The sequence below is a fragment of the Canis aureus genome, chromosome 30 (genome assembly GCF_053574225.1).
Source record: "Canis aureus isolate CA01 chromosome 30, VMU_Caureus_v.1.0, whole genome shotgun sequence".
Classification (NCBI taxonomy): domain Eukaryota; kingdom Metazoa; phylum Chordata; class Mammalia; order Carnivora; family Canidae; genus Canis; species Canis aureus.
In genome coordinates this window covers 41,274,815-41,414,211 of record NC_135640.1, presented here as the reverse complement: position 1 = coordinate 41,414,211, position 139,397 = coordinate 41,274,815, and the positions used below count along the sequence as shown (strand labels likewise).

General features: G+C 53.3%; 3 protein-coding genes and 4 long non-coding RNA genes across 19 annotated transcripts; 3 read left to right on the top strand and 4 right to left on the bottom strand.

Annotated features, from left to right (window-relative positions):
• The first annotated feature begins 9,446 nt into the window (after positions 1-9,446).
• Positions 9,447-22,880, top strand: U2AF1 (U2 small nuclear RNA auxiliary factor 1). Of its 4 annotated transcripts, none has more exons than XM_077879340.1 (8): positions 9,447-9,584; positions 13,172-13,259; positions 17,123-17,189; positions 20,530-20,579; positions 20,755-20,853; positions 21,419-21,552; positions 21,643-21,735; positions 22,594-22,880. In XM_077879340.1, the coding sequence occupies exons 1-8, from the start codon at positions 9,541-9,543 to the stop codon at positions 22,739-22,741; spliced, it is 723 nt and encodes a 240-aa protein (XP_077735466.1). In that variant the 5' UTR covers positions 9,447-9,540; the 3' UTR covers positions 22,742-22,880. The 4 variants fall into 4 exon arrangements, with proteins under 4 accessions (XP_077735466.1, XP_077735467.1, XP_077735470.1 ...); XM_077879341.1 differs by lacking the exon at positions 17,123-17,189 and adding an exon at positions 16,216-16,282; XM_077879343.1 differs by lacking the exons at positions 9,447-9,584; positions 13,172-13,259 and adding an exon at positions 16,243-16,282.
• Positions 22,881-35,689: 12,809 nt separating this feature from the next.
• On the top strand, positions 35,690-55,526 carry CBS (cystathionine beta-synthase). Of its 2 annotated transcripts, XM_077879339.1 has the most exons (17): positions 35,690-35,824; positions 38,413-38,614; positions 41,200-41,306; positions 42,845-42,979; positions 43,175-43,254; positions 43,345-43,479; positions 43,735-43,804; positions 45,070-45,161; positions 45,895-46,020; positions 46,563-46,647; positions 47,545-47,650; positions 48,686-48,763; positions 48,856-48,990; positions 49,379-49,487; positions 51,946-52,030; positions 53,569-53,743; positions 54,391-55,526. In XM_077879339.1, the coding sequence occupies exons 1-16, from the start codon at positions 35,785-35,787 to the stop codon at positions 53,724-53,726; spliced, it is 1,743 nt and encodes a 580-aa protein (XP_077735465.1). In that variant the 5' UTR covers positions 35,690-35,784; the 3' UTR covers positions 53,727-53,743; positions 54,391-55,526. The 2 variants fall into 2 exon arrangements, with proteins under 2 accessions (XP_077735465.1, XP_077735464.1); XM_077879338.1 differs by lacking the exon at positions 54,391-55,526 and having other exon boundaries at positions 53,569-54,362.
• Positions 39,101-45,811, bottom strand: LOC144302028 (uncharacterized). Its single transcript, XR_013368939.1, has 2 exons — positions 41,144-45,811; positions 39,101-40,754 (listed from the first exon to the last, which is right to left on the bottom strand). It is a non-coding gene; the product is annotated as an uncharacterized LOC144302028 (long non-coding RNA).
• LOC144302029 (uncharacterized) lies at positions 53,883-59,241 on the bottom strand. Its single transcript, XR_013368940.1, has 2 exons — positions 58,546-59,241; positions 53,883-57,194 (listed from the first exon to the last, which is right to left on the bottom strand). It is a non-coding gene; the product is annotated as an uncharacterized LOC144302029 (long non-coding RNA).
• A 2,525-nt stretch (positions 59,242-61,766) lies between these two features.
• On the bottom strand, positions 61,767-124,883 carry PKNOX1 (PBX/knotted 1 homeobox 1). Of its 8 annotated transcripts, none has more exons than XR_013368938.1 (13): positions 124,742-124,883; positions 94,803-94,871; positions 93,179-93,286; positions 90,260-90,387; positions 87,637-87,808; positions 85,538-85,708; positions 80,632-80,731; positions 79,960-80,057; positions 73,985-74,113; positions 70,473-70,549; positions 66,883-67,055; positions 64,278-65,014; positions 61,767-62,603 (listed from the first exon to the last, which is right to left on the bottom strand). XR_013368938.1 is itself a non-coding variant. In XM_077879332.1 (13 exons), the coding sequence occupies exons 3-12, from the start codon at positions 93,227-93,229 to the stop codon at positions 64,803-64,805; spliced, it is 1,311 nt and encodes a 436-aa protein (XP_077735458.1). In that variant the 5' UTR covers positions 93,230-93,286; positions 94,803-94,871; positions 124,742-124,883; the 3' UTR covers positions 61,767-64,438; positions 64,777-64,802. The 8 variants fall into 8 exon arrangements, 7 of the variants coding, with proteins under 7 accessions (XP_077735458.1, XP_077735456.1, XP_077735461.1 ...); XM_077879332.1 differs by having other exon boundaries at positions 61,767-64,438; positions 64,777-65,014; XM_077879330.1 differs by having other exon boundaries at positions 61,767-65,014.
• Positions 124,884-125,162: 279 nt separating this feature from the next.
• LOC144302024 (uncharacterized) lies at positions 125,163-128,249 on the top strand. Of its 2 annotated transcripts, XR_013368936.1 has the most exons (3): positions 125,163-125,239; positions 125,813-126,030; positions 127,866-128,249. It is a non-coding gene; the product is annotated as an uncharacterized LOC144302024 (long non-coding RNA). The 2 variants fall into 2 exon arrangements; XR_013368935.1 differs by lacking the exon at positions 125,163-125,239 and having other exon boundaries at positions 125,550-126,030.
• On the bottom strand, positions 128,221-131,417 carry LOC144302025 (uncharacterized). The gene is made up of 3 exons (XR_013368937.1): positions 131,090-131,417; positions 129,876-130,214; positions 128,221-128,750 (listed from the first exon to the last, which is right to left on the bottom strand). It is a non-coding gene; the product is annotated as an uncharacterized LOC144302025 (long non-coding RNA).
• Between the last annotated feature and the right edge of the window lie 7,980 nt (positions 131,418-139,397).

Genomic DNA, 139,397 nt, shown 5'->3' with positions numbered 1-139,397 from the left:
GGGTCAGCCAGGGCCCATGGCTATTCTGAGGTGGGGCACCTGATAGGCCTGTTCGTGTGCAGCCCGGTGGTCACTGCGATGTCGTTTTGGAATCTAGGTGAGGTTTGGTGGGGGCGAGAGAGAGGATCCTTTAGATTCCTTGGTGCTAAAAGGTTGTTTTGTTAAAAGCACAGGGACAGGACTGGTAGGCAGAAAGAGCTGCCCCGGCTTCTGAGGGGTGACTCTGATTACATATACTTGGGAGTTGGGGGAGGTGAGGGAAAGGGAGATTTCCAAAGGATTTTCATGTGTTTTTTTTTTTTTTTTTTTTGGATTTTCATGTGTTAAAGAAGATTCACAGACACAGAGGCCTTGCTATTGTCAAACCAAGGTAGGTTTTTTCCCTCTAGCCAGGCAGTAGGATCAAGACAGTTGGGAGCTTCTGGGAGGAAGGTCGGGAAGAAGGTCACAGGCATCACACCCAGGGCTGGGGGGCGGGGGAGGTTGAGGGTGTCCGCTGGTGCCTTGTCCTCAGCTGCCTTCTGCTCCCTCACCAGCTGCGGGCCCTTCTGCCTTCCTCACATTTCCACTGCTTTAGCCTGTTGCCTAAAAGCAGCCTCTAGGGTTCCTGGTATCGGTTCCTGATATGACAAGGACCGAATCTTACATGTCCCTCCCCCAGCAAGCAAGGGGGTATCTTTCCCTCTTCTTAAATTCATTCATCGTGCTCTTAAACCCAAAGTCACAAAAGGAAAAACACATTCTAGAATTTAAGACATACACAGTAGAGCACTGGCGGGGGGGTGGGGTGCTCAGTGGTTGAGCATCTGCCCTCAGCTCAGGGCATGACCCTGGGGTCCTGGGATCGAGTCCCGCATCGGATTCCCTGCAGGGAGCCTGCTTCTCCCCCTGCCTGGGTCTCTGCCCCTCTCTCTGTGTGTCTCTCATGAATAAATAAAATCTTTAAAAAAATAAAACATACAGTGTCAGTGACCAGAAGAGGTCCCTGCACGCCAGGGGGTCGCTGGGGCATTAGCCCCCTCGGGTCAGGTCAGGTTTTGCAGCAACTTGAATTTTGGCACCAAAATTACAAAAAACCGAAACAAAACCCACAACTTTCTGGTTTTGGAGCTTTTGTATTTCAGAATTGCAAGTAAGACTGATCCTGAACACAACACTGGTGGAAATGTGGGTGGTGAAGGCCGCTCTGGTGGTGCGGCAGACGGAAACGAGACCCATGGTCCTGGAAACTCCGATGCCGCCGACAGGTGACAGCTGGGCTCGGTTGTGTCCTGGTGTTCGGTGGACAGTGAGCGCGAGGGAGGAAATTGGACCTTTGGCTGAAAGTCTGTGTAAGCAGAGTGTGGAAGTTGTGGCTTGGCTGCTCCCGAGGCCTTACTGTAAAGCAGACATGTCTTAAAGATGGATTTGCTAATCAGAAAGGAAGCAGAACTTTCAGATTTGGGAAACTCCCAGCCTATCTGTATTGCAAAAACTGAGAACATGAAGAATGTGTTCAAGTGACCGTCATCATCGATGAAGAGATCAGACATTATTCTCTAAGACAAGGGAGAAGGACGCTGAGGCCTTCAGGGACCATCAGAGCGACTCTGCCGCTGGCTGCCCAAGTGCACTGGGGTCAGGGGCAGGGTGGCTTCAGGGAGGGGCAGCAGCCCCTGCACGGCCAGGCTAGTGCATAGTGCAGCTCCACCCCCACACTCTATGGCTGCAGGTGCTTCCCCCCGCCCCTGCCCCTGCAGAGTCCTGGGACAATGGCTGCCTCCACCTAGATTTCAAAGGACAGGGCTCCAGGTAGAGCTGTAACTCTGTGACCCCAACCCCAGGGAGCCACCACGGGGGCAGGGCCCTGGCACGGAGTTCCACCTGGGGGGAGTGGCACCCAAAGCTAGGGGGCAGGGCCGCCTGAGCCTTGGGGAACCAGCCTGGCCTAGCAAAGCCCCAGGAGTCCTGGAGGGCAGAGGATCCAGCCAGAGGGTTCTTCTCAAGCCTCAAACTCACAGATTTTCTTGTAGTTTAGACTTGCTCAGCCCTGTCACCCCGTCCTTCCTTCCAGCTGCTCCCCCTTCGGGATGGGAATGTCTGTCCTGTGCCCCAGCACTGTGTTTGGGCAGGTTCAGAGCTGGGAGGGGTCTGCCTCGGGATGAACGTGCCTGGGGTCTCCCCACCCCTGAACTACATGAGACTTTGGACTCCGACCCTAGAGTAGATGCTCGAATGAGTTCAAACTCAGGCTGTTGGGATGGAGTGAGCCCATCTCTCATGGGGGAAGGACATGATGTGGGGGCCAGGAGTGGACTGCTATGGTCTGAACCTGCTCTCCCGAAGCTCACACGCTGAAGCCGACCCCCAAGGTGATGGCAGTAGGGGCGGGGCCTTTGGGGTGATTGGGCCAGGAGGGGGAGCCCTGGTGATGGGGTGAGCGCCCCTAAGAAGGAGACCCCAGGGAGCTCCCTCGCCCCTTCCCCACTGTGAGGACACAAGGAGAAGATGCCATCTATGAACAAGGAAATGTAGAGAGCAAGATGAGTCACTCATGTCAAGCAAGCATGACACAGCAGCCAACGGTACTGAGCTAAGACCAGATATCACTCAGACCAGCGCAGGCTGCCAACACCCGGACCCGACAGCCTGCAGAAGCACAGGAGGCCTGCAGGGGCCCCAGACGGATGACATCCCTCGACAAGGGAGGATTTTTGCAGCAAACCATCAGACTTCCCAGACGTTGATCCCTCCACATCTGACCACTTCAAAAAGGCACCCGCTGCGGAAGGCCCTGCCCGAATGACCTCCACGAGGAACAGAGATCCTTCCCCGCTGGAACATAAGAAGCGGTGCGTGCCGAGAGCGGACCCAGACAGGCCAGAGGCCTTATCCCCACTGCACACCCACACACTCACTTCGCCCTGGGATGGTTCACTTACGTCCTGTTCCACCTCATTTGTTGTGTGGCCTGTGTCCTGCTTCACTTCATGGGACGTGCAAGAAGTCAAGTTCCACACGTGGTGAAACGTCCCTGAGTTTGGAATCCTGGACCTGCTTCATCGTCATGTGAACCTTGCTTGAGGACTGAATAAAGCCGGCCCTGGGGCAGACACACCTCGTGTGCACACCTTCATAGCGTGCTAACCCTAACCTGCCATGAAATCTTCTGGTGCCTTGATCTTGAACTCCCAGCTTCCAGCAGTGGAGGACATACCTGTCTGTCATTCATTAGCTGCCTTGTCCTTGGTCTTCTGCTACGGCAGCCTGAGCAGATGAAAACAGCAGCATAAGGACTACTGTGGTGACCCAGGGGTACTGAAGCCTGGCCAAGAGGAGCAAGGAATTAGAATGGATGTGAGAATAAGGGAGACACAAAGCCAAGGACCACCCATGCGGATGTACGGTATGGATGACGAACAGTCACTAAAGGCTGAAGTAGGCGAAGTTCTGTAGTTGGGAGGAGGAGAAAATGAGATCAGCCGGAAACATGTTGAGCTCAAGGTGTTTGGCAGACTCCTAAGTGGAGACCTGTGCTCCCACCTGTATTTGTATAACTGCCTCAGTAACTGGTACAACAGGTATCCCCCCCCCAAATATCAGATAATGGATGGACAGATGGGTGGATGGATGGATGAATGGATGATAGATGGGTGGGTCGATGGGTGAGTGATGGATGGGTGGGTGGTTGGGTGAATAGACGAATGATGGATGGGGGGGTAGATGGTTGGATGGATGGATGGACGATGGAGGAATGATGTTGGTGGCCCTGGTTCTAATAACCATATATTTTTTAAAGATTTTATTTATTTATTCATGGGAGACATACAGAGAGAGGCAGAGACAGAGACAGAGGCAGAGGGAGAATGGGACCTCTTGCAGGGAGCCTGACGTATGACTTGATCCTGGACTCTGGGATCACACCCTGAGCCAAAGGCAGATGCTCAACCACTGAGCCACCCAGGCGTCCCTCTAGTAACCATATTAATTCCTTGTGATGGAACCTTGTATTTGAGTTCAGTTCCCATATGCAGTGTTTATCCTGCCTTCCACCATTTTTCCCAGGGGTTCTACAGCTGACACCCTACATCCAGCTTCCAAGTCTTCAGGAGTCATCCTCCCTGGACCATGCCGTGCATCTGCACCCTCTGGATGACACAGACTGCCTGCTGGACTGGCATCTGTCTTGTCACGTATCAAGCCTTACCTCTGAGTCCCCGTTCTTCCTCACATACAGAATGTTTGTTCTGGGCAGCCTGGGTGGCTCAGCGGTTTAGCGCCGCCTTCAGCCCAGGGCGTGATCCTGGAGACCCAGGATCGAATCCCACGTCAGGCTCCTTGTATGGAGCCTGCTTCTCCCTCTGCCTGTGTCTCTGCCCCTCTCTCTCTCTCTCTCTCTCTCTCTGTGTGTGTGTGTCTCTATGAGTAAATAAATAAAATTTAAAAAAAAAAGAATGTTTGTTCTGATGCCGAGTGAACAGGTGAATTCATCCAAACGCTGGAGCTTAGCCTACAGCCCCCTTCCAACCAAGAATACCCACAATCCCGCTAACATAGCCTACTTCTTGACCACATCTTCTTGCTCTCTGTTGGGACAACTGCTTTTGAGACCATCTGGTCTCCTGGCTTCCCAACTCTGGCTCTCTTCCTCCAGATGTCACTGCCCAGGCTCCTCTGAAGGGTCCTGCTGCCACCCTCCCCCAGGCACTGCTGCCCCTTGGAGCTCTGGCCCTTGATCCACTCTCAACACTTAAGAGTCCTGAACCATCAGGCAACACTGCAGGGCCCAGAGTTTCTCTTAATTTTGGAAGCTAAAGATCCCCTTAGGAATTAGACAAAACCATGGACTATTTGCCCCCAGGAACACACACATGTACTGAAATTCTGTATATATGGTCCAGAGTTCCACACATATTTATACATACTAATTCCATACATGTGAATGAATCCCAAATATGCTACTCCACCTGGGCCTCTCCCCAGAGCCTGCTTGCTATCTATCTATCTATTTATTTATTTATTATTTTTAAGAGGGTTTCATGCCCAGGGTCACCTGGGTGGCTCAGTGGTTGAGCGTCTGCCTTCTGCTCAGGGCGTGATCCCGGGGTCCTGGGATGGAGCCCTGCATCTGGCTCCCTGCTCAGTGGGGAGCCTGCTTCTCCCTCTGCCACTCCCCTTGCTTGTGCTCTCTCTCTCTCTCTCTCTCTGTCAAATAAGTAAAACCTTTGGGGGGGGGGAAATCCATTTTAAACAACAAGAAAGTATGGCTTAAACAGCACACATTTATTCTCACCTAGTGCTAGAGGCTGGAAGTCCAAGGTCAAGGTGAGAGCAGGGCTGCTTCCTCTTGAGGCCTATCTCTGGGGTCGTAGACAGTCCTCTCCCGTGTCCTCATGTGCAACTTCTTTTTTTTTTATTATTTTTAAAAAGATTTTATTTATTTATTTATTTATTTATTTATTTATTTATTTATTTATTCTTATTTTTAAGATTCTATTTTTTATGAGCAACACAGAGAGAGAGGCAGAGGGATAAGCAGGCTCCCTGTGGGTGATCCCAGGACCCCTGGGATCACGACCTGAGCCAAAGGCAGACGCTCAAACACTGAGCCACCCAGTTGCCCCTGTGTCCGAACTTCTTGTAAAGACCCCAGTCAGGTTGAATCAGGGCCTCACTTTACCTTAATCATATCTATAAAGGCCTCATCACCAAACATAGTCCCATTTTGAGGGAAATTCATATGGCAAGACTTCAATGTATGAGTTTCAGAGGGACATGGTTCAGCCCATCACAGCAGCCGTATTCAGTGCCCGCAGCTTGCACCCAGGACTCTGACCACCACCGCTGCCACCCCAGCCCCAGTTCTTGCTCCCCATTTCTCACCAACATAACTGGCCCTCTAGCCACTTGTCATCTCTGGTCTTATTACCCTCAAAGGAGCCTGAGGCCGGGTGTTTAGGGTGCGCCGAGGATCTTAAACAGGGCTATGAGCGTGTTGGACTTTGGAAAGGTCCCGGCTGCATAGGTAACGGCGACTGGTTTCCCATTGGTGCTCTAACCGTCGCCCACCAAGCGGCTTACAACATATTATTACCTCACGGTGTTGTAGTTGGGAAGGAAGCCTGCTGGCCTCGGCAAGGCTGGGATCGGGGGGTCAGCCAGGTGGGCTTTATGGGGACTCTGGGGAACAGTCGTTTTCAGGCTCATTCAGGGTGTTGGTAGAGTTCAGGTCTATGCGCTTAGGGACAATTGCCTGTTTCCTTGCTGGCTGTCCTTCAGATTCTAGATGCCACCTGCATTCCCTGCCTCACGGTTCCCTCCAGGGACAATGGGTTGAGTCTGTCTCATGCTTCGGTCCCTGCCTCTGCCTCTAGTCAGAGAAATCTCCGCATTTACGGGCTCTAGTCACTGGTCTGGGCCCAGCTCGATGGTCCAGGATACTCTCCTATCTCAGGGTCTGCGACCTTAATGACATCGGCAGTCTCTGCACAGCAGAGCTCTGCTGAGTCCTGAGGGGATGAGACTCCTGGGGGGGACGTGAGTCCTGCCTGGATTTGAGGGTAATAAGACCAGAGACGACAAGTGGCTACAGTGCCAGTTGTGTTGCCCTGGGTTTCCTTTGAGGCTCCCCGTAACTGCTTTTGGGGCCACCCCAGCATCTCACTAGCATCTCTTCACACGCAACCCGCTCTCAAATGTGTTCTATATCAAATTTTAACAGAACTGGAGAGACACACCCCCTCCGCCCCAACATTGAACATTTCCGCCAGGATAACTCACTTTTGTGCAGTCCTCATCCCAGAACAAAACTGGGATTTCTCCATCTGTTTACTTACGAAGGCCCTGAGATTGCAAGCGCAGGTGCGGTGCACTCGCCCTGGAAGACGCACGCGGGAGGCTCTCTGTTGCAGGACCGCGCACGGAAGACGGAGGCTGCCAACCATCCCCGAGCCCCGCAACAGCTGGATTAAGCGATTCGCCACGCACACGGCACACGGCGGGGCACCAGCAGCTGCAAAAGCAGCGAGGCCGCTCGCCACGTACTCCTTCCGACCCAGCCATCTCCAGGATGGAGGCTACGCGAGGAAAGGCGGGCGGAGAAGAGTGGATAAGGAAGGAGGGACGGCAACGGACATATGCATCTTCTCATATTAAAAAGAATAAACGAAAAACACTGGAAATGTCTAGATCCACAGAAAGGACCCAGCGTCCCCTTAGACTGAGGCCTGGTGCTGGGAAAGGGGGGGTGGCAGTGAGGATGGAGCCTGGGGGCAAAGTGAGGATGGGCCCCTCTCTGGTGGGGTGGGACAGAACAGTGAGGGTGGGCCCCTCTCCTGGGGGGGACACTGAGGACGGGCCCTGGGGGGGAAGGACAGTGAGGACAGGCCCCTCTCCTGGGGTTGGGGGACAGTGAGGACAGGCCCCTCTCCTGGTGAGGGACGGTGAGGACGGGCCCCTCTCCTGGGGGGGGGACAGTGAGGATGGGCCCTGGGGGGACGGACTGTGAGGACAGGACCCTCTCCTGGGGGGAGGGGACAGTGGGGACGGGCCCCTCTCTGGTGGGGTGGGACAGAACAGTGAGGGTGGGCCCCTCTCCTGGGGGGGACACTGAGGACGGGCCCTGGGGGGGAAGGACAGTGAGGACAGGCCCCTCTCCTGGGTTGGGGGACAGTGAGGACAGGCCCCTCTCCTGGTGAGGGACGGTGAGGACGGGCCCCTCTCCTGGGGGGGGGACAGTGAGGATGGGCCCTGGGGGGACGGACTGTGAGGACAGGACCCTCTCCTGGGGGGAGGGGACAGTGGGGATGGGCCCCTCTCTGGTGGGGTGGGACAGAACAGTGAGGGTGGGCCCCTCTCCTGGGGGGGACAGTGAGGACGAGGGCTCTCCTGGGGGGACAATGGGGACGAGCCCTCTCCTGGGAGGACAGTGTGGACGGGCCCTCTCCTGGGGGGACAGTGAGGACGGGGCCTCTACTGGGGGACAGTGAGGACGGGCCCTCTCCTGGGGGACAGTGAGGACGGGCCCTCTCCTGGGGGACAGTGGGGATGGGCCCTCTCCTGGGGGACAGTGGGGACGGGCCCTCTCCTGGGGGGACAGTGAGGACGGGGCCTCTCCTGGGGGACAGTGGGGACGGGGCCTCTCCTGGGGGACAGTGGGGACGGGCCCTCTCCTGGGGGGACAGTGGGGACGGGTCCTCTCCTGGGGGGACAGTGGGGACGGGTCCTCTCCTGGGGGGACAGTGAGGACGGGCCCTCTCCTGGGGGGACAGTGAGGACGGGCCCTCTCCTGGGGGACAGTGAGGACGGGCCCTCTCCTGGGGGACAGTGAGGACGGGCCCTCTCCTGGGGGGACAGTGGGGACGGGTCCTCTCCTGGGGGGACAGTGGGGACGGGTCCTCTCCTGGGGGGACAGTGAGGACGGGCCCTCTCCTGGGGGACAGTGGGGACGGGCCCTCTCCTGGGGGGACAGTGGGGACGGGCCCTCTCCTGGGGGGACAGTGAGGACGGGCCCTCTCCTGGGGGACAGTGGGGACGGGCCCTCTCCTGGGGGGACAGTGGGGACGGGGCCTCTCCTGGGGGACAGTGGGGACGGGGCCTCTCCTGGGAGGACAGTGAGGACGGGCCCTCTCCTGGGGGGACAGAGGGCACGGGCCCTCTCCTGGGGGACAGTGGGGACGGGCCCTCTCCTGGGGGACAGTGGGGATGGGCCCTCTCCTGGGGGACAGTGGGGACGGGCCCTCTCCTGGGGGGACAGTGCGGACGGGGCCTCTCCTGGGGGGACAGTGAGGACGGGGCCTCTCCTGGGGGACAGTGTGGACGGGCCCTCTCCTGGGGGGACAGTGGGGACGGGGCCTCTCCTGGGGGGACAGTGGGGACGGGGCCTCTCCTGGGGGGACAGTGGGGACGGGCCCTCTCCTGGGGGACAGTGGGGACGGGTTCTCTCCTGGGGACAGTGGGGACGGGCCCTCTCCTGGGGGACAGTGGGGACGGGCCCTCTCCTGGGGGGGGACAGCGAGGATGCCCCGCTCCCTCCCCCGCCGCCGCCTCCTTCCGCGGCGAGGGACTTCCGCGCGCCCCGGGCCCGCACCCCGCACCCCGCACCCCGCCGCCGCCCCGGTCCCTGCGCAGCCCGGTCTGGGGTCTCCTGCGCTGGGCCCCGCGCACCGGCCCGGCCCTCCCGACTCCAGCCCCGCGGGCAGCGCGCGAGCCCAGGGGTCGGCCCGCACCGCCCGCTCCCGCTCCCGCTCCCGCGCACAGGGCGCCCGCCCGGCCCGCAGCCTCTGCCCGCCGCCCCCCGCGCCGGCTTCCGGGGGAGGAGAACGCGGAACGGGTCGGGGGGGGCGGGGGCGGCCGCACGCAGCGCGGGCTCCGGGGCCGAGGGGGCGGCGCCTCGCCCGCGCCAAGCCCCGCCCACGCGCAGGCAACGCCTCTCCGGATTGGGCAGCGCCGCCAGGCCGTCGGGGCGGGGCGAGCGTCGTCGCGTCCGGGTGACGTCTCCCGCGGGCGTCGGGCAGGGTCGGCGGCGTCGGCAGCGGCGGCGGCGGCGGCGGCCGGTGGGAAATGGCGGAGTACTTGGCCTCCATTTTTGGCACCGAGAAAGACAAGTGAGTGGGAGCCGCCCGGCGGGCTCCGGGGCGGGGGCGCGGGGGCGGGCGGGCGCGGGCGGCGGCGGGAGGCCCGGGCGGGCGGGGGGGAGGGGCGCGGCGGCCCTTCCGGCCTCGGGAGCCGCGCGCCGCCGCCTCGTGGGCGCCCGGGCGGGCTTCCGCTGGGCGGCGCGGCCTCTCCCGCCGGGGGTGCTCGGCGGCCCGGCCCGTCTGGGGGCGCCCCGGGCCCGCGTCCCGCCGCCGAGCCGTCGCGGGTCGCGCCGAAGTTGTCCACGGGAACCGGCCCCCGCCCCCCGCTTGGGCCCCGAACGCGGCTGCGGGCCGGCGGCCTTGGACAGCCCGGGGCCCGGCTGCTCGGGGCCGCGTCCGCCCCGCGAGCCTCGGCCTGGACGCGGCGGGTCGGGAGGACCCGTGAGCTCGGCCCGCAGCTTTGAACGCGCTCGGACCTGTGATTCCAGCATCGAGAGAAACGCGGGGTCCCTCCTCGCCGTCCCCCCACCTCTTTTTTTTTTTTTTTTAAGGTTGCATGCCTTTGCTACCCGGTTGTTGGGTTAAAAGCAAAAAGCAAAAAAAAAAAAAAAAAAAAAAAAAATTTGGATTTTGATCTTGGAGGTTTTAATTCCCGGTGCGCTGGCGGAAGTTTGGACTCCAGGGTAAATGTCTTCATTTAGGAGGATAACTCTTATTTGGAAACCTACTAAAGACTAGACTAAGCTGCGGCTCGGTCTGCATTTTGGAGAAGTAGTTAAGGGTGTTGGGATTCTTCTGGGCTCTACCTTGATGAGGGCTCTTGATGATCCAGCCCTCGGTTTGTTATAATGTTGTAAAACCACTTTTTGTTTTTCTTTCTTTTAAGATTTTATTTATTCATTCATGAGAGAAAGAGAGAGACACAGGCAGAGGGAGAAGCAGGCTCCATGCAGGGAGCCCGACATGGGACTCGATCCCAGGACTCCAGGATCACGCCCTGGACCAAAGGCAGACGCTAAACCACTGGGCCACCCAGGCTGCCCTAAAACCACTTTTTCAAACACGGGTTTTTTTTAATTCTATCTTACAGATTTTACTTTATTTTTAAAAGATTTTATTTATTCATGAGAGAGAGGGAGAGACACAGGCAGAGGGAGAAGCAGGCCCTATGCAGGGAGCCCGATGCAGGACTCTATCCCAGGTCTCCAGGATCAGGCCCTGGGCTGAAGGCAAATGCTCAACCGCTGAGCCACCCGGTGGCCCTTTAAAGATTCTATTTTTAAGTAATCTCTACACCCAGCGTGGGGCTCAAACTCAGAAACCTGAAATCCAGAGCCACGCACTGCTCCGCCGACTGAGCCAGCCAGGGGCCCCTGAAACCCTTTAAATTCTTTGTCTTCCAGGATGCAGTCTGTCCTGTAAAACATCTTGTGTTTGGAAGAGGGGGTTATATATTTTAGTGACAAAACCATGTGACATGATCATTAGTCGTGGTCACTCCAGAAACACTATTGAGTCCATCTCTGATGACTTAAAGATGAATGAAATTTGGGTCTTGATCTCCAGGAACTGGAGGGGCGGTTGTGTGTCGGGAAAGGGAAATTAAAGTTAGATGCACCGATGTGATGCTTTTTAAGCGCTGTGGACGGGGCTCAGAGGAGGAAGCTACCTGTAAACATCACCCTGAATGAATGGGCCAGCTCTGCTGGAAAGAGCCTTCTCGGAGTGTAGAATGATTAGGAAGATGCGTCAGTAACTTCCTCCCTGAGCTTGTAATAGTGTGGGCCATGACTTGTAGTCCATAAAGTTTTTTTCCTTATTCTTGTAAAAAGTTACATCAGATGGTGCCTTCACTGTACTCTGCAGAACTTTTAGAGGTTTATTCCAATTAACCTTTTTTTATATATTCCTGATGTAAGTAACCACATTTTAGCCTACTAAAGCCGAATTGTAAAAGGCATGGCTTTAATTCAGAAACTTGATTATTTAATCTGTTACTCGTCTCATTTCGGGGAGATTTGTGGGGTTTTAGTTTCCAGGAGACAGTATCAATGCCTAAAAAACAAAGATGATGATTCCTGCTAACGTTTCCCCCCGCCCCCCCCCAAGCTATAAGTAAAATATAGGTGTGTGCCAATTAAAAAGATTTATGTAGTCCTACATTTGAACTTATGGTCATTTTCTAAATTCAAGCAAGGTTGGTCCTCTAATATCTTCTCTGTAATGGTCACTTTTTTAAAAATCTCTTTTATTTCAGTGGTTTAATAAGCGGATTGCTAAAAGTTTATTACTAGGACAGCTTTGACTGATATACTAAATTCTAATCAAGTGCTATGAAATTAAAGCCATTTCTGAAAGTACAGAAACAAAGATTGTTTTAATTATGTAGAATAGTTGGGTGTTGTTCAGGCGGGGGTTTTGCCCATTCTGAGGTATTTTTAAAATAAGCTCTTAATTTTCAGGTGATTTTCTGAAGATGTAAATTATGTATTCAAATTATAGGTGAAGTAAGACTTAAGGATAAGTTTGCAAATGCGTAATCTTCCTCCCCTGGTAAATTCAGACTTTTCCATGCTTATTGATACCTAATAAATTGGTGGCTAATTGATCTTTGCAGACCATCAAATTTTAAGACCCTTTGATTCTAACTCTGGATTGACTGTCTGAACGTAGAGCCCTTGCTAAAAAAATTGAACCTACGAAGTGACCCTCCCAAGTCTGCAAATCTAGCTTTGAGTGGTGCTCATCCAGTAAGATTTCATGACCCATCACAGGTCTGAGCCATCTGACATTGCTGTCACGGTGATGGCTGGATTGCTAGTTTTGATTTGATCTGGATCATGCAGGTATTTGAACGGTCCTAAGGGAGAGCTTTGTGATACAGACAGGAGGTGGCCTTGTGTAGGAACAAGCAGATGAGTTCCCCTGATAGCTTGTGTCAGTGTATTGAAACCAGGAGACTGCCGTACTTCAGACCTGTGTTTGGAAATTTCCTGTTGGTCTGGCGTCATGAACGAGAGAACATGGACTTTGTTTTAGTGAGAGATTGCATTTAATGAGCACTAAGTATGAAGTGTACACATGGCATGTGATTCTTGGAACAAAGCCAGCTTGGCATTTTCCTCATTTTACAGGTGGCTCCTGGGACCAGGAGAGGTGGGGTGACTTGCCCAAGCCCAGGTAGCTAGTGGCAGAGTCAGAATCTCAACCTTCACTGTGCTGTGTTGGTGTCCTCAAGAGAGAATTTCATCATGGAACGCTAGAGAATAGATATGTTTTGAATTAAATTTAGTTTTAAGCTTAAATATTCCATTAAGAAGAAACAGCAGAGCAGAGCAAGTAGTTGAGAGTGGAGTGGCTTTGGATGGGGGGGTGTCTGGGGTGGAGTTAGAGCACTCTTCATTGAAGGACTAACGTATTTGTCAGAGGCAGATTGAGGGGAGGGTCACCCAGAAATGCTGCTAGGAAGGGGAAGGGACCTGCTACCCAAGAAAACTGTATGTCTGTGTTTTCTCAGAGCAAAAGAAAAGTAGTTCAGAAGCATATGTGATGTTGACGTATTTACATCTGTTTGATGCCTTCCCAGCAAAATAATCAGCTCTTATTTTCCCTTACAGAGTCAACTGTTCATTTTATTTCAAAATTGGAGCATGTCGTCATGGAGACAGATGCTCTCGGTTGCACAATAAACCGACCTTTAGCCAGGTTTGTTTTTTTCTTTCTTTTTTCTGTATTCATGCAAATTATCAAAACTTCATGTACTTTACAGAGGCAGTTAATGCTTTTCCATGTATTACATAGGACATTTTTTTCTCTAGTAGTTTTAGTCTCCATTGTGTTTGTATGTTGTTCTGTTTAAATGAGAATGAGACCAGTGAACCACCCCCAGGGAGGAGGTCTGCAAGACAGGTCCTTCCTCCGCAGGTAGAGAAGCTTTTTACAAAGAAGTGATTAATGTTTGCTTGTTGGCTGTGACTGGTCTTTGCCGCCTTGCCACCCCTTCTCCCCTCTCATAGACGTGGGTCCAGTGGGGGCAGCCTCGCCAGCGTGGACTTAGCCTTGTTTTCCTGGCACCGATTGAAGCCAAGTGGGCTTTCTGCAATTTGCTCTCTCCAGGCAGCAGAGACGGACAGAGCCACCCACAGGGGTGCTTGTGCCATTCTCAGCACATGCTCAGGGGTTCCCCAGTAGTCCTGGGTGTGCCCCCTCTTGCAGATGCCCAGGTGAGGGGTTAGCCATGACATCATGTCATAGAAACATTAAAAATGAAACTTAACATTTGAAGATGGGCATTTACCTTCAGTTATTTGTAGCCGGTCTATTTGGTTGGTTGAGAGGTGCCTGTTAGCTTGGGCTTAGGTCGTCCATTGTGAGTTTAGATCAATCAGAAATTGTAGATTTTTTGGTTGGCTTTGTTTGTTAACTGAAGAACAGGTGGGATTTGCATCCTACAGGTGATCACTGAGGAGTTAGGGGAAAAAGCACCTGTAATAGGAACAGGAAACTTCTGCCCATGTTTATCTGGATATTTAGACTTTGAAAAATTCTAGTCTTTCCAGACTGAGGGCTTAAGTTCCTTCCCACTGGTGGTGACATCTGAGTGAGCATCCTCTGAATCATTGGGTAGCTATTGTGTGTAGCCCCTGGAAGCTGCCAGACCCTGCCTCTGAGCTCACATCATCCTGTTCACGTGTTCTTGAACTTCTGCCAGAACAGATGTTTACATTTTACTATAAGTATTTAGGAAAATCAGCCAATTGCTGTAGGAAAGAGATATTTGTATTTTCTAATTTAAGCCCAAAGAAAACCCCACAATATGTTTTAGAAACATATGTAATATGTTTTTAGAAGAGGGGTGATGGCTTCCTCTCCCCCATTATTCCACTGACACAGCATGGTTAGTATAACAAGAACCTATCTTTAATTTAGGAGAATATGTCTCTTTTTTGAATCTCAGAATATTGTAGATATTGCTGTAAACCTTACTGCAATTTTTTTTTAAGTGGCTTGATTTCTGAACTAAATCTCCCCAGCTAAGCCAGTGATTATAGATTGGGCAGTTAACAAACATCTTACGTGTCCATTGAGATTTTTGATTCTGTGGGTTATTTCCAGATGTGCCAAGTGTTGGGCTGAGAGAGAAGTGATCCTGGTAGGAAAGTTTTCTTTAAGCTATCCAGAGCCATTTGGTTTATTTTCTGTGTGAATCACTGATACCTCAGAATGTTAATGTGAAGTTAATCTGAGTACTTTGGATCAAGAAGAGGCAGCGATTCCATTAACGTTGGGGTCAGTTCTATGTGTTCACCTGAGCATCTCATTGTTACGGGCTTGGTTGGTTTCAGGCAATCCTGACCCCAATTATAATGGAATTGCAATGCCCGCTCTGGGTATAGTTTCCTTCACTAACCAACCACTGCCAGATGACCCGAGCAAGACCTAAAATGAATTCCTTGTTGAATATTTGGGCTCTGTATAGCTTTCTGTCAGAGTTGTTAGGCTTACTGGTGATTCCCATTGAAAACTGAGTCAAGTCAGCTTTGGGAAACAGCCGAGGCCAAGATAAGTTGACCTGGGGCAGTACTTGGTGGCTGGGGGAAGATGCAAGGCTCTGCAGGAAGGGGGGTGTGTGTGTGTGTGTGTGTGTGTGTGTGTGTGTGTGTGAGAGACCATCATGTACATGGTCATGGCCTGGCGGTTGATGTTTCTCCCGTGTGGGTTTCCCCATAGCAGACCTTTGGGGTGTGCCCACACAACTTCTTCCTTTAAATGTAGCTAGAAACGGAACTGCAGGTTTTGTAAAGCCACTCACAAAACTGCTGTGGACCTGTGTTGTTGAGACTAAACATTTATTTTTCTGAATCATGCAGTATATTGGTTCAGCTTGTAAAACTCAGTGTGGGTTTCTTTTTAAGCTTCTTGCAGTGATGTGGACGTTAAGATTCATGTAATATATTAGCCTACTAACTTAAACATGGTTTGTTTTTTCAGACAACTTGATTTTAAGAAGAACGGTACAATGTAAGGTTTCAAGTCTTCCTGATCCAGTTTAAAGCACAAGGGCTAAAAGGATTTTTTTCCCTTAAAAGAAGGATCGGAAAAGAACAGATGTTTAAGCTATTGTATTATGTAAACAGAGGTCCCACCAAGCAAACAAATGTGGGATAGGTGTCCATGACAGTCAGGACACCCATTTGGTGCGCCTGTTTCCTGTGAGACCAGACAGCTTGATGGACTGCATACAGTTGACTTACGCATTTGGTTTTCCCAAAAAATAAAAAAAAAATAAAAATCATTTTGTGTGGGGAATATGATTAGCATGTGAATTTTTCAACATCTTAGTGTCTGCTAGCTTGGAGTATAAGAAAACCGTTAGTTTGCTATCATTTATTTTGCATTAAAACGCTGGAATAATGTGGGACTACTGAAAAAATGGCTACAGTTTCTTCCTGGTTGCTGGCTAACTTGACCTAAGTCACTGCTCACACTCTGTTTTCATAATATGATGGTTTGGGTGTGCTCTTCAGAGGACAAGTGTCTGACTTGTGGGAAACAGACAAGCAAGCGTTGAGCCATTTGCAAACAAGTTGTCTCTTTGCAATTGTCTAATACATGCACAGCAGCCAGTAGAATTCCCCTTTTTATTTTTTTTTCCCCGCAGACCATCTTGATTCAAAACATCTATCGTAATCCCCAAAACAGTGCACAGACGGCTGACGGCTCACACTGTAAGTCCCACAGTTGGAGAAATTTTTTTAAAACAATGGTGTTAAAGAGCCCACTCTTAATTGAGACAAATACTGTTGGCTTCTGAGCTGCTGACGTAGAGCTGTTGCAAACAGGACAAGGTGCTGGAAGGCCTTGGTACCTACAGCAAGAACCTGATACTTGGCCACGTTCAGGAGGCTGTCCGAGGCAAGGGCTCTGGGGAGGCCTCTTCCCTGGGTTGACGTTTGTTAACGAGAGGGAGGGGGTCTGTCCATGTGACACTTGACAGTTCCCAGCCAAACACTGGTCTTTCCAGTGCCTGAACCCCTGGCCTTTATTAAGTTCTTTCTGTAAAGGTAAAAATCTTAGGAATGTTTAGGAATCAATAAGGTAAGTTGCCCAATAAGTGTGGGTTTTATTTCACCATTACAATTTTTCCTCTAGGAAGTGGAGATTTCATGATATGTAATTATTGTATTTCTCTGCTCTCATGGTTTTTGTCATCAGTTTATGCAGGCACTTTCTCAGCTCATGAAGTTTTCTGTAATAGCGAAGACCATTTTGGTAGTAACTTGCCAAGTTGCTTGCACTCGTAACTGGGTTGGAACTTGGAAATGGGGAATCTTTGCGTCCCGTGAACAGAAATACAATATCAGCATATCATGGGATCTCTGTGACGTTGCAGTGTTAGGGTGCTCCAAGACAGCCACCAACTAAGAGAAAAACCTCTCTGCTTCGAAAGAAAATAACTTGCTCTTTTTTCAGCACTGAGTCTTGACTGAAGTGATCGCCACAGGAAACCGGTTAAGTGTTTAAATTTAATTTTCCATAATATAAAGTTGTTGCGTTTTGTATTTCAGACCATTGCCCTCTTGAACATTTACCGTAACCCTCAAAACTCTTCCCAGTCTGCTGACGGTTTGCGCTGTAAGTTCATACAAGTTCCTTCCCTGGTTCCCTGGGCTTGCGTGTCAGAGCTCAGTGTCAGCTCCACCTGGTCTGCCGCTGTAGTGTCAAGGACGGCCTTTCACTAGAGGTGTCGAGAGCTTGTGTCCCACTGACCCCATGGAAACCTCTGAGATTTGAACTCCTGCCCACTTTTTAAGAAACAAAAACTGACCAGAAAGGATACCCTCCCTGTACGATAGCTTGGAGCTGCTGCTCTTGCTACCTTGACCGTCATCCCAGGGGAGAATATACTTGGAGTTAAATGTGCAGCTGTGTTCTTCCCCTCGTAAGAGCAATAGTATCCGAAAGTTTCTCTCACGTTAAAAAACAGTATCCTGAAATTATTTTTGAGGTTTTATGTCTTATCAGACTTTTTCTTGAACTCCATTCTGGAGCTCATGCTTTTATTGTAAGAGCATTGTTCTGAGAGTGTTTCCCAATGAGGATCTTCCGAGTTGCACGGACTCCTCTGAGTTTTCCTCAACGCCAGCCCTATGCCGACTCAGTCTTTAACCAAAGTCCTTTACGTAGCTTTCTGCAACTTGGAGAAGCTAGCTTACTACGTGTGGAAAAGAAAAGGTGTACTTGGTGGGGAGATGGAGCTAGTCTGGGCATTTAGTAGACCCTGCTCGTTTCTCCCTATGTTGAGAAATAGTAAATTTAAGTTACAAACGTTGTGTTTCCTCAGGGGTAGTTTTTCAAGAACAGGATCCATATTAGTATCCCTGGAAGTTTCGAAAAGCTAAAATTTAGATTTTATGGCTCTTGAGCCGTGGAATGAATTCAGTCATCTGGATACATTGAAAGGATCATCCTGGACTCCTACTAAAATCAAGGGGTCCAAACCAAACAGCTTCTCATTTTCTAGTTTTGAAGCTGCAAAATGTAATAGAAAATGCTGTCCACAGGTGCCCCTGAATAGCCACAGACCTAAGTCCCACACATCCTTGGCCCACGGCTCCTCAGCTCATAGGGCAGTCTACACCGCCCGCTCGGGCCACCCTCTTTGTGCGGCTGTGTGAGTGCACAGTGCACGTGTCTGTGTGGGGGAGGGCTGGGAAGGTTCTCCTGCCAACACACCGTGTTTCTCCATGCCGTGCTGACCTGATAGCAGATCATTTGTTTCCCTGAATCTGATGGCAACAGGATTTACGGGTAGCCCTTGTTTTAAAATACTTGGTTTTGCTTTGTTTTTTAAAGAAACAAAATCAATAGGTGGAGGGAAGTACTTACATATGGACTTATTAAATAATTTTCGTAACAGCCCTGCCCTGGGGTAAAACGAATGAGAGGTTGACGATTGAGTAATGACAATTAATCATTCTTTGCCCTGATCGTTTACTTGGGGACTGCGGATGCTTCGTTGACAAAACAATGTTGGATTAGTTTTCTTCGTGTCTTTACCTGCGATTCACAGTGCTCTTGTTGTGCGTATGCTACATAATAAAAGTTGAGCTGTACCAAATATTCCGATTATGGGCTCCAGATTCTACAAATTAAATGAAGTTCTGATCAATTTAGGTAGAAAATCCATTTAAGCTGATGAACCTGCAACAGAGCCTTCGAGTAAATTTCAACCAGCCGAGTTCATCAGTTTCCTAAATTTACAACTTTTTAACATGCCCTTTCGTGTATAGAAGTATGAATCCCAGTTGAAGAAAGTTTCTGTGAGAAAACTAGGTATCTTCAGGTGGTATTATGTAAGATCCATGGAGTCACGTAGATGACTTTGCAGTTGACCAGTGTCTTAATCACTCATCTCTGTCCTGCCCTAGTTATATGGTTGACTGGAGATTTTTAACCAGAGTCTAGAAGATAAAATATGCCCACTATCGAGCATTTTCAAATTGAACTTCCCAGAAGTCACTAAGGTACAATGCTGTTCTCCAGGGAGAGAATTAGAAATACCATGACTACAACAGTCTTTGAACCACCACCAGAGCCTGACTCAACAGGGCTAGCACTTTGAGCATGCAAATGTCTTTTCTCCTCATTTTTTTCTGATGTGAGAAGGGAATGTAAAGATTAAAATCTGCCCTTTGGAATGGGCATCTCTTCTCCCGACTACTTCTTCTTAAGAACTTGATTTGCCCGAGGAAGGAGGTCATGTCCACGATAGCTTTTAAATTGTACCGGGCTGTCAAGAGGAGTAGTTGTTGCCTAATGCAGTCAAGAGGTTTTGGGTTCTAAAGCAAGCTGGGTTCCCCCGGAAATTCAAAAATAACTAAGATGGCAGGAATCACCCCTCCTACCCCCTCCCATGCATTAGAAAGTAAATGTCAGTCATTCTCAGAATCAAAAGATAAAGTTTTCCAGGGAAACTGCCCCAGGCAGCATGGTGGATACATCCGCGTGCCTCTGCCCCAGTGCCCTCGCCGCCTGATGAGGCTGGGCTGCCGGTCCAGGACTGTGGTTGGGGAGGGGACAACTGAACAGTAAGCTGGCCCAGCCTTGAAGCCACTCGGCCTTGGTAGGCTCCGTGATTGGGCTGTATGGGACACTGGTTCATTGACATGCCAGCTTTGTGATTTCTCAGGTTTAGGTAAGAGAATTGTAGAATTTGAACGGTAAAATTTGGTAGAATGATAATGAGGGTAGAATGTAAATTTGGAAAATCTGCCCACACAGTGGACATGATTGATTACACTTAGTGCATGTGCATTATGAAGAATAAACTTGATGGGAATAGTTATGGAATATAAAATAAGAATGCTTCCTTCAGCAAAGCATTGTAACTTTCCCTTTATTCAGAGGCATTCGAACTACTGTAATTGAACTTGGTAATTATCCTACTGAGTCTTTATTTATCGTCATTTGGGTTTTAATCGCATCAGAAAGAATTTTATAATAGCATTGTGTGGCTGCTAATCTGTAAGAAATTAGTCAGGAACATTAGCTCTTAATCACGTACCCTGATTTCAGCTTTTATTTTAGCCTGTTAAAGAGGAAAAAATCAGTGTGATTCCTTGGCCTCTATTTTAAATCATAAAAGGAAGAAAATTTTCATTTAAAAATTTCTTGAGGGTAAACTTTTTCCTTAACACTTTCTGAAAACGTGGCCCTTTGATGCTGATTAAAACTTGCTGTGATTTTAATAGCCAGAACTGAGACTGTCATAGGGGGCATTTAAAAACTTCACCACACTTTAAAATTTTTAACAATTGGCTGTCACGCAGTATCTTCAGTGCTCCAGTAGAATGCAGCTCTGTTGTGTTTCCTCTCTAGACAATCTAATGTGTGTTACTGTAGCAGTTTGAGTTAAACGCAGCGTTGTCTTTAAGGCTCCGTCTCTAACCAGCAAGGTTTCTGTTGTTCATAGGTGCCGTGAGTGACGTCGAGATGCAGGAGCACTATGATGAGTTCTTTGAGGTGAGATACTATTTGACAGTGACCAGCCTGTTCGCCTTCTGTATCCCTTTGCAAGGAGTTAAAATACGTTCCTATTCATAGATATGCTTAAATGGGAGTTATGTGCAGGTGGTACTTTAAGTATCTCTTGAGCCTTAAATTACTGTGTCGTCTCCCCCCCTCCCCCCCCCCACAGGAGGTTTTTACAGAAATGGAGGAGAAGTATGGGGAAGTCGAGGAGATGAATGTCTGTGATAACCTCGGAGACCACCTAGTTGGGAACGTGTACGTCAAGGTAGGAACAGACTGACAGGTGGGAGTTCTGTCTCTTGACTGATGCAGACTAAGGAGCGAAGACTGCCTACCTTCGGATGTTAGAACTTCAAAGTTCTGAAAGCTCGCTGCTAGTCATGAATGTTAATGCACTCAGTCCTTGGCTGGCCAGAGCCTGGGCATGACAGCAGCCGTGGGTGCCGGAGGGATGGATGGGACACCACAGTCACCGCACTTCGGTGTTGGGGTTTTCATTGCTGTTGCTGACGGGCTGTCTGGATGCAGGAGAAGTTGGTTTATATGTGTGGTTTCTTGTTCCCACCCCCTTTTTTTTTTTAAGCCCCCATGGCCCACACAAATCATCGCATTTGCTCTTTTAACTGATCGAAAGCCTAGGCTGTGTGTGTCTGATCTCAGACCATCACAGAATTATGTGATCCGATTGCAGATAAAGATAGTCTGTCTTTAAATTTGCTGTGCAGCAGCATCCCACTATATTTTGCCCCCGTGAAGGTGTCACGTGTATTTGGAGAGGAGGTCTTTCTGGGTGAGTGTGGGCAGCAGGCATCTCTGCTTCGTTTTTTCAGTTTCGCCGAGAGGAAGACGCGGAAAAGGCCGTGATTGACTTGAACAACCGCTGGTTTAATGGGCAGCCAATCCACGCTGAGCTCTCCCCGGTGACTGACTTCCGAGAGGCGTGCTGCCGCCAGTACGAGATGGGGTAGGTGACGGCGCAGGTGCGGGGCCCGCGGGAGGGCTGGCGGGGGACTAGCAGGCAGCGCGCGGCATGGTGGCCTCTGCTTCCCCGCAGGGAGTGCACGCGGGGCGGTTTCTGCAACTTCATGCACCTGAAGCCCATTTCCAGGGAGCTGCGGCGGGAGCTGTACGGGCGCCGGCGCAAGAAGTGAGTACTTCCCACAGCCTTCTCTTGCCTCCTGGCGCTTTCTGTTCTGGAAGGTACTTTATCAAGTAAAGCATGCCCTGAGTGTAAAAGTCACTGTTTGGGACATAGTATGTATTTTCAGGTATGAAATGTACTCTTAAAAGAATATCCCACATTGTCCTGCGAGCCCTTGGGACCTGCGTGAGGGGGAGGCGGTCCGAGTGGGTTCGTGAGCACAGGGTTTATCCCTCAGCATAACTTCATGTGCTGCGTGTTTCCTCTGGGGGCTCCCATTTGGTGTCTGTTTGCTTTGGGGGCAGGGAGCGTGGGCGGAATCGGGCAGGGTCCCATGTGTGGTCCCGGTGGTGAAGGGCAGCCTGCGGTGCCACAGAACAGAGAGTGAGCCCGGAAGTCAGGAGAGGCATCTTATCCCGCCTGGCTGAGTTCTGACCCCAGGGCTTTTCGCCCCCCTCCTGGGAAACAGGTCCCAGGAGATGTAGGGCTTGTTGGTGATTGTTTCATTGTCAACAGAAAGCATGGGAGAAGACGAGCCCTGCCCTCCGTGCCCCAGAGCCCAGCGGGGGAGGGGCCGGGGCCTGATAACAGCTTCGGGGGGTGTCAAACAGCCCCCGACCCTTGGAGCTGGCATCCTGGAAGCACAGGCCATGGAGGGTCACCTGCCTCATGATCCTGACAAGCTGGCTTTCTGCCCTGGCCTCTGGGTGCACGTACAGCGTGGGTGTGCAGTTTCGTGGGAGCGATTTCCCTTTATTGGTGCCATCTACTCGGCGGGATACAGTATTCGGAAGCGTTAATCATTGTGAGATACCGTTGGATGCTTTGCTTTGGATGACACAGTTTTGTTTTCTTTGGTTGCAGGCATAGATCGAGGTCCCGGTCTCGGGAGCGTCGCTCTCGGTCTAGAGACCGTGGTCGTGGCGGCGGCGGTGGTGGCGGCGGCGGCGGTGGGGGACGGGAGCGTGACAGGAGGCGGTCGAGAGACCGTGAAAGATCTGGGCGATTCTGAGCCATGCCGTTTTTACCGTATGTCTGCTAGACAGTGTTGTAGTTGATTGACCAAACCAGTTCATAACGGGAATTTTTTTTAAAAAACAACAAAAAAAAACAAAGATGGGTTTCTGAATAAAATTTGTAGTGATACAGTATCCTTGGTGTAACTTATTTCTTGTGGAAAGTCACTCACTCCCTCTCCCTTGCTTGGCAGCCACGCACGTCTCCGTCCTGGAGGTGAGGATTAATACCCGTCAGTGACTGGGGTAGAAACGAAGCCATGGTTTCAGACTCAGGCTGAGACAGACACCCCCACCTGTTAACCAGTTACCTCCATGTTCACTGGTGACCCAGCATTTCTCCGCTGAGGCTCCCAGAGAGCCGGGGACGGGGGGGCCTGGGGTCACAGGAATGACTGCTAGCTCGGTAGGTACTTGCGGCAGGGACACCTCCGGAGGCCCCATCGTGTTCCACTTCTCTTACCAGGAGAGTCTCCAGGTGGCCTAAACCGGGCTGTGCCCAGAGCTCACGAGAGCTGGCGGTGCATCCCCTGACGGCTGCGGTGACGTGGGCTCGGTGTCCGATGGTGCAGGGCCGTGCCAGTGACGACAGCCATTCGGGTGCTGGGGTGTGACATCGATGGCTGTCCGCTTGGTCCGGGCCCACGCACACCTCGGCCAGGGACACTTCTCAGGAGGTTGCCTTGTAGGGCACGCCACCCCTGGGTGCCCACATGGGGGCCTGGCTGTCCCCTGGCTCTGGGGCTGGGAGCACCTGCTGGTGCTGGGGGAACAAGGGTCTGTCCGGGTCCTGCCTTTGTAGTGTGGGAGGAGCCCCCCGGCTGTAGCAACAGCACACGGGCACCTGGGAGAAAATCCTACTTACCTGGCGAAGGGGGGGGGTTGGTTTTGTTTTATGAACATCTAATTTTATGTGATGAAATTTTTTAAAGTTCTAATGGCAACGTTCTGTTCAAGTTCAGTCTGTGTCAAAACCAGTTCTGTATCTGGTTATGGGCAGATGATTTGGGATGAATTGGCAGCAGTTCTCAGTTGGTCTAGGAAGCTATGTTTGCGTCACCTTTCTGCACACTCCCGAGCGTCAGCAGTAGGACTTAAGGTTTTCTGCCCAAGTTTGGTCAGAGTTGTAGAGATGATTGGGTAATTTCCACTATATGTAAATGGAGGGAATGTGGCAAACATTTTGATTTTTTTATTTGTTGATTTTATTAGCGCGCAGGAGGAGGGGAGGGCAGAAGGAGAAGCCGGCTCCCCGCTGAGCAGGAGCCCGATGCGGGACTCGATCCCAGGACTCTGGGATCATGACCTGAGCCGGAGGCGGACGCTTCACTGGCTGAGCCCCCAGGCGCCCCAAGGAGAAGCAAGTTCGCCGAGGTTTTGTGTAGCTGGTAATCAGACAACTTGGGACTGGAACCCAGTAGGCGGCTATTTTGTATTTCTTAACCAAGGTTAGAATCCCCCCTTTCCTGTAAAAGTTGTTAAAACACACAGAAATCCCACCACAAGTGCCTTTAAACATCACCACTGACGTAACCCGGGAATCCTGTGCCTCGGGTGGGAGGCCCTGGGGGCGTCTGGCCTCCGCTTCCCAGCACAGTGTCCCGGTGTCTACCGGCGACCGTGGCGGCGCCCACACACACCCCGGGCCCGTGGGGATTTCTGTGGGAAGGGAAAGAACGCCCCTGAAGTCGTGATTTGTAAGGAGTCTAGGCCCAGGAGAACGCTAAGAGGTTTCTTGTCCTGAAATCGTGCCGAGGGGTGCCCGGGGGCTCAGCGGTGGAGCGCTTGCCTTCAGCCCAGGGCGTGGCCCGGGGTCCCGGGATCGAGTCCCGCATCGGGCTCCCTGCATGGAGCCTGCTTCTCCCTCTGCCTGCGTCTCTACCTCTCTGTCTCTCGTGAATAAGTATATATTTTTAAAAAATGAGTATCATGCCAGGTGTTCAGACTGGAACCACACGGAGAGCAGGAGCCGCAGGCAAGCTGTGCTCTCACGCAGGCCGCCCGGCAGTTGGTTCTCTCGCTAACTTGAAGCCCGTGTTTTGCGTGCCCTCGACACGGGGCACTAACTCACCAGCTTGCTGTGTGTGTAGTAGGCAACACTCCTAAAAGGTTTCTCACGGGGGAACGGGGTCACCTATGCCTGCAAATTGCTCAAAATTCACTTTTGAATGAGCTCCTATTAGAGAAAGATGGGTGACGTGATTGCAGCGTCTACACTAAGTGGTTAATTACCTCGTCACCATCCGTGATGTTCAGGGTTCCTCATTTACCGAAAGGGGATACAACTGCAAATGATTCCTAAAAAGTAAAGTCTTGATTCACTGCACGAACAGGATAGAACCACACGTTCGCTTCTGGAACAGACAGGCCGTCCCAGGGGTGCAGGGTGACTCGGGGCCGTCCCAGGGGGCATGGGGTAACTTGGGGGGCCATCGCAGGGGGCGCAGGGTGACCCTCATGGGGCCATCCCAGGGGGCGCACCTGTAGCCCAGCACTGCCCAGACACGGGGCTTTTCCCAAAGACACGGCCCTGAACCGCGTGGGAGTCTTCGCTTGTGATTTGCCAAGTGAGACCGTTTCAAATGCTCTTGTCAAATTTCACCATCATTTCATGAAAGAAACAGCATTTTAATTTTTTATTATGGAAATTCCCAAACACGCAGAGACGTCGAGACCATCAGGAAGCCCCAGACGCGTGAGCTTGGGAGCTTTCGGTGTGCGGCTCTGGCCTGTGGACTCCGCCACGCGGCAGCGGCAGGAGAGGGTGCCCCGGGTCCTCGGCTGGGCCTCCCCATGGTGTGGGCGCCCCAGGCTCGGCCGGCACCGCCCGTAGCGGGCACCGAGTGGGCCGGCTGGAGGAGAGGCCCATTGGCACTTAGGCTCCTCAGCTGCGCCTCGGGGCGAGACCAGGGCTCTGAGAAGTGGGCGTCGATGGAGAGGGGGCTCGGGGACCGGCGGCTGCAGACAACCCCCTGGGGACGAGCGCCGAGCCCCTCGGGGGGCGTGGAGATGAGACGCTCTGGGGGCTGGAAGTGGAAGGCAGTCTGGGTCACGGAGGGTCACGGAGGTCCAGCCCCTCCTCGCCGGTCCGAACAGGTGCGGGGCTTTGGGGCAGCCCGGACATGGCAGCGGTGGGGGGACCTTGTGGGATCGGGCTGTGTCCCGGGTCACACACCACCTTTCGAGAATTGAGGAAACCGCCTTGGTGGTTGACCGCTGTCCCAGGGCACGTGGTTGCACGACGCTGCCAACGCTGCCTGTGTCTCTGCCTCTCTCTCTCTCTCTGTGTGTCTCTCATTAATGAATAAATAAAATCTTTAAAAAAATCAAAATCAATATGCCACCATGAAGTGGGATTTGTCCTTGGGGTTCCAAGGTGAATGACACGCTATCAGGTACCTGTTTGCTTACGTGGTGTGTCTGGCCTCCCCGCAGGGCTCTTCTCTTCCCAGAGGAAGCCGCTCAGCAGCTGCGGTCCCTCGGTTGTCACCAGCTCCTTAAACCCGCTTCCTTAAACTTCCTTAAACACGACAGTGTCCTAGGGTTTTTTTTTTTTTTTTTAAGATTTTATTTATTTATTCATGAGAGACCCAGAGAGAGGCAGAGACACAGGCAGAGGGAGAAGCAGGCTCCATGTGGTGGGGGGGAGCCCGATGTGGGACTCGATCCCGGGACCCCGGGGTCACACCCTGGGCTGAAGGTGGCGCCAAACCACTGAGCCACCCGGGCTGCCCTATGTCCCCAGGTTTTAAGTTTTCCAGAAACGGAACTGTTACGTCTGACTTGCCTTGCTCTGGCCAGGCTGCTTCTCAGCGCTCAGTGTGGCTTGGACACAGCGGACTTGCCGTCTGCAGCCCGAGAGAAGGGAGCGGGGGAGCGGGGGAGCGGCGCAGGGCCGCGGTGGCTGCAAGAGCGGGAGGCGCAGGAGGACGCCCCCGGGCGGGGCGGGGCAGGCGGAGGAGTCCCTGCTGGGTGCACCCGGATCCCTATGGGCACCCCTGACGCCTCGGCTCCCTTCCTACTCACCGCGTGTCCACCCCGGGAGCTGTGGTCCTTGCTGGGGACCGGCAGGGGGCAGTCCCCGCCGGGCCGGAGTGTGGGCGGCCGCAGGCTCAGGGAGGGCCGCTGGCTGGCGCCGCAGGCCCCGCTCAGGACGGTGCTGGGGTGGGGGAGCCGGGGGAGCGCCCACGGAGGCGGGCGGCAGCAGCTGGCACAGCCCGTTGAGCGCACACCGCGCCGGAGGGAGTGGGGGACATCCCGCAGGGCCCGGGGGCCCAAGGACGGGTTTGCACGGGGGGAGCGATCTGATTGATGTGCTTGAGGTCGCGCCTCAGGCGTGTGGACAATAGACCAAGGCCCGGCGGGGTGGCCGGGGCAGCGGGGGGCGGGGGGGCAGCTCAGGTCTGGTGGGCACAGCGGTTGAGTCCGGGGGAGGCCGCTCCAGTTTGGGTCGCTGAGGCTCTCCTGGCGGGCGCGGGCGCATGCTGTGGCCCCTCAGCCACTCAGCCTCCCGGGAGGCACCTGTTCCAGGCTTGGCCCGTTTTTATACAAAATGAAACACTGTCTTTTTCTTCTGTGTCACGGGAGTTGGTGACACGTGGTGCACAGAGGCAGCCGTGGTCGATGGGCGCTGCGGGTGCTTCTCTGGCCCGAGGCTGGCCTCTCCCCACTCAGGGCTGTCTCTGGAACTTAATCGGGTCCCAGCGTATCAGCCTTGGGTCTGCGGACAGTGTTTTCCGGCCCCCGTTTGCGGGATCTTCCCCCCCAGGTTCCCGCCGATACTCTTTGCCATAAGCTGGGTGGTCTCGCCCTCCTCACGTTGGGTCCGTGGCTCACAGCGGCTGTGTGGCGTGGGGTTAGCTACGGTTCCGTGTGCACATCGTGTTGCTCCAGCACCGTTTGGAGGTAAAAAAACACCACCTCGGGCAGCCCGGGGGCTCAGCGGTTTAGCGCCGCCTTCAGCCCAGGGCCTGATCCTGGAGACCCGGGATCGAGTCCTGCGTCCGGCTCCCTGCATGGAGCCTGCTTCTCCCTCTGCCTGTGTCTCTGCCTCTCTCTCTCTCTGCCTCTAATAAATAAATAAAATCTTTAAAAAAAAAAAAAAAAAAAACCTCTTCCGTGCCGAGGCGAGGCGTGCCCTTGCGCACACCGAACAAAACAGCACAGCATCCGTGGTGTGACCTTGGGACCGCTCGCCCGAGGCTGAGTCACCATCCCTGTTCAGGGCCTCTCCCGCCACCACTGCTCCTGTGATGGAAGCGTTTCCCCCGGACAGTCCTGAGGCCCACCGGGTGCTGCCTTCCGTGCAGGCTGTTCTAGGAGCAGCAGGACAGGCCCGAAAATCGAGCCACTGCGTGTCCGCAGAGCCCATCAGGAGAGGTGCCCGGCCCAGCCTCCGTCACACCCGTACCCGTGCCTTGCCATGGGTCCCCACAGGACGGATGACTCATAGGCATGCACCGGGGCAGGGGGGAACTGCCCTCCGTCCCCGTGGGGCGTACCATTGGAGCACAGGAGCTCTCCCCCGAAGCGGGGCCCCCATCTCAGCACACGCCGCATCCTTTGGCTCAAAAGATGCCAGGAGCGCCCAGGTGTACTTGGCTCACGCACAGCTGGAGCCCACGCCCACTGGATAAATACACTCAGGCACCTGCTTCAAATCCCAGCTCTTTTTTTTTTTTTTTTGTTTTAAACAAGTGAAATCACATGAAATTGCCATTGTTTGTAGGTCGAATAAGGTCACACATCAGCAGTCTGACGTGGTTCAGCCTGACGTCCCAAGGTTGGGCTGCTTGCCTGGCGGGAGGAGCGGGCCGGGTGGCGGGGACAGGCGGAGGCCGGGGGTGGAATCCTGGTCCCGAGGCCGGCCCTGCCCGGTCAGGTGACGATGAAGCAGCGGGCACCCCCTCAGGCCGCCGTAGGAGTCTCTGCTCACGCGGGTGCGGGTCCTGAACAGCGCGGCGCACCTGCTGGCAAGTGGGCGCTGGGAGCACCGCGGCGGTCCCCGGAGGCACTGCGTGGGCCGCGCCGGCAGGGACGAGGAGAGGGGCCCAGCCCCCTAGGCCTGCTTTACAAAGCCAAGAGCTGGCAGGGAGTGTAAAAAGTTGTGAGTTTAAGACTCACACGCTGAACGTGACAAATCACTGTTGAAAGAGGGTGGACCCGCTCTGTCCTTGAGCTGGGACAGCCGCCTTCTCCCGCCGTGGAGAATCCGCTCTCGGGCTCCTCTGGCCTCCGCAGTGGGGCCGGCTTCCCTGGGACTTCAGCCTGCAGATGGCAGACGGTGGGACTGCTCAGCCTCCACGACTGCGTGAGCTCATCCTTCATAGTAGAGCTCTTTCTACATATTTATAAGAAGAAGGAAAGAGAGAGAGAGAGACAGAGAGAGAGAAAGGGAGGAAGAAAGAAAGGAAAAAAATAAAGGAAAGAGAAAGAAAAAGAAGAAAAGAGAAAAAAGAAAGAAAAAAGGAAAGAGAAAGTAAAGAAAAAGAAAAAAAGAAAGAAAAGAAAGAAAGGGAAAGAAAGAAAGAAAGAAAGAAAGAAAGAAAGAAAGAAAGAAAGAAAGAAAGAAAGAAAGAAAGAAAAAAGAGAGAACTCAAGGAAATAGACATCCTGGGGCACCCGGGTGCCTTCAGCTCAGGTCACGATCTCAAGGTCCTGGGATCGAGTCCTGCACCGGGCTCCCTGCCCAGAGAGGAGTCAGCTTCTTCCTCTCCCTCTGCCCCCACCCTTGTGCTCTCTCTCTTTCAAAAATAAATAAAATCTTAAAAAAAAAAAAAAAGAAATAGACATCCCATGTTCACAGACCAGGAGACTCACTCCCCACATCCAAAGGAGTAACAGCCGGGAATACACTTAATTAAGGAAGTGTAGGACTTGTACGCTGAAAGTTACAAAACATCACCGAAAGACATTAAAGACCCACGATGGGTGCCCGGGGGGCTCAGCGGCTGAACATCTGCTTTCAGCTCAGGGTGTGACCCCGGGGTCCCGGGATCGAGTCCCACTTCGGGCTCCCCGCAGGGAAACTGCTTCTCCCTCTGCCTGTGTCTCTGCCTCTCTCTCTATGTGTCTCTCATGAATAAATAAGATCTTTTTTAAAAAATAAGGACCCAAATAAACAAAGTCAGCCTGTGTTCACAGATCGGAATATTTACCAGTGTTAAGACGTCAGTACTCCCCCACGGCCGTCTGCAGATCCGAAGCAGTCCCTACCACAACCCTAACGGCCCTCTTGCAGAAATGGAAAAGCTGACCCTAACATTCATGGGGAATTTTATTTATTTTTTATTTTTTAAAAGATTTTATTTATTTATTCATGAGAGACACAGAGAGAGGCAGAGACACAGGCAGAGGGAGAAGCAGGCTCCATGCAGGGAGCCCGATGTGGGACTCGATACCGGGTCCCCAGGGTCATGCCCTGGGCTGAAGGTGGCGCTAAACCGCTGCACCACCTGGGCTGCCCTCATGGGGAATTTTAAAGGATCCTAAATAGCCAAGAAGATCTCAAAAAACCAAGTTGGAAGATTTGTATTTCCTGATTTCAAAACTTATTCCTGGGATCGAGTCCCCCGTCGGGCTCCCCGCAGGGAGCCAGCATTCTCCCTCTGCCTCTCTGTGTCTCATGAATAAATAAATAAAATATTTCTTAAAAAAAGAATTAAAATCATGAAACACTTTGAAGACAACCTGGGGACGGTTTTCATGACTTGGATTTGGCACTGGTTTTTTAGATCCGATGCCAAAAGCACAAGTGACAACAGGAAAAATACACGTAAATTGGAGCTTATCAAAACTGAGGAATCGAAGCACTTTTGTGCAAGACACACCATGGAGACAGTGAAAAGACACCCCACAGAATGGGAGGAAATATCTGCAAACCCTGTCATGGGTGCAGTATCGAGAATATATACAGAACTCCTAACCACTCAGTTGTTGAAGACAACCCAGTTTAAAAGGGGTCAAAGGATCCGAATAGACAGCTGCCCGGAGAAGATGGACAAGTGGCCGATAAGGGCTTCTTGCTGTGGTGATAAGAATGTCCTAAAAGTGACTGGTGATAGTTGTGCGACTCTGTGAATACACCGAAAGTCACCCAACGGTCCACTTCAAATGGGTGATTGTACAGTGTGGGAACTGCAGCAATACAGCTTACAAATAAAATGTCGTTGGAACAATACATGGCATTTATTTTTACTATTTAAAATAGATATTGTCAAAAAATAAAATAGATATTATATGAATTTCCTGAATCAAGGAAGAGAAATACAGGTTATTTATCTCTGTTATGGAGATGAATACCATAAGGATAAAAAAAAGGTGGGGGGAACGCCCGGGGGGCTCAGCAGTTAAGCGTCTGCCTTTGGCTCAGGGCGTGACCCCGGGGTCCTGGGATCGAGTCCTGCATCGAGCTCCCCACAGGGAGCCTGCTTCTCCCTCTGCCTGTGTCTCTGCCTCTCTCTGTGTCTCATGAATAAATAAAATCTTAAAAAATAAAAAATTTAAAAAATGGCCAAAGAGATTGGCTCTGAGCCCTGGAACTGGGGTGGGCAGAGGCCAGAGGCTGCCCCGCCCCCGTGGGGATGGTCTCTCTGCGCTCCTACACCTAGAAGACCCCCATCTCCCGATCCCACCTCCCCAGAACGACTCCCACCTTCCTCGGGCCCCTGCTCCTCCATGAGCTGCACAGCCTTCTGCAGCCCTGGGGGTCCTGGGTGCAGCGGCAGGAAACACCCACCCAGCACCACCACCAGACACCTGTTCTCCCCCAGTCGGGGAAGTCTGAGGTCGGGGCCTGGTCAGGGCTGGCTCTTCCGGAGGCCTGGCTCCTGGCCGTGTGGACACTGCTGCCTCCTGTGTGCACATCCCTGCCTCTCCCGCGTCTTAGGCCACCAGTCAGACCGGGTGCAGGTCTGCAAACGCTGAATGGCCGTGTCCCCCACGCCCACCCCCGCCCCGGGTTTGAGGACTGAAGTGCCCGTGCTCCCAAGAGCCCTCCGCAGGCCCGCGCCGTAGCTGGACCACCAGCCTCCCGAGTGTGAGGAATGCGCGTGTGTGTCGAGGGAGCCAGGCCCCTCCGGTTAAGGACGCTGTGCCTCCCAGGCTGCGTGAACCGTGAACCGTGAACCGGTAAGGAAGACTTTCTGTTGCAAGTGATCTCCGCTCCCAGCGTGGGGCTGGAACTCACGCCCCCAGGATCAAGAGTCACAGGCTCCGTGGACAGGTGTGTGGTGCAAGGAGAGAGTCTGGGCTCGGCCCCAAACAGGAGGACAGCTGGGGGCTGACAGCTGGGGGGGTGGGGAGCATGGGGGCGGGGCCTCGCGGAAGGCAGGGAGGCAGGCCAAGGACTTGGGCTGCGCTGGGGGGTCGGGTGGCATGCGGCACTCCATCAGGTGACAGCCATTGGATGGGGGTTCTCTAAACTGACCTTGTGGGACTCCCGCTAAACCCGGGGGCAGGGGGCTGGTGGAGGTCAGAGGTCAGAGCAGCCTGGCCACACAGGTCACTCACCCCGGGGGCCTCATTTTTGCCAGCACCTCATTAATGACTACCTACACGCACAGTTCCCATCTCGGCTGTGGGGCTGCGGCTCCGCTCAGGAACCCGGGGAAGGCACAGCTCAGCCCGCATGAAGGCCCACGGGGGACGTGTCCCCGTCACTGCAGGACTGGGGCAGGGAGTCCAGGTGGGCTGGAAACGCACAGGGAACAGGAGGCGCTCACGGCATGACAGACACAGGGTCCTGTCCAGTCCTGATCCAGGGCCATTTGGGCCTCAAAACAGTGACCAGTGGGCCCGGGCCACTGAGGCCTGTAGGCGCCTGCACTGGGTTCCCCCGGGGCCACAAGCAGGCACAGGGCTCCTCCGAGTGACAGGAACCTTACGGTGCGACCTCACGGTGGCCTGGCTGTGCCAGTCTGAACACTGATTCTCCTTATCTGCCCGCTGACCACGGTGTGCACCTTGAACAGTAGGGCAGGTGATTTTTCTAAGTTACTTTTTAATGTTTTTAAATAGTTTATGTATTTATTCATGAGAGACCCAGAGAGGGAGGCAGAGACACAGGCAGAGGGAGAAGCAGGCTCCATGCAGGGAGCCGGATGCGGGACTCGATCCCGGGACCCCGGGGTCACGGCCTGAGCTGGAGGCAGGCGCTCCACCGCTGAGCCCCCCCGGGGGACCCGACCCCCTCTTACATTGATGATATACTCAGTGACCCTATTTCCAAATCAGGTCCTATTGACAGATTCCAGGAGTTAGTACAAGTTTAATATTTGGGAATCTGGGTGAGCATCTGAGAATTCCCATTCTGTTCGTGAGTGACCGGCAGAAATTATGCCAGAAAAGAGAGTAATTCAGAGCATAATGTAAACCCCCCTGGCCGGAAACCCTCTGCGGGCCTGGAATGTGGAGGCTGAAGCCTGGAGCCTGGCCCGCCCCCTCCGCTGGGCCACCCGCGTTCCCTGCTCTGGCCACCCTGACCTTTCCTCAGCTCTTCTAGCCTGAGCGTGTTCCCGCCCCAGGCATTCGCACGGTGGCTGTTTCCAGCCTGGAACATTCCTCCTTGAGAACAAGAGGTGGCTGTCACCTGTCGGGACAGAGAGACTTCCTGACCACCTGATCTAATACTAGGCCCCATTCTTGTCTCTAACAATCTTCAGATTCATTCTCATGAGTAGAGATTTTATTACAAAATCTTGGGGCGCCTGGGTGGCTCAGCGGTTGAGCATCTGCCTTTGGCTCCGGGTCCTGGGATCGAGTCCTGCATGGGGCTCCCTAGGAGAGCCGGCTTCTCCCTCTGCCAGCGTCTCTAGTTCTTGTTAATAAATAAATAAAATCTAGGGATCCCTGGGTGGCGCAGCGGTTTGGCGCCTGCCTTTGGCCCAGGGCGCGATCCTGGAGACCCGGGATCGAATCCCACATCAGGCTCCCGGTGCATGGAGCCTGCTTCTCCCTCTGCCTGTGTCTCTGCGTCTCTCTCTCTCTCTCTCTCTCTCTCTGTGACTATCATAAATAAATAAAAAAAATTAAAAAATAAATAAATAAATAAATAAATAAAATCTTAAAAAGAAAGAAAAAGATAGGTGCTGAGCTCCCTCCCCTGGAAGAAAAGCATCCCAGGGGCAGGGGCCCTGTTTGAGTTTCCCCGTATTTCCAGAGCCTACAAAAGCCTGCCCGTGGCAGAGGACGGCCAAGTCGAACGCCAGGTGCTGGGCAGAGCCTCTGATGCTGCTACCTCGGCCCACACCTGGTGGCACCGCCTTGGCTCGTCAGTCCCTGCAGGTGCCAGGAGAAACCAGGGACCCAGAGGCAGGCTCTTTAAAAGGAGAGAGCACACGTTGGAGAGAAGGCTGGGTGCCCCAGGGCGCGCCCCGGGGTGATGGCGAGGCCTGTGCAACACGGGTTTCTTCTGGCCAAGTCCCCTGCGCCCCGGGGCCTTCCCAGTCCTGGGGGAGCGAGGCCGGGCTGCGCAGACGCGGGGGGGGGGCTCCCAAGGGCCGCACCTGCACGGCAGGGACGGGGCCGGCGCCTGCTGGTGCCCCTGACCGAGGGCGCGGGGCCCCGGGCGGGATCAGCCTCGGGCCTCGCGAGCCCTTCGCTCCGGGGCGCAGGCTGTGAGCTCGGCAGCTCCCGCACAGCGAGCGCTCAGCCCAGGAAACGGAATCGGGACGCGGGGACCCAGCGTCCGCACCCCAGGAGGCCGCGGGTCTGGGGGGGCGCAGGGGCGGGGCGGGGCGGGGCCCCGGGAACGGGGGACGGGGTGGGGGGCACAGGGCTCCGGGCGGCGGAGGCGTCAAAGGGGAGTGGGGGCCGGGTCGGGGTTGGCGGTTGGGCAGTGGGGGCGGGGGTGGGGGCGGGGGTGAGGGCGGGGGAGAGGGCGCGGGGCCCGGGCCCGGGGCCAGGGAGTGAGGGCGTCGGGTGGGGCAGGGTGGGGAGGGGGCGGGGCCCGGGCCCGGGCCCGGGGCCAGGCTGTGGGGCGGGGGGCGAGTTGGGAGGGGGGCGGGGGGAGGAGGCGGGTGGGAGAGTGGGGGGGGTGCGGGCAGGGGGCGAGCCCTGGGGGGAGTTGGGCGGGTGGGAGAGGGGGTGGGTGGGAGAGTGGGGAGGGGTGCGGGGAGGGGGCGGGTCCGGGGCTGTGAAGGGGGGTGGCGGGCGGGGCGGGCCTGGGATCGCGGCCGGCTGTGGGGCAGGGAGTTGGGCTGGGGGTTGGGGGAGGGGGCGGGTCCTGGGCTGTGAAGGGGGGTGGGGGGTGGGGGGTGGGGGGTGGGGGGGTGAGGTGCGGGAGGGGGCGGGTCCCGGACTGTGAAGGGGGGTGGGGGGGCGGGTGGGAGTGGGGAGGGGTGCGGGGAGGGGGCGGGTCCCGGACTGCGGCCGGGCTGCGGGGGCGGGGAGTGGGGCGGGTGGGGGATGGGCGGGTCCTGGGCTGTGACGGGGAGGGGGCGGGGGAGGGGGCGGGGCCCGGACTGCGGCCGGGCTGTGGGGGCGGGAGTTGGGCCGGGGGGTTGGGGGAGGGGGCGGGTCCTGGGCTGTGAAGGGGGTGGGGTGGGAGGGAGGGGTGCGGGGGAGGGGGCGGGTCCGGGACTGTGGCCGGGCTGCGGGGGCGGGGGTGGGGGAGGGGGTGGGCCCCGGACTGTGGAGGGGGTGGGGGGCGGGGGGCGAGTGGGGAGGGGTGCGGGAGGGGGCGGGTCCGGGACTGCGGCCGGGCTGCAGGGGCGGGGAGTGGGGCGGTTGGGGGAGGGGGGGGTCCTGGGGTGTGAAGGGGTGGGGTGGGGGGAGGGCTGCGGGGAGGGGGCGGGCCCCGGACTGTGGAGGGGTGGGAGGCGGGGGGCGGGGGGAGGGGTGCGGAGGGGGCGGGCCCGGGACCGCGGCCGGGGGGCGGGGCGGGAGCTCGGCCCTGGGATTGGCCGCCCGCCCCGCCCGCCCCGCCCCGCCCCCCCCGGGGCCAATCGGCTGCGCGCGCGGCCGGCCCCGGGTCCCCGCGGCTCCCGGCTGGCGGCTGGCGCTCGGGTCCCAGCTGTCGGGCCGCAGCCCCGGCGCCCGGATGCACCCAGCCCGCCCCGCGTGCCCGCCTCTCCGTCCAGGTGAGCGCCCCGGGGCCGGGGCCGGGGCCGGGGCCGGAGCCGGGGCCGGGGCTCGGGCGGGGGTCCCGGCGGGGCCTGGGTCGCCCCCCGCGGAGCTGCAGCATCTGCCCCCGCACGCGGCCGAGCAGGTCTGCGCCCCGCGCCCGGACCCTCCCGCTCCCGCGCGTGCGGACGGCCGGGCCGAGGCGCTGCACCCACGTGGCCGCGCCGAGGAGCGCACGGGGCGGGGGCGGGGGCGGGGGCGGGCGGGAGCCGGTGCGCGACCAGTGATTTTTCACCGCATTTTGGACGGGAAACGGCTGTTTCGCAAATTGCTCTTTTCGCCGTTTGTCCGGGGGGGAGTAAATATTGATGTAGGTGCGGGGGCGGCACGTGAGCTGGGTGCCCTTGGGGGAGGGGCGCGGGCCGTGGCCGGGGCAGACTCGGGGGTGGGGAGGAGACCGTAGGCGGGGCGGCGGCCGACCTGGGGGAGGGGAGCAGCACTTAGCTTCCCAAGGACTCCCTGGGCGTGCTTACCCCGAAGTGCCCCCCCAGGCGCGCTCCAAACCCCCGTAGGGACTCACTTTTTTTTTTTTTTTATAAAGACTTTATTTACTCATAAGAGACACAGGGAGAGAGAGAGGCAGAGGGAGAAGCAGGCTCCATGCAGGGCCCGACGTGGGACTCGATCCCAGGACCCTGGGGTCACGCCCTGGGCCGAAAACAGGCCCTAAACCTCTGGGCCACCCCGGCTGCCCGGAACCTCACGTTTTAAGAGAGATTTACTACCATCTGCACTCTTGCCCGTGACCCCCCCACCCCCAGCCCCAACACCGGGGGGACTGGTACGTGTCTGCAGAGTACAGGCTGCCCTCGGGGTCTCGCGGTTAAGGTGGGGCAGGAGCCAGCCCAGGTGGCGCCAGGTGAGCCCGCCTCCCCTGGACGCACGTGCTCGGTCCCAGCCCGAGCCAGCGTCCGGCCCAGTGCTTTTGGGGGCCGCAGAAACGCGATCGGCTTCCATCTGGGTCCACAGCTGCTCCTCACCTGGCCCGGGGCTGCGCAGAGCAAGTCTCCAGAAAGGAGGCACAGGGCCCTCTGATGGGGACTGAGGGACCCCTGCGCCCCAGGACTCCTGCAGGACGGGAGAGTCCCCTGCCCTGGGCCTGCTCCGGCTCCCCACCGAGGACAGGCACTGTTCTGCTTAGGGCTTTTCAAAAGATTGGAGAAGGTTGTCCTTGAGTGGTTTGGGGGGTGATCTGCACCGCCATAAAAGAAGTCTGTGCACCCGGGGCTAAGCTGGGAGGCTGGTTTCTTTCTTTTTTTTTCTTGGCTGGTTTCTTTCTGATCACCCCCAGTCCCGGGGGCCTGGAGACTGTCCAAGGGGCGTGACTTGCAAAGGGTGGCAAGGCTCCCGGAGTGCAGGTCTGGCATGGGCGATGTGGGGAGCCCCTGGGCCCTGCTGCATCAGGTGGTGATGGGAACCGCACCCAGCCTGGCCCTATGGCTCCAGAGGAGGAAGGGAGCAGGCTAGGGAGGGTTGCAAGAGCCTGGATTTGCATCTCCAGGAGAGGACCCCCCACCATCTCACAGCAGAGCTGCCTTAGGAAGTTCTTGGGGAGCAGAGGAGGTGCAGGGCTGGGATCTGGGGTCCCTTCTTAGAGGAGCCGTGGGGCTGTGCTCAGCGACCACCCTGAGCCACATCCTCTGCCGTGAGCTTCTGGCCGGGACTCTTCCAAACCCACAGGATTCCAGAGCCTTTTTTATTTTATCTTTCTTAGAGTGGTTTTAGTTATAGGAAAAATGGAGAAGCCGGGACGGAGGGTTCGCGGGTTGATGCCTGCCTCCTAACGCAGTTTCCCCGCGTAGCCTCTTGCATTAGTAGGCACCCGTGTGACAGTTGGTGCACAGGACTCCTCGCTGACGTCCACGCTCACTGACACTGCCTTAGTCTCCCCGAGCCCCTCCTCTCTCCCGGATGGCATGCGGGACATATCTCATCTGTGCAGCTGTCCCGTCCCCTCACACAGCTGGCGCTACGGGGTTTCAGTGATCCGTCTGCGCTTAGTGGGGCTCCGGCCTCCTGGTCAGTGCAGGGAAACAGAAGTAGGAGGCAGAGGAGGGGCTGAGCTCAATCCTGGGGTCTGCAAAGATGAGGGTGGCACCTGCTGGTTGTCACCCCAAAGGAGCCAGGCAGGGCTGCAGCCCAGTGGGGCCTCACCAGGAGTGAGCTCGCCCCGTCCCTCCTTCCCTCCTTCCCTCCCTCCTGCCCATCCATCCATCCGCCTGCTCCTCTGTCTTCTTGTCTCATCTATTTGAAGGTTGTGTGTGATTTTTAAATTTCTGGTAGCGTGTGATGTCCTCTTTATCATTCTATTTTTTTAATAAGTTTTTTTTAAAAGAAAAAAGATTTAATTTATTTATTCATCAGACACAGAGGCAGAGACATAGGCGAGGGAGAAGCAGGCTCCATGCAGGGAGCCCGACGTGGGACTCGATCCCAGGACCCCGAGATGAATAAATGATCTCTTGTGAATAAGTAAAATCTTTTATTAAAAATAATTTTAAAAAAAAGCCTGAACCAACTCAGTTTCTCCCCCTCCCTCTGCCAGGTCCCAGCATGCCTTCCGAGACACCCCAAGCAGAAGCGGGGTCCGCAGGGTGCCCCCACCTTTCAGGGGCATCCCTGGAGAAGGGGCCCCTGGCAGATAAAGAAGCCAAGGAGCGCCTCTGGATCCGTCCCGATGCCCCCAGCAGGTGCTCCTGGAAGCTGGGCAGGCCCCTCGCGGAGTCTCCGCATCACCACACTGCCTTGTAAGTGCCGGTCCGTGACCTCTTCTTGCTTTGTCTATTGTCCTGAAGAGAGGAGGTTGTCATCTGGAAGCCACATGGCCATGTAGAGCTGAGGTTGGTCCCCCCCTTGTAATCGCTCGGGGTGGGGGTGAGCTGGGACGGGGTGGGGGTGGGGGCACCTTCTAGATGACCGACTAAGGCTCAGAGAGGCCAAGGCTGGTTTTCGCTCGAGCCCGGTGCCCAGCAAGAGTCGACGCTGGGTAACTAAACGGATGTGCCCCAGTCACAGGCTTTGAGGGACCCACCGAGGGGACTTTCTAGCCCAGCCCCACAGGCCGTATGCTCCCGTTGGAGGCGAGCGCGCAGCTGCAGCAATTAGGGATGCAGCCTGCGCGCCTCCCCTTAAGCCTGAGCGGTGAACACTTCTCTGATAACGAGATATTTGTCGGCAGTGGACTCTTTTCGTGGTTGAACTGGGACTGTTGCGTGAAGAACTTTGAAGCCCTCTTTTGAGTATTTTTAAGATTTTATTTATGAAAAAAAGATTTTATTTATAAGACACACAGAGAGGCAGAGACACAGGCATTTGGAGAAGCAGGCTCCCTGCAGGAGGCCCATGCGGGGAATTCGGGACCCCGGGGTCACGCCCTGAGCCGGAGGCAGAGGCTCAGCTGAGCCCCGGGGGCGTCCCTCTCCTGCATATTTAGATGTTTGCAGTCATCTGTGCCCTGTTCTAAGTGTAAGAGATACGTCTGTGGGAAAGGAATAAAAAAAGACTAAAATCTCTGACCCCCGATAAAACTTGAGTGCTTTCGTCCTTAGGATAATCTTCCAGAAGTGAACAAATAAGTCAAGGTGTTTGATTTTTACTGCGTAGACGCTGCTGTACCCACGCTCGGCAGCGAGGGGTGGTGGGGAGGCGTGGGCCCCAGTGGGGCTCACGGATGGAGATGGAGATGGAAACTTCCCCAAGCCCGGAAGCTGCAAACATCGAACCATCTCCGTGCTGGGAGCTGCGGAGGCCTAGCTGGGGATGAGCCCTGGGGCAGAGGCTGGGGAGGCTCCCAGGGAGGGGGCGCAGGGCCGCAGGGAGAGACCCGGCTTCCTGAGGGCTCCTGAGTCCTGAGTCGGAAGGCCTGGGGTGGGAGGGAGGCCCCCTGACTGGGTGCAAAACACCTATTCCTCATCTGCGGGCCTAATTAACCCCCCTGCAAAGCCGGCGGGGAGAGTGCACAGCCAACGTGCGCCGGAGCCTGTGGTGCTCGGGGCTCCTCATGGTGAGGCCGCAGGTGTGATGGGTCTGGGTGGGCGGTCGGGGGAGGTTCTAGATGGTTCCCAGGTGGAATGGCTGAGAAGGAGGACCAGGGTGGGCGCAGCAGGAGGGAAGGGCCAGACACTGTGGTGGGGCTGCCCCCCGGGGGCCTCCTGGGCCTTCCCTGGCCCGTTTGATCCCTGGCTCCTGCCCTGGTCACGTCAGGCAGGTGCTCAGGGGGTTTCCAGCGCCCGAGGCCTGGTCCGGAGTCGGGAGGCCCATGTCCTCCTGTCTGGAGCGGGCGGGTGGAGCGGGCGGGCCTCCCGGGCTGGGGCAGGACGATTGAGCCCCCAAGAGGATGCAGCTGGAGTCACTGAATCAAGGCCCAGCCTCAGCCTGAGGGCCCAGCCTCCCTCGGGGCTGAGGTCGTCTGTGAGGTGCTCCCTGCTGTTCCGGCCTCCCTCTGGCCGGGTGTCCCTCCTGTTGGGAGGCCGCAGTTGGAGGCTGGACTCCACCTTGTGGGCGTGGAGGCCTGTTCGCCCGGCCCGGGGGTGGAATGCTGCCTCCTAAGCACCTCTGGACCCCCCGGGGAGCCGGGCCCTGGGGCTGGGCGTGGGGCCAGGAATGCGGGGTGGATGGGCGCCCAGTGCCTTGGGCTCGCTGCAGCCTGAGAACCACGGCCCGTAGTTTAGAAACCTGAGGGTGTAGGCAGCGATTGCATTTCTGGAACCTTCGGTCAGAGGTGTGTATTCCCAGGCGAATGTTCGGTGAGCACATCCTTGGCGCAGACAGGAGGAGGGTGTGGGATTGGCATCCGTCCCGGAGCCGGAGGACGGGGGAGAGGTGGAGGGGGCCCTTCAGGAGGTGCACATAGCGTGGTTTGCACACCGCCAGCTGGGTTGTGCACACCTGTCAGCAGGTGGAAGAGCGGGAAGAGGAAACCGGTCACCTGAATGTGAAGGGGGACAGCTGGCTGGCGGATGGGAGCTGGGAGGGGGCTGGGGGAGGACCCCGGGGGAGAAGGGAGGAGGACTCGGGTCGGCTTGAGAGAGGGAACTGAGTGAAGGTCCCCGGGAAAGACGCACCGAGCGCACGGACCAGGGCCCGTTGAAGTCAGTGCTGTTACGGCCTCTTTTTTCTTTGGAAATAACGTAACACAAGCAGTTGCAGAAATCCTATGGGGGGTCCTGTGTGCACACGCGTGTGTGAGTGTGCCCTGATCTCTCACCCCGCGTGTAGGTCTGTATCATCACTCAGATCCCAGTGAAGCCAGGTCTTTGATTTGCTTCTTGACTTACTTGACACAGCGTGCTGGACTGCCAGGCCTGACTCATCACGGACGACTCTGTTCTAGGGCGAAATCCCCCAAAATCTTGCCGGATATCCTGAAGAAAATTGGGGACACCCCCATGGTGCGAATCAACAAGATTGGCAAGAAGTTTGGCCTGAAGTGCGAGCTCTGTGAGTACCTGGCCCGGTGGGTGGGCCCGGGGATGTGGGGATGGACCCTCCCCGCCCCCCTCCCCCGGGACCCTCGTGGTTGGGGTGGGGGGTGCAGAGGGGCCGGGAACCCACCGGCTCACAGATGTCCAGGCCGTTTCCAGGACGACGGGGGAGGGGAGAGCCCAGCAGGGGACGTGCGGGGTGACCAAGCCGGCCACTCCAGTCCGGGCTGAATGTGGCCCAGGGGGAAGGCGGGACGGAAGCAGGAAGGAGCCCCATCTGAGGAGGGGGCGACGTGACAGGGGGCCCAGGCACCAGCGGGGCGGGAAGGGCTGGTCTCCGTTCTGCTGGCCTTACAGGGCTAGACGGTCCCTCTGCGTCCTGAGGCGGTGGGCACGTGGGGAGCATGTGTGGCCTGGTCCTTGGCAAGCAGAGGACCACCCGCGAGTGTTAGGGGTCCTGGGGAAGGGGCTTTTGTGCAGGAAGGGGGGGCATGGCTTCACCATCACGGCTCCCAGGCTTGCATTGCGCAGCAGCCGTCGCACGGCAGGCAGCAGGTGGAGGGGACCAGGCCTGGTGCCCCCGGGCAGCTCGACCCCCAAGGGGACGGAGGCACGGCCTCAAGAGCCCATGTGGGGTGGGGCTGGAAGAGGGCCTGAGGCCACGATGGCTGGCTGAGCTGGGGGCAGCCCTGGGGGCGCGGGCCCGCTCCCTGCCCCGCTCCCTGGCCTTGCATCAGCGCCAGCCCCCAGGGCCTAGCCGGGTGGCCGTGCTGGTGGCGAGGTCAGTGAGTCCCCCTGACAGGCCTGCTGAGCGCGGCTCAGGCTGGTCTCGGGGCCCAGAGCGAGCACCACCGCGTCCTGGAGGGAGCCCAGCGCAGGCTGTCGAGTCCTGGGGGCACCGAGCCTGGCTCTTGGGGCCGAGGTCTGTGGGAGGAAACCGGGACGGACCAGAGGGAGGTGCCTGTGCCCCTCCCCGCAGGCCGGCTGGGTCCCTCCGGCCGCGGCTGGTGCCATGTCCACGCCCCAATGCAAGCACGACATGTTTGTAAGAGCTGGAAGAGCGGAGGCCCTGGCCCAGGACTGCCGGGAGATGGCTGGGGAGCCCCGTGGCCCGGGCGAGGGGCTCCTCCCGTGAGGGTGACGGCGACGGGAGGCAGGCCTGGGGGTTTGCAGCCCCCGGTGGGAGGGCGCGGGGCCGGGACCCGGGGGCCGCCGGCTGCATGTCCAACCGCTCTCTGTGGGGACGTGCGACCCCACAGGGGGCTCGTTCTGGCCCGTCCACCCAGCAGGGGTCCTCGGCGTCTTTCTCTCCAACGCTTCTTGTTGCCACTGGGCGACGGCAGGTGCACGGGCAGGTGGGAGGTTCCCAGGGCACCAGCACCTTCCGCCAGGCGCAGGCGGGACTGCAGGGGCTGGTTTACAGAACCAGCCAAGACCATGTGTGTCCCCATGTCCTGGCTCCGTCAGAATGCGGGGGGTGGGGTCAGGGATCACTTAGAGGGCCGGGGCTGGGGCCGGGGCCACCTCCTGTCGTGACTCATCCTTGGCTCGCAGTGGCCAAGTGTGAGTTCTTCAACGCGGGTGGGAGCGTGAAGGACCGCATCAGCCTGCGCATGATCGAGGACGCCGAGCGGGCGGGGACTCTGAAGCCCGGGGACACCATCATTGAGCCGACGTCCGGGAACACCGGTGGGTGCTGGCACAGCCCGGGGTGGGGGCGTCCCCTGGCCTGTGGTGACCGCTGCCGCGTGCAGGCCTGTGTGGCCGGGCCCTTCCCTCCAGTTTGCTCAGCTCTTCTTGCACCTGTCCCAGGGGGAGGGAGGGTGGGTGGGTAGGGGCCCCGGGGTGGCACCATGGCCCCCCTGACCCCGTGCCCGCCCCCAGGGATCGGGCTGGCCCTGGCTGCCGCCGTGAAGGGCTACCGCTGCGTCATCGTGATGCCGGAGAAGATGAGCATGGAGAAGGTGGGGGCAGGGTCACCTCCTGGGGCCGCCCCTGCGTGCCGGGCCTGGGGGGCGGGGGGTGGGGACACGGGCCTCACCGATGCCCTGCAGGTGGATGTGCTGCGGGCCCTTGGGGCCGAGATCGTGAGGACGCCCACCAACGCCCGGTTTGACTCCCCCGAGTCGCACGTGGGGGTGGCGTGGCGGCTGCACAACGAGATCCCCAATTCCCACATCCTGGACCAGGTGAGGCCGGGGTCTGGGGGCCCGTGTGAACTCGGGGTGGGGACCTGTGCAGGGGGCTCCGGGGACCTGCTGGGGTTGGGGACACCACACGGGTGGCGGGAGCGGGCTAGTTGAGGAAGCGCACCCTCGGTGGGGCTGGATTGAACGTTCCACGTGCTCCCGAGCCGCCGGGGTGCCCTGTGGCTCGCCCCGGGCTGTGCGCCTGGTGCCCCGTGGCCGCTGCCGCGTGTCTGACCTCGCCGCCTGTCCCCACAGTACCGCAACGCCAGCAACCCGCTGGCTCACTACGACACCACCGCCGAGGAGATCCTGCAGCAGTGTGACGGTGCGCGCCTGTGCTCCACGCGCCTCTCCCTGCTTGCCTGGGGCACACGAGTCACCACGCTGTCCCTGGCCAACTCCTGCTCGCCCCTCAAAACCCAGCCCCGCTGTGCCTCCCTGTGACAAGCTCTCCAGAGCAGTTCCCTCGAGAGGCTTCCTGCCTCTGCTGTGCTTTCTGAGCCCTTGCCCTGGCGTCTCCTGGGACACCTCCTTACCCTGTTTCTGTGTCTGGGCCGGGGGGGCTCCACGCGGTTTTTGGGCCCTGACGTGAGTGTGGAATTCAGCGCTCGGGCTTTCTCCTCCCCGGAGGCCGGGAGGCTCCTTGGAGCCTCTGCTCACGTTGGGAGCCCAAGGCCCGTGGGGACGTGGGGGTGATCTCCCCAGAGCCTTGAGTGGGGCACTGCCAGGCGGTTACTCCCTGGCCTCCGCCTGGAATCCGGTGCTGCCGCGGGCGTCCGTGGCGAGGTCCGGGCCTGTGCTCGCCCAGGCTTCCCGTGGGCGAATCTGCGCGTTTGGCCAAAGCGCCTCGGCGCGGGTGGGGACTTGTCTGCGGGCGCCCGCGCCAGCCCCTCGGCAGCGTGGGAGGTGGGCCGCCTCCTGTCTCCTCTGTGACTCCCTTCCCTTGACCACGTCCCTGACCGGCCTCCCTGACCAGCCTCCCCGTCCCCCGCAGGCGGCACGTCCTGGCCAGGCCTCTGGGTGGCACTTGGGGACTCAGGCCAGATCGGGATCTCGGTGGCCGTGTGTCGCTCAGCAAAGGCTGGAACCAAGCCCCCCTGGGTCACGAACGCTTTTTAAAAAGCTCTGGCCCCCAAATGAAGGGCTGTGGGAATGTGACAATGGTTTCTCCGGGGGCGGGGGCGCCTGGGGGCTCCGTCGGAGGTCAGCCTTCCGCGCGGGTCATGACCCCGGGGTCCTGGGATCGAGTCCTGCATCCTCGGGCTCCCTGCTCAGCGGGGATCCTGCTCCTCCCCCCTTGCCTCTCTCCTCCACTTACGTTCTTTAATAAATAAAATCTTGTTTTTTCTAAGATTTTATTTTTGAGAGACCCAGAGAGAGACAGAGACAGAGGGAGAAGCAGGCTCCCTGCAGGGAGCCCAATGTGGGACCCCGGAGTCATGCCCTGAGTAGGGCAGATGCTCAACCCCTGAGCCCCCCAGGTGTTCCTAATAAATCTTAAAAAAAAAAAAAAAAAAAAAACACCGAGTGTGGTGGGCCAGCTGGGTTAGGGCCTGAGGACGTTCCCCCTGACGCAGTTTCTCCCATCAGGGAAGCTGGACATGTTGGTGGCTTCGGCGGGCACGGGTGGCACCATCACGGGCATCGCCAGGAAGCTGAAGGAGAAATGCCCGGGGTGCAAAGTGAGTGACCCGGGGCCGCGGCGGGCGGTGGAGGCTCCTGGGCCCTGCCTGTGTGCGTCTCCCCACGGGGGCCTGGGCTGAGCGGGGGGCGGGGGGTCGTCATCAGACACCGTCCTAGACACAGGCGGTAAGCGGGGTCAGGACGGGGACCTTTCGCTCCAGGGCAGAGGCTCTGGCGCCCGACGCCCAGAAGCCTGACGACGATCCCCTGCCCCCTACTTGGCTCAGATCCCTGCAGGGAGACGGCCCACGACTAAGGCGCCCTCATGCCCCCAGGGGGGTGGTGGCCTCTGAGGGTTGTTCCAGAGCTTGTTGCTCGTAGGTTCAGGTGCCGCACGTGCCCCAGCCAGGAGGGAATGTGGGCTTGGGGCTGAGTGTGGACCTGGGGAGGGGGTTGTACAGACGGTGCAGCTGGTGGCCCTGAGCGCCCTCTGTCCCCCACGGCCTTCCTGGGGTGCCCTGCTCGCCAGTGTCTCCCCCGCGAGGCTGCTCCCCCGCCCCACCTGTCCGTCCCTCTGAGTGCCCTGGGGTGACATTTGTCTTGGCCTGGTTTCCTGGGTTTCCAGTTTTGCCTGAGGCCTGACCCTGCACCCTGGGGGCAGGTCTGTATCAGGTGCTTGCTAGGGGTGGGACTGCCACCCCCCACTCCCACCCCGACCCCACCCCACCCCCGAAGGCTGGGTGTGGCCACGAGACTTTTGCCAGCTGGGCCCTCCTGTCGCCCACCCTGCAGATCATTGGGGTGGATCCGGAGGGCTCCATCCTAGCAGAGCCCGAGGAGCTGAACCAGTCAGAGCAGACCGCGTACGAGGTGGAGGGGATTGGCTACGACTTCATCCCCACGGTGCTGGACCGGACGGTGGGTAGAGCCAGGGCGCTTCCCCTGCAAGGGGGTCCGAGCCTCTGCCCCCATGCCCCCTTGAACCCGCTTTCCTAGGGGAGGGAGCGCGGAAAAGCGAGCGCTGCACCCGCAGGTGGGCGGAGCGTGGCCTTGGGGGCGAGGCTAGGTGACAGGCTGCCCCGTCCCAGGCCTGTGCTGTGGATGCTGACGTGGCCAATGCACAATCAGGGCCCTGCGCAGGGGTTAGGGCAGGTGAGCCGGGTGGACGAGGAGAACCCCAGGCACGCTCCTTTTTGGGAACCTGGAGGGCGCTTCCGCCTGGGGGACGTTGGCGTGCAGCGGGGCCGGAGCAGAGCTCTGGCTGCCAGAGGGAGAACGTGTGGGACCTGGGAGAGGGAGAAAGTTCTAGGTGTTCACGCACGAGAATCCCATCCCACATGCGGGGCCGGGCCGCGTCCGTGGAGGGTCACGGCCTCCTGGACCCAGGGCGTCCGAGAGGCCGCACCCCCACACCAGTGCGCGAGCCCCTCTAGAGCCTCGGGCGTGGGTCCTGCCCGCAGGTGGTGGACAAGTGGTTCAAGAGCAACGATGAGGAGGCCTTCGCCTTCGCCCGCATGCTGATCGCGCAGGAGGGTCTGCTGTGCGGTGAGCGCCGGGCGGGCGCCGGGCTGGCGGCTGGGGTGCGGGGCACGGACGGGCGCTGTGGGAACGGCGCCCTCGTCCTGAGGCTGCGGGACGGCGGCCGTGCTCCTCCGGGGCCGTGTGCCCACCTGCCCTTCGGGAGGCCGCGGTGCCCACGGGCGGGGCGGGAGGGCCACGGAGCAGGTGTCCTTCCAGAAGGTGGCCGGAGCTCTGGGTCCTAGGAGGGTCTGTGTGCTTGGCTTTCTGTGTTGAACCGCCTTGTTGAGGACGGGGTGTGGCCCACGGACTGGGAAGGGAAGGGGCGTCCGAGCTGAGGGCCCGGGGGACCTAGCCGACCCCCAGCAGTGTCACGTGAAGACTGTGCTCCCGGCACAGTAGGCGTCGGGGCCCGGGTGTGCGCCGGGCACCTGCCTCCCGCCTGGCCTGGCCTGGCCGGGCCAAGGGACGTGTCCTGGCGGTGCTGTCGGCGGGGCGGGGTGTCTGGGGGCGAGGCCAGAGCTCTCAGGACCAGCACTGACCTCGCAGCGGGGGCTCACCGTCGACTGGGGTCGCCCCGGGGAGGCTGGAGGTTGCCCGCTGCCCGGGCCTCGGGGGACAGGCGATGGGACAGCTCTGCTCGCCAGCCGTTTCCTGCCGCCGCCCCCGAGGCCGCCTGCCTGAGCTGCAGGACCTGCGACGGCGCACGTGCTCCGTGCAAAGCTCCTGGGGGAGCGGGTGGTCCGACCGCCCGGGCGGTGTGAGCTCGGGGCCAGAGGCACGCGGGGGCGCTGAGCAGTGGGGCCTCCCCAGAGGCAGCCCCTGTGGGTGGCCCCCCAGGATCCCTCCAGAGCTCGTCCAGGCACGTAAGCATGTGCACACACGCTGCCCCGCGGGGGCGTCTGACCCCGACCCGCTCCGCAGGTGGCAGCGCCGGCAGTGCCGTGTCGGTGGCCGTGAAGGCTGCCCAGGAGCTGCAGGAGGGCCAGCGCTGCGTGGTGATCCTGCCCGACTCCGTGCGCAACTACATGTAAGGGCGCCACCCCCACCCCCCACCCCCCGCAGCCTCTGCTCCCCCCTCCTGGCCTGGGGGTCCCCCTGCAGGTCCCATCCCCATCTTGAGTCCTGGGACGCCCTTTGAGGCCAGTGCGCCCCACAGAGGGTCTCTTGCCCCCGTGACTCCACACACCTTGGGGCCGAGCGCTTCAGCAGGGGGAGGAGGAGGATGAAGCCCCCCCCCCCCCCGTTTCACCCTATAGCTCGGTCCACCTGTGGCTGGGGTGGGACGGCCCCTGGCTCTGCCCTGGCACGTGTGACCAGTGGCCTCCGAAGCCCCTTCAGGCCGATGGTGCTGAGCACCTGTGCGCTTCGTGTCCCAGGCCTGACGACCACGGGTCCAGTTGCAGCAGGTCCCCAGGGCGCAGGGACCTAGAGACCCCCGTCCCGCCCACAAACCCTCACCACCTCCTCCATAGTGTGGGAGCCGTGGGTACGCGTGCCCAGGGCGCTCAGCTGCCCCTCGTGACCACGCCGAGCTGGTTCCCCAGAGGCGGGTTCATGTCCGGGGTCCTGCGGCCAGACGGCCCTGAGCCGGGCTGCCCACGAACGCCTGACGCCCCGCGAGCTTGGCCGGCCGCTGTGTGGGTGTGAGCGGGTGTGAGGGGTGGGGCGGGCCCGAGCGAGGGTGTGGGTGAGCCCTGGGGATGGCTGTACGGGGTCGGAGCGTGTCCTCTCACCCCTCATCCCCAGGTCACGCGCCTGGTCAGGCGGGTCCCAGGTGGGTGCCAGGGCAGGGCCTGAATCCTTCATCCCTGGCAGGTCGCACTGCCTCGTGCCTGCCCCCGAGTGATGGGCGAGTGTTGGGAGGGGGCCTGCTGGCTCGGGTCCGGGGACAGGAGCCCTGGTGCCCTGTGCTCCTCAGACACAGACCCCGGGGTCTCCCAAGTCCGCCCCCCAGGCCTCAGGGTGTCTGCTGAGGGGCGCTGCGCCTCCTCTGGGAACCCCCGTGTCCCCCTCCACGCGGGCAGACCCCGCGTCCCACCTGGTGACTTCCCGACGCCCGCAGGTCCAAGTTCCTGAGTGACAAGTGGATGCTTCAGAAGGGCTTCCTGAAGGAGGAGGACTTCACGGTGACCAAGCCGTGGTGAGGCTGCCTCCCGGGGTCCCCCCGTGGCCACAGGACATGCGCTCCTGGCCCCCCACGCCCCAGGTCACGGCCGCCCTGCTCCCCCCCAGGTGGTGGCACCTCAAAGTTCAGGAGCTGAGCCTGTCGGCGCCGCTGACGGTGCTGCCCACGGTCACCTGCGAGCACGCCATCGAGATCCTGCGCGAGAAGGGCTTCGACCAGGTGCCCGTGGTGGACGAGTCAGGGTCAGTGTCGTGCCCCCCCCCCCTGCTGTGCCTGGAGCTGCAGATGCTGGGGGGTGGGGGGCTGGTCACACGCACAGCTGGGCCCTGCTGTCCCCCCACCCCCAGGGCCTCGGCGTGCGCACGGGGCAGGCGCAGGGGACACGGCCAGCCCTGGAAGGCCACGCAGATGACCACGTGCCCGGGCTCCCCACACAATCCAATTGTAGCCCCAAAACCCGTGTCCCAGGATGCTGCCGGGTGGTTGCCCTCGACACTGGTCAGAGGGGAGGCCCCCAGAGGGCCCCCCAGTTTGCAGTGCAGATCTGAGCCCGAGGGCGACCGTGGGCTTATTCTGCCCCGGGCGGGGAAGGTGCCCGCACTGACCCCCGCCCCCCCCCCCGCCCCCCAGGATGATCCTGGGGATGGTGACCCTGGGGAACATGCTGTCGTCCCTGCGTGCCGGGAAGGTCCAGCCGTCAGACCAAGTGCAGAAAGTTCTCTACAAGCAGTTTAAGCAGGTATGGACGCCGCTGCCTGGAGGCAGGTGCGGCTCGGGTGGGAGCCCCGGCCAGGCCACGGGGCGGGGTGTGGGCACCCCCAGGTTTGGCAGCGTGTGGCTGGGGGTCCGCAGCAGGCCCAGAGGCCATCTCCTCGGCCGAGCTGGCATCTGGGGGCGTGACCGTGCCCCACGCGGGGTCCCGGCCTTTCCTGGACGCACTCCTGGGGAATCCCTGGCAAGCCCCGGATCCAGTGAGAACTAAAATGTTCTGGGAGATGGGCCAGGGCCGTTGGGGCCCTGGGCAGACGGGCAGGGCAGGCTGCTCCCAGTCCCCTCATCCCCCCCATCCCCCTGCATTGCCCACTGCTCCCCATCCCCCCATCCCTCACCGCTTCCCACCCTCATCCCCCTGCCCCACCACCGCCCACTGCTTCCCTGTCCCCCATCCCCCCAATCCCCTACTGCTCCCCGCCCCCCATCCCACCCACCCCCATCCCCGTCCCCCACTGCACCCTCTCCTGCGCTCCCTGGACCTCCCGCCTTGCCCCTCCTGCTGGCCTCTGCTCAGTCCCTCCTTGTGGCCTCCCTGAGCCCCTGGTCACCCCCCCCCAGAGCACCCAGCACATGGGTCAGCTCTGTGAGGCCGCCCGGCCCCCAGGTCCCCAGCCAGTTGGGGCCGGCCCTGCCGAGCACAGGCTGTTGGGTTCCTTCCCTCCCGTGTATGGAGGTGACTGCCACACCGTGAGCGTGTTCCCCACGGTCACCCAGAGGCGTCCTCCACCCCTCGCAGACCCCCAGCACGCCAAAGCCGTGCACGTCCCTGCCCCCGCGCAGGTGCCCTGTGCTCTCCAGACTCGCGCGTACGCACGTGTGCAGCTCCTTGCCCACAGCGCCATGTCCTGCCTGCCCCCTGCCGTGTGTCGGGCCTTCTGGGGTTGACTGGGCGCCCGGCCGCTCCCCCGGGACTGGCTGCACCCAGCCGTGCCTCCCGCCTGCCTCGCCGACGGGGGAGCCTCTGCTCCGACGGTGCTTTGGGTTTCGGGCCGACGGAGCCTGAGGGCTGGAGGCAGAGCTGGGGGGTGCCCCCCAACGCCCGCGTCCCTTTTGTTCCTTTCAGGGCCCCCGGGTGTCCGTGTCCCTCGCTGAGCTGCCGGGCAGGGCTGGCGGGGGTGACACACCGAGGGGCCGCTGCGGGTGGAGCCGGGGTCTCCGGGCCGCAGCGTAAAGCCGGTGGGACCTGCCTCCTGGACTCCCCAGAGCTCCCCCATGGCCAGGGCAGCAGGGCAGGGCGCCGGCGGGCTGCGGTGTGGCCGCTGGGCTTGGGAGATCACCTGGGGTTGGTGCAGCCCCCGGGCCCCTCCCCGGGAGCGGGCGGCAGTGGAGGCCGTGGGGAGGGAGGACCGTCCAAGTCCTTCAAAGGGACCGCTGGGTGCCATGGTTAACTGCAGGTGACACCCGTCTAAGCCCCTGGGCACCTTGCGGGGTGACGGGGTCGCTAGAGCACCCCACGCAGAGCCCCGGGCCGCGAGCCTTCCTGGTGGGCTGCTAACCCCGCCTCGAGGACCCCGCCTCTCCCTCTGGGCCGTTGGAGGCCGGAAAGAGCTTTCCACTGGAATTACAGCCTCGGATGAGCTCGCCGAGAGGCCGCCTTGGATGGCCGCACACCCCGTGTCCCGGGGCGGAAGGGTCTGTCCATCGGGGGTGCTAGAAGGCCTTTGAGGTGGCCTGGTCCCCGGAGCGCCCTTCTCGGGCTGATTGCCAAGAGAACGTGCGGACGAAGACGAGGGCATCCGGGCCTCTCGCTGAGAGCAAACAGCTTCCCCCTGGACACGGGGACCCTGTGACCAGCAAGGTCCCAGGAGGCTGGACTGAGAAACCCCGTTTCAGGTCTTTCCTGTGGTGTGAGCGTGTGGGGGGCGCCCACCTGGACCTGGGCGCTGGGTCAGCTGGTGGTGAACCAGGGCCCAAGCGGGGTGACGGGCCGGGTGGTGGCTGCTGCTCCCCCCGCCGTGGGGACCGGGGTGTCCATCCGTGGCTGGTCTTCCCGGCCCCCGATTTACCCCTGGATCTCCTGTCCATCCTGTAGCCCTAAATCCCTTTCCCATCCAGTTGGGAACACCCCACCAGGGTGGTGGGGCGGCACATGGGCCACTCCAGGGGGCCCCAAAGTGTTTTCTTTCTTCCCATAAGTTCCCATGATGGGCCTCGAGTGGATGGTGCGGGGCGAGTCCCCACCTTCTCCCCTTCTCTGTACGGTTCCCCCCGAGGCTGGCGTCGGTGCTCGTTCTTGGTGACAGGCGGCAAAGCGCAGTAGAGGCGGGGCTCCCGCCTTCGTGTTCTCCGGGCCTTTCCTGTGTTTGCTCCGTCGCCGGAGGGCACGGGGGCAGCGGGCACGGGGGCAGCGGCCCTCAGGCTCCGGCCAGCTCGAGGCCTGGCTGGGCGGCCCCGGTGAGCGCTGACCTCCGCTTCCCTTCCAGATCCACCTGACGGACCCACTGGGCAAGCTCTCGCACATCCTGGAGATGGACCACTTCGCCCTGGTGGTCCACGAGCAGATCCAGTGTGAGTGGGGCCTGCCGTGGGCGGGGCAGGGGGCGGGGGGCGCCGACTGCCACAGCCCGGGCCCACGCTTCCATGCGCCTTCCTGCCGCGAGCTCCCTCGAAGGGCATCTGGGGGTCGGTGGCGCCGACCTTCACCCCCGGCAGCCCGGGCCTTCGCAGCACCACACGACGGCCACTTCCAGGCCGCGCCTCGCGTCCCCGCAGGCCAGGGGCTGCCGCTCCAGTTCTGGGGAGGGTGAGGGCTGGTCTTGGGCCTGGGCTGCCCCAGCCTGAGGCTAACCCTCCCCCATCCTTGGCTCCACAGCGCGGGGCCTGGCCGTGTCGGGCGTGGTGGGGGGGCCTGCAGGTATGTACCCCCTCCCCCAGAGTGGGCTCTTGTCAGTGTCGCAGGCTCCGCGGGCAAAGGAGGGTGTCCAGGCTTGAGCGGGAGGCTTGCCCTCCTGGTCTCACCTCGTATTCGAGTAGGGAAGGTAGGGGTTCCAGGTTGAGGGTCCATGAGTGATGTTTCCTTGGACCAAGCCCACGTGGCAGCACTTCCAACGGCTGCTTCCAGCTGTGTTGGCAGAGCGAGGGCTCGGCCCAAAGGCCCAGAGGCCCGAGGCCACGTCCTGGACGGCGCTTGCACGCCCCGGTGCTGGGCAACCCTCCGGGAGGGGCTGCAGGGCCGCTGACTCCTGCGGGCTGCGTGTGGCCGGTCTCCTCGGGGGCCCTGTGCCAGCCCCCCACCCTGCATGGCCGCTGCCCTGAGAGGCGTGAGGGCCGGCCGCGGACAGGTGCTGGGGAGAGATGGGACCTGGGCCTCTGCAGCCGCTCCTCGTGGGGAAGGAGGCTATAAGGACTGGGCCGGCAGGTCCCAAGAGCCCAGGCCCCAGGAAGGGCCGATGTTAGGGTTTGCGCCCAAAGGCAGGAGATGGTCTCTTACTCGGGGAGGACCAGCCTTTTCCTTCTGTTCAGGCCTTCGACTGGTTAGGGGAGGCTCGGCAGGCCGGGGAGGGCCATCGGCTCTACTCCGTGTCCCCAGTGCAGTATCGGGTCTCGCCCAGAGACGCCCAGAGTAACTTCTGCCCAGATATCTGAGCACCCTGTGACTCAGTCAAGCGGACACATCAAACTAACCGTCCCCAACCCTCTGCCGTCAGCACAGCGTGGCCGCCCAGGGCTGGCGCTCCTTCCAGGCCCGAGAGAACAGCCTGGGCGTCAAGTCGGGCCGGAGCCGTGAGCCGGTGTAGTTCATGGGTGTGGGCAGTGTGGGAACCTCACGCCACAACGCGAGTGTCAGACACCAAGGGGGACGCGCAGACGGAGCGAGAGCCGGGACGGGGAGGCCAGGGCCCCGCTCTCTGCAGCTTCGCCCCGACGGCTCGTGTCAGAAGACGGCGTTTGGTGTCGGGTCTGCTTGGGAGCCGCTGGGCTCCGGCACCCAGGCACCTGCGGGCTCGGGCGGGGCCCCAGGAGCTCTGCCTCCCGAGGGCCCGGGTGTGGGTGTGGGCGTGGCTGCGTGGAGGGGCCTTTAGACCGACCGCCTTGTTCCTCCTCAGGCCACGGCAGTGAGAAGTCCAGTAAGAGGCAGACGGTGTTCAGGGTCGTCACTGCCATCGACTTGCTGAACTTCGTGGCTGCCCGGGAGCGGGAGCAGAAGACCAAGTCAGGAAGCGGGCCGGAGCCCAGACCTGCCTCGGCCACGGTCCAGCTCTGACGGCCCCCGCGCCGCCGGTGGGCTCCGTTCTCCTTCGCTCTTGTAGACACTGAACCAACCAACATGTGATTTTTAACCACCTGACGCTGGGGTTGCTCTAACGTGATGGGTGCGAGGAGCAGGTGTAGGGTGCTTAGCCCGGGACCCGCATAAGTGCTGGCTTCCCCCCTCGTGACCCCTGGCTACCTAAATGAGTCTATTTATGGTTTATTGGAGCGCATGGGCTTTTAACTTTCTTCTAAAACGTTTCAATGAGAAAATCTGAGTTTCAACGAGAAGTCAGCCAGGTGGGTGAGGCCACGCAATCACCGGGGTGGGGGTGGGAGGGTAAAAGCAGACGGTGCCTTTTCTGGAGAAGAATCCAGACTGGGGAGCAGCAGGAAGGGGGCTAGGGAGGTGGGGTCCGTGTGTCTGCTGGGGCCTGGGGCGGTCAGAGCGACTGGAGTGTTGGGGCTTTGTGATTGGGGTGAAATTTTCATACCTTTAAATGACCAGTTTAAAGATGTTATGGTCTTGGTGCCGTGTAGCCAGGTCCTCTCCCCTCCCCTCCCCCTCCTGGCAGCTGCCCATCTGCTTTTTGTCTCTGTGGGTTTACTGGTTTGGGATACGTCATATAAACGGAATCATGCAATCTGACCTTTTGCGTCTGGCTTACTCCGTTCAGCGCGATGTTCCTGAAGTTGACCCGCGCTGTAGCAAGGCTCCGTACCTCGTCCCTTTTCGTGGCTGCGTAATGGTCCGCTGTGTGGATGGACGTTTTGTTGGTCCCTTCATCTAGGACATCAGCTGCCAGGAACTGGGCTGCCGTGAACCTTTGTGTACGAGAAGATCCGTTTTGAATTCTTTGGGTTCTATCCCTGGGGCTGAAGTGCTGGGTCATGCGGTGATTCCAGGTTGATGACCCACCAGACTGTTCCCCGGTGGCCGCGCCCCCTTACGTCCCCCTCAGCCATACACAAAGTTCCACTTTCTCCACATCCTTGTCCACGTTTGTCATTTCTCTAGTTTTGGGGGGTTTGCTTTATAACTGATGATGTGTGGTATCTCATTGTGGTTTTCACTTGCACTTCCCTCGTGACTACTGATGCTGAGCACCTTTTTATGTGCTTTTTCGTCATTCGTGGGTCTTTGGAGAAATGCCTATCCATGTTCTTTGCCCATTTTTAAATTGTGTTATCTTTTATTGCCCAGTTGTAGGAGATCTTTATGTATTCTAGATACTAGACTCTTACTAGGTATGAGATTTGCAAGTATTTTCTCCCCTCCTGTGGGGTAACGTTTCCAGTTCTTAATGATGACTTTTAAGTGCACATTTTAAACTTTGAAGTTCAATTTATTTTTTTCTTTTGTTATACCTTTGGTATTATAATTATGAACCTATTACCAAATCCAAGGTCATGAAATTTTACCTCTTTTCTGCTCAGACCTATATAGTTTTATTTGTCATACTTGACTCATTCACCCATTTTCAGTTAGTTTTTATACATGTGTGAGATAGGGGTCCAACCTCATTTTTCTGTACACGGAGGTCTATCTGTTGAAGAGTGTGTGTGTGTCCCCACATTGAGCGGTCTCCGCACTCTTGGTGAAAATCAAGTGTCCATTGATGGAAGTATTTATTTCTAGACTCTGAATTCTACTCATTGGTCAAGAGATCTGTCCTTGGGCCATAACACTGTTTTCAGGACTAGAGCTTTTTTTTTTTTTTTTTAAGGACTAGAGCTTTGTGGTAAGTTTTGCAATCAGGAACTGCGAGCCCTCCAGCTTTGTTCATTTTCAGTATTATTTTGGGAATCATGATGTACTTGGTGTATTTTTCTTCATGTGTCTTGTGCTCAGAACTTTTTGAGCTTCTTGGATCCCACAACTTGACTGGAAATAGTTCCAGAACCTGCCCGGACTGAAAGACGGTTTTGCAGGTTGAGGTGTCCTTCCAGCACCCAAGCACAGTGCATGAGGGAAGACGCTCACAGGGAACATCCTTGTGACATGTCAGATCACTAGGGACAGGATCCAGAAGCAGCTTCCAGAGGTGGGTGGGGACAGGGGAAAGTCTTGGGAATGAGGAAAGCATCTGACTTGATCTCTATAGCTTGTGGAGGCTGGAAGACAAGGGAGCAGAGCCTAAAAAACATCCAGAATGGAAGGAATATAGGCCAGACCCTCCCTTAACAGCAAGATGATGGCTGGGGTGCAGGCCACAGACATCTCCACCCAGGCAAATTGGCCCCCTGGTCCTGAAAAGCACTAGAAGGGTGTTGCGCCCAATAAGATCCTGGAGGGCACCCAGAATGGTGGGGAAGGCAGGTCCCCTGACAAAGGGCTGCTCCCGCCACAGCAGGACAGAGGGCTGCAGGGGATGCTTTGAGGGGGAGGAACATCAGAGCCCTGTGGACCTCAGTCACAGGCCTGGTAGTAAGTGGGGTTGGCATTAGTACCTGATGCTGTCATTACAAGAACCCCACGGGTCGGAACTTGACTTTCCCGCAACAATGCTGGTGTGTAACACACTTTCATAGTGTGTTTCCCTGGGTCCATGGGTAGAACGTAAGACAGGATGCTCAGCGTGGAGCTCAGAGCCTCTCCTCCCCTGTCCTGGGCCTGACCGCGGGGTCTGCGCCCTAAGGCTGGTGGCAACAACCCTCCCTGGTGGCCCTTCAACCTTGTCAGAAGCCTCCTGCCCCTGCTGCTCATGCTGGTCACAGAAGACAGCAGCCCCCGGGGACCTGACACCCGGGGGACGGTGCCTGTGGCCACATGGGGTGGTCTCGGGGGCACTTCATGAGCCTCCTGGTTGGGCACGGCTGCGGTGGAAGCAGCAGGCACGGGGCTCAGGAGACGCCTCCAGCAGGTCCCTGGGGCTGTCGCCCTCTGTCACCTTCAGACATTGCTTCTCCGGAGCAGCAGGCCTTCCACGACAATCCGCCTATTGCTGGCATGTGTCCCTCCCGTGTCCATGTCCTCCCGCATGGAGCAGCCCAGGTGCCGCTGGACACACCTTTACAAACGGTGGTTCCTCGGTCACTAACACCTTGTCTGTGAGAGGGAGGCTCCTGCCTGGTATCGCAGGCCTGCGCAGGTCGGGGCCACGCTCAGCTCAGCGGTGGCAGGAGCCACCGAGCCACACTGGGCTGCAAGGGAAGCTGGGAAGGGGGTCTTCAGTCAGCTCAGCTTGGGGTGGGGGTGGGGGGGTGCCGGTCCTAAGGGAAAAGAAAAACCAGAGATGGGTGGGGACGTGTCCTGCCCTTTCCTGAGGGTGCCCTTTTTAAGGGAATCCCCCCCCAAGTGACAGCTGGCTCAGGACACCAGTGTCCCACAGGGCCAGCCGATGGAGCTCCCTGGGTCCCTGTGACCGTCCCACGGGGCTGGAGGACCCCTCCTCCCACTGAGTTGGGCTGGGGAGCATGGGTCAGGCCTGGCCGTGAGCGCTCGTCCTGGGCTGTGGGTTGCCTCCCCTACTGATGCGCCCTGGGGAGAGACAAAGGCCACCTTCAAGCTGCAGACCCACGCACCAATCGCTCTCCCAACATCCTTTGCGGCTAGGATGCAGGCACCTGACCGGCCTAGCAGGCCAGATGCCCCCCCCCGCCCCCGCCACCAAGGAGGAGGACATGCTGCGTCTGCAGGATTCCGGCCAGGGCGTGGGGGGCAGTGCTGCCACAACCAAGGGGGGGGCGGCACACAGACCAGGTACCAGGAGGGATGGGGGCAGGCTCTATGCCCAGGCTGGGCCTCACAGCCTGGCTCCCACTGGGGCCCCTGAAAGCCGGCCTTGAAACTGGAGGGTTGCTCTGAAGGCTCGGTGTGACCCCCCCCCCCCCCCGGGCTGGCCAGGGAGGGTGCTCATGGGCGCCCCGCCAGGGGCTCACCCACAGGTGTCGGGGACTCCGCCTGGTGCCTGATGAACACAGCCCTGGGGGGGGGGGGGGGGCAGAGCGTCTACAGGCTGATGGCCCCAGGATTCAAATGTAAAACTGACTCCAATTTTCTGTAACATTGTAACAAATTCATGCTGACTTTTTTAATTCAGTGACTAAAGTCACAAGTTGCATTTGTCTCGAACGGGTATTTGCTTCACTAAAAGTCGACAACTTCAAAAAAAGGCGAAGACCCGGGATCCCTGGGTGGCGCAGCGGTTTGGCGCCTGCCTTTGGCCCAGGGCGCGATCCTGGAGACCCGGGATTGAATCCCACATCGGGCTCCCGGTGCATGGAGCCTGCTTCTCCCTCTGCCTGTGTCTCTGCGCCTCTCTCTCTCTGTGACTATCATAAATAAATAAAAATTAAAAAAAAAAAAAAAAAGGCGAAGACCCGTGAAGGACCGTGTGGACCCTGAGAAACCTCCTCTCCACGGATGAGACCGGAGGGGCCCAGGGGTCCCGGTGGAAGCGCTGCAGGGCAGTCAGAGCCTCGGGCACAGTGCCAGGTGTCCCCCGGCCAGGGCTCCCCAAGCCTCAGCCAGGTTTCAGAGAAGGGATTCACTTTGTGGACAAAGTCCTGGAGGGGCGCCCAGCGCTGGAGGATCCGAACCAGCCACGGGCGCCCCACGGCCGAACACAGACCTTCCCACCGCACAGAGACACGCAGCGGTTTTAGGGCGCCCAGCGGGAAGCGGGCCACCATGAAACCACCCCTCAAACACTGAGTAAAAATGTCTTCCAAGTCCCATTTCTCCTTCCTGGTTCCCATTTTTCACTCCTGGACCCCCGGGCAGAGAGCTCGTGACCACCCCCTCCAGGCACCCCCGCGGGACGCAGGCCCCGGGCTGGATTCGCAGCCTGCGTCCTGGGGCAGGTGCGCTCCGGGCAGCCGCCACTCACCTGCCGGAAGCCTGGGACAGGCCTGGGACTCCGGAGAAGCTGGGACCGCAGGCGCCCACCACGGGGACAGCCGACAACCGACAAGACCCTCCTCTCCGCGAGCGCAGAGCTGCGCTGCAGGGCCGCCGGGGACTCCACTCCGAAGGGACAGAGGCCCCCAGGGCAGGACGAGCGGCAGCTGCCCCTACCCTGGCCCAGGGAGAGCCGCTCACGCCCGCGGGGGCTGCTGGGCGCGTGGGGAGCAGCCCGGGGGCTGGGGAGACCCCTCGGGGCGTGCAGGCGTGACCCACGCTCCCTGCTGTGAGGTAAAGGCCTTAATCCACGAGGGGAGGGGCCACTTCCGCTGACCCTGTAAAGACCACTACTGGGGAGGCCCAGAGAAGCTTCTGGACCCTGGGTCCAGCCCCGATCCCAGGCCCACTTCCTCGCGCCCTGTGAGTCAGAGCTGGCCGGCAGAGGCCCGAGGGGCGGGACCCCTGAGAAGCAGGAGCCGGAACAGAAGCGCTGCCTCCACCTCCCCGCTCCTGCCCCGAGCTCAAGGCCGCGGCCGGCGGGCAGCCCGACGGGGACAAAGTGACGGGGACAAAGCAAAGGCGCAGCCTACACCCAGCACGTGGGCGCCCACGCTCCGTCACCCGGGAGGCCGCGCTACCCTGCTCCCTGCCGCGCCACAAGCGAAGCGGCACTCCGTCACAGGTCAGGGCGCACGCGGCGAAGGGACCCCCCCGTCCCCCCCCCCCCCCCCCCGCCAAGAGCCCCAGCAGCACCCGCCTGCCACATTCGTCCAGCTGGTGGCGCCCACCCCCCGGCCCCTCCCTGCCCCTCGTCACCGACTGGACTCCCAGGGTGTCGCCCGATAACGCCACCGGGAGCATCGTGTGGACGTTGCACAGGTACTCGTCCCGGCTCCCTGGCCAGGACGGCAGGGCACACGGCGGTACCCCGAGTACCGGACCAGGGCCCTGCGGCAGGGGTCCCAGCGATGCTCCGACCCCGGGATACAGGCCCCCCGTTTCTACACAGGCTCAGGACCGCCTGCCCCCCTTGGGCCCGAGCGACAAGGAGGCTGTGACTTGCAGCTCTGATTAGGAGGCCGGCGCTGCCTGTGCCCGTGGGCCGTGCGGATGCGCCCTTCCGTGACCTGCCGAGTAGTATCCTCTGTCATTTTCCTCTGGATTTCATTTTTTTTCTTTTGATTTGTAGGACTCTGCCCTTAAACCTAAGTCTGAACTCCTCATCGGGTGTAGATGTTAGAAAAGAAAAACCCTTCTCGCAGATTATCACCTGTTCACGTCCGCAGTGTCCTTCACTGAACAGGAAGGCTTCCTTCGGATCTGGCCAGATGCCCTCATCTTTTATCCTGTCATTTGTGTGTTTGGGGCCTTAGAAGGTCTTCCACGGGGTAACAAAGATAAGCTCCCTCCTCCTCCTCTACTGATCCACAGTGTTCTCCCCAGGAGCCCCGACATCTGGCCTCACCCCGCTTCTCTGACTCTGCTCTGACACATGCCACCGATTACCTCCCGGGGACCCGACCCAGTGCCCTGCACACACTCGACAACTTCTGGAACCCATCCTGTCTTGGCTTCTCTGGCTCAACCCCACCGTTCTGTTCTAACAGAACTCTGGGCTTGAGATCTCTGGTCTACACTAACACACAGTGTAGACGCTTACGGGCTTCACTACTTATTTCCGACCTGACTGCTGTGTTAATATTAGAGAAAACAGAATTACCATAAAGCAACAGATTTTAAAATATACCTAATTCTTTTCCACAAGCCGTTTTCTTAAAAAATGTCTAAGCAACGGAAGGAAGCCATCACCATCCTTAAAATGTTCCTTTTCAAACACCACAATAAAAGAACTCCTCATTTATATTAAAGCCATCACTGGCTTCCATGGGCTGAAGTCTTGGGTCCATTTAAAATAAAGACATAAGAAATGGAAACATCTGTGCCAGATAATACCTTCTAAATACTATTTGTATGTAAAATGCTAAATTATTCAATTAGCCACATAAAGTAGCCCTTCACAGACTGCTGCGGGAGAGCTAAGGAGACACTGCTGGGAGGAGGCGGCTGGACCTGGGACCCGGTCGGGGGCCAGGGTGACGGGGAGAGTGGGCTGCTGGAAAGCTAGCGATCATCATCCCAGCACCCGTGCTCAGATGCTACAGCTCTGCAGCTTTGCAAAGTTTAGTTTAAAAATGGTTCGAGGATCTTAGATCCTACCGAAGACAAGTGGATCTAATTGTAGAACGGCAAAAATCACTGCTAAGAATTTCATCACAAAGTGTGTATACACAGAGCATACGCGCTAAACGTTCCTGACTTATGACCTCTGCATAATATAACAAAACACAAAACATTAATCCAAGTATATTTCTTATTTTCAGGATTTGCTAGATCACTACTTATTTACTTATCGCCCTAGATAGATGAATAGAATTTTATTAGTTATAAATATTACTTTTGAGCTAGAATAAACCTTATAAACCAACTTCTTCCTTTTATGAACAAAGCACTTGAAGCCTCAAGAGGTCAAAGATTGGGCCAAGGTCTCACCTGGTAAAAATTCAGGTGCACCTGTCCTCTTGACCTGGAGCAGGTGGAGAGACGACACAGAGGCTCCATTTTCTGTCCAATCAGAACATTTCCTGAAACCATGTACTTCGGAGCTGGCTCTCCTTGCTGCCCACAAGATTTACAATTGCAGATGCCCTTTTTAAAAATACTGAAGTCTGCTTACCGTGGCCTCTAAGCATAAACAGTTCGAGGGTGGGGTGGGGTAGTCAGAACACACTGGACTACAAAGAAAAACTCTCCGAAATTGTTTTAATGTAGCTCTTCACCGAGTCCCGAACGGCCTTGGGTGTCATTTTACAACATGCACTGTGAAAGGCGAGACCTCACTGACGAATCGTTTTCTTGTTACTATCAAAATAATTAGGTTGATGATAAACTACAATAAAAAACAAAAACGTTCCAATTTTCCCCCCAGAATACCAATGACTAATTGAAATAAGTAATTTAAGAAAGGTTTCTGAAAATGCAAATGGCCCTGAGTGTCCCAGTGCAGTACGATCCTAATTCCTCAACAGTGTGCGGGGTCACTGGAACCCCAGGTCACCAGCAAAACCTGTCCACCATCTCAATGTTTTACTTAAAATGGAAAAGCAGCTTGTGGTGATATCAGCTTTAGAAAAGAAAACATCCATAAAGCATGTTTCTATGTTTAATTTTTTTGCTTTGATAAATCAATTGCTTCACAAAAGTCCCTTTTAAAGACAACAATCCAAGAAAACATATTGTTACAGTATTCACATTTTAAAGATTGTCAGTTCATAGACCAAACATAACAACAAAGGCAGACTGCGGAGTCATTTCTGTCACTGACTGCCAGAGATGGGCCTTTCCCACCGTCCGGGAACATCTGAGCCCGTCTGGGAGCAAAGTGCCCTGGCGCTGGCTCCCACAGAGGGCGGAGGAAAGGCCCCTGTGACCCTGGAGGGCAGGGTGTGGGCAGTGCTGTGGTCCAGGAGCAAGCCGGGCGCCTGCCGCCCACCCTACCCTGCATACTGGACAAATCCCTCAACTTACTGGGCCGTCTGGCGTCGGAAGGCCGCCGCGGAGCTGGTCCCGGGCTGCAGCTCGCCGGGAGGACTGGCAGGTGACCCCCTCGGCCTCCGAACAGCGGGGCAGCAACATGCTTCCTGTGGGTCTCAGGACGCATCCACGGCATCCTTACGGAAAGTCAGGATCGAATCTGCTCACTGAAAATGCACGCTCGCTCGATGGTGTCCCCTTCCTAAAGATTCCCTGGATGGCCCGAGGGCTGGAGATGGGGGCTTTCGAACCTGCAGACTGACGACAAACATGCTGCACGGCCATCTGCGAACCGCCCAGCTGGCCGTGCCAGGGCCGTGGCCGAGCACCTGTGATTCCAGGAAGGGTCTGAAGGAACCTCGGGCCTGTCCGGAAGCGCCTCTCTCTGGCGAGATCGGGCGCGTTCAGGGTGGTATGGCCGTAGACGAAGCGCCTCTCTCTGAATGGCTCATCCTAGAACCCAGTAAGGATTTAGAGCCTCAGAAAACTAGCCTCAACCAGAGGGAGCATAATGTGTCACTGGGCACAGGGGGCCGAGTCTCAGGCCAGTATGGGCGGTGGGACCCTGGCCAGACCCTGTCTCCCAACTGACCAAGTCTGTGCAGCCCTCAACTAACAAGCGGAGACTCAGGGAGTGCGATTCCGGGATCCCGGGGCGGGGGGTGGGGGGACGGTGACCTGCGGAGTCCACACTCTGGAGAACTGTGCTCACCCAAAGAGCAGGGCGGCTGTAGGAGGGGCTGGGGACCTGGGGATGGAGGAAGGCTGGATGGCCTCCACCGGTCCTAGCTTCAAGAAGTCCAACAATGTCGGACTTTAGGTCAAGTTAAAATGATCCGTTAAACTTGGGTAGACTTACTGAGAACATTACAAATCGCTTATAAATAAGGAATGTAACTGCTGCTTTAAAATGTGATTCTCTCGCGGAGAGTTGATAGTCAAGTTTTTCTTCTAAAGCTCTTGAAATATTTTAAGAGAAATCTCCATGTATTTCTAACTGCTTTCTAAGTTATCTAGGAAATACTCCTCTGTGATTAGCTTTAGTCGATAAATTTTGGGGGGAAAAATCAGTTGCAGAACAAAATCTGCCCTAGCTCAAAATATCCCTCAGTGGAACCTTGGTCTGTAGCCAGCTCCCGCTGCTGAACCGCAAGAACGGACGACTTCCAAAACACAAACTGTGGGCATCCCATGTAAGACCATATAAAGACTTTACTAGGAGACAAGGTGGCTTGTTTCGCTCTGAGAAAGAGCCCCCCTTGCAAATACATGAAAACGAAGTCAATAAAACCCAGTCTACTCTTTTGGTTCGTCTTGTGGCCAGGAAATGGAAGTCCTAAAATCATTCCAAATCTCCTGTGATCAAGTCAGAGGGGGAGGGCTCTGGAAATTCCAAAGCAACAACGGACAAGGAGAAAATACAGACACCAGGACCAAAGGCAGGCGAGTCTGCCGTCGTGCCGTCACCCCTGTCCGGGGCACCGTGTCACTCTGGGGAGATGTCAATTACGTAACAGGGCTGAATGGAGCTGAGCGTGGGTTATTGGCCCTCACTCTGAGCCAGTGGGGTAGAGGACATTTTATATTAGTTTATAATAAACATTCTATGCATAACATATGGCGACTAAAACATCCTAAAACAACACACAGCTAAGTGGCAGGGTAACCATTTAACTGTAGTCAGATTTAAATCAGAAATATGGGTGGTAAGAGCTGTTAACCGATTACTGGCCACCACTTCACCTGACTCACCTAGTCCTATTTAGCAATACCTTTAGATCTATGTTCAGATCAAGTGTAAGCATTTACATATAAACTGAAATTTGCAGGTATCAAAATTTCATTCAACAGTTGTGTCTTTCATAGTAGTAAATATAAACCACTACCCTGGGATGACAGAGAACCATGGAATGCTAGCTAACTTGGGGAGGTTCATGAAATTTGGTCAGTTCAGAACATTCCAAATTGAAAGAGTAACCGCGTATTGTTTCTTCTCTAGAAATTTTATCCTCAATATAGTCATAATCCAATTCATAACGAATTTATAAAAATAGCTTTTTATCCAATAATTCCAGCAAGGTAAAAATAGGAATTTCTTTTTATCTATAGCAAATGAAACAGGCTCACCGAATGTGCGAGAACCTAAGCGTATTCAGACCGCTGCGCGACCACCACGGAGTCACGCCCACTTTTGTTGTTGTGCGGTGTCCGCCTCGCACTGGCAGCTTTAAGATGCAGAAGCTTCTTTCAAATCCATGGGCCACACAAATAAATCAGCCCACCGAGACCTGCTTCAACCACAGAACTAAATTAAAACTGCATAATTTTTTAGAAAATGGCAGCACTATTCCTTAGTCTAAGTAGGGGCTCATGGGGGTGTTTGTCATTCATCACGTTTTTAGCGTTAAACCTTTAAAGAATTTCCTTAAAAACCCGCACACGCACGCACGCGCACACACACACGCACACACACACTTGAAAGAAGTCGCTGCACCAGCAAAGATGCTCTCAAAGCTTACTATGAAATACAAAAGTGCACTCTTCTCTATCTACATATAAAACATATTAGAAATAAAACTGTGTAAAATGTTTGCTGTGCAAACTATAAAAAGTCAGGCCAGCCCACCCGTGGTTCTGGGCCGCGCCGGCCCCCTACTGCAGGGAGTCGCTGTTCTCCAGGACCAGCCTGCTGAGGTGGGTGGGGGCGAGCGTGGCCGCACTGTCCCCTGTGCTGTCCACGGACTCGTCCTCGCTCTGTTCCGCCATCATGACCTGCTGCACTGCCAGGGTGGCACCATCCGAGGACAGAGACTGGAGGCTGTCCACGTTCATGCTCACGGGCGTGGTGATCGTCACAACGGCTCCTACAGCAGAACGTTAAAATTAGCAGCCACCCAAGAAGACACCCCGTTACTCAGCTGGGCATTGTCTGCTAGGACCCCTGTATAGGCTTCTGGGATATTCAACGGGGATTAGGAAATGTCTCTAGAACCAGCCTCCACCCTCGGCTAATATGCTCTAAAAGCTCTTGGTGGTCAGAAGGCCACAGTGGTCAGGACTGTAAGAACACAGACATGCAGGGCAGAAAGCAGGTGCCACGAGGAACACAAAAGAGACCAGGGACCTTATAACATGCTGGTCCCCCTGTGCCTCCCAGCCTAACAGCCGAGGGACAGTGAGGTGCTCTGTTGCTACTGCACACACGCAGGGGTCTCGCATGCCCATCCGTGAAGGTCTGCAGGAGTCATAGGTAACAGTGGCAGGAGAAGATAGTGTCATATATCAGAGTCTGGGAAACATTTCTAGAGAGACCTGTTCGTTCACTTTTGTCTGTGCACAGTATATCGTGTCATCTATGAACTGGGAGCACAAATGGGTAATAAGGATGATTTCTGGAGAAGATGTGAAGCCAGGATGGAGGGAAAAGTCACTTTTCACTGGATAGTTTTGTTGGAACTTCTTCCCAGTATATAGGTATTGTCTTTTCCAAGGACAGAAAGAGGGGAAGGGGGAGAGAGAACTATTATCTTTGAAACTAATTCTTGAATTAAAAAAGAAAACAAAAACTGAAACCATAAATTATTTAACCAAAAGACCACCGCATATCAAGACCCAAATGATGAAGCCGCAGCTCTAAATGCACACAAGCGTAACTCAAGAAACAAGATAAAGCATGGTTTACAATCCACTGTGAGGGGCCCGACCCAGCCCTCCGGCAGCACAGCTGTGCAAAGCCCCCTTGTACACTCAGAGGAAGACGGGTCTGCACACGCACGCAGCAAACAATCAGGCCCTGGCGGAGAACCACTGGATATCAGAGGACAGTGGCCAGGCCTCTGAGCCAGCGCTGACTGCATGGGGGCTGCGGGAGGGAGGCAATCCAAAGTCTTGCCCTGGCTGTGGGGGGGCCCAGGACTGAGCACCACTGGGTCACCGACAGGGACCGATCACACAAAGCAAGGCACCAGAGGGTCAGGGGGTCCCAGTGACTTCAGTGCTGGAACAGACCTTAGAAGCCGGGCCACAGTGCAGAAGCCCCAGCCCCGGCCAGGGGGCGGTCCCAGTGCCTCCCGTCCACTTAGAAATGGCCAGGCAGGCCTGTGGGCAGGGAAACCAGGGACGTTGGGGAGGGAACCAGCATGGGACCCACAGATGTCAGGACCCTGAGAACAGTGACGGTGACCGTAATCTCTGAAGTGGAGCCATGAATGGAGGAAAAGACTCTCAGGGGTACTGGGGGCAGCCTAGCCACAGAAGAGGGGTTAAAAGCCCCAAGACGTACACAGAAACCGTCAAAATGGAAATAAGCAGCAGCATCCAAAGCCGGGGAAAGCACAGTGGTAAGGACAGATGCGCACCCAGGTTCCGGGGGGCGGGGGGCCTACAGGACATGGATTTGAGAAATAGGGCCCCAGAGTGTCCTCAGTGCTGGGCAGAAATAGGAACAAGGGAAATAGGAACAGGAGCTAACAACACCGCGTCTACACACGTAAGAACGTGGTGCGGGGAGAGGGGACGGGGTCCAAGAGGACAAACCAGGGCGGCCTGGGCCGTGGCGGTGGACAGAGCACACGGGGCGCGGGGCCCCCGAGACGCAGGCGAGCTGCGTACGACTGTCCGGCAGGGTGCCCTGCACACGGCGCCTTCCCCGCGGGACACGGGGCCACCGCGGCCAGGCCGGGAGGTGAAGGCCGCCGCCCCCCGCCCCCCGCACCCCCCCAGCGGCGCCCACCTTCCGACATGGCCAGCTCGCTGGGCGGCGGCTGCGCGGCTCCCGAGGCGATGGAGTCAGGCCAAAACCTCTGGACTGGTCTGTTCTGAGCAGTTTTCTTCTTCGTCTTCGGAGTCTCGGAACAGCTAGAATCCAACATAGGCTGAAGAATCCGTCTTCTGGCGTTGATGAACCTGGGGATGGAGGGCGACACGGCGCGGTCACCAGGACGCTGTGTCCAGCCCCCAGCTTGGGGGGTGGGGGAGGGGAGACGTCTGAGCTCGGGGGACCAGACCGGACCTGGCAGCCCTGCCTGCCGATCCCCTGTCCCGTCGCCCTGCGAGCAGTGACCCTGCATCCCCCGCGGTCCCCTCCGGCCCGGACCTCAGGGTACAAACAGCGCCCGACACCACTCGTGCTCACCTCCACGCGGCCTCGGCCAGAGCTTCGGCCCTCAACAGGTGACAGGGTGCGGAGGGGCCCCTGCCCTAAGTCACTCGGCTGTGCAGGCACCCTGCCGGCACCCTGGGGCCACCCCCCCCAGGGACTGTCAGCCGCAGGGACCAACCCCGCCCAGGTGGAGCGGCAGGAGCACTGTCGCATGTGGGAACACACGGTACTGACTGTAAATATGTGCAGGGAAGACTGCCTTCCTCAGCCCGTTCCCTCCCAGCACCCAAGCAGTGCCCTCGGAGGACCTGGGAGGGCGGGGGGGGGGGGGGGGGCAGGGGAGCTCCGGGCCCCCACCCCCGCCCCCCGTGGAAGCCTGCGGCACTCCGGACCACACACACTGCTGCAGACACAGCTGCACCTGCCAGGCTTAGGGCCGTCCCGCCGCCACCTCCAGGAGTAGCAGTGAGGAGGGGGGTCACCTCACCCCCCCCGACCCCGGCCCCCAGCAAAGGCCTCTGAGGGTGAGGAGCTGTGTTCCCAGTGTAAGAGAAACACAAGCTCCCCTGGAAACTTGGGCTCTAGGCTGGTCCTGGCCCTGTGCCACCAAGCCCCGCTCTCCAGGTCCCCAGATGCACAGCAGAGCTGGAACTGCACCTGCTCCAAGGCCACTTAACATCCTGACTGACCCTCAGGAGCATCTGGCCAGCCCAGAGCTTGCCACTCATCATCTGCAGCCCAGAGCTCCAGGCCTACGTTGGGTGCAGAGATTTACATAGAGTTTATTTATTTATTTTTTTAAATGTTTATTTATTTATGATAGTCACAGAGAGAGAAAGAGAGAGAGGCAGAGACACAGGCAGAGGGAGAAGCAGGCTCCATGCACCGGGAGCCCGACGTGGGATTCGATCCCGGGTCTCCAGGATCGCGCCCTGGGCCAAAGGCAGGCGCCAAACCCCTGCGCCACCCAGGGATCCCTACATAGAGTTTAAAAATTAAAATCCTAGCATTCAGAAGCATCTACAATCACCGGACGATACATTCTACAATGGAAATGAGGGGACTGAGGCCGCAGAGCTTCAGGCAGTGACCTGGCCCCTGGAACACAAGCAAGGTGGGCCCTGGAAGTCACGGAGCCCCCAGCTGGGCCCTGACCCCACCGCCGCCTGGGGAGGGAAGCTTGCAGCGTCTGCCTCTTCAGCCTTCCCGTTCAAGGCTGCCAAGTGCGGGCACGAGCTAACAGGGCGCTCGAGCTCAGGCCAACATGTAACTTTTGTAAATGTAAAAGGAAAGAAACTCACAAAAAGTAAAAGTAGCTACAAATATGAAAAGTTTTTAGAAATTTTATGCTAGTCATGCTGGAAAACTATTAATTTAAAAATTAAAAATTGATGTCAAACCTTCCAGATAAGACAAGTGTTAACGTAATAGAGCAGCAAGGGAACAAGCTGGGGAATGTCAACAGATGAAAAGTAACATTCTGATGCTTTTGTTGCTGCTCAGCCTCAGAAGTATCAGAATGTCCAAAGAAGTGACTCTAAGGTCCACCCCCGATCAATCAATTGACCATCATGTGGACTGAACCCAGACAGGAAGTGTCACATGAGACGCGCGAGAAAACGGAGCCTACTAGGCTATCATGAATGTCACAGCAACAACATATGTGAAACCTTTGTTTTTCTGACGCTGTTTGTGAGATTCAACAGGAAATAAGAGCATGGCCTATATTACTGGTACCCAAAGCTAAAACAATGACCAAAAGCACGATAAATATTTAGTGCCGCCCAAAGCACAGCTCCCGCACATACGACTGCATATGTTGGGAGATTGTCGTTTATATCAGAATTTACCCGAACCTCAAGTTTAAATTTTAACAGTTAAAAAGATAAGTGTGGGATCCCTGGGTGGCGCAGCGGTTTAGCGCCTGCCTTTGGCCCAGGGCACGATCCTGGAGACCCAGGATCGAATCCCACGTCGGGCTCCCTGCATGGAGCCTGCTTCTCCCTCTGCCTGTGTCTCTGCCTCTCTCTCTCTCTCTCTCTCTCTCTGTGTGACTATCATAAATAAATAAAAATTAAAAAAAAAAAAGATAAGTGTTTACAAGTGGTAAAATTAGTGCTTTCTTCTCTTTAATCGATGCCCATCTTATGAGAGGAAACCATTTCCCACCTCTGTGAGTACAAGTGAGACATGAACACACTTAGAAACGTGGGACCAAGTGTTCACAGCGGTTTGTGACACCGAAACTAGAACAAGATATTTCATTAATAAAGTCAGCACTTGGGCAGCCCTGGTGGCTCAGTGGTTTAGCGCTGCCTTCAGTCCAGGACATGATCCTGGAGACCCAGGATCAAGTCCCACGTCGGGCTCCTTGCATGGAGCCTGCTTCTCCCTCTGCCTGTGTCTCTGCCTCTCTCTCTCTCTGTGTCTCTCATGAATAAATAAATAAAATCTTTAAAAAAATAAAAATAAATAAATAAATAAATAAATAAATAAATAAATAAATAAATAAAAAAAATAAAGTCAGCACTTCCCTAGGCATTCCCCTCTTAGGACGAGTCCTGCCGTGGGGCAGGACCACCACATGGACAGCGGAGGGGCTGCCTCCCCCACTCAGAGTGGGACAAAGTGACACAGGGTTTCCAAAGGTGGGAGAGCCACAGAGGGACTCAGGATGCCTCATCGCCGCCATCCATTGCCTAAAGAAGCTCATTGATAAAAACATCACATTTCTGAATGAATGTGGGGGCTTAGGGGTAGTAGTAACACAAAAGAGAAAAACATTTTTTTTTTTTGAGAGAGAGAGAGAAAGAGCACATGCAAGCGAGCGGGGGCAGGTGGGGAGACGGAGAGAATCTTAAGCAGATTCCATGCTCAGTGTGGAGCCTGACGCAGGGCTCGGTCCCACAACCCTGAGATCATGACCTCAGCCAAGATCAAGAGTCGGGCATCGAAGCGACTGAGCCCCCAGGCGCCCCTGGAGAAACACACTTCTAACCGGACACGCAGGATGTAGGATAAAGTCCACAGTGAAGTATTATCGATCATCAAAGGTTAAGGTTCAAAGTGTGTGCTGATTTATTCTCAAATATCCTGCCACCAGTTCCACCCCTGTGGTAGCAGAGTGTTGCTAGTTAAAAAAACTCAAGATATTTTCAACCAAATTCCACTACTTATTAGTGCATTTTCAAGGCTCGGTCATGCTGATGGGCGCTGCTTACCAGTTGTTAACTTGGAGCAGTGTCAAATTTGTCTGAGCAGCAATCTGTTTTTTCTCATCTTCTGTCGGGTAGGGATGCTAAAAAATAAAAGGAAGCGTTAATGTGAACTTCAGTTTTTAAAAAGGAACTCCAGCTTATCTAGGTAGAACAGAAGCATACGAATAATTATTAGTCAAAAGCTGCTAAGTAGCGATAGTGCTTTCTGCCCCAACCTCTTTAGTCTTATCATTTGTTTTTTTAACAAGTGTCCCAAACAGAAGGATGCGTTTACCCGCACCGGGAGCAGTTAAAGTGCAGGCTGAGGCGCGGTCAGGCACAGGGTGAGAAGGCTCAGAGATGCGGCCAGCGGTGCCACCCCTGCCCCCAGCTGCTGTGGCTGTGGGACCTCGCTCCCCGGAGCCTGGGATTCAATCTGTCATCTAGGGACACCTTCACTGAGGCCCCAGCTATGAGCCATATGCTGGGGACATGTGGTTGAGTTCTGACCCAGCAAGACACAGCACGGCAGTCACGCTGCACACCCTAAAGTGAATCACTGAGCCTCACGGTCACTTCTGAGACGGCCGGCCGTCCTCTTCGTCCTGCAGACGAGGAAGCTGAGGCCGGAGAGTCCACACGCTCCCCATCCTTCAGCTGGCTAAAAGGGAGGATGCGGGAGAGGGGCAGGGCAGCCGGACACAGGGCGACACACTTGGATCACAGGCACATGAGAGCAAGCTGACACAAGCAGGCACGGAGGGCCCCCATGCTGGGTCCGCAGGTGCCGCCCGGGGAAGGGCCGGGCCCAAGGCTGGGCAGGGGCGGGGGTGGGGTGTGTGTGCCTGTTACAGTCGTCTTTCTTTTAGGATGAAAACAGTTCACTTTAAAGAACAGAATTAAACCAGAAGTACCTGTCAAAACTGTCAGATGTACCAAAGGAAAATGAGCCCTACCTACAGTAATCAGCGGTTTCTCCAAGGCCCAATCACTGCCCACATGTAGAAACCCTAAGACAGGGATCCCTGGGTGGCACAGCGGTTTGGCGCCTGCCTTGGCCCAGGGCGCGATCCTGGAGACCCGGGATCGAATCCCATATCGGGCTCCCGGTGCATGGAGCCTGCTTCTCCCTCTGCCTGTGTCTCTGCCTCTCTCTCTCTCTCTCTGTGACTATCATAAATAAATAGATAGATAGAAAGAAAGAAAGAAAAGAAAGAAAAGAAAAGAAAGAAAAGAAAAGAAAAGAAAGAAAGAAAAGAAAGAAAAGAAAGAAAGAAAGAAAAGAAAGAAAAGAAAGAAAGAAAGAAAGAAAGAAAGAAACCCTAAGACATTTACTGGAAAACCTACCGGCACCGAAGTCCCTTATTCTGGACTGTCCAGGACCCCAGAGAGCATGCGGCAAGAGGGACAGTCACCGCGGCGTGGTGCCACAGTCCCCCCGTGCTGGCTGTCCCCTCAGATGGACAGCGGTTCGGTGTGATGCCACCACATATGGTGCCGGGGTAGAGGTTACAGAAATGCAAATACCGTTTAAAAGCTCATAAAATAAAAGGGGGCAGGAAGCCTGAGTGCACTAGACAGAAAGCAAACCCCTCGTGCAGTAAACCGCTGGCCTCCAGCGAAGAGGACTGGGTCTCAAAAAAACGTGGGCAAGAGGGGACAGAAAATGCTTCGTAGGAAAGGAGAAAATAAAAGGAACAAACAGGATTTATTGTTTTAGAAATTATTATGACCTTAAAGGGCACCTCCGAGGAAGCCGCCAGGCCAGCACTCATCTGCGATCCTGCGGCGCAGACACGCGCGGGTGGCACCACCTCAGCACCAGCGGCGGGGAGGGCCCGCCCTCTCACTGCCACCCCTGGGCCTGCCGGGGGCTCGGGCCCTCGTCTACCACGGGAACTAGCTGTGGGACAGCCTGGCCACGGATGTGCCCGAATCACATCCCGAGCCTTCCCACCGCTATACTGAACATCGCCGAACCACTGTGTCCGCACAAGCCCTCACTTCCAGGACGACTATCCGGATGTGGCCCCGCTGCTCAGAGACAGCACTGCTCCCCGAACGGCGGCGTGGCCTGCAGGCGGGGTGGCTCAGCAGAGAACGGAGCCACAGAGCAGGACAGGAGAGAAGCTGGGGGCCAGGAAATGGAGAGGGGTCCTATCCCCTCCCCAGAACTGCTTGGCGACCTCACGGCCCGGTTCCAAGCCCGGGGTCGGCTGCCACCCTGCACCGCTGTCTCCCAGGGAAAGAGCCTGGCACCAGTTAGAGAAAAGGGGGTGCTGGCTGGCAGTGACAAGGGCTGAACCCCGGAAGACAGGAGATGACGGAGACTGGCGCTGTCCTGGGGGCCCACGGTCAGGGCGAGGATAGAGACCGATGCCAGGAACAAATGTAGGCCTCAGGCCCAGGCAGCAGGTGCCCCAGAGGGCGGATGCATAGAAAGGGCCCAAGGGATACCTCGCTGACAGCCGCAGGGCCCTAGGACACCGATGAGCAAGGCAGGGCCGCGGAGGAAGCAGTCGGTGACCAAAGACATGAGTGGGTACCCGAGGTGGTGAAGCAAAGGGGCAAAGCCGGCTGGCGCCGTGGGCAACGGGGGACAGGGAGGCAGCCAGGGCTGCAGGGGGGCTGGTGGCATGTGCCCTCCGAGGGAACAGAAGCTGCGATGAAAGCACCTGGCCACAAAGCTGGCTCCCGAGGCTGCCAGCCGGCTCCCTGCAGGGCCGCCTCCCCTCCCGGACACAGAGCAGCCTCTGCACCTGTGCCTGCACGACCCTGTGGGCGCCCCCCTTCCCCCGGTCAGGTTGCACGCAGCAGGTAGTGGCCACTTGCCTCTGTCTCGTCACACACTCCCCTAGCCAAGCCCATCGCTCCTGACCCTGGCTGCTACACTGGGTTGTCACTCCTGAAAGCTGCTCTGGGTCATGGGCCTCCCCCAAGTTCAGGGGCACAGGGATGAGGATCGGCAAATGGGTAATGAGCAAGTCTTGGCCAGTATATGGATGAGCAAGTGTGTGCTTCCTCAGACGGGCCACCTTCACAGGTGTGGCCCTGATCCAGGTGAGCAAACAGGTGTGCAGGCTCCGTGTGGACGGGCCGGGGCTGTCTGCAGGGCCAAAGGCTATCTCAAGGTCAATAAGCTCACGTGCCGACCGCTGTCCGCGGCTCGACCTTCCACCCTACCTCATCTTCCTCTGAGATCCGAGATCTAAAATGTCACTGCTTCCCCAGGTTTTGCCCGCGTTCCTCCTCTCTGCGCACTCCTCTAGGGTGGCCTCGCCCCGTCACCCTGCGTGGCCGTAGATGGTTAACACGGGCGGGAAGTACTTCCCGTGTTGGCAGCGGGGCCCTCCTGGTGACGTCCCTGATGCAGGGACCTCGTCTGACCCACGCTCCACCCTAACACGGGGACAGTCAGCCAGACACCGACACGCACACCAGGCCTGTCCGCGCACGCAGTACATTTTTCCTGGAGAGTAAGCCAGCGAGCGGGCGTCTCCGGGCGCTGCCGGCCGCGCGGTCACGTGCGTTCTTACCCCTATGTGCTGGAAGAGCCAAGATCTCATCACGTTGGTAGCGTGCTTCGGCAAAACACCCCTTTTATTCTTAGATGAGCCATCATCTTGATGCAAGATGCTTAGATCTTGGTTTAACTGTAACTGAAGCTTTTAAACAATTGAAAAACAACGTTAGAAAGTACAGAAAATCACGGCACATGCAAGTAGCTTACGACTTCAGATGGAGAAAATAAGCAAAGGTCTCATGGCTAAATGACGTGCTGCCAGCGGAGGCGCGTGTCGGCCGCACGGGCTCACCTGCGCGGTGGCTCCCTCTGCGTTCTCTCTATTTACCCTGCTGTCCCACGCTCAGTGGCCCCGCAGCCAGCGAGGCGCTGACACAGGAGCCCAGAGGGCCTCGCGGCCACTGCCCCGCAGACAGGGGAGTCCCACGGCCCCAGCAAGCCCACCGCTCGGTTTCGTGTCACGCCCGTGACAACACCTACACCCTGGCCTAGAGATCCGAGCAGTCAGCAGGAACGAGAGGCGGCCACGTGGGCTGAACGGAGGGAAAGACAGAGGCACACACAGTGCAGACACCCGGCTCAGGGGGACCAAGGCGACCGCCGCTGGCCCAGACGCCTCAGGAGCCACCGCAGACGCGGCCTCCGTCGCCTCTGAGGACAGCAAGGACACACTCCGCCTGTTTCCCTCCTAAAGGAAGGACCACACAGCACTCGTTATATGCGTGTCTTTCACACAAACGTAAGAAAGATTTGAGGTCTGTAGGGCCAGGCTTCCGACCCACCGACCCCAGGCCCCAGGTGCCGCCGCTCACGCCCAGCACGCCTGTGGAGGTGGTGTCGTCGGCGCACACGACATGGACCAGGAAGGCCAGCGGCACCGCTCGCTCGGGCCCGGGCGCAGACACACTGGGCACAGCTCTGCTGCTGTGCACGCGGCAACCCAGGACTCATGCAGGAATCTGACTGAAGAGACCAACCACCGTCCATGTGATGTTTTCACAGACACAGTTGAAAGGAGAGGAACTCAATTTCGGGAGGTCACTGTATTATCTCTACTTCCTCTGGCTCTAGGTCACTTCGGATATATTCTCTAAAAGCCTCAATGACATCGAAGCGGAATTTTTGACTTACAGGAGACAAGACACTACCTGCCTCTTGAAATGTTTAAAACTCAAGATTATTAATAAAGGCCTAAGTGTTTGTGAAATGTATTTATCTCTTAAAGGCCTGAGAGCCATGGTGTTGGGCACCCCCTCGACACTCGTGTTCGTGTGCAGGAAAAAGAATAGGAAATGAACTTTTAATACTAACTCCAAAGCACCCAGGGCCAAAATTTAGCTCATCTGCCTTACCTGTCTCAATTAATATATGTTCTTCATGAAATCGGACAAATGCTCAGTGTTGCTTTTTTTTTTTTTTTTTTCAGTGTTGCTTTTTTGTGCACGGTTAAAGCAAATGTAGGCTCAAAGAGAGGCAAAGTGACAGCTGGCTGCGTGACTCGACCTCACGGATGCTCCCAAGAGAGCCTGAGTGCCAACAAGGTGGCGTGAGAAAGGAGGCCAAGGGCCTCTGCACGGAATGGCCATGGGCCCTGCTGAGCTCCAGCACAGCCCAGGACTGGACAAGTGGGGATTTAAAAGCCTAGGAGACTGGTCAGAAGTCTGTCTAAGAAGCAGCGAGAGCCCCCAGACCCTCTCTATCATTCTCTGCAGACGACCAATCTGCCCTCTGCCCTGCAGGAGCCTGGGGACCCATGGGCCCAGCTGGACAGTGGGAACGAGATGCAAAGCCAACAATGGGGGTGAGAAAAGTCTACCCACAAAATGGGAGACCCCAACCCACTCCTGCCCCTGCAGCCAGGCCTAGGCCCTGGGCAAGAAATCTGAGAGTCCTTCTCTGGAGACACTGGGTAGAGAACACACTCCGGAGGCCAGCCAGTGGAGAAGGCGGCCCGCCATGGCCCGCACCTGCCCTGCACCCAACGGCTTTCCGGCGGCTCATGTTTATAGTTCGAGGACAGCCAACTGTCCCCAAACACTTGAAAGCCTCCACTGAAACCAAAGATACCAAAGTGAAGAAACGCTGAGACGCAGAGGAAACAGAGAGAATGCAGAAACTGAAGACAACTTCAACCTCCCATGAAGCAAAAACAAGAGCTACTTCAAAAGAAAGCACGGAGGGCGAGGAAGAGTCTAGGAAATCCAAACTGAGCTGAAGAGGTCAGCCTGCGTGGGTGGGCCGGGAGGTAAAAGGAAACCTCTCAGAAAGCAGACAACGGGAGCACAAATACAAAACAACACAAAAACTCAGAGGTTCGATTCAGAAAGTCTAATGTTCAATTAGCAAGGGTTCTGGAAAGAGAGAAGGAGCGTGCCAGGGTGGGGGCAGGGCTGTCCCAGACCGCAAGGAGAGGTCTCAGACTCAGGAACACGAGGTTTTCCAAGGGCTCAGCAACAGCTCAGAGAAGCGTCTGAAAGGAGAAAACAGCGACAGAAAAGCAGTGAACGCTGACCTCCTCCCCAGGGCGACACTGCCACTAGAGCCCAGGAATGCCTCGCTCCCCGTCCTGATGCGCGCGATGTCATCCGAAACCGTACTTGTAAACGGACTGCATCAAGTACGACACCAAAGTAAAGTCTTTTCAGGTTTGCAGAGACTCAACAAAATGTACTTCCCATGCACATGTTCGCTGGAAATGTTCATAGTGGAGCGTAAAACCGAAAAAGTAGAGAACTCCTTCAATGGCATGTCAAAGGAAAGTTCAAGAACATGCCCAATGTCCAGCCTGGACAGGGAAGAGCCCCTGAGGCCGGGAGGGGAGAGCTGCTGGGGACACGCAGCACCACTGTGCCTTCTCGCCAGCGGGGCGCCTGGGAGTCAGGCCAGGGTGCTGGCGAGGGCACCCTCAGAGCACTTTGAACTGGGCCAGACACCTCTGAGGCGGAGAAGCCCGGTGCTCACAGCGTCACACTTAGCTCCGTGGAGAGCAGTGCTGACCGGTCATGATGACAATAATGCTGAGAACAGGTCTGGCCACACCGACGCACGGGCAGGATGGGGAAGAGCCTCAGCGAGGGGAGTGCAGATGGCCTAGGCCCCGACCAGGATGAGAGCCCAATCCAGGGGCTTATGGGGGAGTGAAGAGGGAGGATTCTTACTTATCAACGGGGAGGAAAGAGCAGCAAGATCAGAAAGCAGTTGCTTGAGGGGAGAGGAGGGAACAGGCGGGAAGGGCGGTGGTTTGCTCCATGCCTCTCAGCTCCCTGCACCCTCAGCTGGACACACAGCAGATTTAAAAAAGCAAAATAGGGATCCCTGGGTGGCGCAGCGGTTTGGCGCCTGCCTTTGGCCCAGGGCACGATCCTGGAGACCCAGGATCGAATCCCATATCAGGCTCCCAGTGCATGGAGCCTGCTTCTCCCTCTGCCTGTGTCTCTGCCTCTCTCTCTCTCCGTGACTATCATAAGTAAATAAATAAAAATTTAAAAAAAAAAAAAAAAAAAAAAGTAAAAAAGCAAAATAAGAGTAAAACGGAGGCAAAAAACCTTGTCATAAGCCAAACAATAGCAGAAACCTAAAATGTATAAATATCGTATAAATAAGACTCTCCTGGGAAAGAGGGGTGGACTGGAGGGACAGGAAACCAATGAAATCCCCCTGGCTACTTCTCGTTTCTTGAAAACATATTTTTAGAAGTAGAAACACCTTTCCATGGAGATGTCCTAGGAAGAGGCCAAATCCCACCTCCTGTTGATGGGCAGTAGGTCAGGACATGGCCTACAGTGGCCGATGCTCTTCTGGGGGGCAGTGGCGATGCTAAAGTCTGCCCCAGCCAGACTCGGGGCAGGACGGAGCAGGTCGGGGACACCACAGGATGAGCATCGCAAGGGCTCACCAGTGACTGCCACTGCTCGGCTGCCCGGAATGACACAGGCCAGAGTGACAACAGGAGCTATGACGGGCAGTGAGCAGTTTTCTTGGTAAAACCTACCCCATAGTTTCTGACACAGAAACAGAAACTATCAGTGGTTAAGTCACTCTCCCCAATTATCTGAAGCCCAGCAAGAACCAATCCCCCCCAAAAAAAAGAAAATGGGGGAAAAAAGCGCCCAGAGCAGCCCAAATAGCCACAATAAAAATCACATAGACCACATACAGATTTTATTCAAAGAACGCCTGCCCCCAGGGCCCACAGTCCATCTGTTTATTCTTCTGTTCCAAACCTGGGGCAGCTCGTGTCTCTGGCTTCCGGCCCTGCTGCCCCGGGAGCTGTACTGGGCAGGGGTGTGACAGGGAGGGGACAGGTGCAGGGTGAACCACCTCGGTGGAGAACCACCGAGCACCAGTGCCAGGACAGTGCACAGGCTGCGAGGAGTCTGCCTAACAGGGCTGGGGAGGGTCACGTGCACGTCCCGTGTCAGAAGGGGTTATGCTGAATACAAACTCTGTGTGTTTGCTAAACTAGTCATGTCCATCTATAAGAAAATTCAGTTAAGTAGAAAAATTTCTTTTTTTTTTCTTAAAGACTGATTTATTTGAGAGAGGAAGAGGGGGAGAGTGAGCAAGAGAGCACGCAGCAGGGAGAGGCAGAGAGAGAATCTGACTCCCTGCTGAGCATGGAGCCCAATGTGAGCAGTTGGGCATGATCTCACGACTCTGAGATCATGATCTGAGCTGAAATCAGGAGTTGGACAGTTAACTGACTGAGCGCCCCCGGCACCCCAGAAAGTTTTCTTCTTAAGCAACAGGGCAAATAAACCTCTACTATATAAGGAAGGCACCTCACTTTAAAGTGTTTTTCTCTAAAAGCACCTGCAAACCAGACGCTGCCTTGTGTTCACAGCCATGGTAAATGGAAAGCTCCAGGGAAAGTGGGTTGGTTGGAGAATCCAAAGACAATGCTGGTGGAGCCCAGCTTCTCCTCTACCCACTGCCAGGCTTGGCGAGACCTCATGTGCCCAGATGACAAGGCCCCCTGCTCCAGCTCAACTCTGTCCTTGAAGTGAGAGGCAGTAACCCCTGGATTGGCGGGGCAAGCCTGTGGCTGCCCCAGGCCCTCTCACATCTGCTCTCTGTTTGAGGGAGACACCAACATCTCCCAGGCTGGGCCTCCGAGTCGTCAGGAGCTTGTGCAAAATATGTGTGCAGGCCAAAGACGAAGAACTAACAGAAAGAATGAATCTGTGCTTTTACATAGGAGCTGATAACAGGAACATTAACTGATTTAACCCTAGCTAAATGTGATAAACAAGGCTGTATGCATCCGTGTGTGTGTCTCTGTAATTTAGATGCAGCCGAGTCCAACCTCCTCTTACTGCATAGGCCCAGGGAGAGGACCATGACCTCAGCACAGCACGGAACAGCATATCCACCCGCTGCTTCTGGCCAGAAAGCTGCCTCCTTTGTTCTGGGAGCCAGTATTCCCCAGGAGGCAGGAGGGGCAGACCAGCCTCCTTGGGGCGGGGCCTCCACTGGGCAACCCGGAGCACGGGAGGGGCAGCCCTTGCGCAGCTTTCCCATCAGGCTGTGGGAGGATGTTAAGGAAGTGCCCTGGCCTCCCCGAGGACCAGCCTGAAGCGCTGCTGGCCCAGCAGGTGCACAGCAGAAAGGCCTTGGCGTGCTGGGTCTGCTGTGAACCTCCACGGGGGCAGGAAGAGTGTCTCTACACAGCAAGTCTCCTGATCCAGAGACAACTACACGATCCGGTGTTAAAATTGAAGACAGTGGATGCTTAGGAGAAGGGGTAATGGATAACTTTCTCTGCTTCCTTAGACTTTCTGAACTTTGCCAACTTTTTTTACAATGAGGAAAACGAAGGATAAATGAGACAAAACACTGACACTGAGATTAACTGGAGATCGCTATATGAAAGCCAGCTTGAGACAAACCATCTTCAGGCACAGGGAACAGACCAAGCCTGGATCTCCTGCTGCCCCCCCAACTCGCGCAACTCGTCCCCAAGCCCTCCCACAGAAATGGCATATGCACCTGGGAGTTCTGGATCCTGATCGTGCCAGGCGACAGCGCTTGTGTCACTACCTGGCCTTGAGGAGTGACAACTGTGACAGGTTGATATACTGTGCCACCTGAAGAAGGAAGAAATGAAAATACTCGTGAGTCTCAACAATTTAAAACCATATTCTCAATATACTGAATGTATGTGTGAAAGGAATAAAATCTCCAGTCTGGTTTTTAAATCATTTCAAATGATCAATACTTTACTGGTTGACTTGTCTCTATAAATTATTAACAACTTCCCTGGGGCACCTGTGGGGCTCAGTGGTTGGGCGCCCTTCTTCAGCTCAGGGTGTGACCCCAGGGTCATGGGATTGATCCCCGCAGGGAGCCCGCTCCTCCCTCTATGTCTCTCTCTCTGTGTGTGTCTCTCATGAATAAATAAATAAAATCTTTTAAAAAAATAAAAAACAAAACCTTTCTCCCTCAAATTTTTTGGTAGGGAAACACAATTTGCATAACATATTTGTTACTGAGAATTAAAACAAGAAACAGGCATTCAATTCTAAGAGCTCTAGATTTTGCCACTCCTGTATCAGAAACTGACATTAATTAGAAATTACATTTACACACTTCTCTGTTGTAACATAAAGGACTTTTCCACAAAAGCTCAAGGAAAGAGCATCCTTTCTTCCGCCAGCATACCTGCTACTGTTGCCATGGTTACGTTCCCCTGCTGCAGGGCAGATGCTGGAACCACGATCCCCTGGGGGCTGAGCGTGCCTGAGATGGCACTCTGAATCTGCTGTGGGTCAGAAATACACAGGGAGGGGTTACTGGAAAACAGAAAACCCACATGTAAAACTTTAAAACAAGTGGCCTAATGGTATCATTAATGAAGGAAAGGTATTTGAGACAAAGAGATGTAATGAGGCGACAAGTGTCCTGTAAAGTGCACCTCACATACCTGCAGACCAAGAGATCCAAGACTGACCCAGTATCAAATACGACGATCAATACTGAGATACTAGTTTCAATCTGGCTTCTAAAACATTATCGTTCATCTTGTCATCATATTAATCATCGTAAAAGAGGTGAGCCCCCTGGTGCTCATGTCTGTAGAGTGCTAGGTCTGGGCCCGGCCCGCAGCAGGTTCCACAAAGATGACCATCAACACCACATCAAGATTCCACCCATCTGAAGGTACGTGCCAACAGGCCAATCTATCCATTCACTCTGATGGCTGCACTGGTGGTTGGCAAGGGAAGGAAGCTCTGCACCTGGCATCCAGGCATTGGGCCTGGCACGCAGCAGACACCCAGATATTTGAGCAGTTAAACAGCATCGGTGGACATCATCCAAAGACCATGACTCTGCAGGACGCCACATCAATTTGAATGTGTGTATAAGCTTTGGTAGGTACAGCTTATATAAAATCTAGCCCATTAACTTGGTTAGAATAAAAGTTAATTCACCCAAATCAATAACCCAAGCACCCATCATCCAGAACCTATAAAAAGAGGAACAGAAGGAAACCAAAGCAAAAAGAAAGGAGGGGCTTCTGGGTGGCTCAATGGTTGAATGTCTGCCTTCGGCTCACATCGTGATCCCCGGGGTCCTGGGATCGAGTCCCACATCAGGCTCCCTGCATGGAGCCTGCTCCTCCCTCTGCCTGCGTCTCTGCCTCTCTGTGTGTGTGTGTCTCTCATAAATAAATAAATAAAATCATTAAAAAAAATTTTTTTCTAAAAAGAAGGGAGGAAATAGTAAGATCAAAAGCAGTCAATGAAAATGAAAATTGAACAACAGAGATCGATGAAAAAAGAGCTGGTTCTTTGCAAAGATCAATCATCAATCTACTGACAAACCTCTATAAGAGTTAGAAAAAACAAAGCGAGATGGCAAATTACCAATATCAGGAACAAAACAGAGGAGAGCACTACAGACCCTACACGCATCAGCAGGCAAGAAGCAGAGCTGTGGACCACCCGGCACACATGCATCTGACATCTGAGACAGGAGCTAGTATGAAACAGCTCATCTGAACAGCCTTAGAACTACTAAGGGCACCAAATGCATAATCTGAAAACTCAAAAAAGAAATCTCTAGGTCCAGCTAGTGCCAGTGGAGAATTCTATCAAACATGTAAAGAATTAACACCAATTCTACACAATCACTTCCAGAAACAGAAAAGGAAGAAACGCTTTTCCTTTTATTCCATAAAGCTGTATGAATATGGTACCAAACCTACACAAAGACGGTAACAAAAAAGCAACTACAGACCAATATCCTTCAATACAGACACACAAACGCCTAACATTAGCAAGCAGAATTCAGGAACCTACAGAAAAAGAATTGTGTGCCATACCAAGTGGGGTTGATTCAAAAAATGTGAGGATTGTTCAGTATTGGAACAGTCAAGTAATGTGATCTACTACCATGTTAACAGAGGAAACAAGAAAAATCACAATCGTATCAATTCATGCAGGGAAAGCATTTGACAAAATTCAACATTAATAGAAACTCTCAGAAAAATAGGATTAGAGGGGAACTGCCTCCACTTGATGAGAGCATCTAGAAAAAACCTTCCACTAAAACTACAATTGAGGGGATCCCTGGGTGGCTCAGCTATTTGGCGCCTGCCTTTTGCCCAGGGCACGACCCTGGAGTCCCGGGATCAAGTCCCGCATCGGACTCCCGGGATGGAGCCTGTTTCTCCCTCTGCCTATGTCTCTGCCTCTCTCTCTGTGTCTATCATGAATAAATAATAAATAATCTTAAAAAAAAAAAAAAACTACAATTGATAGTGAAAGGAGGAACGCTTTCCCCTAAGATTGAGAATAAGGCAGGATGTCCACTCTGACCAATGGTATTCAAGATATTGCCAGATGTTCTAGCCAACGCAGCAAGACAAGGAAACGAAAAGCATACAGATCAGGAAGGAAGCGGAGAGTTCCGATCTGCAGATGACATAACCAAACAGGTAGGACATCCTAAGGAATCTGTGAAAAGGACCTTCTAGAAACAATATGTGTGCTCAGCAAGGTTACAAGATGCAGGATAAACATACAAAATCAACTGTATTTCTAAATATCAATAGGGACACTGAAGTTAAAATATAATACTAGGGGCGCTTGGATGGCTCAGCGGTGGAGCCTCTGCCTTCGGCTCAGGGAGTGACCCCGGGGTCCTGGGATCGAGCCCCGCATCAGGCTCCCCACAGGGAGCCTGTTTCTCCCTCTGCCTGTGTCTCTGCCCCCCTCTCTCTCTGTCTCTCATGGATAAATACATAAAATCTTTAAAAAAAATAAATTAGGGCAGCCCTGATGGCCCAGCGGTTTGGCACCACCTTCGGCCCGGGGCGTGATCCTGGAAACCCGGGACGGAGTCCCACATCAGGCTCCCTGCATGGAGCCTGCTTCTCCGTCTGCCTGTGTCTCTGCCTCTCTCTCTTTCTCTGTGTCTGTCATGAATAAATAAAATCTTTTTTTAAAAAATTAATTAATTAATTAATTAAAATCTTAAACAAATACCATTTACAATTGCTAAACAAAACAAAACAAAACAAAACATGTAGGCGTTAATCCTAAAAACATATGTGCAGGACTTCTATTAACAAAACTACAAAACACTAATGAAAGAAATGACAGAAGAGTAAATAAATGGAGACACATAACAGGTCTGTGAACTGGAAGAGTCAACAGAGTAAAGACATCAATTCTCCCCAGAATGATACAGAGGCTTGATGCAATTCCTCCCAAAATCTCAATTTTATTATTGTTGATATAGACAAGATTATTCCAAAATTTATATGGAAAGGAACTAGAATAAGTAAAATAACTTTTAAAAAGGAGAATAGAGTGGGAAGAAACAGTCTATTCAAGTTTGAGACTTACTGAATAACTACCATAACCAAGAGTGGATGGTATAAACACACAGATCAGTGGAACAGAACAGACAACACCAGAACAAACCAACACATATACGCCTGACTGATTTTTGACAATCAGTCATAAAAGCAATTCAGTGGAGGAATTTCAACAAATGGTGCTGGAGCACTGGACATCTAGAGGCCAGAGAAAGAACCTCAGCCTAAACTTGTACTTTATACAAAAGTTAACTCAAACTGGGTCATGGAAAAAAAAATTTTTTAATAAAAATAAATGGGTCATGGATTTAAATGTAAAATATAAAACTTTCAGGGATCCCTGGGTGGCGCAGCGGTTTGGCGCCTGCCTTTGGCCCAGGGCGCGATCCTGGAGACCCGGGATCGAATCCCACGTCGGGCTCCCGGTGCATGGAGCCTGCTTCTCCCTCTGCCTGTGTCTCTGCCTCTCTCTCTCTCTCTCTCTTTCTCTGTGACTATCATAAATAAATAAAGAAAAAAATTAAAAAAAAATATATATAAAACTTTCAGAAAAAAAAAAAACTACAGAAAATCTTTGGGATCTAAGGCAGGGCAGAGTTCTTAGACTTAACACCAAAAGCACAATTCATCAAAGGAAAAGTTGATAAAGGGGACTTGGTCAAAATTTAAAGTGTTTGCTCTGTGAAAAATCCTGTTAAGTGGATGAAAAGATAAGCTACAGACTTGGGCAAAAATATTTACAAACCATACAGCCAATAAAAGACAGGTACTTAGGGCAGCCCGGGTGGCTCAGCGGTTTAGCGCCGCCTTCAGCCCAGGGCGTGATCCTGGAGACCTGGGATCGAGTCCCATGTCGGGCTCCCTGCATGGGTCCTGCTTCTCCCTCTGCCTGTGTCTGCCTCTCTCTCTGTCTTTCACAAATAAACAAATAAATAAAATTTTAAAAAAAGATTCTTAAAAAAAAAAAAAAAGGAAAGAAAGAAAGAAAGAAAAAGAAGGAAAATGAGCTAAAGACATGAACAGGCATTCTACCAAGGAGGATCCACCGATGGCAAACATGCTCATGAAAAGAAGGTCAACACCATTAGCCATCGGAGAACCGCACACTACAACCACGAGTGTCACTACGTACCACAGAATGGCTCAAGTATAATAGTGCTTCAACACGGATGAACCCTGAGGACATCGTGTCAAACACAAAAGGACAAATACGGTACGATCCCCTACATGAGGTACGTAGACTAATCAAACTCACAGAGACAGCAAGTAGAATGTAGGGGCCAGGGGTGGGGGAGGGAAGGTGGAGAGTCAGCATTTAATGAGGACAGCATTTCAGTCTACGAAGATGGAAAGCTCTGGAGATGGATGGTGACGATGGTTTGCACAGCAGCGGGAAGATGCTTAATGCCACCGAACTGTACACTTAAAAATGATTAAGATGCTACGTTTTATGACATGTATTTTACCACAATTTTAAGAAATAACAAAAACCATATTCCAAAGAAAAAGGAAAGCAGTGAATGGCAGTCCATCCTCCAGAAAGGTGGGATCCAGGGTCTGGTACACAAGTCGAGGCCTCACCCCACTTACTGCACGACGCCTCGAGGGCCTGTCCTCCTGGCTGGAGGTTGGCCCTAAGACAGCCCAGGGGCTCTGACAGGGCTACTGGTCTCAGAGGACAGCACCCGTCACCCGTGCAGATCGTACAGTCACCCCGAAGCTCAGCAGGACCCACATAGATACCTGGGACTGGACAGGGGAGTACGGGCTTCCAGGTTCTCCGCTCAGGAGAGTCTCACTGTTCATTTTCGTTTTTAGACAAGCAATGTAGCGACTGCAGAAATCTTTGCACAGTTCATTAACCTTTTCCAGCTCAAGAAGATGAATACGCAAAACCTGGATTGCTTTGACCATCTAGAAGCAGAGAAAATGAAGGCGTTCAGACAAGGAAATGACAGCTTAAGGGTAAATTATAATCCTCGGCACATAACTACTGTCGGGTATTGGCCTGACTGCCGCGCAGCCCCCGACGGGAGGGGAATCCCGTCAGAAACCAGGCAAGACGACGAGTCACCCCAGCGCCACAGACCTTTGGCACTTTCGCTGCATCTGGCGTGTGGGGACACAGATGGTCCCCGTGCCGTCCTTGGGGAGTCACAGCACCCGGAGGCAGCCGGGCCTCGACTCGGCCCCACTGACCTGCTACACAAAGAGCAAGGTCCCCCTCCCTCTGCTCCGGTTTCTTCACCTGTAAATGGGGAGGAATCCGTACCCATCTCACAGGCGGCTCTTAATTTTGATAAAACTTAATTTACCTGCTCTGCCTTCTATGGACTGTGCTTTCGGTGTCAAGCCTAAGAACTCTGCCCCCAGCACTAGATCAGCCCTTTTAAGATTTTTACAAAGGTTTTACGGTGACTTTACTAAGTTTCAGAGTAACCCGGCCCACCGCAGTAGGTAAGGGTCTGTAATAATAAGCACTACCGGCCTGTGAATCCACAACCCAACGCCCAGCTCCTTCCCTGTGACCCTGGAGGCAGTAATCCGTAGGTGCTGTGGAACGAACCAGTCCATCGGTCACTAGAGCGAGTGACTGGGTGCCCAGCTCTGCTAGGCCCTGTGCTGGAACGCCAGTCAGAAGAGCCTGGGTCCCTCCGGCTACACCCGCGGCCCACACACTGCTGGCTGAGGACCAGAGATCCAGAGGCGGGGACAGCTCCTGCTGCTCACCCCACAGGGCGGGCACTGTTGGACCCAGGTCAAAGCTGAGGAGGCTGACTCCAGCTCAGACAGCGCATTGGTAAAGCCCACTAGGCACCAAGAGTTGAATGTATAATGAGAAATTAAAAAACAACAAAGGGGGATGTCTGGTGGCTCAGCGGTTGAGCGCCTGCCTTCGGCCCAAGGCGTGACCCTGGGGTCCCGGGATCCAGTCCCACATCGGGCTCTCCGCAGGGAGCCTGCTTCTCCCTCTGCCTGTGTCTCTGCCTCTCTGTGTGTCTCTCATGAATAAATAAATAAAATCTTAAAAATAAATACATACACACATACATACAAACAACAAAGATCCGAGACATTTATTCAGGAAAAAGTTTTCTAAAGATGCTTTTCTGCTGATAAGGGCCCTAAGGTTTTGGGCTGGGGCTTAGCAGGCGGTAAAGGAAACCCAGGGAAGGGGCGTGTCCCCCCAACGCAGGCTAACGTGCTCCAATGGCACAGAAGGGCAGTGCTCCTTTGGGTGCAGCAGGGATGTTAACTCTGACAAATTCTGCAGTTCCTTTAGACAGCACAGGGAACCCCGAACCTCCCGAGGCAGGGAGGAGGGCACCCACCACGTGAGGCAGAAAGGCCAGGGGACGCGGTGAGAAGTGTGGGGGCCCCTTTGTTAAGCCTGGCCGGCTCTGTGCCTGCATCAGCCTTGTGGCCCACCACACCTTACTGCCAGCCTAAGACAGAGCTAAAGGTCTGTCCTGGACAATAAGGTTGTGTGGCCACGATCAGGGAAAAGCCAAGAACAGGAGTGGGGCACACACATGCCCGAGACGCAGGGCACGTAAGCACACCAACCCCAACAAACTTCACAAATATTTACAAAAGAACTGAATCCTCAGTCCCTCTGTGATGCAGGCTTAGATGATCTCCTTTGATCCCTACAGTAAAGGTCACCAGAGAAGGCTGGAAGACGTGGGGACAGGTCACACACACAGGAAGTTATTTCATGAACTTTCTCCCCTTTAGCAGAACTACATTCTAAAGTCCTACTTTGAAGTTTAAAATTTATTGAATGGATCTTAAATTTGGAAGAAGTAAAAAAATAAGAATAAAACACATATTTTACTTACTAAATTGTCAGTTTCCGGATCTTCACAGAAGAAAGGTTTTCCTTCCTTCTCTTGCTTCCTTACAAAATTTTCAATATCTACGTCAAAACTGGCAGAAGTTGTGCCTTCTGAGCCCTGTGTAGATTGTTCACATTTTTCAAACAACAAAGCTAATAATGGAAATAGTGGATGCCTGGGGGGAAAAAATGTAAAATATATGTTCTACATTTGCACGAGAATATTTTAGCACGTATGTACGCATTCGTTAGTGTAACAGCTTTGTTGAGACACAGTTCACGTGCTACAATTTATCTGCTTACAGTGTACAATCCAATGGTGTCTACTCTGTTCACAGAGCGCTGCAACCATCACCAAGGTCAATTCTGCAGCTTTTTCATCCTCCCCCAAAAGAAACCTGGTAGCCATGAGCAGTCACTGCCCATTTTCCCCCAAAGCCCAGCCCCAGGCCACCACTACCGACTTTGTCCTACAGATTTGCCAGTTCTAGACATCTCGTATAAACGGAATTATACCACACGTGCCCTTTGGCATCTAGCTTCCTTAGTGTGGTGTTTCCCAGGCTCACCCAAGTTGTAACATGTGTCAGTACTTTGTTCCTTTTTGTGGCTGAATAATATTTTACTGTGTGGACAGATCAGTTTTATGTAGTTTTAAATTTTACGTTTAGATCTATACTCCAGGGATGCCTGGGTGGCTCAGCGGTTAAGCGCCTGCTCTGGGCCCAGGGTGTGATCCTGGAGTCCCAGGATCGAATCCTGCATCGAGCTCCCTGCATGGAGCCTGATTCTCTGCCTGTGTCTCTGCCTCTCTCTCTCTGTGTCTCTCATGAATAAATAAATAAAATCTTTTTTTAAAAAAATAGATCTATACTCCATTTTGAGTAAACTTCCATATAAAATGTGAGATTAGGTCAAGGATCTTCCTTTAGCATATGAATGTCTAATTGTTCCAACACCGCTTGTTGGAAACTCTACCTCTACTCCAAGAAACTGTGTTTGTGCCTTGGTCAAAGATCAAATAAATCATGTTTTTGTACATCTACTTCTGGACTCTATCAGTGACACTGATCCTATGCCTTCACCACCATCACCACGTCCTCGTTACTGTAATACCATACATAGTACATCTCAAAATCCAACTTTGTTCTTTGTTTTCAACGCTGTTTTAGCAAGTCTAGCTCTTTTGCCTTCCGTATAAAATTAGAATTAACTCGTCCATATGTACAAAAATATCCTGCTAAGGCTTTAATTGGAATTGTGGTAAATCTACAAGTCAATTTTAAGAGAAAGGACATCTTTACTATGTTGACCCTTTCAAACCATGAATATGGTGTGTCTCACCATTAATATAGGTTTTCTTTGATTGTTGCATTGGCATTCTAGTTTTTCAGCATAAAGTTTCTGTGTTTTGTTAGATTTATACCTAAATTTTTTGGAGCTTTTGTAAATAGTATTGTCTTTTTAAATTTCAGCTTCTAATTGTATATCACTCATATAGAAATGGGATTGGTGGGCAGCCCCAGTGGCACAGCAGTTTAGTGCCACCTGCAGCCCGGGGTGTGATCCTGGAGACCCGGGATTGAGTCCCACGTCGGGCTCCCTGCATGGAGCCTGCTTCTCCCTCTGCCTGTGTCTCTGCCTCGCTCTCTGTGTGTGTCTCTCTCATGAATAAATAAATAAAATCTTAAAAAAAAAAAAGAAAGAAAGAAATGGGATTGGTAGCTCTTGTAATCTGTGACCTTATTAAACTTACTTAACTAGTTCTGGGAGTTTTTCGGTAATCCTTGGGATTTTCTACATAGACAATTATGTTGTTTGTACACAGAGCCAGTTTTATTTCTTCCTTTCTAATCTGGTATCCCTTTTCTATAAGTAAGAAAAGTGCCTTACTGCACTGGCTAGGACTTTCATTACGGCGGTGTGAATGGGTTGAGTCAGGGTGGACATCTCTGCTTATGCCCAAGCTCGGAGGAAAACAGTCTTTGGCCATTAACTATGATGAGAACTATAGACCTTTTGAGGTTGCCTTTCATCAGGTCAGGGAAGTTTTCCTCTATTGCCACTCTGCTGACAGTTTTTAATCATAATTAGCTGCTGACTTTTGTCAAATGCTTTCCTGTGTCATTTGGTATGATCATGTTGTGGGCCTCACTGGTTGACTGTTTGACTAGTGAATCAGTTTTGAGTTCGTGGGATAGATTCCACTTGGTCAGTGTATGTTATTCTTTCTATGTGCTGCTGGATTTAATATTTGATTAGTGATTTTTATGCTTAAGTTCATGAGGCACACCGGTGTGTATTTTTCTTTTTTGTATTGTCTTTATCTGGCTTTAGTACCAGAGTGATGTATTGGGAAGCATTCTCTCTTCCTTTACGGGATTCTCCAGTAAAACTACCCTGGCCTAAAGGTTTCTTTTTACAAGATTGACTAAAACATAGATTTCTATTCCAAAGCTTTTAAGGTATTAGGAGTAACATCTTAATTTGACAAACTTCTCACTCCAGTGGTTATCACCTACTTCCCTACCCTGCCTACCTAATAGTTCTAGTATATTCCATTTAACAAGGTTCTCTACTCCTGTTATTCCTGCTAAAAACCCACATGCATCACATCTCATTGCTACCTATAAATGGCCTGCTTGTCTGCATCCATTGGCGTCTGGGACCCCACGGGTGGAGGGCTCACTCCTTCCACATCAGGTTCAGAGCAGTTGGGATCTTGCTCCGTTTTTAACTCTGTTACTACTTGCATCTGTGAAGGGAGGAGGAGAATTTGGTTACTAAACACAACATAAACTGCTACTACGTACTCTATTCTCAAACAGAAACAAATGCAACAGAAATGGTAAATTGCTACACAGCGGGATGACTGGCAATAGTACATAAAAATGCTACCAACAAAACTCCTTTGAATTTAATAGGCTTTGAAAATGGCTACAACAAAGGTCAAATTTCCAAATTATCTTGAAAACCGAGAGGACCAGTATCCGAGAAATGCTTATGATTTTCAAAAATATACTACGACACAGTGCTGAAGGCAAGTGGCACACAAATAATCTCTCTCTAGATCCTCACACTAACACTGCAGTAAGAGAAATACACACAAATAGCTCAAACTCTTGTGACAGAAACCACTCAGACCCTACATTCTATTCAGGACAGGGCTGAAATTCTCCCCATCTACTCTTTAATTTCAGGAATACATAAGCTATACAAATTTTGAGGAAAAAAGTCATATTCAGAAGGCAAAGACAGCTGTGTTTAAAGAAACAGTATTAAAAGATATTATCAGTTAAGTTGCTTTAAACTAGCTACTTGATTCCTAACTTAGGTGAAAGGTATCTAAATCCTTAAACATAAGGAATTCGGTTTACAGAAAGAAATCTCAAATTGCTGCAGGAACCTTATAATTACCCGTGAGCAGATCACCAGCCCCCTGAACTCCTCAGGACCAGGACCCACCTACCCACCCCCGGCTGCCACAACCCCGTCCCTCGAGGAAGAAGCCGGGTGCAGGCACTCAAGGGAAGGGGCTTATCCGCATGTACCCTGAGAGCCTGCAACCTGGCATGAACCCCGCCCTGACAGCCGGGGGTGGGTGCAAGCCAAGGGGGGAGCCCTGCTGTGTAGGCCCTAGCACCGCCCTTGCCTCTCGGATGGTCCAGCTGTGCATGAATACCTGCGTCCCACTGCCCGTAGACGGTGCCGTGGGCCTGGGAGATCTCTCTCTCTCCCTCTCTCTCTCTTTCTCTCTCTCTCATAAACACAAAACACTGAAGCAGCTAACAAAAGCCCAATCAAACACAACCTTTCAGGAGGGAAATCTGAAAGAGCCTTAAAAGATTTATTCCAAAAAAAAAAAAAAAAAATTCCAGGGTGTGTGTGTGTGTGTGTGTGTGTGTGTGTGTTTAAATGATTGTGAAAAAAGAGAATCCTAAAGTCCAACTTCAGAGGAGTGGCCAAGTGAATGGGGCACATCTATACTGCAGAACAGTAAATGTTCAAAGCACCGTGGACAAGGACTTTTCCACATCAAGGGAAAGCGCTTAGCTATTAAAAGTGAGGCTCTTTCCGTCCTTGTGCCTGGCCCTGCCCAGGACACAGAGCTGCCAGCAGGGGATCTGTGCAACACAGGAGAATAAGGATCAGTGAAGGGAGGGAGGACTAGAGGCAGGTGGCAGGTGGGAGGGAGGAGGCTACGGTGGTGACCAGGGCAGGCAGGGCAGTCTTCAACAGGAAGCAATGGAAGCACAGACAGCAGGACTGGAGGGCCCTGACCAAACTGCTGCTTGAGGGAAGAGCCAGCGCCAAAGCCACAGGACAGGGATCCCCAGAAGCGGGGTGCTGAGGGGTGGACCAGGGCAATGCAGGGTCCACAAGGCAGGGCTCAGCCGGGGGGAGGAGGACAACACTAGCTTTGCATTTTTGAAAAAAAAAAAATCACTTGGAACTCTCAGAGGACCTCCAGGGGCAGAGAGCAGGCTGAAAAGGACCCCCACCCCTCAATTCCTATGAGAAGCTAAGACACTTAAACATTTTTTAAAACCCAACAACAACAACAAGCCAACAAAAACAAATTCTGTGTAACAGAACCAAACCAGGAATGCACAAAACTGGCCACCGCGGAAAGACACAACAGAAGAGGGAGGCAGCCTGAGGTCCCGGGCGCCACCTGGAACCTCACTGATGCTGGGCGGTGACCTCATTTGGGTAAGTCCACCTGGCCTTTTAGTGATCCAGCTCACTAATACCTTCATGTAGGGCGAAAAGAGAGCCTCTGCGCACTCTCTGACCGCCTCCTGACTACAGGAAGCAGGAAGCAAAGCCTGGAAGGTCTTCAATGGAAGGAGCTCCAGGGCTCAGAGTCAGAGGAGGAGTGGCCCGCATTCTGAACACACTGAGCATCCCAAGACCTCAGGTGTCCCCCGAGAGTTCCCAGGCCTGGGCTGAGCTCCCCGCTTCCCCTCCTCCCCAATTCCTTCAAGGCACAGAACATGAAACACCCAGACCTTCACTGCAGCTGCAAGGAGAATCAAGTCCACGGACAGTGGAAGGGCAGGCAAGAGGCCACCCACACTCTATCAGAGGAAGCTGTCCGGGCACAGCCACACAACGTGAGGGACAGCACAGCAACTAGGCCGCCCAGAGCGTTGGGACAGGCCCCTCCGCGGCTCACACCTGGGGAGGGGGAACCCCATGGTTCCTGCTCAGGTCAGCAACCAGTCATCTGGCTTTCATCAATACCCAGTTTTTCTTTAAAAAGTAACAACCCTCACTCACACAGACATCAAAAAGGTAAATTTCCCAAAGACTATGACTTAGGGGAGTCAGAATTACTGGCAACTTGGTATCCCTTGAAGAAATGATTTGAATAACTCTACAGCTACCCTTTCTGAGATCAACATATAATAAATGCATCATATGCTTAAAATTGACCTCGCAACTTCACGGAAACTGAATTATAAATATATAAAGCACTGGTCGTGTTTAGTACCCGATCCATCGACTGTATTTAGAATGCAGAACAAAGCTCAGGCGCTCACTTGTTGCCCATCTTGATAGCTGTCTATGCTTAATGTCTGTGTAGCCATCATGGTTAATGAGTTTTATAACAAAACATCAAATCATCTTGAGTCAAAAGCAAATGGTGTCTGGGGAAACAAAAGCAGAAAAGTGTCCGTTAATCACTGCAGAGCATCTCTGGTCCCCCTTATTCCATAGCATGCATACACTTCGTAAAAATGCATATTTTCGCACGGAGAGGAAAAAACCACCCTGATGCGTCATAAGCCAACCCCCTCAGTGTGACCAATTTACACTTGCACTGGGCCCTGACTTGTCTTCACGTTTTGTAGCCATCCAGATTTATTCACCCACTCACCCAACAAATATCTAGTAACTGTCTACACACGCAGGGCACTGCTCCGACCCGGGGTGCAACATGAGTAGGCGAGGCTCTGCTCTCCTGGGGAAGGCCACGTAGCTCCTGCACTGACTCGGGGTGGGCGAGCGGCGCCCCCTGCTGTGTGACGAGGCACCCCTTCTGGGCAGGAGCCCTGGCCCAGAGCCCCCGGGCACTGGGAGGTCGGGGACACCCGGTGGACACATGGGAACCACACAGGGCACTCTCCTAACACCCGTATGTAGGAGGAGATGGAAATAATGCCTCGTGTCCTTGACGACAAGGCAAAGCTTCAAATTAAGACTAATTTGAGTGGGGGCTACGCAGAGCACCCCCCCAAGCACCCCCCATCGGAGCACCCGCAATGTGGCACGGGAACCAGTCAGGTCCCGGTGTGACAGTCCGGGCTGTGCTGAGAAGGTCATAAAGTCAAGGGCAGCTATTCACCTGTTCACTAGCTGACAGTCACGGGGGGAAGGGGTCACGGGGGAAGGGGTGCTGCGGGAGACCATGCTCAGGGGGAGAAACCCAGCCCGAGACTAGCGGCCAGGGAAGGAGGGAGAAGCAGGTCCCGAGGCACAGCTGTACGGAACAAGGTGCCAAGCCCACGACCAGGGGCAGCGGTGGCCGGAAAAGCCAGTCCAGCTCCTAAATGCTTCGGCATCTTGACCCCCTCGGCGCTCACACTCACCCCGGGGCAGGGTCCTGGGGCTGCTTGACCCTGGGGAGCCCAAGTAACTGGCCAGAGGCACAGCTGGCCAGGCTGTCACGGGAGCCAAGGGCTGCCCACCTGCCCGGGGAGCCAGCAGGATGTGGGGACAAACGGGGTCACCCTCCTTCCTTCGGCAGATGCCCCTGTCTTAGGTACCATCCTGTGTGCCCGTGGAGCACAAGCTCCAGCCCAGACTGGCACACACAGGTCGTGGGGGAGGGGGAGGCACACCCCGGCCCCCTTACACGCGGCTGTCAGGAAGGGATGAGATGTGGACAAGCAGGCAGGGACAGAGAATTCGGGGCGGGGGGGTGGGGGGAAGGTCGGGACGGTGCCTGCAGGAGACCCCCGGGGGCAGGGGGGCTAGCGTGACCTGGCAGGGTGCTGAAGAAGGGGAGGGTAAGGGAGCAGGGGGCACAGAACCAGGTCCCACAGACTCTCATGGGGGGACAGGGACCCGTGGGAGAGTCTGAGCAGAAGGGGGACGTGACAGGGACACACAGAGGACAAGTGTGCAGTGCTGCGCAGGCAGGGGCCCGTGCGGGGTTCCCACCTGAGCCACGGGCAGAGCAGAGCCGCATGTCCCAAAATGGAGCAGATGGAGAGGAGCAGGTTCTGCGGCCTGGGAGGAGAAAGCAAGAGTTGGGACATTTTAGGTTTGAGATGCTTCTCATACAAATTCTGAACCAATGAGACGGTACCAGAAATGCAAACCTGGTGACCACCAGGGTACGGCTGGTACGAGCCGGGGCTGAACAGTTCCCCAGGAGAGAGCCGAAGCCCAGCCCCTAGTCCTTGCAAATGGGACCTTCTCTAGAAAAAGGGTCTTTACACATGGAATTATATGAAGGATCTTAAAGTGAGACTATCCTGCATTTAGGGGAGGCCCTAAATCCAATGACTGGTGTCCTCTAAGAGTGGGGAGAGGAAGATCTGAGACACACAGAGGGGACCGCCACGTGAAGACAGAAGCCAGCCCCAAGCCAAGGACTCCTAGAGCTACCGGGAGCTGAGAGAGGCAGGAAGGACCTTCCCCTAAACCTTCACATTCTGGGTTGACTGTAGGTTCTGGCCGAGACCAGAAAGGATGTATCTGTTGTTTTTGTCCATCCAGCTTGTGGGACTTTGTGCCAGCAGCCCCAGGACACTGAGACAGTGGGCAGAGCGTCCAGCCCGGGAGAGGCCACCCAGGGGAGAGGGCGCAGGCCATGTAAGGGTCAGGAGGTTGGGAAATCAGGGCCCCCAGCACAGAATGGGGAGCAGCCAGCAGGGCAAGAACAGAACCAAGTGGTGCCACTGATGCCAGCGGAGGAGGTGGATGGAGGAGGGGGTGTCAGTCACACCCGTGCAGCTGCCCACGGCCATGGGGACCTGCAGGGGTGTGTCCGTGGGCCGGGCAGAGGAGGACCTGACGGGAGCAGGCAGGAGAGAGGGCAGGACGTGGCAAGCCCGAGGCTGGGAAGTGAACCATGTGGAGTCATGACTGAAGGTGCCCCCTCTGCCCCTGGCACCCCCAACTCTGTCACCTCCTAATGGTCTCTGTCTTCACCAAAAGCTGCCCCTCCTCCTAGCATCTTGCCTTCCCCTCCACCCCAGGGCAGTGACTCCAACCAGCATTCCCCACGACCTTGACCACAGCAGCGGCTCACGGGAACCTCTGGCCTCACCCTCCTCTCCTCCACTGTCCGCTTTTCAGAAATGCAAACCTGGTGAAAACCCCAGGAGGTCAAGTCGTGGGCAGCAGCGCCCTGGCCAGCGCTCTCCTACTGGGAGCTGTGCCAACAGTCAGAGGGCACCACACTACTTCCTCCCCCTGCCTGGTGCTCCTGCTGCCTGGCAGTTCTGCTGGAACACTCGGGCCTTTTCTGGGCGCGGCCCGCACGTGACTACTCCTCATCCCCATCATCATCCCCAGCGTCTGCCCAGTGGCTCGCCCACACCAGCCCTGCACATCTCTCCTGGGGCCTCACGTCCAGCCTCTGCTCAGTCCTGTGGCGCCTCGTGGTTTCCTTCCTCTACATGGTCCTTAAGGGTCAAGGACCTTGTCCTGCTGTGTCCCCAACAACCAGCACCGTCTCTGATCACGACGCACAGAGCTCACCATCCACAGCATGGTCTGGATGGCGGCTCACGCCAGCTCCGCCTGCCCCGGTGCCCACATCAACTGGCTGTGCTTTCAACCTCTTCTGGTCTCTATTACTGTCACTTTTGTGGCTGCTGGCAGGAAGGGTCCCGTCCCAAGGCCAGGCTCTGGCTGAGTCATCCTAGGCCTGCAGAGGGCAGGGCAGCCACAGGCTCACCAGGCTGGTTTAACAGTCACTGGAAGAGCAGCAGAGGCTTTGTGGGAGGAGCTAAGTCCCCAGTACCCGAGTCATCCAGAGTCATCCGATACTCCATGGGAAAGCCACCCTGGCAAACGGAACATCTATGAACCGACGGGCAGACTGGAAAGTAACTTGATTACACACCTTTACCTTCTCGGCCGCGGAGACGTCAGGTAAGCGCACCTGTGTCGGGGGCTGCTTCCACATTTGTGCTATTTAACCCCGTACAGATGCAGCGGGAGGTGCGAGCGCCACCTTACCCAGAAGGCAACCCAGACCAGGGGACGTGCCCAGAAAGTGATGGGGCCCGCCAGGAGATGGCCTGGGTTGCCAGGGGCTCGCGTGCTCAGAGCTGCACGGCGGGAGCGGAGCTCTCCCTCCATCAGCCATCTGAAGGTCTGAGACTATTCAAAGTGGAAAAGAAAATATTTTATAAAACTTCCACTTAAAGAATAGGCAGGGGCAGCCCAGGTGGCTCAGCGGGTTAGCGCTGCCTACAGCCCAGGGCGTGATCCTAGAGACCCGGGATCGAGTCCCGCATCAGGCTCCCTGCATGGAGCCTGCTTCTCCCTCTGCCTGGGCCTCTCTCTCTCTCTCTCTGTCTCTCATGAATAAATAAAATCAAATCTTTAAAATAAAAAAAAAAAAAAAAAACACACACAAACAGAGCCATAGATGCACAGCTCACCTACATACACATGACAGGTGCAGTACATGCACACACTGGCCCAGCCCTGTCCACTGAGAGGCTTGAGAAGCAGTGACACCCAGTAGCAACTAGCACTTAGTATCCAGATCTTGGTTGATAAATATCAATCCCCAGTACAAAGAATCAGGGCTCCTTAGAGAAGTGGCTGATTTGATCCTAGGGCTGGAACAGGGAAAGGACAAGATGAGCCTGGAACCTGTGCTCAAAAAATCATGGGGACTGTGGACAAACCAGCTTGCAGAAGCTCTCACTGGCCAAAAGTGGGACAACGTGAGCAATGAAGTATGATAGTAATTGGGAGTAAAACAAGAATCTGTTGAGTCCAATAAGATACCTAGGAATAAACCTACCCAAAGAGGTGAAAGACCTATACTCTGAAAACTATAAAACACTGATCAAGGAAATTGAAGATGACACAAAGATACGGAAAAACATTCCATCCTCATGGATTGGAAGAGCAAGCATCGTTAAAATGTCCAGAGTACCCAAAGCAATCTACACAGTTAATGCAATCCCTATCAAATACCAACAGAACTTTTCAAAGAACTAGAACAAACAAGCCTAAAATTTGCATGGCACCACATCTTTTGATCCCCCAAAACCAAAGGGATGTTAAAAAGAAAACCAAAGTTGGTGGCATCACGATCCCACACTTTAAGCTGTATTATTAAGTTGTAATCATCAAGACAGTATGGTACTAGCACAGAAATAGATACATAGATCAACAGAACAGAAAACCCAAAAATGAACCCACAACTTTATGGTCAATTAATCTTCAGCCAAGCAGGAAATAATTATCCCAGGGAAAAAAGATATTCTCTTCAACAAACAGTGTTGGGAAAACCACAGAAGAATGAGGGACGCCTGTGTGGTTCAGTGGTTGAGCGTCTGCCTTTGGGTCAGGCCATAATTCTGGAGTCCCGGGATCAAGTCCCGCATCAGGCTCCCTGCATGGAGCCTGCCTCTCCTTTTTTTTTTTTTTTTAAATTTTTTTTTTTTATTTATTTATGATAGGCACACAGTGAGAGAGAGAGAGGCAGAGACACAGGCAGAGGGAGAAGCAGGCTCCATGCACCGGGAGCCCGATGTGGGATTCGATCCCGGGTCTCCAGGATCGCGCCCTGGGCCAAAGGCAGGCGCCAAACCGCTGCGCCACCCAGGGATCCCGGAGCCTGCCTCTCCTCTCTCTGCCTGTGTCTCTGCCTCTCTCTCTCTCTCTCTCTCTGTCTCCCCCTGTCTCTCATAAATAAATAAAATCTTGAAAAAAAATGAAAGAAATTGGACCACTATCCTACACCATACACAAAAATAAATTCAACATGGGTTAAAGACCTAAATGTCAGACCTGAAACCATAAAAAAACCTAGAAGAGAGCACAGGGAGTAATTTCTCTGACATCTGCCATAACATGTTTCTAGATATATCTCCTGAGATAAGGGAAACAAAAGCAAAAGTAAACTACTGGGATTTCATCAAAATAAAAAGCTTCTTCACAGCAAAAGAAACAAAACCAAAAGGCAATCTACAGAATGGGAGAAGATATTTGCAAATGACATATCTTAAAAAGGTTTAATATCTAAAATAGTTGAAGAACTTATAAAACTCAACACCCAAAAACAAATAACCAAATTAAAAATGGGAAGACAGGGATCCCTGGGTGGCGCAGCGGTTTGGCGCCTGCCTTTGGCCCAGGGCACGATCCTGGAGACCCGGGATCGAATCCCACATCGGGCTCCCAGTGCATGGAGCCTGCTTCTCCCTCTGCCTATGTCTCTGCCTCTCTCTCTCTCTCTCTCTGTGTGACTATCATAAATAAATAAAAATTAAAAAAAAATGGGAAGACATGAACAGACATTTCCCCAAAGAAGACATCCAGATGGCCAACAGACACACGAAGAGATGCTCAACATCACTTATTGTCAGGAAAATACAAATCAATACCACAATGAGAAGCCACCTCACACCTATCAGAATGGCTAAACTCAACAACACAAGAAAGAAGAGGTGTTGGCGAGGACGCAGAGAAAGGGGAACCCCCTTGCACTGTTGGTGGGGGCAGACTGGTGCGGCCACTCTGGAAAACAGTATGGAGGGTCCTCAGAAAGTTAAAAATAGAGCTGTCCTACTAATCCAGCAAATGCACCTCTGAGTATTTACCCCCCAAAATACAAAAACACTAATTCAAGAAGACTTAAGATGAAGAAGGAGTAGAGGACCCTAACTTTGGTCCCTGGAATTCAGCTCAATAGTTACCAAATCATTCTGAACACCTGCAAAATCAACCGGAGATCTGAGAAAAGAATTGCTGCAGTTTTACCAATAGAAAAGCAACTGCTTTTTGCAAGGTAGGAGGTTTAGAGACCTGAATCGGAGGCCATATATGGGAAGCTAAACCGCAGGGGTAGGGAGCCTCTGAAAGCCGCTACTGGAAAGTGTTAGAAGCAGTGAACACAAAAATCAGAACTTTTGTAGTCTTCCTGAAAGGTGATCATAGGGACGGGATCCCAGGTGGGTCAGTGTCATCTCAGGGCCCCCGGGGTCACAAAAAGAACAAGAGTGACGGGCACTGAGGAGGGTACTTGATGGAATGAACACTGGGTGTTATATGTATATATATGTATATAACCCCACCTGGGCTGCCCAACTTTTTTTTTTTTTTTTTTTTTAATTCAATTTGCCGGGCAGCCCGGGTGGCTCAGCGGTTGAACATCTGCCTTCAGCCCCACGGTGTGATCCTGGGGACCCAGGATCGAGTCCCACGTCGAGCTCCCTGCATGGAGCCTGCTCCTCCCTCTGCCTGTGTCTCTGCCTCTCTCTCTCTCTCTCTCTCTGTGTCTCTCATGAAAAAATAAATAAAATCTTAAAAAAAAAAAAAAGTCATGGTTTCAGGGCCATGAGATCGAATTTTGCAATAGGCTCCTCGCTCAGTGGAGTCTGGTGGAGATTCTTTTTCCCTTTCTGTCTCTGTCTATGCCTCCCCCTGCCCCAATAAATAATCTTTACACTCTGAAAAAAATATAATACCTACCTAAAGTGTTGTTATAAGTACTAAATGCTAGCATTTGCAAAATGTTTAGTTGAGCATTTGGCATGTAGAAGGTATCCAGTAAATGTTGGCTACGTTGATTGGACCACCAATCTACAGAAACACTGTTCTCTGTCAGAATTATAATAGTTGGAAAGTATTTATTGTCTCTTCATTTTTGCTCAGTTTAAATCATGATAAAGTAAAATCTCATATTGAAAAAAAAAAAAACAAAAAACGAAAGCACCCAACGGTGGCAGAGTTCCCAGGCATCAGAGCGGGGATCCGGCTAGGTGTGGCCATAAAGCAGAACTGAGGCCCTGAGGGGTGACCCTCTCCCGGCAGGGGCCCAACAGGGACAGACCGTGGCGGGACCCCCCTCCCTGCCCTGGGAGGAGAGAGCAGGAGCACACAGCAGGGGTCTGCAAAGTTCAGAGACTCCAAGGGTGGGGGGAGGGGGGATGTTCCTGCCTGAGATAGAAATGCTCCCCAGGTAAACACAGGGAGTAAAGAGTGATTCTGTGGGGACTCACGAAGAGTGGGGGGATGGAGATCGGGGTGCCACCTCTTTCATCCCCACCTGGTTCCTGAGCCACCCTCACTGAGCCCGGCTCCCCCAGCAGGCTCCCCCAGCAACCGGGGTGCAATCCCCAGGGGCACAGACACCTGAGAATCAGGGCAACAGGGCCCTCCCCCAGAAGACCAGCAGGGACTTCAGGCTGATACCAAGTTAATTAATTATGCAGAATTGCAAAACTCCAGCTCTCAGGGGAACAGTATATAGCATTTGTGGGTTTTTTCTTATGATTCTTTAGTCTTTCAGTTTTAGATTTTATTTCTTTTTAGCTATTTTCTTATTTTATCAATTTTTAAGTCTTTTTTCTTTTCTACATTTACATGTCTTTTTTTTCCACTTTTTGCTTCCTTTCCTTGTATTCAATTTTATTTTTGTATATATGTAAGTTTCTCTTTCTTTCCTATTTTGGGATCTAGTTGCTTCTAACAACAAACTAAAATACACCCAGGATCTAGTTTATTGTTCTGTTCAACTTCTTGTTTGATTTTATTCTTGTTTTTTTGTGTTTTTGTTTTTGGATTTTTGGGGTTTTCTGGGTTTCTGTTCTCTTCTGATTTGTTTAGTGTGTATTTTTCTGGTATCATAGTTGCTATTTTGTATTTTCTCTCTTTCATCTATTCTTTTCTGGACAAATGACAAGATGAAAGAACTCACCCTAAAAGCGAGAACAAGAGGCAGTACTCACTGCCAGGGATTTAGTCAATATGGACATAACTAAGAGGTCAGAACTAGAATTCAAAACATTATGATTATGAAGATACTAACTGGGCTTGAAAAAAAGCATAGAAGACACCAGAGAATCCCTTACTGGAGAAATAAAAGAACTAAAATCTAATGGTCAAAATCAAAAAGGCTATTATTGAGATACAATAAAAAATGGAGGCTCTAACTGATAGGATAAATGAAGCAGAAGAAAAAAAATCAGTGATATAGAAGACAAAATGATGAAGAATAAGGAATCGGAGAAAGAGAGAGATAGTATAAAGTGAAACAATATGGAATAACTGGGGTCCCAGAGGAAGCAAAGTGGGGCAGAAGGATTATTTGAACAAATTATAGCTGAAAACTTCCCTAATCTGAGGAAGGAAACAGGCATTCAATTCCAGGAGGCACAGAGGACCTCCCCTCCCTTAAAATCAATAAAAATAGGTCAACACCTCAACATTTAATAGTGAAGCTTGCAAATCTCAGATACAAAGAGAAAATCACAAAAGCAGCTCAGGACAAGAGGTCCTTAACCTACAAGCATTGAAACATAAGGCTGGCAGCAGAGCTGTCCGCAGAGACCTGGCAGGCTAGAAAGGACTGGTATGATATATTCAGGGGCTAAATGAGAAAAATACGCAGCAAACAATAGTTTTTCCAACAAGGCTGTCCTTCATAACAGAAAGAGAAATAAAGAGCTTCCAGGACAAGAACACCAGGATGGCTCAGTGGTTGAGTGTCTGCCTTTGGCTCGGGGCATGATCCGGGAGTCACCAGATCGAGTCCCACATTGGGCACCCCACAGGAAGCCTGCTTCTCCCTCTGCCTGTGTCTTTACCTCTCTGTGTGTGTGTGTCTCATGAATAAATAAATAAAATCTAAAAAAAATTTTTTTAATTATTTTTTTTATTTTATTTATTATTTATGATAGTCACACAGAGAGAGAGAGAGAGAGAGAGGCAGAGACACAGGCAAAGGGAGAAGCAGGCTCCATGCACTGGGAGCCCGACGTGGGATTTGATCCCAGGTCTCCAGGATCGCGCCCTGGGCCAAAGGCAGGCGCTAAACCGCTGCGCCACCCAGGGATCCCAATTTTTTTTTTTTTTTTTAAAGAGCTTCCGGGACAAATGAAACTAAAAGAATTTGTGATCACTAAACCAGGTCTGCAAGAAATATTAAAGGGGATCCTTTGGGCAAAGAAAGAGCCCAAAAGTAACAATGACCAGAAAGGAACAGAGACAATGCACAGAAACAGTAACTTTACAAGTAATACTTTGTTATCTTTCAATAATTACTCTGAATGTAAATGGGCTAAATGCTCCAATCAAAAGACACAGGGTATCAGATTGGATTAAAAAAAAAAAAAAAAAAAAGGCCCACTGATATGCTGTCTACAAGGTGTGTTTAGACCCAAAGACACCTCTAGATTGAACGTGAGGGGGTGGAGAACCATACTAATGGACATCAAAAGAAAGCTGGGGTAGCCATCCATATATCAGACAAACTAGACTTTATTATTTTTTAAGATTTTATTTATTTATTCATGGGAGACACAGAGAGAGAGAGAGAGAGAGAAAGAGAGAGGTAGAGACACAGGCAGAGGGAGAAGCAGGCTCCATGCGGGGAGCCCGATGCGGGACTCAATCCCAGGTCTCCAGGATCACGCCCTGGGCTGAAGACAGCGCTAAAGCACTGAGACACCTGGCCTGCCCTAAACCAAAGATTGTAATAAGAGACGAAGAAGGACACCATATCATAATAAAAGGATCTACCAACAAGAAGACCTAACAGTGTATATATTTTGCCTCTAACTTGGGAGCAGCCAATTATATAAACCAAGCAATAACAAAATTTAGGGGTGCCTGGGAGCCTCAGTGGTTGAGCATCAATTCTTTTCAGGTTCTCTGAAAGAATTAATTAGATTGATAAACCCTTAGATAGACTTATCAAAAAGAAAAGAGAAAGGACTCAAATAAGTAAAATTATGAATGAAAAAGGAGAGATCACAACCAACACTGAAGAAATACAATGATAAGAACATAGTATAAACAACCATATGCAAACAATTTAGACAATTTGGAAGAAATGGTTGCACTCCTAGAGACGTATAAACTACCTAGAGATGTATAAACTACCAAAACCGAAACAGGAAGAAATATAAAACCTGAATAGGGATCCCTGGGTGGCGCAGCGGTTTGGCGCCTGCCTTTGGCCCAGGGCCTGATCCTGGAGAGCCGGGATCGAATCCCACGTCGGGCTCCCGGTGCATGGAGCCTGCTTCTCCCTCTGCCTATGTCTCTGCCTCTCTCTCTCTCTCTCTCTGTGACTATCATAAATAAATAAAGAAAAAATATTAAAGATAAATAAAAAAAAAAAAAAAAAAAAACCTGAATAGACCCATAACCAGCCAGGAAATTGAAGCAGTCATCAAAAATCTCCCAACAAACAGGAGTCTAGAGTCAGATAACTTTTCAGGGGAACTCTACCAAACATTTTAAAGAATTAATACCTATTCTTCTGAAGATGTCTCAAAAAATAGAAATGGAAGGAAAACTTCCAAACTCTTTCTATGAGGCCAGCATTACCTTGATCCCAAAACTAGACAAAGACACCCACCCCAGAAACAAAAAATTACAGACCAATATCCCTGATGAATATGGATACCAAAAAAAAAAAAAAAAAAAAAAAAGAATATGGATACCAAAATTCTCACCAATAGGATCCAACAGTACATTAAAAGTATTATTCACCACAACCAAGTGGGATTTATTCCTGGGCTGCAAGGGTGGTTCAACAGCCACAAATCAATGTGATACACTGCACTAATAAAGGGCAAGAACCATTCGATCCTGTCAATAGATGAAGAAAAAATATTTGACAAAGCACAGTGTCCTTTCTTCATTAAAATTCTTCACAGCATAGGGAAAGAGGGAACCATCTTGAAATCATAAAAACCATCTATGAAAGGCCCACAGCAAATATCATTCTCAATGGGGAAAAACAGAATTTTTCCAAGGTCAGGAACACAACAGGGATGTTCACTTTCACCACTGATGTTCAAAATAGTACTAGAAGTCCTAAGCTCAGCAATCAGACAACAAAAAGAAATAAAAGACATCTAAATGGGCCAAGAAGTCAAACTCTCAAAAAAAAAAAAAAAAAAAAAAAAAAGTCAAACTCTCACTCTTTGCAGATGACATGATATTCTATGTTGAGTAATCAAAAGACTCCACCTAAAAATTGCTAGAACTCATACAGGAATTCAACAAAGTGACAGGACACAAAATCAATGCACAGAAACCAGTTGCATTTCTATACACTAACAGTGAGACAGAAGAAAGAGAAATTAAGGAATTGACCTCATTTACAACTGCACCAAAAACCCTAAGATACCTAGGAATAAACCTAACTAAAGAGGTAAAGGAAAGATCTGTACTATGAAACTTATAAAACACTTATGAAAGAAATTGAAGAGGACACAAAGAGATGGGAAAACATTCCATGCTTATGCATTGGAAGGATAAATATTGTTAGAATGTCTATGCTACCCAGAGCGATCTATACATTTGATGCAATCTCTATCAAAATACCACTAACATTTTTCACAGAGCTGCAACAAATAATCCTAAGATTTGTATGGAACCAAAAAGACCCCAAAGAGCCAAAGGAATGTTGAAAAACAAAACCAGGGCAGCCTGGGTGGCTCAGCAGTTTAGCACTGCCTTCAGCCTGGGGCATGATCCCGGAGACCCGGGATCGAGTCCCGTGTCAGGCTCCCTGCATGGAGCCTGTTTCTCCCTCTGCCTGAGTCTCTGCCCCACTCCGTCTCTCTCATGAGTAAATAAATAAAATCTTAAAAACAAAAACAAAAACAAACCTGATGGCATCACAATGTCTGACTTGAAGCTGTATTACAAAGCTGTGATCATCAAGACAGTATGGTCCTGGCACATAAATAGACACAGAGATTAATGGAACAGAATAGAGAACCTAGAAATGGACCCTCAACTCTATGGTCAACTCATCTTCGACAAAGCAAGAAAGAATATCCACTGGAAAAAAGACAGTGTCTTCAACAAACGGTGTTAGAAAAACTGGACAGCCACATGCAGAATGAAACTGGAAACTTATTTTGTGTAAGAAACTTTTTCTTACACAAAATAAACTCAAAATGGGTTAAAGACCTAAATGTGAGACAGGAAACCATGAAAATCCTAGAACACAGGCCACAACCTCTGTGACCTCAGCTACAGCAACTTCTTGCTAGACATGGCTTCCAAGGCAAGGGAAACAAAGCCAAAACGAACTACTGGGACTTCATCAAGATAATAAGCCTTTGCACAGCTAAGGACACAGTTGACAAAGCCAAGACAACCTACAGAATGGGAGAAGATATTTGCAAATGTCTTAGCAGATAAAAGGCTAGTACGCAAAAATCTATAAAGAACTTTATCAAACCCAACACCCAAAAAACAAATAATCCAGTCAAGAGAGGGACAGAAGACATGAATAGACATTTCTCCAAAGAACACGTACGCATGGCCAACAGACCCATGAAAAAATGCTTAACATCACTTGACATCAGGGAAATACACATCAAACCACAATGAGAGGGACGCCCGGTGGCTGACTGGTTGAGTGCCTGCCTTCAGCCCAGGCTGTGATCCTGGAGTCCCGGGATCGAGTCCCGCCTCGGGCTCCCCGCAGGGAGCCTGCTTCTCCCTCTGCCTGTGGCTCTGCCTCTCTCTCTGTGTCTCATGAATAAATAAATAAATAATCTTTAAAAAGAGAGAGAGAGAAGCAGGAACCACCGGATGTGCCCACTACAAGAGCTGTAAGAGGCGATGCAGGGGCTGCCAACCTCGCGGGAGGGCCGCTCACCGGTGAGAAGCACCTTTGTTTTGAGGAGCGAGGGCCGCAGTGTGTAGGGATGTGGTCACAACACCCAGAACTTACTTTACACGCTCAACAGGCACACACACAGCCAAACAAACCGTGGGCAGACCAACAACTGCTGAATCCAGGAGGTAGGGGATCTCCCTTCTACTCTTAACCTTTATGTCTCAAAATGTCCATTGTAAATATTGGAGGAAAGTCAGAATTTTATCTCAAAACCAGGGATTTGCAGTCCTTCTATCAAAACTGGTTACAACTTCAAGGTCTGACATTATCAGTACACCCATTGTAAATGGAAAATTTGACATCTGTGCCCAAAGCTTTGAAAACATGTGCTCCCTCTACAATAGGATATCATGCAGGGAATTCTTTAAAGGGGGTGGGGGGTGGGAAACTCCCTCTGTTGAGTAAAAACAGGGGCAGAGCAGGAAGGGGCCGAACATTCGCGAAGACAGGACACCACAGAACCGGAGGAAGGAGCCAGCAGGTGGCGCCGTTGACCCAAGAGGCCCAAAGGCGCCCTGAGCCCACAGGCAGCACGGTCCCCTGCAGGGGCCACCTGCCACTGTGTTGCCCCTAACTTGCGGAGCCCCCCTCCACATCCCACTGCCCAGCACAGCGCTCCACCAGCGCTAGGTACTAACGCTGGCCCGTAGCCGCAAGCAGCCAGGCACGCGGCTCCCCGCACCACTTCTTGGGCTCAGGAGGAGGCTGCCAGCCGAGCCAGGCCCAAGCCACGATCTGGGCGCCCAAGGGAAAGCCACCATTCACTGGGAACTAAACGACAGGCATCCGACCCAAGGATGGGCAGTCAGCAAGCTCATCTGTAGCAAAACCTGCTTTGTGGGCAGCCCGGGTGGCTCAGCGGTTTAGCTCCTGCCTTCAGCCCGGGGCCTGATCCTGGAGACCTGGGATCGAGTCCCATGTCGGGCTCCCCGCAGGGAGCCTGCTTCTCCCTCTGCCTGTGGTTCTGCCTCTCTCTGTGTGTCTCTCATGAAAAAATAAAATAAAATAAAATAATAAAATAAAAATACCTGCTTTGTTAAGCAGTATGTAAAAACCAAGGCTAACATGAGATTTAGAAAATCAATCAGTTCTTATCTCTTCTCACCATTACACAGAAAAATAAATTCCTCTTATGTTCAAACTTACACAACACTGTCTTCACTTAACATTACACAGAGCTCTAAGATGCAACTCAAAGAATTGCCAATCCGATGTACTTACAATATCATGGTTTCAAAGGGTTCGATGTAGTTTTTATCTATCTCTTTTAAAAGTTTCATCCAATAAAAAAAAGACACACCATTTTTTTAAAGATTTTATTATTTATTTATGTGACAGAGAGAGAGAGAGACAAAGATAGTGACAGAGATAGTTAGAGAGAGCATGAGCAGGGAGGGGAGGGAGAAGCAGGGTCCCCGCTGAGCAGGGAGCCCAACACAGGGCTCGATCCCAGGACCCCGGGATCATGACCTGAGCTGAAGGCAGACACTTCATGACTGAGCCACCCAGGCACTCTGAAAAGGGGACACATCATTTACTGAAGTTGCTACTTTGGTGCCCTTTCAAGAGTTCTAGCCGGACTAGTACAGATGAAGAAAACACAATTTTCCAATCTCCATGTACAGAAATATTAAAACTCGCTAGTAATTAAAGAAATACAAATTTTTAAATAATAATCCTTTTTCATCTAGCAATTATTACATTTAAATAAGAGTCCCACACTTCCCTAGCAAAGATGAAGTGACACTTGGAATCCTGAAGGAGTCCTGGGACTCAGGAACTGTGTAACTGGTCTGGAGAGCAATCTGACCATAAACACATTTAGCCAAAAACCAGGTCACAGTCTTCTCAAAATCAACCTAAGAGGGATCCCTGGGTGGCGCAGCGGTTTGGCGCCTGCCTTTGGCCCGGGGCATGATCCTGGAGACCTGGGATCGAGTCCCACGTCGGGCTCCCTGCATGGAGCCTGCTTCTCCCTCTGCCTGTGTCTCTGCCTCTCTCTCTCTCTGTGACTATCATAAATAAATAAATAAATAAAAATTTAAAAAAAAATCAACCTAAGAATATAATGTTAGTGTTGTGACCTTAAAGGTGGACAAAAATACGAAACATGGTCCAAATCCGATAGGCAGGCATTTTACTGTTTTCCATGCGTTCCTGTCCAGGTGGATGGGAAGAGTAAGTTTAGTTTTTCAGAAAAGGAGAGATATAAACAGATTGTTTGAATTCCACCAAGTGGTGAAGTGTTTTGTGCTCTGACCAGGTGGACGAATCAGGGAAGACACTGCATGTGGGGTGGAGGGTGGGCCTGTCTTCTCTTGTCACCCCAGCCACAGCCCCCTAGCTGAGGTGGGGCTCCCACAAGGGAGCTCCTGCGGGTCTGAGAAGATTCAATGATGGCTTTGGACAAGGGGGTTGTTCAGCCCTGTGAAGATTTAGATTTTAATTTTTTTTAATTTTTATTTATTTATGATAGTCACAGAGAGAGAGAGAGAGAGAGAGGCAGAGGCATAGGCAGAGGGAGAAGCAGGCTCCATGCACCGGGAGCCCGACGTGGGATTCGATCCCAGGTCTCCAGGATCGCGCCCTGGGCCAAAGGCAGGTGCCAAACCGCTGCGCCACCCAGGGATCCCAGATTTTAATATTTTTATGTTAAGCTTCAGAATAAAACATGTATTTGACTTTATTTAAGGTATTTGTAGTATTTAAGAAAATTTGGCAAATTAATCTCACATTTTAGCCTTGACTCTTCATTTAAAGTATGCAATAGGGAACCTGGGTGGCTCAGTGGGTTCAGCATCCTACTCTTAGTTTTGGCTCAGGTCATGACCCCAGGGTCATGGGACTGAGCCCTGCATCAGCTCCCTGCTCAACGGGAAGCCTGTTTCTCCCTCTCCCTTTGCCTGTTGCTCTCCCTGCTTGCTCTTTCTGTCAAATAAATAAAATCCTTAAAAAAAATTTTTTGTTAAATAACCTCTTTTTGATGCTCAAAAGCCTCAAAGGCCTAAAAACTCACAGAAGAAAAGCTAGATGCTAACAATGTTTTTTAGCCACCTTAAGAAAAAGTGGAAACAGAACCTACATGTCATCCACAGAGGAATGGTGAAATCAACTATAGTCACCTGTCATCAATCATTAACAGGATGGTCACATCCAAGAGCCGCCTGGAAAGGGCTCCCAGCAACCTGTGCAGTGGAAAGGGAGGGCATACATTTGCTGTGCATTCATTCAGTCGGCATATTTAGGGACAGTCTTCTCTGGTTCTAAATGCTGGGGATGGAGCAGAAACAAAAACAAGGTTCCTGCTGTCAAGACACAATTTTTTTTAACAATGTCAAAAAGGTATTTATGGATTAATCTAGGGAGAGGAGACATCTCTCTAGGACCAGGTGACCCCATCTAAGAACACGGGGCCCCCTCCCACGTCCCTTATGAAGTTGGGTGGTCTCTGTGGAGGTCTTCTGTATTCTTGGCTAGATTTATTCCTAAATATCTTGTGGCTTTTCTCACTACTGTCAAAAGTATACCATTGTTATTATATGCTTTCTGGTGGACTGCTGGATAAGAAATGCCCCCAGTTTGTGCGCACTAACCTCGTACCTGCCAACTTTGCTTGGCCTGCCTCTCCTTCTGGTAGTTCATGGAGAGACCAGTTGTTCTTGGCACATGCAGTCCCAATCAAGATTCCTGTTGTTTTTGAGAAACTCAAGAGGCCTATTCTAAAAATGCATATGGGAGAATAAAGGTCCATGAATAGCCAAATCACTCTTGAAAGGTTTAAGAAACACCAACTTCCAAAACCTCCTACAGAGCCAGAGTAACAACCAAACGTGGGTAACGGCACAAGAACAAATAAACAGGCCAATGGAACAGAAGAAATAAGACCTGAGATTTGCCAAGGCTTGAAGTAGTAACAAAAATGCACAAAACTTTGCAATTTTGATGCTTTTACAAAAATCTCAGAACTCAGTCAATTCCTGTAAAATGCTGGCAAAACTGGTTTTGGCACTACTCTCCAAGGACGCTACTTATCAACCATGTGCTCTCTTGTTCAGCCACGGGCACCTTGACTCTTTTTTTTTTTTTTTTTAATTTACTTATGATAGTCACACACAGAGAGAGAGAGAGAGAGAGGGGCAGAGAGACAGGCAGAGGGAGAAGCAGGCTCCATGCACCAGGAGCCCGATGTGGGATTCGATCCCGGGTCTCCAGGATCGCGCCCTGGGCCAAAGGCAGGCGCCAAACCGCTGCGCCACCCAGGGATCCCGGCACCTTGACTCTTGATGACCAAGCTGGTTATGGTTAAGGCAGAAGCACTCAAAAGATAAAATCGCTACCGATTTGGAAGGACACTGTCTCAAAGCTCTGTGTCATAGTCCTATTTATGTAGTCCATGCCAATGCATGGATGCATGGGAAATTTGTCCTAAGAGGCTCACTCTTCATTTTGTACAAAGGGTAGAAAAGGGAAAATGAGAGAAGAAATATCAGCTAAATGTCTACTCCATATGTCAAGACCTCTGTGAGACACTTTTAAAACATACCCCTGGGTGCCTGGGTGGCTCAGTGGTTAAGCATCTGCCTTCAGCTCAGGGCATGAGCCTAGGGTCCCAGGATTGAGTCCTGCATCAGGCTCCCCATAGGGAGCCTGCTTCTCCCTCTGCCTCTCTCTCTCTCTGTGTTGTGTCTCTCGTGAATAAATAAAATCTTAAAATACATATATATATATATATATATTTATGTATCCCCTAATGCACTGACTCTTCGCATTGAGATGCAGGGTCTTTGTCCCCAGCTCTTGAATCTGGGTTGACCTTAGTGACTCACTCAGAACAAGAAGGCAGTGGAAATGATTTGAGAAAAGTCCTCCCGAAGTACTTCAGCCCTCAGCCATCAAGCCACTGCCAGCCTGAGTCTTCCCAGCTCAGGACCCAAACACTGTGGGGCAGAGACAGGCCGTTTCCACTGTAGCCCTTTCTCAAATTCCTGATCCACACAGCCACAAGCATAATGAAATGGTTGCTTTCTGGAGTGATCGGGTTCACACTAGTGGTTAATCAGAACACTCTGGTAGATCATTTATAACAGGGTCCTCAGATGTGAAATCCCCTTGTGAGGTCAGTCTGGCTCTGAAGCCCTGCTGTGTCTTTGACACATTATCTCTGAGAATACGATAACCCTGGTTCTAACAGAACTGTAGAACTCGCAGGCAAATCAGTACAGTATCTGGTAACCTGTGCAACTTTGATGCCTACAATGTTAAGTTCATGAATCCAATCTATGAATTATGGTGTCATTCAAAATGGGAAAGACTGAACGTGGAGGAAGGCGCAGATCCATGGGCACACAGGAATGCCTTTCAATCCCAGCCACGATGTAATGCTTGATGCTGCCCACATGCGTAACTGCTCTGCAAACATTAACGAGAGTCAAAAGAGAGTGACAGCCTGGTGCTTAGGTGTAGAAGTGGCACCTCCCACAGTCATGGTTTGGAAGTCAGACATCTCCAAAATACCGTAAGACGAATTACTGAAAAGGAAAGAACTTCTTCCTCATGCCTCATCAACACATACAAAAAATATCCGATGTAGCAAAAAGTATATGGTAGCAAGTGAAGGATTCTTGACACTACTCGTGAGCATATAAGGGTTAAAATGCTGGGTGACAAAGACTCTAATTGCAACTGTGAAGATTATTTTCCAGAATTTCACTTTGGAGAAAAGTCATCTAGCTTTGATTCAACAAGTTTACTGAAACAATCACTGAGGAGGGGGTGAAGGACCCCTCCCCCCCAAGTCTCTATTTCCTGACCTCCCAGCAATGCTTCCAGATGTTTCTCCCATGGCCACTCTTCCCAACCCCTACCGCACCCCAACCCCAAAGTCCATCCTCCCCACTGCAGCCCCAGTGATAGGGTTCCTTAAGGCTTGCTTCTTTATGTTTTTTTTTTTTAAGATTTATTTTTATCTATTTATGATAGACATAGAGAGAGAGAGAGAGAGAGAGAGGCAGAGACACAGGCAGAGGGAGAAGCAGGCTCCATGCCAGGAGCCCGACACGGAACTCGATCCCGGGACTCTAGGATCGCGCCCTGGGCCAAAGGCAGGCGCGAAACCGTTGAGCCACCCAGGCATCCCCAGGCTTGCTTCTTTACCTTGAGCTATCAACTCTCAGAATAATGTGCCGGTTCCCCAGCATCCTCCAATAGTGACCAGTGAGGCTGTTTTTAGTACATTATGATCTCATGGGCTTGAACATTTAAAAAGTAAGTACAGTTTTATATAAATGTATATATTTTTTGGGATCCCTGGGTGGTGCAGCGGTTTGGCGCCTGCCTTTGGCCCAGGGCGCGATCCTGGAGACCCGGGATCGAATCCCACATCGGGCTCCCGGTGCATGGAGCCTGTTTCTCCCTCTGCCTGTGTCTCTGCCTCTCACTCTCTCTCTCTCTGTGACTATCATAAATAAATAAAAATTAAAAAAAAAAAGTTGAGAGCAACTTAACTTTGAAAAAAAAATGTATATATTTTTTGATGTTCCAAATTATCCCATCTTTGGCCAATGCAAGCCCCTTTAGTTACCTCCTAGAGCCTTTATTTTTTTAAAAAAGATTTTATTTATTTATTCATGAGAAACAGAGAGGGGGGGTAGAGACACAGGCAGAGGGAGAAACAGGCTCCATGCAGGGAGCCCGACATGGACTCGACCCCCGGGTCTCCAGGATCAGGCCCTGGGCCGAAGGCGGCGCCAAACTGCCGAGCCACCCGGGCTGCCCATCCTAGAGCCTTTAATACACCCTGTTTCTCGATAGCTTTCTTGCTTTCAGGTAAAACAAGCTACTCCAGGCTCATTTTGTTCATTTTCTACACCAAACTCTGACTTTCCCATCCATTCATAGGGCCCTGATTCCTTTCAGTGGGAAATGATATGTAGAGACCACAATCTAGATGCCATGGGTGCTCACTGCTACTGCTTGGTCACTGTTTCTAGGCTTTTCAGAGGACACAGGAAATGTTTTCTCATTAAAAATTTAAAAAAAAAATTTTTTTTTTCCCAAAACACATTAACACTAATATCTACAATTCAAATTTGGGATTACAGGGTATTTACCTAACTACTTTGACTTCATACTTGTGTGTCTTTTCTTTACCCTGAAAACCTTGACCGTGTAACATAATGACAAATATATTTTTATCAAGTTGATGGTTGCTACAATTTATACAAAGTTTAATCGAACTCACACAATGGCTCCTAGTGTCTTTTTATTTACATGACAGAGAAAAAGCAAGCAGGGGGAGTGCCAGGCAAAGGGAGAGGGAGAAGCAGGCTCCTTGCTGAGCAGGGAGCCCAAGGCAGGGCTCAATCACAGGATCCTGGGATCATGACCTGAGCTGAAGGCAGATGCTTCACTGACTAAGCGACCCATGTGCCCCTCTAGTCTTTTTAAACAGATAAATCTTTAACTTCTCAATTTCATCTAAAGCTGGTCTGTAGGAGGAAGTTTTCCACCTCCAAGGTCAATTCTGGTCACTTATGTCTTCCTCATAAACCATCCACAACTCTTCAGAAGTGTTGCCAACAAATTGTATGTGGTATATTAGTTATATTATTATAACTTCAGATGTGCAGTTAGATCACCTCTGTAAATATTGCGGTCTCATTTCTTCTTAATCAGATTTGCAAAAAGCAAAAATAGATTTGTGTCTATTTTCTTTGATTTATTTTATTTTCCTGGCTTCTTGAGTTGAAAGTTGAATGCATTTACTTCTCTTGTTTTCTAATGCATTTCGGTTATACATTTTCTTTTTCCTGAGAACTGTTCTTGCCTGATCCCATGCTTGTGGTATGTAGCCCATTCACTTATACTGTCTGAAAATAGTTTTCGATATCCTCTTTAATCCAAGAGATATAATGAAGGGGGTCCTAACATTTTCAGGGAGTTATTCTTGGCTATCCTTTCACTCTTAAGTTCATAACTAGGGTACATTATGGTCTGAGAATCTGGCCCACAGGACTTACTTTTTGAAACTTGGGGTTTTTCTCTGTGGCCTATATGTGGTCAGTTTTGTTCCATGTTCCATGTAAATGAAGAGAATCCATATTTTAATGTTTGTTGGGTACAAATTCCTGTACATATCTATTGGCTACATTATTTTTTTTTAAGATTTATTTATTCATGAGAGACAAAGAGAGGCAGAGACATACATGGGCAGAGGGAGAAGCAGGCCCCTTGCAGGGAGCCTGATGCGGGACTTGATCCCAGGACTCTGGGATCACGACCTAAGCCAAAGGCAGATTGCTCAACCACTGAGCCACCCAGGCATCCCCCCTATTGGCCGCATTATTTAGATCCTTTGTATCAGTGGCTCTCAACTGGAGGTCATTTGGCTCCCCAGGGACATCTGGCAACGTCCAGAACCATTTCTGGCTATCACAATTAGGGAGATGGGTAGCTACTGGTATTTAGTGAGTAGAGACCAGGGATGTTGTTAAATAACCTACAGAGCACAGGGTGGCTCCCTAATAAAGAATGGTCTGGCCCCAAATGTCAACAGTCAGGTTAAGAACTCCCCTTCCATATCTTTTCTCCTTTTTGGTCTACTTAGTTTGCAGCTAGCCAAGAGTCACATGAGAGTCCTCCCCTTTACACACAGAACCATCACCCTCTATTTTGGAAAGTTTTACTGTTACATTAGTTTATTTTTTTTTTTTAATTTTTTTTTTTAATTTTATTTATTTATGATAGTCACATAGAGAGAGAGAGAGAGAGAAGCAGAGACATAGGCAGAGGGAGAAGCAGGCTCCATGCACCGGGAGCCTGACGTGGGATTCGATCCGGGGTTTCCAGGATCGCGCCCTGGGCCAAAGGCAGGCGCCAAACCACTGCGCCACCCAGGGATCCCTGTTACATTAGTTTATAGTTATTGGCCATACCTTTGAGTAATATGACGTATTCCCCTAGAGCTTTGTAAATTGAATCTAGTTGTGTCCAGTTTAATGTTTCTAAACCTGCTTTCTTTTGGATAAGACTGATACAGTGTCCCATCCCTTAGTTTCCCACTTCCCTGTGTTCTAGATGTATCACTTACATATAGCATTTAACTAGATTTCACTTTTCTCCTAAGTCTGGAATTCTCATCACCTGGGAGATTTAAACCCTTTTACATTAATTGTAGTTACTGATATCTTTGGGGTTATTCATGCCATCTACTATTAGTTGTTTGGCTTTAATATACCAAGTAAACCTCCTTGTTTTCTTCTCCTTTACTAAGTTTTTGTTTTCAAGTAATCTCTACACCCAAAGTGGGGCTTGAGCTTACAGCCCCAAGATGGAAGTTCATCTTACACGTCACACGTTCTGCCGGCTGAGCCAGCCAGGCACCCCTCTTCGTTCTTCTTAACACACTTTTGTTGAAATGAAGTTCTTTTGTGCTCACTTCCCTCTGGTACTTTGGGAATCCCACAGCCCCCCTTCGGTCTTCTACTGCCGGCTCTCAAACCACCCAAAATCAACACTAACCCCAGCATCCCAAGCCACGGCTCTAACAGTCCTCGCTGCACCAACAAAACATACACTTACATTCTCTGTACTTCCACCCATGAATTTGTCCTCTAGCAGAAGGGGCTGGGACATTGTGTCCTTAACAAGCTCAGTGCTGGTTGTGCATACAGAACAGTCTGGGAGGGCAAACACAACTAGGATCATTTTGGAACATTTTTAACCCCTTAAAATGAATTTCAGGGCACTTAAAGGTTAAACTTTATCGTCTGTGGGTTTCTCTTAGCTGTAATGCTTCATTCCCAATAATGCCATGTAACCTGTATTATACCATTATGTACACATCCACACATTTAATATTCTATATACTCCTAGTACAGTAGTGTGATGCCTCCTTTTAATGAGGAGCCACATCAAACACAGCAAAGCATATTACATTAACTATTTTGAACATCTAATTATTCTCACTAGTCTAAACAGGTTTCAGATAATTTAACTGACACCCTATCAAGAATATAAGTAAAAAGAAAAAATATTTAAATATTTTATTTGCACTATAATCGTCACTTTCAGTATTATTTATTACATTAAAAATTACATTAGAAAAACACTCTTTTAAGCTTGAAGGCAGGGATACTGGGAATGTTCCATAATGTTTTCCACTCCTTGCAAATTCAATTAACTAAATTATCCACTTGGAAGTCAATTCATATAAAATATTTTTAAAAAACAAGGAAAGTAACAGACAAAATGATAATTCAACAGGTATAGCGCATCCTCAGGCAAGTTAACTTGACATTATCCTGACAGGTTAAAAACATCTGGGAGAAGACAGCTGTTATAAAGGAGCTGAAGATTGTTAGTCCCCCGTTTTTTTTTCCTTTTACAAAGGAAATGCTGAAACAGATTTGAAAGCAAGCAAACAAAAAGGTTGGGGGGGATTCTAGAAAGAAAAACCAAAGAACAGCGAGGGCGCCCCAGCCCGGCCCCACACCCCAGGGTCCACCTGCCCTCAATCCCTGCACCCAGCACACACTCAATCCCTGAGCCCGGCCCAAACAGGGGGCACTACCCACAGGAGAGGCTCCTGACCAAGGAACCCCTCCACCCCCGCTTTCCCAGCAGCATCTGGGGTCCCAGAACAACCGCTTCTGGGAGAGGCAGTGGAACCCAGGAGAAAATTCAATCCTATGTACTGACTTCATCAGTGAAGCAAGGTTTCCCAGTGCTCAGATGCCAACAACAGAGAAAAACAATTGAGCACAGAAGCAACAGGAACTAGTCACTAAAGCAGACTTCTAGATTTAGCTTCCAGCATGTAGTCACATGGAAGCCTTCACGATTCTAATTCTGGTTTAAGAGCTATTTACACAGCCGTGTTTTTACACAGATGATATCACAGACCAGCCCCAGCAGGGGACAGTCCACCAAGGGAAACTATCCTACTTCTTCCCTTTTGTTATTCGTTTATCCCCAACAGAGTTATGCAACTTTATCCATTTAGATCCAGACCAACTTCCACGTTTCAGTTCAGAACTGAGTGGAGGTCAGCAAACTTTTTCCGTAAAGGGCCAGATTTTAGGTAAACTTTAGGCTTTGTGGGCCACATACTATCTTCATCATGTAGTCTTCTTTCCTTCTTTTATGACCCTTTGAAATGTATAATGCATGGCCCCAGGGCCACACAAGAACAGCCCACAGTGGGACTGTCCCTGCCAACCCCTGGCCTAGAGTATAGCTGTCCAAAACAGACATGTGATACTTTAAAAATTGAACTATACTATTTTTAACCCATCTAAAATCTGCTAACTCAGTTTTGGTGACATGGAGTCATTTGCATTTTTCAGTGACTCTACACACATGCCTGATGCAGGAGGAGCAGCCCCATCCGTCCCTAGCTGCCAGACTTAGCAAGGGGTTTATTTTCCCAGGGGGCCACTTCACAGCTGCTCTCAAAAGCTGCTTTAACTAAGGAGCATGATCAATTCCACCGATCAAGAAATGCAAGAAATTCTAGGGGAATTTCAGGTTTATTGTCTCTAGAAGAGCCGGTTATGTAGCCAGCACAGGACTGCCAACCATAGCATTCAAACTAAGCTTTTTTATTTTTTTTTTTAAGATTTTATTTATTTACTCATGAGACAGAGAGAGAGAGAGGCAGAGACACAGGCAGAGGGAGAAGCAGGCTCCTCACAGGGACCCCAATGTGGGGACTCAATCCCAGGATCCCGGGGTCACGCCCAAAACCAAAGGCGGGCGCTCAACCGCTGAGCCACCCAGGCATCCCTAAGCCTTTTTATTAATAAAGCTAAGAAAGCTGTCGAGGAATCCAAGAAAACTGTCAAAATTCTTATTTAAAAAGAGATCTTTTCACAGATACCTTTCAGGAAACTGTCACTGTGGTTCAAGGATTTTCCCTTTTGCGTGTGGGGAAGTCATCAGTGTCTGCAGCTGAGCAGCACAGGCCACCCGTCCGCTGCCCTCCATTCCGGCTTCACAGCCCTCTTCCCTGGGAGGTGTTCAGTCCACAACTCATATTGAGGGAAATACTCATCAAGAAATTATTTTTCAAACAAGGTTTGGGGAGATACCTCTTGAAGTTTAATATTCAAATAAAGGGGCACCTGGGTGGTTTTGTCAGCTTAGCATCTGCCTTTGGCTCAGGTCATGATCCCAGGGTCCTGGGTTCGAGCCCCATGTTGGGCTTCCTGCTCACCAGGGAGTCTGCTTCTCCCTCTCCCTTTGCCTGCCACTCTGCCTACTTGTGCTCTCTCCATCAAATAAATAAAATCTTTAATAATAATAATAATATTCAAATAAAATCAGATACTAAATCCTGTTAAAACAAACTCTGTATTTTAAAAAAAAAAAAAAGGAACCTCTGGGTGGCTCAATGGTTGAGCACCTGCCTTTGGCTGAGTGTGATCCTGGAGTCCCAGGATGGAGTCCAGCATCAGGCTCCCCATAGGGAGCCTGCTTCTCCCTCTGCCTGTGTCTCTGCCTCTCATGAATAAATAAAATCTTTTTAAATTAATTAATTTAAAAAAATTTAAAACCATTTCTAAGCCAAAGGTCCCCACATCCATTAAAGTCACAGAAAAGTTCCAATAACAAAGGTGTTTTAATGGTATTAGAATCTGTTTTGGTGGGATGCCTGAGTGGCTCAGCGGTCGAGCATCTGCGGTCGAGCATCTGCGTACGACTCAGGGCGTGACCCTGGGGTCCCAGGATCGAGTCTCACATCAGGCTCCCTGCGAGGAGCCTGCTTCTCCCTCTGCCTGTGTCTCTGCCTCTCTCTCTGTGGGTGTCTCTCATGAATAAATAAAGTCTCTAAAAACAAAAGAATCCGTTTTAGTAATTTTTAAGTTTTATTTATTCACTTGAGAAAGAGAGAAAGAGAAAACAAGCAGGGAGAATGGCAGAGGGAGAAGGAGAAGCAGACTCTTCCCCCTCCCCACCCCCCAGCAGGGATCCGGAGTCGCTGATCCAGGACCCCAGGACCCCAGGACCATGACCTGAGCTGAAGGCAGACACTCAACCTGAGCCAACAACGCGCCCGTTTTGGCAAATTCGGAGCTGGATGGTCTCAGGAGACCGCTGGGAGAATTTAAAATCACACCACACCTTTGGCTTTTCCGACTGTGACTATCATCGGCATCATTAAAAACCGACACTTAAAACCTTCATGAGGGACTTGTTATTAAGAGTTAACGAGTACTTTATGAAAAACAAGAAAGCCGACTCTTCAAAGCAAGGGCCCTTTCACAGGGACAATCCTTCCTCCCGGGGCGCCGTGTGCTCCTAGAAATGGACCCAGGAGCACCGTCCTTCCTACCCACATCCCCTGTGATCTCACCAGCACTGAGCTTGGCAGGCCAGAGAATAATGGAAAAAACAGAGAAGATATCAAAACTTAAATGCTCAAAAGGCTGTGCAACATCAGACATGGCCACAAAGCAGAAAACAAACAATAGAATCACAAAACTATGTGGAGATCTTAGATACATCTTTTAAAAGAGAAACATGCGGGTTACATAAGTACATGGAAACATACAGAACAATGCTGGCTACAAATACGATACAAAATAACAATATGTAAATACAGATGCACATCCCATTAAACTCCGCTTCCACATACTACATTCTGGGAAATGCCGTTTCAGATCAGTTCTCAACCAAGGGTGACATTTGGCAATATGTGAAGACATTTTGGTTGTCACAGCTGGAAGTAAGGCTCCCGTTGGCATCTGCTATGGCCCACAATGCACAGGACGGCCTCCACACCACAGAAGCATCTGGCCCCAAATGTCAGGAGTTTCACAGTTTCTCCCCTGCCCTACAGGGCACAGAAGCGTTTGCACTGACGCTGCAAGAAATTCTGCTAAAGTACATTCTTGGGGGTGGGGGAAGGACACATACACACCCAACTTAAAAGAACGCAGAGCTAAAATTCACGTACTGCGAGCTCGCCAAGCTCCCATGAAGCTTTATTTTCCCAAGTCTGTTCAGACTGTTCCGGCTGGAACCTGCATCACAGTACCTACCCACCCACACACCGGCCCTCCGGGGCGACCCAACCTCCGCTGGGAAGGGTGCTGTGCGGAAGGCAGGAGCTGCCTACCCAGGCCAGGCAGGGGACGAGCAGCACCCAGCCGGTGGGTCAGGGGGCGTCAGCGCCTGGGAGGCAGGCGGAGGGAGAGGCAGCGGGTCTCCCCGGGGTGCACACGCCGAGAAACAGGAAGAGGATGAGCGGTGGTGCTGGGCCCCAGGCTGCGGGGAGGGGACCTTGCCGGGGAGTGTGCAGAGCGTGTGCAGAGCGGCAGGCAGCAGGGGAGAGTCCAACCCAACCGGGAAGGCCCAGACTCCTGCCAGGCTGCCGACCCTTCTGTGGGCCCCGGGATCCCACTAGATTCCTATTTTCCTTACTGCTGTGTAACCCTCAACCCCAGGACTCGCAGCCAGCCTGCTCCCTGCCACCTCGAGACCTGACACAGCCGCTTATCACCGTGTACGCATCGCTCACAGACGGCAAAGAGAAAGGCGTTTGCGGCCAGCCGGCTGCACTGGGCTAGGGGCTGCACGAAGTTACACCCGCCTTCTGGGTGGTGGGGAGCTCCCCCAGGCAGGAGCGCCCACAAGCCACACTGAGCGGCGTACCCTACGGGGAGAGGAGGCAGGACCTGTGTGCTATCACCTAAAGGAAAACTCAGGATAAGAAAATGAATTTAAGGGGCGCCTGGGTGGCTCAGCAGTTCAGCATCTGCCTTTGGCTCAGGGCGTGCCCCCAGGGTCCTGGGATGGAGTCCCGCATCGGGCTCCCTCCGTCTCTGCCTCTCTGTGTCTCTCATGAATGAATAAATAAAAGTAAAAAAAAAAAAAAAAAATTCTACTCACAGACTCTCAGTCTTGTAACCTGGTAGGTCAGTTTTCAAGACTTTGAAAACACTGTAGAACCTTTCTCCTAAGGAATCCTAGAGAGGGATCCCTGGGTGGCGCAGCGGTTTAGCGCCTGCCTTTGGCCCAGGGCGTGATCCTGGAGACCCGGGATCGAATCCCACGTCGGGCTCCCGGTGCATGGAGCCTGCTTCTCCCTCTGCCTGTGTCTCTGCCTCTCTCTCTCTCTCTCTCTCTCTCCCTTTCTATGTGACTATCATAAATAAATACAATAAAATAAAAATAAAATAAATACTTAAAAAAATTAAAAAAAAAAAAAAGGAATCCTAGAGAGTTCAGAAGCTGCTCTACCCCCACCCCAACACCCCCACCCCCGGCACCCTGAGAACCACAGTGCTTCCAAGTCACCGGTTTCAAACTACCCTGTCAGACAGCACGTTTGCTGTGATGTCACACAGGCTTGTGTGAACCAACTTTCCAGAAACAGTAACTAACGTGGTGGGGCTGACACCTCAAAACAAGGGGCGCCTGATGGTATGGCAGGTGTAGCCTCATCAGACAGGCCCTGCAGCCAGGCCTCTACCATATCAAGGCTTCTCGGCTCTTAAATGTCGATTCTAACAATTCCCAGACTGAACGTTTTTGACACTATTATCTCCACTGTCCAAGACAAAACAGCAACTGATCCTGGTGGTGGCATAAGATGGCACTCCCCCCACCCCCCCTACCGTGGCTGCCGCAGCTCTCCCCACACCCATGCTGACCCCAGACTGCTAAGCTGTGAGCTCCCTCCTCTGCACTTTTATTCCCTCACCCCTTTGGCCACCAGGACAGCCATGGAGGAAGGAAACACAAGGGCACATACATATTCCCACAAATGGGTGATGGGAGGGCACTGATGTCCACTGCACACGTTCTGACCTTGGGCTTCGCGCACCTGGATGAGAAAACACATCACGTCTTTGTCTGCAATAACCTCTCGCTGAAATTCAGCACCCAATCACAAAAGAAGACGTGAAATGCTGGGAGTTTTAGCAGTGCCTGTGACTTTGTCCCCAACAGAAACTACAGAGATTTTCACAAAGCACTAGAGCTGCCACAGACACCTCCAACTATCAGTTTTGCTGGTCACTGCTCCACAAGGAATCGCTGAAGCCGGGACTTCACCTGTTGTAAGTGAGCGAACAGAGGGCGCCTGAGCAACCTGGGCATAGATTTGCTTCAATATCTTGGTAACTGGGGATCCCTGGGGGGCGCAGCGGTTTAGCGCCTGCCTTTGGCCCAGGGCGCGATCCTGGAGACCCGGGATCGGATCCCACGTCGGGCTCCCGGTGCACGGAGCCTGCTTCTCCCTCTGCCTGTGTCTCTGCCTCTCTCTCTCTCTCACTGTGTGACTATCATAAATAAATAAAAATTAAAAAAAAATATCTTGGTAACTGTATTTCAACACAATATAAGGCCTCTCTCCTCCATCCTATTTTCTCTACAGTATTTCTGCGAGGAGCCCAGAGGCCAGGGGAAAAGCCCCAGGAGGCACAGGCTTTTACCTCACCCCAGGGTTTCAGCCTTTCTCCTACTAAACAGTTTCCAGCGCGTTAACAGTTTGCAACAAAAGTGAAAGTTACAGCTAGAATGTTGCCGTTCGCACCAGCACCTTCCCAGCGCTCCCCTGCAGTACCTCCCTCAAGTTGTAACACGCGGACACACACACACACACAAGCGTAAGTGCGTGGAAACCAGTGGACGGGAACCCAACAAAATGTGCCCGCACGCAAGCAGCCTGTGGACACTTAAATCCTCAGCACGGGAGGCTAAGCTTTCAAGTTACATTTTCATGCACATATTTCACCGATTCTAACTCCCAATTTTAAATCTCTGACAGGGCAGCCCTGGGCGGGGGGTCTCAGCGGTTTAGCGCCGCCTCCGGCCCAGGGCGTGACCCCGGGGTCCCGGGATCGAGTCCCCCGTCGGGCTCCCTGCGTGGAGCCTGCTCCTCCCTCTGCCTGGGTCTCTGCCTCTCTCTCTCTCTCCCTCCCTCTCTGTGCTTCTCATTAACAAATAAACACAATTAAGAAAATAAACAAGTCTCTGGCAAGGGACGCGCCCGGGTCCCGCTGGTAGGAGAGCACTGTGCGGGCTCCGGCGCTGCGGTGGGGGCTGCGGAGGCCAGCGCTCCTCCCTCCCGCGACGCGAGCCCACGTGGGCCTGCACGCCCAGCACGCCCAGCACCCCGAGGGCACGGGGGTGGCTCTGGTCCACCCGCCACCTTCCCCATCCACCGGCGCACGACTCCGGGGGGGGGGGGGGGGCACCGCCCGCGAGCGCACGGGCCGGCGTTTCCATTCCGCCCGGAGCCTCCCTCGGCACGTTCGGAGCACACGCCCGGGGCGTTATGTGATGCACCCGAGACGCCGGGTCGCGTTCGCACAGTGGAGTCCCCTCTCCAGCCTCAACTGCAAAAGGCTGCGACCCGACGCCCCACTGCAGCTGGGGGTGTCGTTCACCCCAAAGTTGGGGAAGTACCCGCTCCCTAAGGCCCCGGCGCCTCTGCGGAGAGCTAATTCTTCCGAGCCGGCGGGCGGCGAGCCTGCGGGGCCCCGGGCACGGCCGCCCGCACCGGGCAAGGCGGACTCAACTTTTCCTAATTCTTCGCGGGTGACTCACGATCCGCTAGCAGGAGTGCGGATGCCAGCGAGCGGCCGCCCCTGCCCCTGCCCCTGCCCCTGCCCCGCACCTCCCGGCGCCCGCGCCCGCGCCCCGCCCGCTGCGCCGATTCCAGGAACCGGGGCGCCCTGCCCCGGGGCCCACCGCGCGGCCCGGCCCCGCTCCCCGCTGCCCTCCGCTCCCGAGGCCCGCCTCCAGGGGTCCGAGCCGCCCCGCCCCCCGCAGGCCACGCCCCCGCAGGCCCCGCCCCCGCAGGCCCCGCCCCCGCGCCCCCGCCCGGCCCCGCCCCCGCGCGCGCCCCCGCGCCCCCGCCCGCGCAGGCCCGCGCGCCGCGCTCCAAGAGGGACGGTTGGGAGCGCGCGCCTCGCAGCGGGGCCCGCGCGGCAGCGGCGGCGCCTTCCAGAAATTTCCGCGTCCCTCCAGCCACACGGAACCCCCAGCGGGGCGCGCCCCCGCGCCGGCCCGGCCGCCTGCGCCCCTCCCCGCGGCCGCGGCTCCCCTCCCCCACCCGCGCCCCCTCCCCGCCCCCTGCCCCGGGCGGCGGGTCCGGCGCGGCCCTCCCGGGCGATGGCGGCCCGCGGGGACCCGGGCGGCGGCGGCGGGGCGACGGCCGCGGCGCCTGCGGGCCGGCGTGATTGATAGGGACGGGGCGGCGGAGCGGCGGCGGCGGCGGAGCGCTTGAGTGACAGCTTACCTGGGTGCCAATCTTCATCACACTGACAAGCGGCTGCAGCAATCGGGACCCGCAGTGCCGCGCCCGCGTCCAACCGTCACGCCGACGCTGGGCCACGCGACACAGCCTCGCTCAATGGGAGGAGGGCGACGCCGACGCGCGCCGCATCAATATTCAGGCGGGGGGCGGGGCCTGCGCCGCCCGGGCCCCGCCCCGTCCCTGCGCCGCGGCGGCGCGGGGGCGGGGCCTGCGCGCGGGGGCGGGGCCTGCGCGCGGGGGGCGGGGCCGGCGCCTCGGGGGCGGGGAGCGAGGCGCGGGCGGGCGGCGGCCGGCCCCGCCCCCGCCTCGCGCCCGCGCCGGGCTCCGCCCCCAGCAGGGCGCGCCGGGGAGGGCGAGGAGCGGCCCGGCCTCATGACTATGCAGCAGGGGGCGGGGCCGCGGTGGGCGGAACCATCGGCCGCGGGCCGGCGGGGAGGGCGGGCCGGACCATCGGGCCGGCCGGGGCGCGACCTGGCGCAGGTGCGAGCCGGCGGGCCCCGCGCGGGCCCCTTTGTGCGCCTTCCCCGGGCGGGTGCGCACGTGCGCCCGCTGCCCCCGGGCGGGGCTGCAGCGGCCGCGCCGGGCCCCGAGCGCACCTGTCCCCGGGGCCCCAGTGGGCGGGCCGGCCGCGCCCCGGGGTGACCTCCGCGCCCTCCGGGGTTCGGAGAACGGGGGTTGGCGTGCGGGCCGCGGGGCCGCCGTGCAGTCCGTGCCCAGCTCGGGGCGCGGGGCGGGCGGGGCGGGACCTGCGGCGCAGGCGGACCCTCGGAGCGCCGCGCTGCAGCCGCCGAGGCTCCGCGGTTTACGGGGACGGCTGCAGCGGGGCCTGTGCTGGGGGGCGGCTGCGGGGACCCCACGGAGTGGGGGGGCAGTGCGAGCTGCGGATGCGCGGGGCCCCCGGGTGGCTCGGCGGCTGGGCGAGGGCCTATGGCTCAGGTCGTGACCCCGGGGTCCTGGGATCCGGGAGGCTGCCCTGCTGATGCGCGCAGAACACCCAACATCTCGGAGCCTACGTCATTTAAAGAAATGTCTCAAACACTTTTTGAAACACAGTTGCCACAGCACAGAGGCGAGCCTTGGGCAGCCGTAGGAATGCAGTTCAGAAAGGAAACAAGTATCACACCGGAACCGCCCGATGCCTTCAAAGCCGCTGAGCGAGAAAAGCGACATCAGACTTCCATCCCGGTTTTACACGACTTCTATACGGTGTGTTGGCTTACATCCAAGAGCAGAAGTTAAGGCTGTCTCTATTTTTGGTGAACAGCTGCATGGTGAGCTTAAATGACTTTTGCCCCTAGATTTCACCTGGGACTGTGGCCCTTTTAATTTTTTTTTTTACTAAGTGGGCAGATTTGGCACTTTTATACTGAAGTCACCAATGGTGATATTTCTTGGGATCCGAGGAAGATTCATATTCTTCACAGCCGATATAGCACCGGCTCCAGCTCCCGCTAGCCAGCCTCAGATTTCTCGTTTATCACATACATCAATTTTTTTTTTTCAAGATTTTATTTATTTAGGGGATCCCTGGGTGGCTCAGCGGTTTGGCGCCTGCCTTCGGCCCAGGGCGTGATCCTGGATTATTTATAAATAAATAAAAAACCTTAAAAAAAAAAAAAGATTTTATTTATTCATGAGAGACACAGAAAGAGAGGCAGAGACCCAGGCAGAGGGAGAAGCAGGCTCCCTGCGGGGACCCCGATGCGGGACTCAATCCCGGGACCCCAGGATCACGCCCTGAAGGGAAAGCAGACGCTCCACCGTTGAGCCACCCAGGTGGCCCATCATGTGCATCGGTTTGTATTAACAATCTCATTCATGTTGGTCTCCAAAACCATCCCCCCCCTCACCATTTCAGCAAGAGTACTGTGAACCTCCTCTAGATGGAAAAGGTCAAATCCAGCTCATAGGTGTTTTCAAAACACCTGTCCCATGTTTCCACAAACACGTGCACGAGACCTAAAATGCCAAGTTCACTCTCTGAAGAATGCACACGGAAGACAAAATATAAGGTTACATAACGTCTACGAATCAGCTTGCTGTAGAGCCTCTTAACGTAGGGCTGGTGGAACTGGGAGAGCCAGGCCTCCGGAGGAAGTTGAAGATGAGGATCCATCAAGACTGAACCAGACTGGAGGGGGCGGGGGGGGGGGGGCACATGGCTTTGGGATGTGGCTGGCCATCCTTCCCCACCCGCCTCTCCCTCAAGAGCGCGCTCTGCAGGGGTTCTGGAACCCGGAGAGAGGACCTGGGTGTGTGGGGTCACGTGACAGCCGGTACAGGTCACAAGGCCCATGAGCCCCGGGGCTCCGCTCACCTACCCTGTGGCCTCTGTGCTCTGGTTTCCTCACTGTACCCCGTTGATCTGCTAACCTTTCTTCCTTTCACGGGGCGGGGGGGGTCCTCAGGGGTGGGTGGGAGACAAAGGGCTGGGGGAGCCGTCAGCAATCACCTCCAGTTTTTGCAGCCCTGATGCTGAGCAGCAGGGCTCGCTGAGGACAAAGCCCAGCTGATAACCCGCAAACGACCCCCGGCCAGGGTGGGATGTGTGACATTTTTTCAGGAAGTTTCCAATTGTCTTCATGTTAATGCATCGCCTGAGGGAAAAGCAATCTTTAACGTGACAATGGCAAGGCCTCCCGCATCTTAGGTCCTCCTTAGCAGATGACAATTCTTCTGAAATCTCCCTTTCCCTCCCAGACTCCCAGGCATATAAATAGCCGCCCCACCCAGGCCCCGGGGCAGCCGCTCTTCCTGCCCAGGGGTGCGACCCGGGGCCTCCATAAAACCGCCCCCACTCTGCAAAAAAAGACATCTTCAGAATCCTTTCTTGGCCGTCGGCTCCAGACCTCACCTATACTCCAAAATTTCACCACTGAGGCTCACACGTGTGGGGGGTGGGGGGCTCTCTAGGAAGAATAATTCAAAATTAGGTATGGAGCCTTAGAGGGGCGATGCTTCCTTGCTTCCTTTAGCCTCCACCCGCGGCCTCCGCCCTCACGTTGAGGACCGAGTGGTTCCCAAACATAAAGGACATTTGTAGGTACCCAGCCATTCCGGCTTTTCTTGCATTTCCCCCCCTAAACTTTATTACTGTTTTCCCAAGGGTCATGATTATGATAAGGGAACGGAGGACTAGCTGAGGACAAGGCACATCGACAAGTCCTTGAAAAGGCAGAGGGACCTTCCTCTACGGACTCAGCTGCCTGGATGTTCATACCTCGCTAAGGGCAGAAGGCAACCTCAGCCCGACCCCCAGGAGCCTGGAAGTCTACTTTAACATATAAAAATTTCTTTAGAAATGGTCCTTTATCGGGCAGCTCTGGTGGCTCAACGGTTTAGTGCCGCCTTTGGCCCAGGGCCTGATCCTGGAGTCCTGGGATCGAATCCCACGTCGGGCTCCCTGCATGGGCTTCTCCCTCTGCCTGTGTCTCTGCCTCTGTGTGTGTGTGTGTCTCGTGAATGAATAAATAAAATCTTTTTTTAAAAATGTCCTTTATCTCTAAACCCCCACAATACATGTTGACGATCATCCCCAAGCACACGGCCCACCGATACACATCTGAAGGGTCTCATGCCTCGGATTTATTAGAGGGTAATAAGTGACCTTTGCCCAACAATAGCTGCCCCTCAGGAAACCTTGCTGGAAACGTTGCTTCCAAGCTTCCTTCGAGAGGACGCCATCCTCAAACCCCTCCCGACTCCCAGGTGTGTAACCAGCCTCCCCTCACAGGCCCTGGGCCGCCGCTCTTCCTGCCCACGGGCCCGTCCCCGGGCTTCCATAAACCCCCCACTCTGCACCAAAGACGCCTCCGGAATCCTTTCTTGGTCGTCGGCTCCGGGCCTCACCTGTATTCCAAGATTTCACCACTAATGGCACAAAGGTACTTAATGCCCTGCGTGGGGGACGGCTCGAGGTTAAGGCTGCAGGCGGTGGGGGGAGGCAGGGCTTGAGCTGGTCTTGACGGATGGCTAGGATCTGGAGGCATCACTAAGGAAAATGAGCGAGAAAACCACTTAAAAATAAGGCCAGGTTTTGGGATCCCTGGGTGGCTCAGCGGTTTAGCACCTGCCTTCAGTTCAGGACGTGATCCTGGAGTCCCGGGATTGAGTCCCACATCAGGCTCCCTGCATGGAGCCTGCTTCTCCCTCTGCCTGTGTCTCTGTCTCTGCCTCTCTCTGGGTCTTTCACGAATAAATAAATAAAATCTTAAAAAAAAAAAATAAGGGCAGGTCTCTAAGCTAATTAAGGCAGCCAGGGTGGCTGATGTATAAACTGCCCCGGGTTGCATGGGTGGACAGGGGCCCCAAGGCACCAGCAGTGCTGGGCTGCAACCATGGGATGATCTTTTTTTTTTTTTTTTTTTTTTCTTTTTTATTCATGAGAGATACCGAGAGAGAGGCAGAGACACAGGCAGAGGGAGAAGCAGGCTCCATGCAGGGAGCCCGACGTGGGACTCGATCCCAGGGCTCTGGGATCACACCCTGGGCTGAAGGTGGCGCTAAACCCGCTGAGCCACCAGGGCTGCCCTGATGGGGTGATTCTTTTAAAAATATGAGTCAGGGGGCACCTGGGTGGCGGCTCAGTCGCCTTTGGCTCAGGTTGTGATCCCAAGATCCTAGGCTCAAGCCCCGCATCGGGCTCCAGATCAGCGGAGAGTCTGCTCCTCTCTCTCTCTCAATAAATGAGTAAATAAAACCTTAAAAGTGTTTAAGTCAGATCATGTCACTGTTCAGCTCAACCCCTTGGAGGCTCCCCATCATATTCACCGTAAAAGCCAAGTCTTTACAGTAGTAGCCAAAGGGGACCTGCAGGATTCTGTGCCCCCGGGACACTTGGGTGGCTCAGGGGTTGAGTGTCTGCCTTTGGCTCAGGGATGGAGTCCCATCGAGCTCCCTGCAGGGAGCCTGCTTCTACGTCTACTGTTTCACCACCACCACCACCCCAGACACATGCAAACACTAGAATTTACACTTCCTAAGAGCACGAATTTCACTTCACTGATGGATGCTGAGCACCTGGACAGGTGCCTGACAAACTAGTATTTGCCGAACGCATGAATGAAGGTGTCTAAGACCCGGTGTATTAGCAATCCATCGCTTTGTAACAAATTACCACAAACTTAGTGGCTCCAAACAACACGCATTTATCATCTCACGGCTTCTGCTCCTCGGGAATACAGGCCTGGCTTGACTGGGTCCTCTGCCTCAGGGTCTCACAGGTGCCAGCCAGGACTGGGGGGCTCCTTGGAAGGCTCCACTGGGGATGGATCCATCTCCAAGCTCACATGGTTGTTATCAGGGCTCATTTCCTGGTGGGCGGATGGTCTGAGGGTCTCAGCTCCTTGCTGGCATTTGGCAGGAGGTCACCTTCAGTTTCTTGCCACCTGGACCTCTTTATGGGGGGAACTCATGACCGGCAGCTTGCTTCATTAAGGCCAGCAAGGAACAGAGTCTGCTAGGAAGACAGAAATAACATTTTTTTTTTAAGATTTTTTTTTTTTTTTAATTCATGTGAGACACGGAGAGAGAGGCAGAGACACAGGCAGAGGGAGAAGTAGGCTCCATGCAGGGAGCCCGATGCGGGACTCGATCCCTGGACCCCGGGATCACGCCCTGAGCCCAAGGCAGATGCTCAGCCACTGAGCCACCCGGGCATCCCAGAAGTGACATCTCATCACTTTTGCTGTACTCTATTGGTGAGAAGAAAGTCCCAGGTCCCGCTCACACTCGAGGGGAGATCACATGAAGACAGGACCTCCAGGAGGAGAGGATCCCAGCAGGCCACTCAGGGGCTGCTCACACGAGACAGTTTCCTTGTCCGTGTTAAAGAGACAGTTGCGGGGGGCTCAAGGGGTTAAACATCCAACTCTTAGTCTGGCTCAGGTCATGATCTTGGGGTCGTGAGATGAAGCCCCACATTGGGCTCCGTGCTCATCAGAGTCAGCTGGACATTCTCTCTCTCTCCCTCTGCTTGCTGTTTCTCTTCATCTCTCTCTAAAACGAATGAATGAATGAATGAATGAATGAATGAATCAATGCATAAATATCTTAGAGAGAGATGCTTGTGGTATGGTCAAAGGAGCCCTGGGCTTGCAGCCCGCAGTCCGGGTACAAAGTCTGGCTTTGCCACTTGCCAGGTAAACCCCAGGAGGCAGTTTCATTCCAGGGTTCAGTTCCCTGTCTTCAGGGGGGCAGGGGGGGCCGCGGTACCTGTCTGAGAGGCTTGCACAGAGGGGAAAATGGGGCTGCAGATGGAAAGTGCTGGGGGCGCCGGGCTAGCAGAGCTCGTGAAGAGCTCCGGCTGGGAGGAGGGGTCCCGACACGCACACTTTTATTCCCAAGCCTTGGCTTTCTCGAGAGAACGATCCCGACAGTGAAGTCCTAAGAGATCAGGAGACGCTGTCCTCACCACCATCCCTCAAGGATCCCAGCAAAACGCGGCGGGGAACGGCAGCCGCGGCCACATGCAGGGTGGACCGATGTCCAACAAGCTGTGAACCGAAGGAAGAATCCTGAGCCTCGTGCGGGTCCACAGGCAGCGTGTGCCAGACGCCCGCCTTCCTGACTCCCAACCCGGAGAACCGGTAAGATGGTGCGAGCGATGGGGGAAAGGCTTAGGCTTCGGAGCCGAGGGCCAAGAAAGAATTCTTGAGATATCTTTGGTTGAAAAAGGTGATTTTAGGGCACCCGGGTGGTTCAGTGGTTGAGCTCTGCCTTTGGCTCAGGGCGTGACCCGGGGGTCCTGGGATCGAGTCCTGCATCCGGCTCCTGCATGGAGCCTGCTTCTCCCTCTGCCTGTGTCTCTGCTTCTCTCTCTCTCTCTCTCTCTGGGTCTCCAATAAATAAATAAATAAATAAATAAATAAATAAATAAATAAACAAACAAATAAAATATTAAAAAAAAAAAAACGGTGATTTTACTAAAGCATGGGGTCAGGACCCGTAGGCAGGAAGAGCTGCCCTGGGGTCACGAGGAGTGGCCCATGATACACTTTCAAGTTGGGAGGAGTGAGGGAGAGTGTAAGTCTCTGAAGAATTTTGGAAGCAAGGTTTCCAAGACCTCAAGGGGCTTCGCTGTTGTTGGGAAAAACTCATTTATTACCGTCTAATAAAACCTGAGGCATGAGACCCTCCAGGTGGATTTGGGTGGCCCGTGTGTTGGGGATGATCGCCAACACCTATCTCGGGGAGTAGAGATAAAGGACATTTCTAAAGGAATTGTTATATGTGAAAGCAGACTTGCAGGGTCCCCCGGGGTGGGGCTAAGATTGCCTTTAGCCCTGAGCAAAGTGTCACCATGGAGGAGGTGACTCCCTAGAGGGAGGCCACTCTGCCTGTTTCAAGGACTTGTCGGTGGGCTGTAGGCAGTCAGGACGTTGAATAGTTTCTCTTCTGCCTTTGTTTCCCACATCGCAAGCAGTTCAAAGGAAAGCGTGAAGGGCAGACACACTTATGGGCCAGGAACATTGGCGTGGACTTGCAAATTGTGCAGAACGGGCTTGGGAGGCAGGTGTGGGGTGAGTCAGGACGGAAAACCCCCCACGCCGTGGTTTTCATGCCCACGGGCAAAAGTCGCCTGCATCGGTGTCTGCTCTCCACATCTTGGGCTGTAGAATAGCTCCCAGGTGAGGAAAAGCTGGAAGCGGGTAACCCAGAGGCTGAGCTCTAAAGAAAGCAGTTTCCCACCAGAGACCCCGAGCCAGCCTTTCTGGGAAGAGTGATCCTTATTCCCTGTAGGTACCAGGTGGGGAACTTCAAATCCACTCGGGAGAGGGCTCCGTGCGGGGCCGCGACCCCCAGGGCTCCCCTGTGCAAGGCCTGCCCCCCTGAACCACCCGCGGGGGCGGGGAATACCGAGCAGGTATTCGAGGTCGCACCCGGGTCACCACCCAAACCCTGGCGAGTGGAGGGGGCCTGAAGCTGGCCGGCCACGCTCTGTCGCTCTCGGAAGGCTGAGGGTGCCTCTGTCTCAGCCCGACCAGGGCGGGCCTCCTCTGCCCATGGCAGCAGCGAGTGACCGGGTGACCGGGCCTCCAGCAACTCCTGACGCCACAGCTGCCTTGGTTTCCCGGCCTGCCCAGCCCGTTTCTAAATTAGCTTCAGAGGCAAGAGGCATTGTCTGGTGTCATTTTTGCAAAAATCTGTTTCTCGTTGAAGTCACAAAACTCACAACACGGAAGCCCCCGCAGAGTCCAGCTGATTGTCCCACCCGCTGCTGCCCAGGGTCGGGGGCCCGGGGAGGTGGGGGCACAGCCCACCCACCTGCACCTGAAGCTGCCAGCCAAGCCGTGCACCCCTCCCTGGTCTGAGAGATGGAACCAATAAGCAGAAGTGCGCCTCTCTTTGCTGTTTTTTACGAAGAGTGACCCAGTCGAACCATTGCTCGAAAGCCTCTTGCTCATGCCCCTTGGCATAACGTCCCCGAGGGTCCTCTGTGATGTCTGTGTTGTCACATGTGACAGGTCGGCCTTTCCGTACACACATTGCTTTTATTAAGGTACACTTGAGGGGGGCAGCCCGGGTGGCTCAGTCGGTTGGGCGTCTGCCTTCGGCTCAGGTATGATTCTGGGATCCTGGGATCAAGCCCCACATGGGGCTCCCTGCTCGGTGGGGCGTCTGCTTGTCCCTCTGACCCCCAGCCCGCTCGTGCTCTCACTCACCCAGTCTTTCTCTCTTTGTCAAATAAATAAATACATAAATTTATAAAAAGTATACCTGACCGGGGATCCCTGGGTGGCTCAGTGGTTTGGCGCCTGCCTTCGGCCCAGGGCGTGATCCTAGAGTCCCAGGACCCCTGGGTCACGCTGTGAGCCAAAGGCAGATGCTCAACCACTGACCCACCCAGGCATACCTTTCTCTTTTTACTTTTCTTTTTTCTTTTTTTTAAGTAGGCTCCACACCCAGAGTGGAACCCAATGTGGACATTAAACTCACCACCCTGAGACCAAGACCAGAGCTGAGATCAAGAGTTGGACACTCAACTGAGCCACCCACATGCCCCATCTGTGCATTTTTTTTTCCATCTGTCCATTTTTAAATTAGATTGTGTGTTTTTTGTTATTGTGTTTTATGAGTACTTTATATATTTTGAGTATTAACCCCGTACCAAATACGTAATTTGCAAATATTTTCTCCCATTCCATAGGTTGTCTTTTTATTCCATAGGTCTCCTTTCTTGTGCAAAACCTTTTTAGTTTATCTTTGCTTTTGTTGCCTTTGCTTTTGGCATCTGATCCAAATACTCGTAAGACCGATGTCAAGTAGCTCACCACCTGTGTTTTCTTTTTTTTTTCTTTCTTTTTTAAAGATTTTATTTGGGGGGATCCCTGGGTGGCGCAGCGGTTTGGCGCCTGCCTTTGGCCCAGGGCGCGATCCTGGAGACCTAGGATCGAATCCCACGTCCGGCTCCCGGTGCATGGAGCCTGCTTCTCCCTCTGCCTGTGTCTCTGCCTCTCTCTCTCTCTCTCTCTCTCTCTGTCTATCATAAATAAATAAATCTTAAAAAAAAAAAAAAAAAAAGATTTTATTTGGGATCCCTGAGTGGCGCAGCGGTTTGGCGCCTGCCTTTGGCCCAGGGCGCGATCCTGGAGACCCGGGATCGAATCCCACATCGGGCTCCTGGTGCGTGGAGCCTGCTTCTCCCTCTGCCTGTGTCTCTGCCTCTCTCTCTTTCTCTCTGTGTGACTATCATAAATAAATAAAAATTTAAAAAAAAAATTTAAAAAAAAAATAAATAAAGATTTTATTTATTCATGACAGAGAGAGAGAGGCAGAGACACAGACAGAGGGAGAAGCAGGCTCCATGCAGGGAGCCCGACGTGGGACTCTATCCTGGGTCTCCGGGATCACACCCTGGGCTGAAGGCGGTGCTAAACCGCTGAGCCACCTGGGCTGCCCCACCTCTGTTTTCTTCTAGGAGTTTCATGGTTTCAGGGCTCACATGCAAGCCTGTAATCCATGTTTAGTGAATTTTTGTGTATGGTATAAGATAGTGGTCTATATATATACATACATACATATATATATATATATATATATATATATATATTTTTTTTTTTTTTGGCATGGGGCTGTCCAGCTTTCCCAGCACCATTTATTGAAGAGACCGTCCTTTCCCCATTGTATATTGTTGCCTCCTTTGTCATAAATTAATTAATCTTATATGCATGGTCTTATTTCTGGGCTCTGTGTTCTGTTCCACTGAGCTAGGTGCCTGTTTTTGTGCCAGCACCATACTGTTTTGACTAGTACAACATTGTAATATATTTGAAATCAGGGAGGGTGATTACCTTTGGATTTATCCTTTCTCAAGATTGCTTTGGCTATTCGGGATCTTCTGTTCCACACAAAATTTAAGATTCTCTACTGTGAATAGTGTTATTGAGATTGGACAGGGCTTGCCTGTGATAGGGCATGAATCTGTATATTGCTTTGGGTAATATGGACATTTTAACATGAACATAGAACATCTTTCCAGATCTTTCTGTCTTCTACAATTTCTTTCTTCAATGACTTGGTTTTCCATGTAGATTTCTTTCCTTTTTAAGGCTGAATAATATTTCATTGTTTGCATATACCATATTCTACTCATCCATTCATCTACCAATGGACAAGACAATTGGGTTATTTTCACCCCTTGACTATTGTGAATAGTGCTGCTATGAACAAAAAGCATTGTGTTGGGTTTTTTTTTAAAGATTTTCTTTATTTATTCCTGAGAGAGGCAGAGACACAGGCAGAGGGAGAAGCCGGCTTCCTGAAGGGAGCCGGATGTGGAACTTGATCCCAGGACCCCCAGGGTCACGACCTGAGTTAAAGGGAGACGCTCAAACGCTGAGCCACCCCGGGGGCCCCAAAAAAGTTTTTTAAAAATTGTTTTTAAGAGCATGGGTATCCAAATATCTGTTCCAGTTCGTGAGTCCCTGATTCCAATTATTTTGGGTATATACCCAGAAATGGGGTTGCTGGATCATATGGCAGTTCTATTTTTAATTTTTTAAGGAACTGCCATCCTGTTTTTCACCATTTTACATTCCCATCAGCCACGTACGAAGGCTCCAATTTCTCCAAATCCTTGCCAACACTGGTTATTTTCTGTTTTTGTTTTTGTCGTAGCCATTCTAGTGGGTGTAAGATGGTATCAATGATTTTTTAAAGACCATTTGGTTCTGAGTTTCTTTAGCTCCTGTCTCTCCCCTCCTGCCTTCTGAAATACTCAAGAGGTTAAATTTATAAGATAAGGCATTTCCTAAATATGAAGAACTGGGAAATTTGGACTTACATTCCCCAGAGCAGTTGGAATGAATCCCTTTACCCAGCCCTGAGCTGTGCCAGCCAGACACTGCCCTGCCACTCTTCCCAGCTGGCTTTTGGCTTATGAACACATATGGCATTAGAGAATCAAACCAAGAAATTGCTTTTAAAAGATTTTTATTAATTGATTTAATTTCATTAGGAGGGTGCCTGGGTGGCTGAGTTGGTTACACATCTGTCTTCAATTCAGGTGATAATCTCAGGGTCCTGGGATTGAGCCCCCATGTCAGACTCCCTGCTCAGCAGGGAATCTGCTTCTCCCTCTGCTTCTCACCTCGCTCATTCTCTCTCTCTCACATAAATAAATACAATTTTTAAAAAGTTTAAAAATAAGAATTTTTTTTCATTAAGAAATCTATTCCATGGGCAGCCGGGGTGGCTCAGCGGTTTAGCGCCGCCTTCAGCCCAGGGCCTGATCCTGGAGACCTGGGATCGAGTCTCACGTCGGGCTCCCTGCATGGAGCCTGCTTCTCCCTCTGCCTGTGTCTCTGCCTCTCTCTGTGTGTCTCTCATGAATAAATAAATAAAATATTTTAAAAAAAGAAACCTATTCCATAGTATTCTCTGATGATATAAAAAGTGTATTTTAGGGGTTCCCTGGGTGGCACAGCGGTTTGGCGCCTGCCTTTGGGCCAGGGTGTGATCCTGGAGACCCGGGATCGAATCCCACATCGGGCTCCCCGTGCATGGAGCCTGCTTCTCCATCTGCCTATGTCTCTGCCTCTCTCTCAGTCTCTGTATGATTATCATAAATAAATAAAAATTTTTTAAAAAGTGTATTTTAGGAAAAACAAATTCAAAAAATAGAGGAATAAAATGTTTCACACTTTTGCAAGTCTCTAATATGTAGCTTAAGAGGAGATGGCTGGATTTTCATATCTGCTTCTGTGTTCAGTCTGTCGTGGTATATTGTTTTAGATGATGTATGTGAAGGAAATTTGGCCTCGCAGAGATGTGCAGTTGGAAGGTGCAGGAGTATTTATATAGATACCCCAGCAAAACCTATACGTAGACGTTTCTGAAAGGTGTGTGGCCATGTGGAGTCCAACACCGCATCAATGAACTTTTTGTGCTGTTAGCCTAAAATCCACTGGTCTCTCCGGCACTTCAAATGGACCTATTACCCATTCGTGATTTTGTCACACGGCCACTCCGGTCATTTGAAAAATATTAATCCACTGAGTTATACAGATTTTTTTTTGAGATTTATTTATTTATTTATTCACGACAGACACACAGAGAAAGAGAGAGGCAGAGACACAGGCAGAGGGAGAAGCAGGCTCCATGCAGGGAGCCCGACGCGGGACTCCATCGGGGTCTCCAGGATCACGCCCTGGGCTGAAGGTGCTGCTAAACCACTGGGCCACCGGGGCTGCCCGAGTTATACAGATTCTGCAAGTGTTGGTACATTTCACTAGACAGTATGAAAAGTCACAATTGTCAACATCACCACCTCATCCGAACAGTCTTTAAGCATTGCGATGTGATCAAATTCAGAGTTCCAGAATTTTTTTTTTTAAGATTTTGTTTATTTGAGAGAGGGAGAGAGCATGAGCCAGGTGAAGGGAGGAGAAGCAGCCTCCTTGTTGAGCAGGGAGCCCGACGCGGGGCTCGATCCCAGGACCCCTGGGATCATAACCTGAGCTGAAGGCAGATGCTTCACCGACTGAGCCAGCCAGGTGCCCCCAAGTTTTTCAGAATTTTATTTTTATTTTTATTTTTATTATTTTTATTTTTATTTTTTTTTAGTTTTTCAGAATTTTAATTTTTACTTGAGAGTTTGCATTTTATCACTTGAGAGCAAATCCCATCCGTTGGTTTCCTTGAAATGGCAAACTTACTTTGTTCATTTTTAAGAAAATGTCTGCCAAATCCCCGAGTCTAAATAGGCAAAAGTTTGTCTGTCACTTGTGCTTTCAAGTGAGAGGGGTGTTCCATGGAGAAACAGCAGCCACGGCAGCTCAAACCGTCACCCAAGCCTTCCTCCAGGCTTCGCCGTACTTGGGGCCGCAGCGGAGGAACCTGATGAGGGCACTTCCCATTTCCTTACACAGAATATCAAAACTCGCATACTCAGCAGTCAAACCTTATAGCAATTAGTTGATACATTCTGCTTCCTCAGCACATCCTTAGAGAAAGCATCCTGTTGTTTTTTATTTTAAGATTTTATTTATTTATTCATGAGAGACCCAGAAAGAGGCAGGGACACAGGCAGAGGGAGAAGCAGGAGCCCGATGCAGGACTCGATCCCAGAACTCTGGAGGCAAAGGCAGATGCTCAACTGCTGAGCCACCCAGGCGTCCCGAAACCATCCTGTATGATGGTGAGTGGGTGCAGGTGCAGAGCCCATGACTTGATGCCACTGCCTGGATGTGCCGAGGAGCCCGGGTTTTTCCCACCGTTGCTCCTGCACCAGCTCGGCCCAGGTCCTTGGCAAAAAGGCGAGTAGCATCTCGGTGTTGTTATAACCATAGTTCTGACCACAGAACTATTCAGGACCCTGAATGGGTCCTGGGGGTCCTTGGGGCCCATGGGCCATGCTCTCAGAGCAGCTGGTTGGACACCTTTTAAAAAGATTTTATTTATGAGAGAGAGAGAGAGAGAGAGAGAGAGGAGAGGACGATCACCTCTGCTGAGCGTGGGGCTCCATTCGGGGCTCGATCCCAGAACCCTGAGATCATGACCGGAGCCGAAATCAGATGCTTAACCGACTGAGCCCCACAGGCGCCCCACCTGGTTGGACTTTAATGTCACACAGAAGAGGGGGCGTTCTTTGAACTGACTTCTGATTTGTTACGCAGCAGGATCTCTTTCTGGAGTTTTCTTCCCCTCATCTACATCTCTCACTTGCTTATTAAGCTGTAATGAGAGCCCAGAAGGTGCAAGGTCCCCTGCTGGGTGTTACATGCTACGTGCAATCCTGCCTGCTTTTTACTCTAATTGGAGTTGAGTTTTTACACACTCTTCCAGGGTCACACCCAGCACGTGCCAGGAGCCGTTCAAATACCGTAATACAGTGTATGTTCCAGCGATTCTCCGAATTACCCGATTCTGCAACCTGATAGATGCCAGGTCTTCAAAGAGATCATTTCTTGATGAAGTCAATGAACAGTCGAAACATGATCACCAGCATCAGGACAGAGCCAGCCAGCGAGGATGCTCAGGTTTCAAGGAATTCAGGAGGATTTTAAGTCTTCCAAGGCATGTTCTCGCTCTCCGTGGCGCTAAGCCACCAATCAGTCCTAGAGAGAGAACTAAAAATCCCCAAGTTTTGGAAACCATGTAACACACTTAACGATGAACAACATGTAACATAAAGTTT

What these genes read in the sequence shown, in the direction of transcription:
- PKNOX1 (XM_077879330.1), bottom strand. Translation starts at nt 93,229, where the DNA reads ATGATGGCTACACAGACATTAAGCATAGACAGCTATCAAGATGGGCAA. An exon ending in GCTATCAAGATGGGCAACAA is followed by an intron (nt 90,388 to 93,178) that starts GTGAGCGCCTGA and finishes CTCCCTTCACAG; the next exon opens with ATGCAAGTAGTAACAGAGTT. An exon ending in AACCATGGCAACAGTAGCAG is followed by an intron (nt 80,058 to 80,631) that starts GTATGCTGGCGG and finishes TTCCTTCTTCAG; the next exon opens with GTGGCACAGTATATCAACCT.
- CBS (XM_077879339.1), top strand. Translation starts at nt 35,785, where the DNA reads ATGCACCCAGCCCGCCCCGCGTGCCCGCCTCTCCGTCCAG. An exon ending in CCGCATCACCACACTGCCTT is followed by an intron (nt 38,615 to 41,199) that starts GTAAGTGCCGGT and finishes ACTCTGTTCTAG; the next exon opens with GGCGAAATCCCCCAAAATCT. An exon ending in ATTCCCACATCCTGGACCAG is followed by an intron (nt 43,480 to 43,734) that starts GTGAGGCCGGGG and finishes CTGTCCCCACAG; the next exon opens with TACCGCAACGCCAGCAACCC.
- U2AF1 (XM_077879340.1), top strand. Translation starts at nt 9,541, where the DNA reads ATGGCGGAGTACTTGGCCTCCATTTTTGGCACCGAGAAAGACAA. An exon ending in TTGGGAACGTGTACGTCAAG is followed by an intron (nt 20,854 to 21,418) that starts GTAGGAACAGAC and finishes TCGTTTTTTCAG; the next exon opens with TTTCGCCGAGAGGAAGACGC. An exon ending in TGCCGCCAGTACGAGATGGG is followed by an intron (nt 21,553 to 21,642) that starts GTAGGTGACGGC and finishes GCTTCCCCGCAG; the next exon opens with GGAGTGCACGCGGGGCGGTT.